The 144,179-nt window shown below is 34.9% G+C and overlaps 1 protein-coding gene across 2 annotated transcripts; it reads right to left on the bottom strand.

Moving 5' to 3' along the window:
* Window positions 1-62,611: 62,611 nt before the first annotated feature.
* Window positions 62,612-141,569, bottom strand: rnf213a (ring finger protein 213a). Of its 2 annotated transcripts, none has more exons than XM_067424803.1 (70): window positions 141,403-141,569; window positions 139,690-139,805; window positions 135,886-136,034; window positions 134,788-135,380; window positions 134,615-134,675; window positions 133,670-133,830; window positions 133,475-133,541; window positions 133,163-133,308; window positions 129,074-129,244; window positions 128,796-128,998; window positions 128,425-128,708; window positions 126,303-126,562; window positions 121,505-121,720; window positions 121,147-121,339; window positions 120,939-120,994; window positions 120,386-120,545; window positions 120,134-120,286; window positions 119,945-120,043; window positions 119,492-119,614; window positions 118,983-119,175; window positions 118,719-118,892; window positions 118,490-118,642; window positions 117,817-118,406; window positions 117,549-117,708; window positions 117,238-117,455; window positions 117,024-117,161; window positions 115,465-115,629; window positions 114,099-115,374; window positions 113,758-113,936; window positions 113,505-113,651; window positions 109,795-113,397; window positions 109,182-109,306; window positions 108,991-109,086; window positions 108,792-108,913; window positions 108,584-108,715; window positions 108,410-108,492; window positions 108,166-108,319; window positions 106,946-107,081; window positions 106,631-106,822; window positions 103,591-103,712; window positions 103,257-103,414; window positions 102,905-103,114; window positions 102,606-102,793; window positions 100,525-100,645; window positions 100,343-100,443; window positions 99,523-99,705; window positions 99,197-99,363; window positions 99,007-99,112; window positions 97,204-97,318; window positions 96,495-96,702; window positions 94,562-94,758; window positions 94,363-94,485; window positions 86,598-86,708; window positions 85,929-86,171; window positions 85,763-85,838; window positions 84,184-84,218; window positions 83,944-84,044; window positions 82,653-82,809; window positions 81,995-82,169; window positions 81,813-81,907; window positions 79,115-79,366; window positions 78,543-78,675; window positions 78,232-78,315; window positions 76,937-77,117; window positions 72,251-72,452; window positions 72,033-72,110; window positions 70,977-71,174; window positions 64,985-65,074; window positions 64,727-64,905; window positions 62,612-63,333 (listed from the first exon to the last, which is right to left on the bottom strand). In XM_067424803.1, the coding sequence occupies exons 2-70, from the start codon at window positions 139,790-139,792 to the stop codon at window positions 63,180-63,182; spliced, it is 15,777 nt and encodes a 5,258-aa protein (XP_067280904.1). In that variant the 5' UTR covers window positions 139,793-139,805; window positions 141,403-141,569; the 3' UTR covers window positions 62,612-63,179. The 2 variants fall into 2 exon arrangements, with proteins under 2 accessions (XP_067280904.1, XP_067280905.1); XM_067424804.1 differs by having other exon boundaries at window positions 133,670-133,827.
* Window positions 141,570-144,179: the final 2,610 nt, after the last annotated feature.

The following is a 144,179-nucleotide window of genomic DNA, read 5'->3' as shown; positions in this document are numbered from 1 at the left end:
ATGCAAAGGAAAAGCGCTAATATCTTTAATGCACGAGATCTATGCAATGAAAAGGCACTGTCTCTTCGATGCAAAGCGAGTTTTTTATGCAATGCAATGCAAAAGCAATAATCTCCTCATTGCACAAGTTTTTTTGCATGCAATGCAAAGTAGAATAACTAATCTATTTGCACAAGTTTTTTCGTATTCAATACAATGCAAAAGCACTTACTCTCAGTGCAAAACGACTTAAATGCAATGCATTAGAAACCACTAATTTCTTGAATGCACAAAAGGTTTTTGAATGCAATGCATGCAAAAGTCTTCTATGCACGAGTTTTTTCTTATGCAATGCAAGCAATGCAAAAGCACGTATCTCTTTATTGCACCGCGAATTCTTATATGCAAAAGAAAAGCGCTAAGATCTTTAATGCACGAGATCTATGCAATGAAAAGGCACTGTCTCTTCGATGCAAAGCGAGTTTTTATGCAATGCAATGCAAAAGCAATAATCTCCTCATTGCACGTTTTTTGCATGCAATGCAATACAGAATAACTAATCTTATTGCACAAGTTTTTTTGTATTCAATGCAATGTAAAAACACTTACTCTCAGTGCACAACGACTTAAATGCAATGCATTAGAAACCACTAATTTCTTGAATGCACAAAAGGTTTTTGTATGCAATGCCTGCAAAAGTCTTCTATGCACGAGTTTTTTCTTATGCAATGCAATGTAATGCAAAAGCACTTATCTCTTTATTGCACCGCGAATTCTTATATGCAAAAGAAAAGCGCTAATATCTTTAATGCACGAGATCTATGCAATGAAAAGGCACTGTCTCTTCGATGCAAAGCGAGTTTTTTATGCAATGCAATGCAAAAGCAATAATCTCCTCATTGCACAAGTTTTTTTGCATGCAATGCAAAGTAGAATAACTAATCTATTTGCACAAGTTTTTTCGTATTCAATACATTGCAAAAACATACTCTCAGTGCAAAACGACTTAAATGCAATGCATTAGAAACCACTAATTTCTTGAATGCACAAAAGGTTTTTGAATGCAATGCATGCAAAAGTCTTCTATGCACGAGTTTTTTCTTATGCAATGCAAGCAATGCAAAAGCACGTATCTCTTTATTGCACCGCGAATTCTTATATGCAAAAGAAAAGCGCTAATATCTTTAATGCACGAGATCTATGCAATGAAAAGTCACTGTCTCTTCGATGCAAAGCGAGTTTTTTATGCAATGCAATGCAAAAGCAATAATCTCCTCATTGCACAAGTTTTTTTGCATGCAATGCAAAGTAGAATAACTAATCTATTTGCACAAGTTTTTTCGTATTCAATACAATGCAAAAACACTTACTCTCAGTTCAAAACGACTTAAATGCAATGCATTAGAAACCACTAATTTCTTGAATGCACAAAAGGTTTTTGTATGCAATGCATGCAAAAGTCTTCTATGCACGAGTTTTTTCTTATGCAATGCAAGCAATGCAAAAGCACGTATCTCTTTATTGCACCGCGAATTCTTATATGCAAAGGAAAAGCGCTAATATCTTTAATGCACGAGATCTATGCAATGAAAAGGCACTCTCTCTTCGATGCAAAGCGAGTTTTTTATGCAATGCAATGCAAAAGCAATAATCTCCTCATTGCACAAGTTTTTTTGCATGCAATGCAAAGTAGAATAACTAATCTATTTGCACAAGTTTTTTCGTATTCAATACAATGCAAAAGCACTTACTCTCAGTGCAAAACGACTTAAATGCAATGCATTAGAAACCACTAATTTCTTGAATGCACAAAAGGTTTTTGAATGCAATGCATGCAAAAGTCTTCTATGCACGAGTTTTTTCTTATGCAATGCAAGCAATGCAAAAGCACGTATCTCTTTATTGCACCGCGAATTCTTATATGCAAAAGAAAAGCGCTAATATCTTTAATGCACGAGATCTATGCAATGAAAAGGCACTGTCTCTTCGATGCAAAGCGAGTTTTTATGCAATGCAATGCAAAAGCAATAATCTCCTCATTGCACGTTTTTTGCATGCAATGCAATACAGAATAACTAATCTTATTGCACAAGTTTTTTTGTATTCAATGCAATGTAAAAACACTTACTCTCAGTGCACAACGACTTAAATGCAATGCATTAGAAACCACTAATTTCTTGAATGCACAAAAGGTTTTTGTATGCAATGCCTGCAAAAGTCTTCTATGCACGAGTTTTTTCTTATGCAATGCAAGCAATGCAAAAGCACGTATCTCTTTATTGCACCGCGAATTCTTATATGCAAAAGAAAAGCGCTAATATCTTTAATGCACGAGATCTATGCAATGAAAAGTCACTGTCTCTTCGATGCAAAGCGAGTTTTTTATGCAATGCAATGCAAAAGCAATAATCTCCTCATTGCACAAGTTTTTTTGCATGCAATGCAAAGTAGAATAACTAATCTATTTGCACAAGTTTTTTCGTATTCAATACAATGCAAAAACACTTACTCTCAGTTCAAAACGACTTAAATGCAATGCATTAGAAACCACTAATTTCTTGAATGCACAAAAGGTTTTTGTATGCAATGCATGCAAAAGTCTTCTATGCACGAGTTTTTTCTTATGCAATGCAAGCAATGCAAAAGCACGTATCTCTTTATTGCACCGCGAATTCTTATATGCAAAGGAAAAGCGCTAATATCTTTAATGCACGAGATCTATGCAATGAAAAGGCACTGTCTCTTCGATGCAAAGCGAGTTTTTTATGCAATGCAATGCAAAAGCAATAATCTCCTCATTGCACAAGTTTTTTTGCATGCAATGCAAAGTAGAATAACTAATCTATTTGCACAAGTTTTTTCGTATTCAATACAATGCAAAAACACTTACTCTCAGTTCAAAACGACTTATATGCAATGCATTAGAAACCACTAATTTCTTGAATGCACAAAAGGTTTTTGTATGCAATGCATGCAAAAGTCTTCTATGCACGAGTTTTTTCTTATGCAATGCAAGCAATGCAAAAGCACGTATCTCTTTATTGCACCGCGAATTCTTATATGCAAAGGAAAAGCGCTAATATCTTTAATGCACGAGATCTATGCAATGAAAAGGCACTGTCTCTTCGATGCAAAGCGAGTTTTTTATGCAATGCAATGCAAAAGCAATAATCTCCTCATTGCACAAGTTTTTTTGCATGCAATGCAAAGTAGAATAACTAATCTATTTGCACAAGTTTTTTCGTATTCAATACAATGCAAAAGCACTTACTCTCAGTGCAAAACGACTTAAATGCAATGCATTAGAAACCACTAATTTCTTGAATGCACAAAAGGTTTTTGAATGCAATGCATGCAAAAGTCTTCTATGCACGAGTTTTTTCTTATGCAATGCAAGCAATGCAAAAGCACGTATCTCTTTATTGCACCGCGAATTCTTATATGCAAAAGAAAAGCGCTAAGATCTTTAATGCACGAGATCTATGCAATGAAAAGGCACTGTCTCTTCGATGCAAAGCGAGTTTTTATGCAATGCAATGCAAAAGCAATAATCTCCTCATTGCACGTTTTTTGCATGCAATGCAATACAGAATAACTAATCTTATTGCACAAGTTTTTTTGTATTCAATGCAATGTAAAAACACTTACTCTCAGTGCACAACGACTTAAATGCAATGCATTAGAAACCACTAATTTCTTGAATGCACAAAAGGTTTTTGTATGCAATGCCTGCAAAAGTCTTCTATGCACGAGTTTTTTCTTATGCAATGCAATGTAATGCAAAAGCACTTATCTCTTTATTGCACCGCGAATTCTTATATGCAAAAGAAAAGCGCTAATATCTTTAATGCACGAGATCTATGCAATGAAAAGGCACTGTCTCTTCGATGCAAAGCGAGTTTTTTATGCAATGCAATGCAAAAGCAATAATCTCCTCATTGCACAAGTTTTTTTGCATGCAATGCAAAGTAGAATAACTAATCTATTTGCACAAGTTTTTTCGTATTCAATACATTGCAAAAACATACTCTCAGTGCAAAACGACTTAAATGCAATGCATTAGAAACCACTAATTTCTTGAATGCACAAAAGGTTTTTGAATGCAATGCATGCAAAAGTCTTCTATGCACGAGTTTTTTCTTATGCAATGCAAGCAATGCAAAAGCACGTATCTCTTTATTGCACCGCGAATTCTTATATGCAAAAGAAAAGCGCTAATATCTTTAATGCACGAGATCTATGCAATGAAAAGTCACTGTCTCTTCGATGCAAAGCGAGTTTTTTATGCAATGCAATGCAAAAGCAATAATCTCCTCATTGCACAAGTTTTTTTGCATGCAATGCAAAGTAGAATAACTAATCTATTTGCACAAGTTTTTTCGTATTCAATACAATGCAAAAACACTTACTCTCAGTTCAAAACGACTTAAATGCAATGCATTAGAAACCACTAATTTCTTGAATGCACAAAAGGTTTTTGTATGCAATGCATGCAAAAGTCTTCTATGCACGAGTTTTTTCTTATGCAATGCAAGCAATGCAAAAGCACGTATCTCTTTATTGCACCGCGAATTCTTATATGCAAAGGAAAAGCGCTAATATCTTTAATGCACGAGATCTATGCAATGAAAAGGCACTCTCTCTTCGATGCAAAGCGAGTTTTTTATGCAATGCAATGCAAAAGCAATAATCTCCTCATTGCACAAGTTTTTTTGCATGCAATGCAAAGTAGAATAACTAATCTATTTGCACAAGTTTTTCCGTATTCAATACAATGCAAAAACACTTACTCTCAGTGCAAAACGACTTAAATGCAATGCATTAGAAACCACTAATTTCTTGAATGCACAAGGTTTTTGTATGCAATGCATGCAAAAGTCTTCTATGCACGAGTTTTTTCTTATGCAATGCAAGCAATGCAAAAGCACGTATCTCTTTATTGCACCGCGAATTCTTATATGCAAAAGAAAAGCGCTAATATCTTTAATGCACGAGATCTATGCAATGAAAAGGCACTGTCTCTTCGATGCAAAGCGAGTTTTTTATGCAATGCAATGCAAAAGCAATAATCTCCTCATTGCACAAGTTTTTTTGCATGCAATGCAAAGAAGAATAACTAATCTATTTGCACAAGTTTTTTCGTATTCAATACAATGCAAAAGCACTTACTCTCAGTGCAAAACGACTTAAATGCAATGCATTAGAAACCACTAATTTCTTGAATGCACAAAAGGTTTTTGTATGCAATGCATGCAAAAGTCTTCTATGCACGAGTTTTTTCTTATGCAATGCAAGCAATGCAAAAGCACGTATCTCTTTATTGCACCGCGAATTCTTATATGCAAAAGAAAAGCGCTAATATCTTTAATGCACGAGATCTATGCAATGAAAAGGCACTGTCTCTTCGATGCAAAGCGAGTTTTTTATGCAATGCAATGCAAAAGCAATAATCTCCTCATTGCACAAGTTTTTTTGCATGCAATGCAAAGTAGAATAACTAATCTATTTGCACAAGTTTTTTCGTATTCAATACAATGCAAAAGCACTTACTCTCAGTGCAAAACGACTTAAATGCAATGCATTAGAAACCACTAATTTCTTGAATGCACAAAAGGTTTTTGAATGCAATGCATGCAAAAGTCTTCTATGCACGAGTTTTTTCTTATGCAATGCAAGCAATGCAAAAGCACGTATCTCTTTATTGCACCGCGAATTCTTATATGCAAAAGAAAAGCGCTAAGATCTTTAATGCACGAGATCTATGCAATGAAAAGGCACTGTCTCTTCGATGCAAAGCGAGTTTTTATGCAATGCAATGCAAAAGCAATAATCTCCTCATTGCACGTTTTTTGCATGCAATGCAATACAGAATAACTAATCTTATTGCACAAGTTTTTTTGTATTCAATGCAATGTAAAAACACTTACTCTCAGTGCACAACGACTTAAATGCAATGCATTAGAAACCACTAATTTCTTGAATGCACAAAAGGTTTTTGTATGCAATGCCTGCAAAAGTCTTCTATGCACGAGTTTTTTCTTATGCAATGCAATGTAATGCAAAAGCACTTATCTCTTTATTGCACCGCGAATTCTTATATGCAAAAGAAAAGCGCTAATATCTTTAATGCACGAGATCTATGCAATGAAAAGGCACTGTCTCTTCGATGCAAAGCGAGTTTTTTATGCAATGCAATGCAAAAGCAATAATCTCCTCATTGCACAAGTTTTTTTGCATGCAATGCAAAGTAGAATAACTAATCTATTTGCACAAGTTTTTTCGTATTCAATACATTGCAAAAACATACTCTCAGTGCAAAACGACTTAAATGCAATGCATTAGAAACCACTAATTTCTTGAATGCACAAAAGGTTTTTGAATGCAATGCATGCAAAAGTCTTCTATGCACGAGTTTTTTCTTATGCAATGCAAGCAATGCAAAAGCACGTATCTCTTTATTGCACCGCGAATTCTTATATGCAAAAGAAAAGCGCTAATATCTTTAATGCACGAGATCTATGCAATGAAAAGTCACTGTCTCTTCGATGCAAAGCGAGTTTTTTATGCAATGCAATGCAAAAGCAATAATCTCCTCATTGCACAAGTTTTTTTGCATGCAATGCAAAGTAGAATAACTAATCTATTTGCACAAGTTTTTTCGTATTCAATACAATGCAAAAACACTTACTCTCAGTTCAAAACGACTTAAATGCAATGCATTAGAAACCACTAATTTCTTGAATGCACAAAAGGTTTTTGTATGCAATGCATGCAAAAGTCTTCTATGCACGAGTTTTTTCTTATGCAATGCAAGCAATGCAAAAGCACGTATCTCTTTATTGCACCGCGAATTCTTATATGCAAAGGAAAAGCGCTAATATCTTTAATGCACGAGATCTATGCAATGAAAAGGCACTCTCTCTTCGATGCAAAGCGAGTTTTTTATGCAATGCAATGCAAAAGCAATAATCTCCTCATTGCACAAGTTTTTTTGCATGCAATGCAAAGTAGAATAACTAATCTATTTGCACAAGTTTTTCCGTATTCAATACAATGCAAAAACACTTACTCTCAGTGCAAAACGACTTAAATGCAATGCATTAGAAACCACTAATTTCTTGAATGCACAAGGTTTTTGTATGCAATGCATGCAAAAGTCTTCTATGCACGAGTTTTTTCTTATGCAATGCAAGCAATGCAAAAGCACGTATCTCTTTATTGCACCGCGAATTCTTATATGCAAAAGAAAAGCGCTAATATCTTTAATGCACGAGATCTATGCAATGAAAAGGCACTGTCTCTTCGATGCAAAGCGAGTTTTTTATGCAATGCAATGCAAAAGCAATAATCTCCTCATTGCACAAGTTTTTTTGCATGCAATGCAAAGAAGAATAACTAATCTATTTGCACAAGTTTTTTCGTATTCAATACAATGCAAAAGCACTTACTCTCAGTGCAAAACGACTTAAATGCAATGCATTAGAAACCACTAATTTCTTGAATGCACAAAAGGTTTTTGTATGCAATGCATGCAAAAGTCTTCTATGCACGAGTTTTTTCTTATGCAATGCAAGCAATGCAAAAGCACGTATCTCTTTATTGCACCGCGAATTCTTATTTGCAAAAGAAAAGCGCTAATATCTTTAATGCACGAGATCTATGCAATGAAAAGGCACTGTCTCTTCGATGCAAAGCGAGTTTTTTATGCAATGCAATGCAAAAGCAATAATCTCCTCATTGCACAAGTTTTTTTGCATGCAATGCAAAGTAGAATAACTAATCTATTTGCACAAGTTTTTTCGTATTCAATACAATGCAAAAGCACTTACTCTCAGTGCAAAACGACTTAAATGCAATGCATTAGAAACCACTAATTTCTTGAATGCACAAAAGGTTTTTGTATGCAATGCATGCAAAAGTCTTCTATGCACGAGTTTTTTCTTATGCAATGCAAGCAATGCAAAAGCACGTATCTCTTTATTGCACCGCGAATTCTTATATGCAAAAGAAAAGCGCTAATATCTTTATATGCAAAGAGATCTTATATGCAAAAGAAAAGCGCTAATATCTTCAATGCACGAGATCTATGCAATGAAAAGGCACTGTCTCTTTGGTGCCAAGCGAGTTTTTTATGCAATCCAAAAGCAATAATCCCCTCATTGCACAAGTTTTTTGCATGCAATGCAATACAGAATAACTAATCTTATTGCACAAGTTTTTTCGTATTCAATACAATGCAAAAACACTTTCTTTCAGTGCAAAACGACTTAAATGCAATGCATTAGAAACCACAAATTTTTTGAATGCACAAAAGGTTTTTGTATGCAATGCATGCAAAAGTCTTCTATGCACGAGTTTTTTCTTATTCAATGCAAGCAATGCAAAAGCACGTATCTCTTTATTGCACCGCGAATTCTTATATGCAAAAGAAAAGCGCTAATATCTTTAATGCACGAGATCTATGCAATGAAAAGGCACTGTCTCTTCGATGCAAAGCGAGTTTTTTATGCAATGCAATGCAAAAGCAATAATCTCCTCATTGCACACGTTTTTTTGCATGCAATGCAAAGTAGAATAACTAATCTATTTGCACAAGTTTTTCCGTATTCAATACAATGCAAAAACACTTACTCTCAGTGCAAAACGACTTAAATGCAATGCATTAGAAACCATTAATTTCTTGAATGCACAAAAGGTTTTTGTATGCAATGCATGCAAAAGTCACGCACGACTTTTTTCTTATGCAATGCAATAAAATGCAAAAGCACTTAATCTCTTTATTGCACCGTGCATTCTTATATGCAAAAGAAAAGCGCTAATATCTTCAATGCACGAGATCTATGCAATGAAAAGGAACTGTCTCTTTGGTGCCAAGCGAGTTTTTTATGCAATGCAAAAGCAATAATCTCCTCATTGCACAAGTTTTTTGCATGCAATGCAATACAGAATAACAATCTTATTGCACAAGTTTTTCTGTATTCAATGCAATGCAAAAACACTTACTCTCAGTGCACAACGACTTAAATGCAATGCATTAGAAACCACTAATTTCTTGAATGCACAAAAGTTTTTTGTGTGCGATGCATGCAAAAGTTTTCTATGCACGAGTTTTTTCTTATGCAATGCAAAAGCACGTATCTCTTTATTACACCGCGAATTCTTATATGCAAAAGAAAAGCGCTAATATCTTCAATGCACGAGATCTATGCAATGAAAAGGAACTGACAATTTATGACAAAATACGAATCCACAGAAGGTTTTTTTTTTTTTTTTTTTTTTTACAATATATTGTCTAGAATCCTTCTAAAATTATTAAACGGCCAGAAATATGTGCAGTAGTTAAATATGGAACCTTTTTGTGGTTAATGTAATATCTGAATGTATGAATATTTAGAATGTTAAAGCTGAGACTCACAGATTTCTTCAATGTTTCATCGCAGTTCAAGAAAAATATTTTGAACATTACTAGCCAAAGAGTTAGATATATAAGAGTTAGATATACTTTAAATATTTATACAGAATTTATATACATGTACATACTTTGGATTATGTAGATTGTGACTTTCTGATGTTTCATCAAATGTCCAAATGTGACTTTCTGAAGAAAATTTCTAACCATGGATTCTATAAAGTTGAACTTTCTTTTCATACTAATAGATTCCTTCTTATTGTTTCATAAGTACATCAAGGATAAACTTTTGAACTTGTTTTTTACCAGAGTCTTTGAACTTGAGCTTTATAACTTTCTAATAGATTCTGTAGCTCAAGGATGATCTTTTCAACTTATTTTTTTGCCAAATAGTCTATGAACTTGAACTTTCTATGCATAGTAATAGATTCCATCAGTAGTTCAAGTGTGATATTTTGAATTCATTTTTGGCCAAGCAGTCTTCAAACTTTAAATGAATAAACATAATTATGAGTTTTATGGTGTTTCTTCAGAAGATCAAACATGACTTTTGGAAGAAAAAAATCTGAGCCTGGATTCTGTGAACTTGACCTTTCTATGCATACCAATATGCATACTTCTGTTGTTTCATACGTAGTTCAAGAATGAAGTTTTGAATTTATTTTTACCAGAGTGTTTGAACTTGAACTTTCTATATATACTAAAAGATTCCCTCGTTCAAGGATGACCTTTTGAACTTATTTTTGCCTAAGACTATTTGAACTTGAACTTTCTATATACGAATAGAATCCTTCTGTTGTTTCATCAGTAGTTGAAGGATGACTTTTTTTTGAAAAATAAAAATTCTGACCCTGGATCCTGTGAACTTGAACTTTCTATACATATTAATAGATTCATCATTAGTTCCAGTGTGAAATTTTGGATACATTTTTTGGCCAAGGAGTGTTTGAACTTTAAATGTACAAACATACTTATGATTTCATGGTGTTTCTTCAGAAGATCAAACATGACTTTTTTAACTATTTTTTCTGACCCTGGAATCTATGAACTTGAACTTTCTATGCATGCCAATAGACTTCTAATGTTTCATCAGTCGTTCAAGGATGACTATTTGTGAAAAATAATCAAAAAATGAACTTGAACTTTCTTTATACGAATAGAATCCTTCTGTAGTTTCATCAGTAGTTGAAGGATGAGTTTCTTTTAAATATTCTGACCCTGGATCTTATGAACTTGAACTTTTATATACAAATAGAATCCTTCTGTAGTTTCATCAGTAATCAGTAATTGAAGGATGACTTTAAAAAAAAAAAAAAAAATTCTGACCCTGGATCCTGTGAACTTGAACTTTCTATACATATTAATAGATTCATTAGTAGCTCCAGTGTGAAATTTGTATTGCATTTTTTGGCCAAGGAGTGTTTGAACTTTAAATGTATAAACAGACTTATGTCTTTTATGGTGTTTCTTCAGAAGATCAAACATGACTTTTGTAGAAAAAAAAATCTGAGCCTGGATTCTGTGAGCTTGACCTTTCTATACATAGAAATAGATTCATCATTATTTCAAGGGTGAAATTTTGAACTTATTTTTTTACCAGAGTCTTTAACCTTGAACTTTCTATATATATAAGAGATTCCATAGTTCAAGGAAGAACTTTTAAACTTATTTTTGCCTAAGACTATTTGAACTTGAACTTTCTATATACGAATAGAATCCTTCTGTAGTTTCATAAGTAGTTGAAGGATGGCTTTTTTTGAAAAATTTAAATTCTGACCCTGGATCCTATGAACTTGAACTTTCTATGCATACCAATAGACTCCTTCTTTGGTAGTTCAAAAATTAAGTTTTGATTTTATTTTTACCAGAGTCTTTGATCTTGAACTTTCTATACATAGTAATAGATTCATCAGTAGTTCAAGTGTGAAATTTTGAATACATTTTTTGGCCAAGGAGTGTTTGAACTTTAAATGTATAAACTCACTTATGACTTTATGGTATTTCTTCAGAAGATCAAACATTTCTTTTTGAAAAAAAAAAAAGAAATCTTAGCCTGGATTCTGTGAACTTGACCTTTCTATGCATACCAATAGACTCTTTCTGTTGTTTCATACGTAGTTCAAGAATGAAGTTTTGAATTTATTTTTACCAGAGTGTTTGAACTTGAACTTTCATTATATACTAATAGATTCCCTTGTTCAAGGATGAACTTTTGAACTTATTTTTGCCTAAGAGATTTGAACTTGAACTTTCTTTATACGAATAGAATCCTTCTGTAGTTTCATCAGTAGTTGAAGGATGAGTTTCTTTTAAAATTTCTGACCCTGGATTCTGTTAACTTGACCTTTCTATACATAGTAATAGATTCATCAGTATTTCAAGCGTGAAATTTTGTACTTATTTTTTACCAGAGTCTTTGAACTTGAACTTTCTATATATACTAAGAGATCCCATAGTTCAAGGATGAACTTTTAAACTTATTTTTGCCTAAGACTATTTGAACTTGAACTTTCTATATACGAATAGAATCCTTCTGTAGTTTCATCAGTAGTTGAAGGATGACTTTTTTTTGAAAAATTTAAATTCTGACCCTGGTTCCTGTGAACTTGAACTTTCTATACATAGTAATAGATTCATCAGTAGTTCAAGTGTGAAATTTTGAATACATTTTTTGGCCAAGGAGTGTTTGATCTTTAAATGTATAAACTCACTTATGACTTTATGGTATTTCTTCAGAAGATCAATCATTTCATTTTGAAAAAAAAAAAAGAAATCTGAGCCTGGATTCTGTGAACTTGACCTTTCTATGCATTCCAATAGACTCTTTCTGTTGTTTCATACGTAGTTCAAGAATGAAGTTTTGAAAATATTTTGACCAGAGTGTTTGAACTTGAACTTTCATTATATACTAATAGATTCCCTCGTTCAAGGATGAATTTTTGAACTTATTTTTGCCTAAGAGATTTGAACTTGAACTTTCTTTATACGAATAGAATCCTTCTGTAGTTTCATCAGTAGTTGAAGGATATGTTTCTTTTAAAAATTCTGACCCTGGATCCTATGAACTTGAACTTTCTATACATAGTAATAGACTCATCATTATTTCTAGGGTGAAATTTTAAACTTATATTTTACCAGAGTCTTTGAACTTGAACTTTCTATATATACTAATAGATTTCATAGTTCAAGGATGAACTTTTGAACTTATTTTTGCCTAAGACTTTTTGAACTTGAACTTTCTTTATACGAATAGAATCCTTCTGTAGTTTCACCAGTAGTTGAAGGATGAGTTTTTAAAAAAAATTCTGACCCTGGATCCTATGATCTTGAACTTTCTATGTACAAATAGAATCCTTCTGTAGTTTCATCAGTAGTTGAAGGATGCCTTTTTTTTGGGGGAAAAAAAATTCTGACCCTAGTTCCTGTGAACTTGAACTTTCTATACATATTAATAGATTCATCAGTAGCTCCAGTGTGAAATTTTGAATGCATCTTTTGGCCAAGGAGTGTTTGAACTTTACATGTATGACTTATGACTTTTGACTTTTATGGTGTTTCTTCAGAAGTTCAAACATGACTTTTGGAAGAAAAAAAATCTGAGCCTGGATTCTGTGAACTTGACTTTTCTATACATAGTAATAGATTCATCATTATTTCAAGGGTGAAATTTTGAACTTATTTTTTACCAGAGTCTTTGACTTTCTATATATACTAATAGATTCCATAGTTCAAGGATGAACTTTTAAACTTATTTTTGCCTAAGACTATTTGAACTTGTACTTTCTATATACGAATAGAATCCTTCTGTAGTTTCATCAGTAGTTGAAGGATGACTTTTTTTGAAAAATGAAAATTCTGACCCTGGATCCTATGATCTTGAACTTTCTATGTACAAATAGAATCCTTCTGTAGTTTCATCAGTAGTTGAAGGATGCCTTTTTTTTTGGGGAAAAAAAATTCTGACCCTAGTTCCTGTGAACTTGAACTTTCTATACATATTAATAGATTCATCAGTAGCTCCAGTGTGAAATTTTGAATGCATCTTTTGGCCAAGGAGTGTTTGAACTTTACATGTATAAACAGACTTATGACTTTTATGGTGTTTCTTCAGAAGTTCAAACATGACTTTTGGAAGAAAAAAAATCTGAGCCTGGATTCTGTGAACTTGACTTTTCTATACATAGTAATAGATTCATCATTATTTCAAGGGTGAAATTTTGAACTTATTTTTTACCAGAGTCTTTGAACTTGAACTTTCTATATATACTAATAGATTCCATAGTTCAAGGATGAACTTTTAAACTTATTTTTGCCTAAGACTATTTGAACTTGTACTTTCTATATACGAATAGAATCCTTCTGTAGTTTCATCAGTAGTTGAAGGATGACTTTTTTTGAAAAATGAAAATTCTGACCCTGGATCCTATGATCTTGAACTTTCTATGTACAAATAGAATCCTTCTGTAGTTTCATCAGTAGGTGAAGGATGCCTTTTTTTTTGGGAAAAAAAAATTCTGACCCTAGTTCCTGTGAACTTGAACTTTCTATACATATTAATAGATTCATCAGTAGCTCCAGTGTGAAATTTTGAATGCATCTTTTGGCCAAGGAGTGTTTGAACTTTACATGTATAAACAGACTTATGACTTTTATGGTGTTTCTTCAGAAGTTCAAACATGACTTTTGGAAGAAAAAAAATCTGAGCCTGGATTCTGTGAACTTGACTTTTCTATACATAGTAATAGATTCATCATTATTTCAAGGGTGAAATTTTGAACTTATTTTTTACCAGAGTCTTTGAACTTGAACTTTCTATGTATACTAATAGATTCCATAGTTCAAGGATGAACTTTTAAACTTATTTTTGCCTAAGACTATTTGAACTTGAACTTTCTATATACGAATAGAATCCTTCTGTAGTTTCATCAGTAGTTGAAGGATGACTTTTTTTGAAAAATGAAAATTCTGACCCTGGATCCTATGAACTTGAAATTTCTATACATAGTAATAGATTCATGAGTATTTCAAGGGTGAAATTTTGAACTTATTTTTTACCAGAGTCTTTGAACTTGAACTTTCTATATATACTAAGAGATTCCATAGTTCAAGGATGAACTTTTAAACTTATTTTTGCCTAAGACTATTTGAACTTGAACTTTCTATATACGAATAGAATCCTTCTGTAGTTTCAGCAGTAGTTGAACGACAACTTTTTTTTGAAAAATTTAAATTCTGACCCTGGTTCCTGTGAACTTGAACTTTCTATACATAGTAATAGATTCATCAGTAGTTCAAGTGTGAAATTTTGAATACATTTTTTGGCCAAGGAGTGTTTGATCTTTAAATGTATAAACTCACTTATGACTTTATGGTATTTCTTCAGAAGATCAAACATTTCTTTTTGAAAAAAAAAAGAAATCTGAGCCTGGATTCTGTGAACTTGACCTTTCTATGCATTCCAATAGACTCTTTCTGTTGTTTCATACGTAGTTCAAGAATGAAGTTTTGAATTTATTTTTACCAGAGTGTTTGAACTTGAACTTTCATTATATACTAATAGATTCCCTCGTTCAAGGATGAACTTTGGAACTTATTTTTTGCCTAAGAGGATTTGAACTTGAGCTTTCTTTATACGAATAGAATCCTTCTGTAGTTTCATCAGTAGTTGAAGGATGTTTCTTTTAAAATTTCTGACCCTGGATTCTGTTAACTTGACCTTTCTATACATAGTAATAGACTCATCATTATTTCAAGGGTGAAATTTTGAACTTATTTTTTACCAGAGTCTTTGAACTTGAACTTTCTATATATACTAAGAGATTCCATAGTTCAAGGATGAACTTTTAAACTTATTTTTGCCTAAGACTATTTGAACTTGAACTTTCTATATACGAATAGAATCCTTCTGTAGTTTCATCAGTTTCATCAGTTTCATCAGAAGGATGACTTTTTTTTGAAAAATTTAAATTCTGACCCTGGTTCCTGTGAACTTGAACTTTCTATACATAGTAATAGATTCATCAGTAGTTCAAGTGTGAAATTTTGAATACATTTTTTGGCCAAGGAGTGTTTGATCTTTAAATGTATAAACTCACTTATGACTTTATGGTATTTCTTCAGAAGATCAAACATTTCTTTTTGGAAAAAAAAGAAAAGAAATCTGAGCCTGGATTCTGTGAACTTGACCTTTCTATGCATTCCAATAGACTCTTTCTGTTGTTTCATACGTAGTTCAAGAATGAAGTTTTGAAAATATTTTGACCAGAGTGTTTGAACTTGAACTTTCATTATATACTATTAGATTCCCTCGTTCAAGGATGAATTTTTGAACTTATTTTTGCCTAAGAGTATTTGAACTTGAACTTTCTTTATACGAATAGAATCCTTCTGTAGTTTCATCAGTAGTTGAAGGATATGTTTCTTTTAAAAATTCTGACCCTGGATCCTATGAACTTGAACTTTCTATACATAGTAATAGACTCATCATTATTTCAAGGGTAACATTTTGAACTTATTTTTTACCAGAGTCTTTGAACTTGAACTTTCTATATATACTAATAGATTTCATAGTTCAAGGATGAACTTTTGAACTTATTTTTGCCTAAGACTTTTTGAACTTGAACTTTCTTTATACGAATAGAATCCTTCTGTAGTTTCACCAGTAGTTGAAGGATGAGTTTTTTTGAAAAATTCTGACCCTGGATCCTATGATCTTGAACTTTCTATGTACAAATAGAATCCTTCTGTAGTTTCATCAGTAGTTGAAGGATGCTTTTTTTTTTTGGAAAAAAAAAATTCTGACCCTAGTTCCTGTGAACTTGAACTTTCTATACATATTAATAGATTCATCAGTAGCTCCAGTGTGAAATTTTGAATGCATTTTTTGGCCAAGGAGTGTTTGAACTTTACATGTATAAACAGACTTATGACTTTTATGGTGTTTCTTCAGAAGTTCAAACATGACTTTTGGAAGAAAAAAAATCTGAGCCTGGATTCTGTGAACTTGACTCTTCTATACATAGTAATAGATTCATCATTATTTCAAGGGTGAAATTTTGAACTTATTTTTTACCAGAGTCTTTGAACTTGAACTTTCTATATATACTAATAGATTCCATAGTTCAAGGATGAACTTTTAAACTTATTTTTGCCTAAGACTATTTGAACTTGTACTTTCTATATACGAATAGAATCCTTCTGTAGTTTCATCAGTAGTTGAAGGATGACTTTTTTTGCAAAATGAAAATTCTGACCCTGGATCCTATGAACTTGAACTTTCTATACATAGTAATAGATTCATCAGTAGTTCGAGGATGAACTTTTGAACTTATTTTTTGCCAAAGAGTCTATAAACTTTAACTTTCTATCCATAGATTCAACTTTCTTTACATATGACTTTATGGTGTTTCCTCAGAAGTTCAAACATGACTTTGTCAACTATTTTTTCTGACCCTGGAATAAATGAACTTGAACTTTATATTTATGCCAATAGACTCCTAATGTTTCATTAGTAGTTCAAGGATGACTTTTTGTAAAAAAAAAAAAAAAAATTCTGACCCTACATTCTATGAACTTGAACTTTCTATGCATACAATAGACTCCTTATGTTTCCTCAGTAGTTCAAGCATGAGCTTTGAACTTTTTTGTTTCCAAAGAGTCTATGAACTTGAGCTTTCTATGCATAACAATAGACTCGTAATATTTCGCCACAAGTTCAAGGATGATTAAGGATCATTTTGAAAAAAAAAAATCTAAGCCTGGATTCTGTGAACTTGACCTTTCTATACATAGTAATAGATTCATCATTATTTCAAGGGTGAAATTTTGAACTTATTTTTTACCAGAGTCTTTAAACTTGAACTTTCTACATATACTAAGAGATTCCATAGTTCAAGGATGAACTTTTAAACTTATTTTTGCCTAAGACTTTTTGAACTTGAACTTTCTATATACGAATAGAATCCTTCTGTAGTTTCATCAGGAGTTGAAGGATGACTTTTTTTGAAAAATTTAAATTCTGACCCTGGATCCTATGATCTTGAACTTTCTATATACAAATAGAATCCTTCTGTAGTTTCATCAGTAGTTGAAGGATGACTTTTTTTTGAAAAAAAAAAATTCTGACCCTGGTTCCTGTGAACTTGAACTTTCTATACATATTAATAGATTCATCAGTAGCTCCAGTGTGAAATTTGAATGCATTTTTTGGCCAAGGAGTGTTTGAACTTTAAATGTATAAACAGACTTATGACTTTTAAGTTGTTTCTTCAGAAGTTCAAACATGACTTTTGGAGAAAAAAATATCTGAGCCTGGATTCTGTGAACTTGACTTTTCTATACATAGTAATAGATTCATCATTATTTCAAGGGTGAAATTTTGAACTTATTTTTTACCAGAGTCTTTGAACTTGAACTTTCTATATATATTAATAGATTCCCTCGTTCAAGGATGAACTTTTGAACTTATTTTTGCCTAAGACTAATTGAACTTGAACTTTCTATATACGAATAGAAACCTTCTGTAGTTTCATCAGTAGTTGAAGGATGACTTTTTTTTGAAAAATGAAAATTCTGACCCTGGATCCTATGAACTTGAACTTTCTATACATAGTAATAGATTCATGAGAATTTCAAGGGTGAAATTTTGAACTTATTTTTTACCAGAGTCTTTGAACTTGAACTTTCATTATATACTAATAGATTCCCTCGTTCAAGGATGAATTTTTGAACTTATTTTTGCCTAAGAGATTTGAACTTGAACTTTCTTTATACGAATAGAATCCTTCTGTAGTTTCATCAGTAGTTGAAGGATATGTTTCTTTTAAAAATTCTGACCCTGGATCCTATGAACTTGAACTTTCTATACATAGTAATAGACTCATCATTATTTCAAGGGTGAAATTTTGAACTTATTTTTTACCAGAGTCTTTGAACTTGAACTTTCTATATATACTAAGAGATTCCATAGTTCAAGGATGAACTTTTAAACTTATTTTTGACTAAGACTATTTGAACTTGAACTTTCTATATACGAATAGAATCCTTCTGTAGTTTCATCAGTAGTTGAAGGATGACTTTTTTTTGAAAAATTTAAATTCTGACCCTGGTTCCTGTGAACTTGAACTTTCTATACATAGTAATAGATTCATCAGTAGTTCAAGTGTGAAATTTTGAATACATTTTTTGGCCAAGGAGTGTTTGATCTCTAAATGTATAAACTCACTTATGACTTTATGGTATTTCTTCAGAAGATCAAACATTTCTTTTTGGAAAAAAAAAAAGAAATCTGAGCCTGGATTCTGTGAACTTGACCTTTCTATGCATTCCAATAGACTCTTTTTGTTGTTTCATACGTAGTTCAAGAATGAAGTTTTGAAAATATTTTGACCAGAGTGTTTGAACTTGAACTTTCATTATATACTATTAGATTCCCTCGTTCAAGGATGAATTTTTGAACTTATTTTTGCCTAAGAGTATTTGAACTTGAACTTTCTTTATACAAATAGAATCCTTCTGTAGTTTCATCAGTAGTTGAAGGATATGTTTCTTTTAAAAATTCTGACCCTGGATCCTATGAACTTGAACTTTCTATACATAGTAATAGACTCATCATTATTTCAAGGGTGAAATTTTGAACGTATTTTTTACCAGAGTCTTTGAACTTGAACTTTCTATATATACTAATAGATTTCATAGTTCAAGGATGAACTTTTGAACTTATTTTTGCCTAAGACTTTTTGAACTTGAACTTTCTTTATACGAATAGAATCCTTCTGTAGTTTCATCAGTAGTTGAAGGATGAGTTTTTAAAAAAAATTCTGACCCTGGATCCTATGATCTTGAACTTTCTATGTACAAATAGAATCCTTCTGTAGTTTCATCAGTAGTTGAAGGATGCCCTTTTTTTTGGAAAAAAAAAATTCTGACCCTAGTTCCTGTGAACTTGAACTTTCTATACATATTAATAGATTCATCAGTAGCTCCAGTGTGAAATTTTGAATGCATCTTTTGGCCAAGGAGTGTTTGAACTTTACATGTATAAACAGACTTATGACTTTTATGGTGTTTCTTCAGAAGTTCAAACATGACTTTTGGAAGAAAAAAAATCTGAGCCTGGATTCTGTGAACTTGACTTTTCTATACATAGTAATAGATTCATCATTATTTCAAGGGTGAAATTTTGAACTTATTTTTTACCAGAGTCTTTGAACTTGAACTTTCTATATATACTAATAGATTCCATAGTTCAAGGATGAACTTTTAAACTTATTTTTGCCTAAGACTATTTGAACTTGTACTTTCTATATACGAATAGAATCCTTCTGTAGTTTCATCAGTAGTTGAAGGATGACTTTTTTTGAAAAATGAAAATTCTGACCCTGGATCCTATGAACTTGAACTTTCTATACATAGTAATAGATTCATGAGTATTTCAAGGGTGAAATTTTGAACTTATTTTATACCAGAGTCTTTGAACTTGAACTTTCTATATATACTAAGAGATTCCATAGTTCAAGGATGAACTTTTAAACTTATTTTTGCCTAAGACTATTTGAACTTGAACTTTCTATATACGAATAGAATCCTTCTGTAGTTTCAGCAGTAGTTGAACGACAACTTTTTTTTGAAAAATTTAAATTCTGACCCTGGTTCCTGTGAACTTGAACTTTCTATACATAGTAATAGATTCATCAGTAGTTCAAGTGTGAAATTTTGAATACATTTTTTGGCCAAGGAGTGTTTGATCTTTAAATGTATAAACTCACTTATGACTTTATGGTATTTCTTCAGAAGATCAAACATTTCTTTTTGAAAAAAAAAAAAGAAATCTGAGCCTGGATTCTGTGAACTTGACCTTTCTATGCATTCCAATAGACTCTTTCTGTTGTTTCATACGTAGTTCAAGAATGAAGTTTTGAATTTATTTTTACCAGAGTGTTTGAACTTGAACTTTCATTATATACTAATAGATTCCCTCGTTCAAGGATGAACTTTGGAACTTATTTTTGCCTAAGAGGATTTGAACTTGAACTTTCTTTATACGAATAGAATCCTTCTGTAGTTTCATCAGTAGTTGAAGGATGAGTTTCTTTTAAAATTTCTGACCCTGGATTCTGTTAACTTGACCTTTCTATACATAGTAATAGATTCATCAGTATTTCAAGGGTGAAATTTTGAACTTATTTTTTACCAGAGTCTTTGAACTTGAACTTTCTATATATACTAAGAGATTCCATAGTTCAAGGATGAACTTTTAAACTTATTTTTGCCTAAGACTATTTGAACTTGAACTTTCTATATACGAATAGAATCCTTCTGTAGTTTCATCAGTAGTTGAAGGATGACTTTTTTTTGAAAAATTTAAATTCTGACCCTGGTTCCTGTGAACTTGAACTTTCTATACATAGTAATAGATTCATCAGTAGTTCAAGTGTGAAATTTTGAATACATATTTTGGCCAAGGAGTGTTTGATCTTTAAATGTATAAACTCACTTATGACTTTATGGTATTTCTTCAGAAGATCAAACATTTCTTTTTGGAAAAAAGAAAAGAAATCTGAGCCTGGATTCTGTGAACTTGACCTTTCTATGCATTCCAATAGACTCTTTCTGTTGTTTCATACGTAGTTCAAGAATGAAGTTTTGAAAATATTTTGACCAGAGTGTTTGAACTTGAACTTTCATTATATACTATTAGATTCCCTCGTTCAAGGATGAATTTTTGAACTTATTTTTGCCTAAGAGTATTTGAACTTGAACTTTCTTTATACGAATAGAATCCTTCTGTAGTTTCATCAGTAGTTGAAGGATATGTTTCTTTTAAAAATTCTGACCCTGGATCCTATGAACTTGAACTTTCTATACATAGTAATAGACTCATCATTATTTCAAGGGTGAAATTTTGAACTTATTTTTTACCAGAGTCTTTGAACTTGAACTTTCTATATATACTAATAGATTTCATAGTTCAAGGATGAACTTTTGAACTTATTTTTGCCTAAGACTTTTTGAACTTGAACTTTCTTTATACGAATAGAATCCTTCTGTAGTTTCACCAGTAGTTGAAGGATGAGTTTTTAAAAAAAATTCTGACCCTGGATCCTATGATCTTGAACTTTCTATGTACAAATAGAATCTTTCTGTAGTTTCATCCGTAGTTGAAGGATGCCTTTTTTTTTGAAAAAAAAAATTCTGACCCTAGTTCCTGTGAACTTGAACTTTCTATACATATTAATAGATTCATCAGTAGCTTCAGTGTGAAATTTTGAATGCATTTTTTGGCCAAGGAGTGTTTGAACTTTACATGTATAAACAGACTTATGACTTTTATGGTGTTTCTTCAGAAGTTCAAACATGACTTTTGGAAGAAAAAAAATCTGAGCCTGGATTCTGTGAACTTGACTTTTCTATACATAGTAATAGATTCATCATTATTTCAAGGGTGAAATTTTGAACTTATTTTTTACCAGAGTCTTTGAACTTGAACTTTCTATATATACTAATAGATTCCATAGTTCAAGGATGAACTTTTAAACTTATTTTTGCCTAAGACTATTTGAACTTGTACTTTCTATATATGAATAGAATCCTTCTGTAGTTTCATCAGTAGTTGAAGGATGACTTTTTTTGAAAAATGAAAATTCTGACCCTGGATCCTATGAACTTGAACTTTCTATACATAGTAATAGATTCATCAGTAGTTCGAGGATGAACTTTTGAACTTATTTTTTGCCAAAGAGTCTATAAACTTTAACTTTCTATACATAGATTCAACTTTGTTTACATATGACTTTATGGTGTTTCCTCAGAAGTTCAAACATGACTTTGTCAACTATTTTTTCTGACCCTGGAATAAATGAACTTGAACTTTCTATGCATGCCAATAGACTCCTAATGTTTCATTAGTAGTTCAAGGATGACATTTTGTAAAAAAAAAAAAAAAAATTCTGACCCTACATTCTATGAACTTGAACTTTCTATGCATACAATAGACTCCTTATGTTTCCTCAGTAGTTCAAGCATGAGCTTTGAACTTATTTGTTTCCAAAGAGTCTATGAACTTGAGCTTTCTATGCATAACAATAGACTCGTAATATTTCGCCACAAGTTCAAGGATGATTAAGGATCATTTTGAAAAAAAAAATCTGATCCTGGATTCTGTGAACTTGACCTTTCTATACATAGTAATAGATTCATCATTATTTCAAGGGTGAAATTTTGAACTTATTTTTTACCAGAGTCTTTAAACTTGAACTTTCTACATATACTAAGAGATTCCATAGTTCAAGGATGAACTTTTAAACTTATTTTTGCCTAAGACTTTTTGAACTTGAACTTTCTATATACGAATAGAATCCTTCTGTAGTTTCATCAGGAGTTGAAGGATGACTTTTTTTGAAAAATTTAAATTCTGACCCTGGATCCTATGATCTTGAACTTTCTATATACAAATAGAATCCTTCTGTAGTTTCATCAGTAGTTGAAGGATGACTTTTTTTTTGAAAAAAAAATTCTGACCCTGGTTCCTGTGAACTTGAACTTTCTATACATATTAATAGATTCATCAGTAGCTCCAGTGTGAAATTTTGAATGCATTTTTTGGCCAAGGAGTGTTTGAACTTTAAATGTATAAACAGACTTATGACTTTTAAGTTGTTTCTTCAGAAGTTCAAACATGACTTTTGGAGAAAAAAAATCTGAGCCTGGATTCTGTGAACTTGACTTTTCTATCCATAGTAATAGATTCATCATTATTTCAAGGGTGAAATTTTGAACTTATTTTTTACCAGAGTCTTTGAACTTGAACTTTCTATATATATTAATAGATTCCCTCGTTCAAGGATGAACTTTTGAACTTATTTTTGCCTAAGACTATTTGAACTTGAACTTTCTATATACGAAGAGAAACCTTCTGTAGTTTCATCAGTAGTTGAAGGATGACTTTTTTTGAAAAATGAAAATTCTGACCCTGGATCCTATGAACTTGAACTTTCTATACATAGTAATAGATTCATGAGTATTTCAAGGGTGAAATTTTGAACTTATTTTTTACCAGAGTCTTTGAACTTGAACTTTCTATATATACTAAGAGATTCCATAGTTCAAGGATGAACTTTTAAACTTATTTTTGCCTAAGACTATTTGAACTTGAACTTTCTATATACGAATAGAATCCTTCTGTAGTTTCATCAGTAGTTGAAGGATGACTTTTGTTTGAAAAATTTAAATTCTGACCCTGATTCCTGTGAACTTGAACTTTCTATACATAGTAATAGATTCATCAGTAGTTCAAGTGTGAAATTTTGAATACATTTTTTGGCCAAGGAGTGTTTGATCTTTAAATGCATAAACTCACTTATGACTTTATGGTATTTCTTCAGAAGATCAAACATTTCTTTTTGAAAAAAAAGAAAAGAAATCTGAGCCTGGATTCTGTGAACTTGACCCTTCTATGCATTCCAATAGACTCTGTTGTTTCATACGTAGTTCAAGAATTAAGTTTTGAATTTATTTTTACCAGAGTGTTTGAACTTGAACTTTCATTATATACTAATAGATTCCCTCATTCAAGGATGAACTTTTGAACTTATTTTTGCCTAAGAGGATTTGAACTTGAACTTTCTTTATACGAATAGAATCCTTCTGTAGTTTCATCAGTAGTTGAAGGATGAGTTTCTTTTAAAATTTCTGACCCTGGATTCTGTTAACTTGACCTTTCTATACATAGTAATAGATTCATCAGTATTTCAAGGGTGAAATTTTGAACTTATTTTTTACCAGAGTCTTTGAACTTGAACTTTCTATATATACTAAGAGATTCCATAGTTCAAGGATGAACTTTTAAACTTATTTTTGCCTAAGACTATTTGAACTTGAACTTTCTATATACGAATAGAATCCTTCTGTAGTTTCATCAGTAGTTGAAGGATGACTTTTTTTTGAAAAATTTAAATTCTGACCCTGGTTCCTGTGAACTTGAACTTTCTATACATAGTAATAGATTCATCAGTAGTTCAAGTGTGAAATTTTGAATACATTTTTTGGCCAAGGAGTGTTTGATCTTTAAATGTATAAACTCACTTATGACTTTATGGTATTTCTTCAGAAGATCAAACATTTCTTTTTGAAAAAAAAAAAAGAAATCTGAGCCTGGATTCTGTGAACTTGACCTTTCTATGCATTCCAATAGACTCTTTCTGTTGTTTCATACGTAGTTCAAGAATGAAGTTTTGAATTTATTTTTACCAGAGTGTTTGAACTTGAACTTTCATTATATACTAATAGATTCCCTCGTTCAAGGATGAACTTTGGAACTTATTTTTGCCTAAGAGGATTTGAACTTGAACTTTCTTTATACGAATAGAATCCTTCTGTAGTTTCATCAGTAGTTGAAGGATGAGTTTCTTTTAAAATTTCTGACCCTGGATTCTGTTAACTTGACCTTTCTATACATAGTAATAGATTCATCAGTATTTCAAGGGTGAAATTTTGAACTTATTTTTTACCAGAGTCTTTGAACTTGAACTTTCTATATATACTAAGAGATTCCATAGTTCAAGGATGAACTTTTAAACTTATTTTTGCCTAAGACTATTTGAACTTGAACTTTCTATATACGAATAGAATCCTTCTGTAGTTTCATCAGTAGTTGAAGGATGACTTTTTTTTGAAAAATTTAAATTCTGACCCTGGTTCCTGTGAACTTGAACTTTCTATACATAGTAATAGATTCATCAGTAGTTCAAGTGTGATATTTTGAATACATTTTTTGGCCAAGGAGTGTTTGATCTTTAAATGTATAAACTCACTTATGACTTTATGGTATTTCTTCAGAAGATCAAACATTTCTTTTTGGAAAAAAAAAAAGAAATCTGAGCCTGGATTCTGTGAACTTGACCTTTCTATGCATTCCAATAGACTCTTTCTGTTGTTTCATACGTAGTTCAAGAATGAAGTTTTGAAAATATTTTGACCAGAGTGTTTGAACTTGAACTTTCATTATATACTATTAGATTCCCTCGTTCAAGGATGAATTTTTGAACTTATTTTTGCCTAAGAGGATTTGAACTTGAACTTTCTTTATACAAATAGAATCCTTCTGTAGTTTCATCAGTAGTTGAAAGATATGTTTCTTTTAAAAATTCTGACCCTGGATCCTATGAACTTGAACTTTCTATACATAGTAATAGACTCATCATTATTTCAAGGGTGAAATTTTGAACTTATTTTTTACCAGAGTCTTTGAACTTGAACTTTCTATATATACTAATAGATTTCATAGTTCAAGGATGAACTTTTGAACTTATTTTTGCCTAAGACTTTTTGAACTTGAACTTTCTTTATACGAATAGAATCCTTCTGTAGTTTCACCAGTAGTTGAAGGATGAGTTTTTTTTTTTTTTAATTCTGACCCTGGATCCTATGAACTTGAACTTTCTATACATAGTAATAGATTCATCAGTAGTTCAAGTGTGATATTTTGAATACATTTTTTGGCCAAGGAGTGTTTGATCTTTAAATGTATAAACTCACTTATGACTTTATGGTATTTCTTCAGAAGATCAAACATTTCTTTTTGGAAAAAAAAAAGAAATCTGAGCCTGGATTCTGTGAACTTGACCTTTCTATGCATTCCAATAGACTCTTTCTGTTGTTTCATACGTAGTTCAAGAATGAAGTTTTGAAAATATTTTGACCAGAGTGTTTGAACTTGAACTTTCATTATATACTATTAGATTCCCTCGTTCAAGGATGAATTTTTGAACTTATTTTTGCCTAAGAGTATTTGAACTTGAACTTTCTTTATACAAATAGAATCCTTCTGTAGTTTCATCAGTAGTTGAAGGATATGTTTCTTTTAAAAATTCTGACCCTGGATCCTATGAACTTGAACTTTCTATACATAGTAATAGACTCATCATTATTTCAAGGGTGAAATTTTGAACTTATTTTTTACCAGAGTCTTTGAACTTGAACTTTCTATATATACTAATAGATTTCATAGTTCAAGGATGAACTTTTGAACTTATTTTTGCCTAAGACTTTTTGAACTTGAACTTTCTTTATACGAATAGAATCCTTCTGTAGTTTCACCAGTAGTTGAAGGATGAGTTTTTTTTTATTTTAATTCTGACCCTGGATCCTATGAACTTGAACTTTCTATGTACAAATAGAATCCTTCTGTAGTTTCATCAGTAGTTGAAGGATGCCTTTTTTTTGGAAAAAAAAAATTCTGACCCTAGTTCCTGTGAACTTGAACTTTCTATACATATTAATAGATTCATCAGTAGCTCCAGTGTGAAATTTTGAATGCATTTTTTGGCCAAGGAGTGTTTGAACTTTACATGTATAAACAGACTTATGACTTTTATGGTGTTTCTTCAGAAGTTCAAACATGACTTTTGGAAGAAAAAAAATCTGAGCCTGGATTCTGTGAACTTGACTTTTCTATACATAGTAATAGATTCATCATTATTTCAAGGGTGAAATTTTGAACTTATTTTTTACCAGAGTCTTTGAACTTGAACTTTCTATATATACAAATAGATTCCATAGTTCAAGGATGAACTTTTAAACTTATTTTTGCCTAAGACTATTTGAACTTGTACTTTCTATATACGAATAGAATCCTTCTGTAGTTTCATCAGTAGTTGAAGGATGACTTTATTTGAAAAATGAAAATTCTGACCCTGGATCCTATGAACTTGAACTTTCTATACATAGTAATAGATTCATCAGTAGTTCGAGGATGAACTTTTGAACTTATTTTTTGCCAAAGAGTCTATAAACTTTAACTTTCTATACATAGATTCAACTTTGTTTACATATGACTTTATGGTGTTTCCTCAGAAGTTCAAACATGACTTTGTCAACTATTTTTTCTGACCCTGGAATAAATGAACTTGAACTTTCTATGCATGCCAATAGACTCCTAATGTTTCATTAGTAGTTCAAGGATGACTTTTTGTAAAAAAAAAAAAAAAAAATTCTGACCCTACATTCTATGAACTTGAACTTTCTATGCATACAATAGACTCCTTATGTTTCCTCAGTAGTTCAAGCATGAGCTTTGAACTTATTTGTTTCCAAAGAGTCTATGAACTTGAGCTTTCTATGCATAACAATAGACTCGTAATATTTCGCCACAAGTTCAAGGATGATTAAGGATCATTTTGAAAAAAAAAATCTGAGCCTGGATTCTATGAACTTGAACTTTCTATACATAGTAATAGACTCATCATTATTTCAAGGGTGAAATTTTGAACTTATTTTTTACCAGAGTCTTTGAACTTGAACTTTCTATATATACTAAGAGATTCCATAGTTCAAGGATGAACTTTTAAACTTATTTTTGCCTAAGACTTTTTGAACTTGAACTTTCTATATACGAATAGAATCCTTCTGTAGCTTCATCAGGAGTTGAAGGATGACTTTTTTTGAAAAATTTAAATTCTGACCCTGGATCCTATGATCTTGAACTTTCTATATACAAATAGAATCCTTCTGTAGTTTCATCAGTAGTTGAAGGATGACTTTTTTTTTGCAAAAAAAAATTCTGACCCTGGTTCCTGTGAACTTGAACTTTCTATACATATTAATAGATTCATCAGTAGCTCCAGTGTGAAATTTTGAATGCATTTTTTGGCCAAGGAGTGTTTGAACTTTAAATGTATAAACAGACTTATGACTTTTATGGTGTTTCTTCAGAAGTTCAAACATGACTTTTGGAGAAAAAAAAATCTGAGCCTGGATTCTGTGAACTTGACTTTTCTATACATAGTAATAGATTCATCATTATATCAAGGGTGAAATTTTGAACTTATTTTTTACCAGAGTCTTTGAACTTGAACTTTCTATATATATTAATAGATTCCCTCGTTCAAGGATGAACTTTTGAACGTATTTTTGCCTAAGACTATTTGAACTATTTGACTATTTGACTATTTGAGTTTCTTTTAAAAATTCTGACCCTGGAATCTGTGAACTTGAACTTTCTATACATATTAATAGATTCATCAGTAGCTCCAGTGTAAAATTTTGAATGCATATTTGGGCCAAGGAGTGTTTGAACTTTACATGTATAAACAGACTTATGACTTTTATGATGTTTCTTCAGAAGTTCAAACATGACTTTTGGAAACAAAAAAATCTGAGCCTGGATTCTGTTAACTTGACCTTTCTATACAAAGTAATAGATTCATCATTATTTCAAGGGTGAAATTTTGAACTTATTTTTTACCAGAGTCTTTGAACTTGAACGTTCATTATATACTAATAGATTCCCTCGTTCAAGGATGAACTTTTAAACTTATTTTTGCCTAAGACATTTTGAACTTGAACTTTCTATATACGAATAGAATCCTTCTGTAGTTTCATCAGTAGTTGAAGGATGACATTTTTTGAAAAATTTAAAATCTGACCCTGGATCCTATGATCTTGAACTTTCTATATACAAATAGAATCCTTCTGTAGTTTCATCAGTAGTTGAAGGATGACTTTTTTTTGAAAAAAAAAAATTCTGACCCTGGTTCCTGTGAACTTGAACTTTCTATACATATTAATAGATTCATCAGTAGCTCCAGTGTGAAATTTTGAATGCATTTTTTGGCCAAGGAGTGTTTGAACTTTAAATGTATAAACAGACTTATGACTTTTATGGTGTTTCTTCAGAAGTTCAAACATGACTTTTGGAGAAAAAAAAATCTGAGCCTGGATTCTGTGAACTTGACTTTTCTATACATAGTAATAGATTCATCATTATATCAAGGGTGAAATTTTGAACTTATTTTTTACCAGAGTCTTTGAACTTGAACTTTCTATATATATTAATAGATTCCGTCGTTCAAGGATGAACTTTTGAACTTATTTTTGCCTAAGACTATTTGAACTTGAACTTTCTATATACGAATAGAAACCTTCTGTAGTTTCATCAGTAGTTGAAGGATGACTTTTTTTGAAAAATGAAAATTCTGACCCTGGATCCTATGAACTTGAACTTTCTATACATAGTAATAGATTCATGAGTATTTCAAGGGTGAAATTTTGAACTTATTTTTTACCAAAATCTTTGAACTTGAACTTTCTATATATACTAAGAGATTCCATAGTTCAAGGATGAACTTTTAAACGTATTTTTGCCTAAGACTATTTGAACTTGAACTTTCTATATACGAATAGAATCCTTCTGTAGTTTCATCAGTAGTTGAAGGATGACTTTTTTTTGAAAAATTTAAATTCTGACCCTGGTTCCTGTGAACTTGAACTTTCTATACATAGTAATAGATTCATCAGTAGTTCAAGTGTGAAATTTTGAATACATTTTTTGGCCAAGGAGTGTTTGATCTTTAAATGCATAAACTCACTTATGACTTTATGGTATTTCTTCAGAAGATCAAACATTTCTTTTTGAAAAAAAAAGAAAAGAAATCTGAGCCTGGATTCTGTGAACTTGACCTTTCTATGCATTCCAATAGACTCTGTTGTTTCATACGTAGTTCAAGAATGAAGTTTTGAATTTATTTTGACCAGAGTGTTTGAACTTGAACTTTCATTATATACTAATAGATTCCCTCGTTCAAGGATGAACTTTTGAACTTATTTTTGCCTAAGAGTATTTGAACTTGAACTTTCTTTATACGAATAGAATCCTTCTGTAGTTTCATCATTAGTTGAAGGATATGTTTCTTTTCAAAATTCTGACCCTGGATCCTATGAACTTGAACTTTCTATACATTGTAATAGACTCATCATTATTTCAAGGGTGAAATTTTGAACTTATTTTTTACCAGAGTCTTTAAACTTGAACTTTCTATATATACTAAAAAATCTATATATATACTATATATACTTAAAAAATTCTGACCCTGGATCCTATGATCTTGAACTTTCTATGTACAAATAGAATCCTTCTGTAGTTTCATCAGTAGTTGAAGGATGCCTTTTTTTTGGAAAAAAAAAATTCTGACCCTAGTTCCTGTGAACTTGAACTTTCTATATATATTAATAGATTCATCAGTAGCTCCAGTGTGAAATTTTGAATGCATTTTTTGGCCAAGGAGTGTTTGAACTTTACATGTATGAACAGACTTATGACTTTTATGGTGTATTTTCAGAAGTTCAAACATGACTTTTGGAAGAAAAAAAATCTGAGCCTGGATTCTGTGAACTTGACTTTTCTATACATAGTAATAGATTCATCATTATTTCAAGGGTGAAATTTTGAACTAATTTTTTACCAGAGTCTTTGAACTTGAACTTTCTATATATACTAATAGATTCCATAGTTCAAGGATGAACTTTTAAACTTATTTTTGCCTAAGACTATTTGAACTTGTACTTTCTATATACGAATAGAATCCTTCTGTAGTTTCATCAGTAGTTGAAGGATGACTTTTTTTGAAAAATGAAAATTCTGACCCTGGATCGACCCTGACCCTATGAACTTGAACTTTCTATACATAGTAATAGATTCATCAGTAGTTCGAGGATGAACTTTTGAACTTATTTTTTGCCAAAGAGTCTATAAACTTTAACTTTCTTTACATATGACTTTATGGTGTTTCCTCAGAAGTTCAAACATGACTTTGTCAACTATTTTTTCTGACCCTGGAATAAATGAACTTGAACTTTCTATGCATGCCAATAGACTCCTAATGTTTCATTAGTAGTTCAAGGATGACTTTTTGTAAAAAAAAAAAAAAAAAAATTCTGACCCTACATTCTATGAACTTGAACTTTCTATGCATACAATAGACTCCTTATGTTTCCTCAGTAGTTCAAGCATGAGCTTTGAACGTATTTGTTTCCAAAGAGTCTATGAACTTGAGCTTTCTATGCATAACAATAGACTCGTAATATTTCGCCACAAGTTCAAGGATGATTAAGGATCATTTTGAAAAAAAAAAATCTGAGCCTGGATTCTGTGAACTTGACCTTTCTATACATAGTAATAGATTCATCATTATTTCAAGGGTGAAATTTTGAACTTATTTTTTACCAGAGTCTTTGAACTTGAACTTTCTATATATACTAATAGATTTCATAGTTCAAGGATGAACTTTTGTACTTATTTTTGCCTAAGACTATTTGAACTTGAACTTTCTATATACGAATAGAAACCTTCTGTAGTTTCATCAGTAGTTGAAGGATGACTTTTTTTGAAAAATGAAAATTCTGACCCTGGATCCTATGAACTTGAACTTTCTATACATAGTAATAGATTCATGAGTATTTCAAGGGTGAAATTTTGAACATATTTTTTACCAGAGTCTTTGAACTTGAACTTTCTATATATACTAAGAGATTCCATAGTTCAAGGATGAACTTTTAAACTTATTTTTGCCTAAGACTATTTGAACTTGAACTTTCTATATACGAATAGAATCCTTCTGTAGTTTCATCAGTAGTTGAAGGATGAGTTTCTTTTAAAATTTCTGACCCTGGATTCTGTTAACTTGAACTTTCTATACATATTAATAGATTCATCAGTATTTCAAGGGTGACATTTTGAACTTATTTTTTACCAGAGTCTTTGAACTTGAACTTTCTATATATACTAAGAGATTCCATAGTTCAAGAATGAACTTTTAAACGTATTTTTGCCTAAGACTATTTGAACTTGAACTTTCTATATACAAATAGAATCCTTCTGTAGTTTCATCAGTAGTTGAAGGATGACTTTTTTTTTTTTAAATTTAAATTCTGACCATGGTTCCTGTGAACTTGAATTTTCTATACATAGTAATAGATTCATCAGTAGTTCAAGTGTGAAATTTTGAATACATTTTTTGGCCAAGGAGTGTTTGATCTTTAAATGTATAAACTCACTTATGACTTTATGGTATTTCTTCAGATGATCAAACATTTCTTTTTGAAAAAAAGAAAAGAAATCTGAGCCTGGATTCTGTGAACTTGACCTTTCTATGCATTCCAATATAATCTTTCTGTTGTTTCATACGTAGTTCAAGAATGAAGTTTTGAAAATATTTTGACCAGAGTGTTTGAACTTGAACTTTCATTATATACTAATAGATTCCCTCGTTCAAGGATGAATTTTTGAACTTTTTTTTGCCTAAGAGTATTTGAACTTGAACTTTCTTTATACGAATAGAATCCTTCTGTAGTTTCATCAGTAGTTGAAGGATATGTTTCTTTTAAAAATTCTGACTCTGGATCCTATGAACTTGAACTTTCTATACATAGTAATAGATTCATCATTATTTCAAGGGTGAAAAGTTGAACTTATTTTTTACCAGAGTCTTTGAACTTGAACTTTCTTATATACTAATAGATTTCATAGTTCAAGGAACCTTGGTGCCAAGCGAGTTTTTTATGCAATGCAAAAGCAATAATCTCCTCATTGCACAAGTTTTTTGCATGCAAAGCAATACAGAATAACTAATCTTATTGCACAAGTTTTTCTGTATTCAATGCAATGCAAAAACACTTACTTCTCAGTGCACAACGACTTATATGCAATGCATTAGAAACCACTAATTTCTTGAATGCACAAAAGGTTTTTGTATGCAATGCCTGCAAAAGTCTTCTATGCACGAGTTTTTTCTTATGCAATGCAATGCAATGCAAAAGCACTTATCTCTTTATTGCACCGCGAATTTTATATGCAAAAGAAAAGCGCTAATATCTTTAATGCACGAGATCTATGCAATGAAAAGGCACTGTCTCTTCGATGCAAAGCGAGTTTTTTATGCAATGCAATGCAAAAGCAATAATCTCCTCATTGCACAAGTTTTTTTGCATGCAATGCAAAGTAGAATAACTAATCTATTTGCACAAGATTTTTCGTATTCAATACAATGCAAAAACACTTACTCTCAGTGCAAAACGACTTAAATGCAATGCATTAGAAACCACTAATTTCTTGAATGCACAAAAGGTTTTTGTATGCAATGCATGCAAAAGTCTTCTATGCACGAGTTTTTTCTTATGCAATGCAAGCAATGCAAAAGCACTTATCTCTTTATTGCACCGCGAATTCTTATATGCAAGAGAAAAGCGCTAATATCTTTAATGCACGAGATCTATGCAATGAAAAGGCACTGTCTCTTCGATGCTAAGCGAGTTTTTTATGCAATGCAATGCAAAAGCAATAATCTCCTCATTGCACAAGTTTTTTTGCATGCAATGCAAAGTAGAATAACTAATCTATTTGCACAAGTTTTTTCGTATTCAATACAATGCAAAAACACTTACTCTCAGTGCAAAACGACTAAATGCAATGCATTAGAAACCACTAATTTCTTGAATGCACAAAAGGTTTTTGTATGCAATGCATGCACAAGTCTTCTATGCACGAGTTTTTTCTTATGCAATGCAATGCAAAAGCACTTATCTCTTTATTGCACCGCGAATTCTTATATGCAAAAGAAAAGCGCTAATATCTTTAATGCACGAGATCTATGCAATGAAAAGGCACTGTCTCTTCGATGCAAAGCGAGTTTTTTATGCAATGCAATGCAAAAGCAATAATCTCCTCATTGCACAAGTTTTTTTGCATGCAATGCAAAGTAGAATAACTAATCTATTTGCACAAGTTTTTTCGTATTCAATACAATGCAAGAAAACTTACTCTCAGTGCAAAACGACTTAAATGCAATGCATTAGAAACCACTAATTTCTTGAATGCACAAAAGGTTTTTGTATGCAATGCCTGCAAAAGTCTTCTATGCACGAGTTTTTTCTTATGCAATGCAATGCAAAAGCACTTATCTCTTTATTGCACCGCGAATTCTTATATGCAAAAGAAAAGCGCTAATATCTTTAATGCACGAGATCTATGCAATGAAAAGGCACTGTCTCTTTGATGCCAAGCAAGTTTTTTATGCAATGCAAAAGCAACAATCTCCTCATTGCACAAGTTTTTTGCATGCAATGCAATACAGAATAACTAATCTTATTGCACAAGTTTTTCTGTATTCAATGCAATGCAAAAACACTTACTCTCAGTGCACAACGACTTAAATGCAATCCATTAGAAACCACTAATTTCTTGAATGCACAAAAGGTTTTTGTATGCAATGCATGCAAAAGTCTTCTATACACGAGTTTTTTCTTATGCAATGCAAGCAATGCAAAAGCACGTATCTCTTTATTGCACCGCGAATTCTTATATGCAAAAGAAAAGCTCTAATATCTTTAATGCACGAGATCCATGCAATGAAAAGGCACTGTCTCTTCGATGCAAAGCGAGTTTTTTATGCAATGCAATGCAAAAGCAATAATCTCCTCATTGCACAAGTTTTTTTTGCATGCAATGCAAAGTAGAATAATTAATCTATTTGCACAAGTTTTTTCGTATTCAATACAATGCAAAAACACTTACTCTCAGTGCAAAACGACTTAAATGCAATGCATTAGAAACCATTAATTTCTTGAATGCACAAAAGGTTTTTGTATGCAATGCATGCAAAAGTCTTCTATGCACGACTTTTTTCTTATGCAATGCAATAAAATGCAAAAGCACTTATCTCTTTATTGCATCGTGAATACTTATATGCAAAAGAAAAGCGCTAATATCTTCAATGCACGAGATCTATGCAATGAAAAGGCACTGTCTCTTTGGTGCCAAGCGAGTTTTTTATGCAATGCAAAAGCAATAATCTCCTCATTGCACAAGTTTTTTGCATGCAATGCAATACAGAATAACTAATCTTATTGCACAAGTTTTTCTGTATTCAATGCAATGCAAAAACACTTACGATGCAAAGCGAGTTTTTTATGCAATGCAATGCAAAAGCAATAATCTCCTCATTGCACAAGTTTTTTTGCATGCAATGCAAAGTAGAATAACTAATCTATTTGCACAAGTTTTTTCGTATTCAATACAATGCAAAAACACTTACTCTCAGTGCAAAACGACTTAAATGCAATGCATTAGAAACCACTAATTTCTTGAATGCACAAAAGGTTTTTGTATGCAATGCATGCAAAAGTCTTCTATACACGAGTTTTTTCTTATGCAATGCAAGCAATGCAAAAGCACGTATCTCTTTATTGCACCGCGAATTCTTATATGCAAAAGAAAAGCGCTAATATCTTTAATGCACGAGATCTATGCAATGAAAAGGCACTGTCTCTTCGATGCAAAGCGAGTTTTTTATGCAATGCAATGCAAAAGCAATAATCTCCCATTGCACAAGTTTTTTTGCATGCAATGCAAAGTAGAATAACTAATCTATTTGCACAAGTTTTTTCGTATTCAATACAATGCAAAACACTTACTCTCAGTGCAAAACGACTTAAATGCAATGCATTAGAAACCATTAATTTCTTGAATGCACAAAAGGTTTTTGTATGCAATGCATGCAAAAGTCTTCTATGCACGACTTTTTTCTTATGCAATGCAATAAAATGCAAAAGCACTTATCTCTTTATTGCATCGTGAATTCTTATATGCAAAAGAAAAGCGCTAATATCTTCAATGCACGAGATCTATGCAATGAAAAGGCACTGTCTCTTTGGTGCCAAGCGAGTTTTTTATGCAATGCAAAAGCAATAATCTCCTCATTGCACAAGTTTTTTGCATGCAATGCAATACAGAATAACTAATCTTATTGCACAAGTTTTTTCGTATTCAATACAATGCAAAAACACTCTCAGTGCAAAACGACTTAAATGCAATGCATTAGAAACCACTAATTTCTTGAATGCACAAAAGGTTTTTGAATGCAATGCATGCAAAAGTCTTCTATGCACGAGTTTTTTCTTATGCAATGCAAGCAATGCAAAAGCACGTATATCTTTATTGCACCGCGAATTCTTATATGCAAAAGAAAAGCGCTAATATCTTCAATGCACGAGATCTATGCAATGAAAAGGCACTGTCTCTTTGGTGCCAAGCGAGTTTTTTATGCAATGCAAAAGCAATAATCTCCTCATTGCACAAGTTTTTTGCATGCAATGCAATACAGAATAACTAATCTTATTGCACAAGTTTTTCTGTATTCAATGCAATGCAAAAACACTTACTCTCAGTGCACAACGACTTAAATGCAATCCATTAGAAACCACTAATTTCTTGAATGCACAAAAGGTTTTTGTGTGCGATGCATGCAAAAGTTTTCTATGCACGAGTTTTTTCTTATGCAATGCAAAAGCACGTATCTCTTTATTGCACCGCGAATTCTTATATGCAAAAGAAAAGCGCGAATATCTTCAATGCACGAGATCTATGCAATGAAAAGGCACTGACAATTTCTGACAAAATACGAATCCACAGAAGGTTTTTTTTTTTTTTTTTTTTTACAATATATTGTCTAGAATCCTTCTAAAATTATTAAACGGCCAGAAATATGTGCAGTAGTTAAATATGGAACCTTTTTGTGGTTAATGTAATATCTGAATGTATGAATGTTTAGAATGTTAAAGCTGAGACTCACAGATTTCTTCAATGTTTCATCGCAGTTCAAGAAAGATATTTTGAACATTACTAGCCAAAGAGTCTTTAAATATTTATACAGAATTTATATACATGTACATACTTTGGATTATTGTAGATTGTGACTTTCTGATGTTTCATCAAATGTCCAAATGTGACTTTCTGAAGAAAATTTCTAACCATGGATTCTATGAAGTTGAACTTTCTTTTCATACTAATAGATTCCTTCTTATTGTTTCATAAGTACATCAAGGATAAACTTTTGAACTTGTTTTTTACCAGAGTCTTTGAATTTGAGCTTTATAACTTTCTAATAGATTCTGTAGCTCAAGGATGATCTTTTCAACTTATTTTTTTGCCAAATAGTCTATGAACTTGAACTTTCTATGCATAGTAATAGATTCCATCAGTAGTTCAAGTGTGAAATTTTGAATTCATTTTTGGGCCAAGCTGTCTTCAAACTTTAAATGAATAAACATAATTATGACTTTTATTGTGTTTCTTCAGAAGATCAAACATGACTTTTGGAAGAAAAAAATCTGAGCCTGGATTCTGTGAACTTGACCTTTCTATGCATACCAATAGACTCCTTCTGTTGTTTCATACGTAGTTCAAGAATGAAGTTTTGAATTTATTTTTACCAGAGTGTTTGAACTTGAACTTTCTATATATACTAAAAGATTCCCTCGTTCAAGGATGACCTTTTGAACTTATTTTTGCCTAAGACTATTTGAACTTGAACTTTCTATATACGAATAGAATCCTTCTGTTGTTTCATCAGTAGTTGAAGGATGACTTTTTTTTGAAAAATAAAAATTCTGACCCTGGATCCTGTGAACTTGAACTTTCTATACATATTAATAGATTCATCATTAGTTCCAGTGTGAAATTTTGAATACATTTTTTGGCCAAGGAGTGTTTGAACTTTAAATGTACAAACATACTTATGACTTCATGGTGTTTCTTCAGAAGATCAAACATGACTTTTTGAACTATTTTTTCTGACCCTGGAATCTATGAACTTGAACTTTCTATGCATGCCAATAGACTCCTAATGTTTCATCAGTCGTTCAAGGATGACTTTTTGTGAAAAATAATCAAAAAATGAACTTGAACTTTCTTCATACGAATAGAATCCTTCTGTAGTTTCATCAGTAGTTGAAGGATGAGTTTCTTTTAAATATTCTGACCCTGGATCTTATGAACTTGAACTTTTATATACAAATAGAATCCTTCTGTAGTTTCATCAGTAGTTGAAGGATGACTTTAAAAAAAAAAAAAAAATTCTGACCCTGGATCCTGTGAACTTGAACTTTCTATACATATTAATAGATTCATTAGTAGCTCCAGTGTGAAATTTGTAATGCATTTTTTGGCCAAGGAGTGTTTGAACTTTAAATGTATAAACAGACTTATGACTTTTATGGTGTTTCTTCAGAAGATCAAACATGACTTTTGTAGAAAAAAAAATCTGAGCCTGGATTCTGTGAGCTTGACCTTTCTATACATAGTAATAGATTCATCATTATTTCAAGGGTGAAATTTTGAACTTATTTTTTTACCAGAGTCTTTAACCTTGAACTTTCTATATATACTAAGAGATTCCATAGTTCAAGGAAGAACTTTTAAACTTATTTTTGCCTAAGACTATTTGAACTTGAACTTTCTATATACGAATAGAATCCTTCTGTAGTTTCATAAGTAGTTGAAGGATCACTTTTTTTGAAAAATTTAAATTCTGACCCTGGATCCTATGAACTTGAACTTTCTATGCATACCAATAGACTCCTTCTGTTGTTTCATACGTAGTTCAAGAATTAAGTTTTGAATTTATTTTTACCAGAGTGTTTGAACTTGAACTTTCATTATATACTAATAGATTCCCTCGTTCAAGGATGAACTTTTGAACTTATTTTTGCCTAAGAGGATTTGAACTTGAACTTTCTTTATACGAATAGAATCCTTCTGTAGTTTCATCAGTAGTTGAAGGATGAGTTTCTTTTAAAATTTCTGACCCTGGATTCTGTTAACTTGACCTTTCTATACATAGTAATAGATTCATCAGTATTTCAAGGGTGAAATTTTGAACTTATTTTTACCAGAGTCTTTGAACTTGAACTTTCTATATATACTAAGAGATTCCATAGTTCAAGGATGAACTTTTAAACTCATTTTTGCCTATGACTATTTGAACTTGAACTTTCTATATACGAATAGAATCCTTCTGTAGTTTCATCAGTAGTTGAAGGATGACTTTTTTTTTGAAAAATTTAAATTCTGACCCTGGTTCCTGTGAACCTGAACTTTCTATACATAGTAATAGATTCATCAGTAGTTCAAGTGTGAAATTTTGAATACATTTTTTGGCCAAGGAGTGTTTGAACTTTACATGTATAAACAGACTTATGACTTTTAAGTTGTTTCTTCAGAAGTTCAAACATGACTTTTGGAGAAAAAAAAATCTGAGCCTGGATTCTGTGAACTTGACTTTTCTATACATAGTAATAGATTCATCAGTATTTCAAGGGTGAAATTTTGAACTTATTTTTTACCAGAGTCTTTGAACTTGAACTTTCTATATATATTAATAGATTCCCTCGTTCAAGGATGAACTTTTGAACTTATTTTTGCCTAAGACTATTTGAACTTGAACTTTCTATATACGAATAGAAACCTTCTGTAGTTTCATCAGGAGTTGAAGGATGACTTTTTTTGAAAAATGAAAATTCTGATCCTGGATCCTATGAACTTGAATTTTCTATACATAATAATAGATTCATGAGTATTTCAAGGGTGAAATTTTTAACTTATTTTTTACCAGAGTCTTTGAACTTGAACTTTCTATATATACTAAGAGATTCCATAGTTCAAGGATGAACTTTTAAACTTATTTTTGCCTAATACTTTTTGAACTTGAACTTTCTATATACGAATAGAATCCTTCTGTAGTTTCATCAGTAGTTGAAGGATGACTTTTTTTTGAAAAATTTAAATTCTGACCCTGGTTCCTGTGAACTTGAACTTTCTATACATAGTAATAGATTCATCAGTAGTTCAAGTGTGAAATTTTGAATACATTTTTTGGCCAAGGAGTGTTTGATCTTTAAATGTATAAACTCACTTATGACTTTATGGTATTTCTTCAGAAGATCAAACATTTCTTTTTGAAAAAAAAAGACATCTGAGCCTGGATTCTGTGAACTTGACCTTTCTATGCATTCCAATAGACTCTTTCTGTTGTTTCATACGTAGTTCAAGAATGAAGTTTTGAAAATATTTTGACCAGAGTGTTTGAACTTGAACTTTCATTATATACTAAGAGATTCCCTCGTTCAAGGATGAATTTTTGAACTTATTTTTGCCTAAGAGTATTTGAACTTGAACTTTCTTTATACGAATAGAATCCTTCTGTAGTTTCACCAGTAGTTGAAGGATGACTTTTTTTTTGGAAAAAAAAATTCTGACCCTAGTTCCTGTGAACTTGAACTTTCTATACATATTAATAGATTCATCAGTAGCTCCAGTGTGAAATTTTGAATGCATTTTTTTGCCAAGGAGTGTTTGAACTTTACATGTATAAACAGACTTATGACTTTTATGGTGTTTCTTCAGAAGTTCAAACATGACTTTTGTAAGAAAAAAAATCTGAGCCTGGATTCTGTGAACTTGACTTTTCTATACATAATAATAGTTTCATCATTATTTCAAGGGTGAAATTTTGAACTTATTTTTTACCAGAGTCTTTGAACTTGAACTTTCTATATATACTAATAGATTCCATAGTTCAAGGATGAACTTTTAAACTTATTTTTGCCTAAGACTATTTGAACTTGAACTTTCTATATACGAATAGAATCCTTCTGTAGTTTCATCAGTAATTGAAGGACTACTTTTTTTGAAAAATGAAAATTTTGACCCTGGATTATTTGAACTTGAACTTTCTATACATAGTAATAGATTCATCAGTAGTTCAAGGACGAACTTTTAAACTTATTTTTGCCTAAGACTATTTGAACTTGAACTTTCTTTATACGAATAGAATCCTTCTGTAGTTTCATCAGGAGTTGAAGGATGACTTTTTAAAAAAAAAAAAAAATTCTGACCCTGGATCCTATGAACTTGAACTTTCTATGCATACCAATAGACTCCTTCTGTTGTTTCAGACGTAGTTCAAAAATTAAGTTTTGAATTTATTTTTACCAGAGTCTTTGAACTTGAACTTTCTATATATACTAATAGATTCCATATCTCAAGGATGAACTTTTGAACTTATTTTTGCCTAAGACTTTTTGAACTTGAACTTTCTATAGAACTACAGAATCCTTCTGTAGTTTCATCAGGAGTTGAAGGATGACTTTTTTTGAAAAATTTATATTCTGACCCTGGATCCTATGAACTTGACCTTTCTATACATAGTAATAGATTCATCATTAGTTCAAGTGTGACATTTTGAATACATTTTTTGGCCACGGAGTGTTTGAACTTTAAATGTATAAACTCACTTATGACTTTATGGTATTTCTTCAGAAGATCAAACATTTCTTTTTGAAAAAAAAAAAAAAAAAGAAATCTGAGCCTAGATTCTTTGAGCTTGACCATTCTATGCATACCAATATACTCTTTCTGTTGTTTCATACGTAGTTCAAGAATGAAGTTTTGAATTTATTTTTACCAGAGTGTTTGAACTTGAATTTTCATTATATACTAATAGATTCCCTCGTTCAAGGATGAATTTTTGAACTTATTTTTGCCTAAGAGTATTTGAACTTGAACTTTCTTTATACGAATAGAATCCTTCTGTAGTTTCATCAGTAGTTAAAGGATATGTTTCTTTTAAAAATTCTGACCCTGGATCCTATGAACTTGACCTTTCTATACATAGTAATAGATTCATGAGTATTTCAAGGGTGAAATTTTGAACTTATTTTTTACCAGAGTCTTTGAACTTGAACTTTCTATATATACTAATAGATTTCATAGTTCAAAGATGAACTTTTGAACTTATTTTTGCCTAAGACTATTTGAACTTGAACTTTCTATATACGAATAGAATCCTACTGTAGTTTCATCAGTAGTTGAAGGATGACTTTTTTTGAAAAATAAAACTTCTGACCCTGGATCCTATGAACTTGAACTTTCTATACATAGTAATAGATTCATCAGTAGTTCAAGTGTGAAATTTTGAATACATTTTTTGGCCAAGGAGTGTTTGATCTTTAAATGTATAAACTCACTTATGACTTTATGGTATTTCTTCAGAAGATCAAACATTTCTTTTTGAAAAAAAAAAAGAAATCTGAGCCTGGATTCTGTGAACTTGACCTTTCTATGCATTCCAATAGACTCTTTCTGTTGTTTCATAAGTAGTTCAAGAATGAAGTTTTGAACTTATTTTTACCAGAGTGTTTGAACTTGAACTTTCATTATATACTAATAGATTCCCTCATTCAAGGATGAACTTTTGAACTTATTTTTGCCTAAGAGGATTTGAACTTGAACTTTCTTTATATGAATAGAATCCTTCTGTAGTTTCATCAGTAGTTGAAGGATGAGTTTCTTTTAAAATTTCTGACCCTGGATTCTGTTAACTTGACCTTTCTATACACAGTAATAGATTCATCAGTATTTCAAGGGTGAAATTTTGAACTTATTTTTTGGCCAAGGAGTGTTTGATCTTTAAATGTATAAACTCACTTATGACTTTATGGTATTTCTTCAGAAGATCAAACATTTCTTTTTGAAAAAAAAAAGAAATCTGAGCCTGGATTCTGTGAACTTGACCTTTCTATGCATTCCAATAGACTCTTTCTGTTGTTTCATACGTAGTTCAAGAATGAAGTTTTGAAAATATTTTGACCAGAGTGTTTGAACTTGAACTTTCATTATATACTAATAGATTCCCTCGTTCAAGGATGAATTTTTGAACTTATTTTTGCCTAAGAGTATTTGAACTTGAACTTTCTTTATACGAATAGAATCCTTCTGTAGTTTCATCAGTAGTTGAAGGATATATTTCTTTTAAAAATTCTGACCCTGGATCCTATGAACTTGAACTTTCTATACATAGTAATAGATTCATCATTATTTCAAGGGTGAAATTTTGAACTTATTTTTTACCAGAGTCTTTGAACTTGAACTTTCTATATATACTAATAGATTTCATAGTTCAAGGATGAACTTTTGAACTTATTTTTGCCTAAGACTTTTTGAACTTGAACTTTCTTTATACGAATAGAATCCTTCTGTAGTTTCACCAGTAGTTGAAGGATGAGTTTTTTTTTTTTTAAATTCTGACCCTGGATCCTATGAACTTGAACTTTCTATGTACAAATAGAATCCTTCTGTAGTTTCATCAGTAGTTGAAGGATGACTTTTTTTTGGAAAAAAAAAATTCTGACCCTAGTTCCTGTGAACTTGAACTTTCTATACATATTAATAGATTCATCAGTAGCTCCAGTGTGAAATTTTGAATGCATTTTTTGGCCAAGGAGTGTTTGAACTTTACATGTATAAACAGACTTATGACTTTTATGGTGTTTCTTCAGAAGTTCAAACATGACTTTTGGAAGAAAAAAAATCTGAGCCTGGATTCTGTGAACTTGACTTTTCTATACATAGTAATAGATTCATCATTATTTCAAGGGTGAAATTTTGAACTTATTTTTTACCAGAGTCTTTGAACTTGAACTTTCTATATATACTAATAGATTCCATAGTTCAAGGATGAACTTTTAAACTTATTTTTGCCTAAGACTATTTGAACTTGTACTTTCTATATACGAATAGAATCCTTCTGTAGTTTCATCAGTAGTTGAAGGATGACTTTTTTTGAAAAATGAAAATTCTGACCCTGGATCCTATGAACTTGAACTTTCTATACATAGTAATAGATTCATGTTCGAGGATGAACTTTTGAACTTATTTTTTGCCAAAGAGTCTATAAACTTTAACTTTCTATACATAGATTCAACTTTCTTTACATATGACTTTATGGTGTTTCCTCAGAAGTTCAAACATGACTTTGTCAACTATTTTTTCTGACCCTGGAATAAATGAACTTGAACTTTCTATGCATGCCAATAGACTCCTAATGTTTCATTAGTAGTTCAAGGATGACTTTTTGTAAAAAAAAAAAAAAAAAAAAAAAAAATTCTGACCCTACATTCTATGAACTTGAACTTTCTATGCATACAATAGTCTCCTTATGTTTCCTCAGTAGTTCAAGCATGAGCTTTGAACTTATTTGTTTCCAAAGAGTCTATGAACTTGAGCTTTCTATGCATAACAATAGACTCGTAATATTTCGCCACAAGTTCAAGGATGATTAAGGATCATTTTGAAAAAAAAAATCTGAGCCTGGATTCTGTGAACTTGACCTTTCTATACATAGTAATAGATTCATCATTATTTCAAGGGTGAAATTTTGAACTTATTTTTTACCAGAGTCTTTAAACTTGAACTTTCTACATATACTAAGAGATTCCATAGTTCAAGGATGAACTTTTAAACTTATTTTTGCCTAAGACTTTTTGAACTTGAACTTTCTATATACGAATAGAATCCTTCTGTAGTTTCATCAGGAGTTGAAGGATGACTTTTTTTGAAAAATTTAAATTCTGACCCTGGATCCTATGATCTTGAACTTTCTATATACCAATAGAATCCTTCTGTAGTTTCATCAGTAGTTGAAGGATGACTTTTTTTTTAAAAAAAAAAATTCTGACCCTGGTTCCTGTGAACTTGAACTTTCTATACATATTAATAGATTCATCAGTAGCTCCAGTGTGAAATTTTGAATGCATTTTTTGGCCAAGGAGTTTTTGAACTTTAAATGTATAAACAGACTTATGACTTTTATGGTGTTTCTTCAGAAGTTCAAACATGACTTTTGGAGAGAAATAAATCTGAGCCTGGATTCTGTGAACTTGACTTTTCTATACATAGTAATAGATTCATCATTATATCAAGGGTGAAATTTTGAACTTATTTTTTACCAGAGTCTTTGAACTTGAACTTTCTATATATATTAATAGATTCCCTCGTTCAAGGATGAACTTTTGAACTTATTTTTGCCTAAGACTATTTGAACTTGAACTTTCTATATACGAATAGAAACCTTCTGTAGTTTCATCAGTAGTTGAAGGATGACTTTTTTTGAAAAATGAAAATTCTGACCCTGGATCCTATGAACTTGAACTTTCTATACATAGTAATAGATTCATGAGTATTTCAAGGGTGAAATTTTGAACTTATTTTTTACCAGAGTCTTTGAACTTGAACTTTCTATATATACTAAGAGATTCCATAGTTCAAGGATGAACTTTTAAACTTATTTTTGCCTAAGACTATTTGAACTTGAACTTTCTATATACGAATAGAATCCTTCTGTAGTTTCATCAGTAGTTGAAGGATGACTTTTTTTTGAAAAATTTAAATTCTGACCCTGGTTCCTGTGAACTTGAACTTTCTATACATAGTAATAGATTCATCAGTAGTTCAAGTGTGAAATTTTGAATACATTTTTTGGCCAAGGAGTGTTTGATCTTTAAATGTATAAACTCACTTATGACTTTATGGTATTTCTTCAGAAGATCAAACATTTCTTTTTGAAAAAAAAAAAAGAAATCTGAGCCTGGATTCTGTGAACTTGACCTTTCTATGCATTCCAATAGACTCTTTTTGTTGTTTCATACGTAGTTCAAGGATGAAGTTTTGAATTTATTTTTACCAGAGTGTTTGAACATGAACTTTCATTATATACTAATAGATTCCCTCGTTCAAGGATGAATTTTTGAACTTATTTTTGCCTAAGACTATTTGAACTTGAACTTTCTATATACGAATAGAATCCTTCTGTAGTTTCATCAGTAATTGAAGGATGACTTTTTTTGAAAAATGAAAATTCTGACCCTGGATCCTATGAACTTGAACTTTCTATACATAGTAATAGATTCATCAGTCGTTCAAGGATGAACTTTTAAACTTATTTTTGCCTAAGACTTTTTGAACTTGAACTTTCTATATACGAATAGAATCCTTCTGTAGTTTCATCAGGAGTTGAAGGATGACTTTTTTGAAAAATTTAAATTCTGACCCTGGATCCTATGAACTTGAACTTTCTATGCATACCAATAGACTCCTTCTGTTGTTTCAAACGTAGTTCAAAAATTAAGTTTTGAATTTATTTTTACCAGAGTCTTTGAACTTGAACTTTCTATATATACTAATAGATTCCATAGTTCAAGGATGAACATTTGAACTTATTTTTGCCTAAGACTTTTTGAACTTGAACTTTCTTTATACGAATAGTATCCTTCTGTAGTTTCATCAGTAGTTGAAGGATGAGTTTCTTTTAAAAATTCTGACCCTGGATCCTATGAACTTGAACTTTCTATACATAGTAATAGATTCATGAGTATTTCAAAGGTGAAATTTTGAACTTATTTTTTACCAGAGTCTTTGAACTTGAACTTTCTATATATACTAAGAGATTCCATAGTTCAAGGATGAACTTTTAAACTTATTTTTGCCTAAGACTATTTGAACTTGAACTTTCTATATACGAATAGAATCCTTCTGTAGTTTCATCAGTAGTTGAAGGATGACTTTTTTGTGAAAAATTTAAATTCTGACCCTGGTTCCTGTGAAATTGAACTTTCTATACATAGTAATAGATTCATCAGTAGTTCAAGTGCGAAATTTTGAATACATTTTTTGGCCAAGGAGCAGGGTGCGAACTACAGGGGAGCTAGGGGGAGCTCGGCTCCCCTAAATAAGACATGGGCTCCCCTGAAAACGTGATTTGTGAAATTTTGGGGGGTCTCAAAAATATTGACTCTGTGTTATTTTGAGGTGCAATTTCATTTTTATGTAATGTAATCATTGTGGATTATTATTTGTAAAATTGCTAAAAATATATACTTAATTCATGCATGACGGCAGTTTAAATCTAACTTCAATAAAGATAACTATACATGCTGTTCTTGTCATGACCATCAAGGTGTGGTGGCACTGCGGTGCAAATTCCACTCATGTTTAGTGGCCTACATGTCAACGCAAAGATTCGCAGAAAAAACAAAAACGAATATCCACTTCTTGATCTTGGATTTCTGGAAGAACAGAAAAAGAGGCTGACCTCAAGCCTCTGTGGTCGCTTCTGTGTTAAGGCATGTTATTCCCAATTATGTGTTGTGGCTGGGTTGATATAGGTCTGCGCGACTATCGATTGAATTATGGTATTCTTCTGTAGCCTGACGAGTAACTTCAACCGTTGTTCATGTGAACTCAAAGACAGCCGGATGCTTTGTTTATAGATTTGTGGACTTTTTGACCTATCAATTCTTGTTTTTTTCTTCCTTCATTAAAATCAAAGATGTTCTTCAATGATTGTAAATTGTATATTAAGAGTCTCCGCAATGCATTAAGCAATAGATTGACGCGTTCGTCTGTGTGTGAAGGAATATACACGTCCTCTTTTGTGTATAGGGATGCACGCCCCCTCCCCCACCCCGAAAAGTGGGCTCCCCCAAAGGCCACAGTATAGTTCGAACACTGCCAAGGAGTGTTTGATCTTTAAATGTATGAACTCACTTATGACTTTATGGTATTTCTTCAGAAGATCAAACATTTCTTTTTGAAAAAAAAAAAAGAAATCTGAGCCTGGATTCTGTGAACTTGACCTTTCTATGCATTCCAATAGACTCTTTCTGTTGTTTCATACGTAGTTCAAGAATGAAGTTTTGAAAATATTTTTACCAGAGTGTTTGAACTTGAACTTTCTTTATACGAATAGAATCCTTCTGTAGTTTCATCAGTAGTTGAAGGATATGTTTCTTTTAAAAATTCTGACCCTGGATCCTATGAACTTGAACTTTCTATACATAGTAATAGATTTCATAGTTCAAGGATGAACTTTTAAACTTATTTTTGCCTAAGACTTTTTGAACTTGAATTTTCTTTATACGAATAGAATCCTTCTGTAGTTTCACCAGTAGTTGAAGGATGAGTTTTTTTTTAAAATTCTGACCCTGGATCCTATGAACTTGAACTTTCTATGTACAAATAGAATCCTTCTGTAGTTTCATCAGTAGTTGAAGGATGACTTTTTTTTGGAAAAAAAAAATTCTGACCCTAGTTCTTGTGAACTTGAACTTTCTATACATATTAATAGATTCATCAGTAGCTCCAGTGTGAAATTTTGAATGCATTTTTTTTGCCAAGGAGTGTTTGAACTTTACATGTATAAACAGACTTATGACTTTTATGGTGTTTCTTCAGAAGTTCAAACATGACTTTTGGAAGAAAAACAATCTGAGCCTGGATTCTGTGAACTTGACTTTTCTATACATAGTAATAGATTCATCATTATTTCAAGGGTGAAATTTTGAATTTATTTTTTACCAGAGTCTTTGAACTTGAACTTTCTCTATATATATGTAGATTCCATAGTTCAAGGATGAACTTTTAAACTTATTTTTGCCTAAGACTATTTGAACTTGAACTTTCTATATACGAATAGAATCCTTCTGTAGTTTCATCAGTAATTGAAGGATGACTTTTTTTGAAAAATGAAAATTCTGACCCTGGATCCTATGAAATTGAACTTTCTATACATAGTAATAGATTCAGCAGTAGTTCAAGGATGAACTTTTAAACTTATTTTTGCCTAAGACTTTTTGAACTTGAACTTTCTATATACGAATAGAATCCTTCTGTAGTTTCATCAGTAGTTGAAGGATGACTTTTTTTGAAAAATTAAAATTCTGACCCTGGATCCTATGAACTTGAACTTTCTATACATAGTAATAGATTCATGAGTATTTCAAGGGTGAAATTTTGAACTTATTTTTTACCAGAGTCTTTAACTTTCTACATATACTAAGAGATTCCATAGTTCAAGGATGAACTTTTAAACTTATTTTTGCCTAAGACTTTTTGAACTTGAACTTTCTATATACGAATAGTATCCTTCTGTAGTTTCATCAGGAGTTGAAGGATGACTTTTTTTGAAAAATTTAAATTCTGACCCTGGATCCTATGAACTTGAACTTTCTATATACAAATACAATCCTTCTGTAGTTTCATCAGTAGTTGAAGGATGACTTTTAAAAAAAAAAAAAAATTCTGACCCAGGTTCCTGTGAACTTGAACTTTCTATACATATTAATAGATTCATCAGTAGCTCCAGTGTAAAAATTTTGAATGCATTTTTTGGCCAAGGAGTGTTTGAACTTTACATGTATAAACAGACTTATGACTTTTATGGTGTTTCTTCAGAAGTTCAAACATGACTTTTGGAGAAAAAAAAATCTGAGCCTGGATTCTGTGAACTTGACTTTTCTATACATAGTAATAGATTCATGAGTATTTCAAGGGTGAAATTTTGAACTTATTTTTTACCAGAGTCTTTGAACTTGAACTTTCTATATATATTAATAGATTCCCTCGTTCAAGGATGAACTTTTGAACTTATTTTTGCCTAAGACTATTTGAAATTGAACTTTCTATATACGAATAGAAACCTTCTGTAGTTTCATCAGTAGTTGAAGGATGTCTTTTTTTGAAAAATGAATATTCTGACCCTGGATCCTATGAACTTGAACTTTCTATATATACTAATAGATTTCATAGTTCAAGGATGAACTTTTGAACTTATTTTTGCCTAAGACTTTTTGAACTTGAATTTTCTTTATACGAATAGAATCCTTCTTTAGTTTCACCAGTAGTTGAAGGATGAGTTTTTAAAAAAAATTCTGACCCTGGATCCTATGAACTTGAACTTTCTATACATAGTAATAGATTCATCATTATTTCAAGGGTGAAATTTTGAACTTATTTTTTACCAGAGTCTTTAAACTTGAACTTTCTACATATACTAAGAGATTCCATAGTTCAAGGATGAACTTTTAAACTTATTTTTGCCTAAGACTATTTGAGCTTGAACTTTCTATATACGAATAGAATCCTTCTGTAGTTTCATCAGGAGTTGAAGGATGACTTTTTTTGAAAAATGAAAATTCTGACCCTGGATCCTATGAACTTGAACTTTCTATACATAGTAATAGATTCATCATTATTTCAAGGGTGAAATTTTGAACTTATTTTTTACCAGAGTCTTTGAACTTGAACTTTCTATATATACTAATAGATTTCATTGTTCAAGGATGAACTTTTGAACTTATTTTTGCCTAAGACTTTTTGAACTTGAATTTTCTTTATACGAATAGAATCCTTCTGTAGTTTCACCAGTAGTTGAAGGATGGGTTTTTTTTTAAAATTCTGACCCTGGATCCTATGAACTTGAACTTTCTATGTACAAATAGAATCCTTCTGTAGTTTCATCATTAGTTCAAGGATGACTTTTTTTTGGAAAAAAAAAAATTCTGACCCTAGTTCCTGTGAACTTGAACTTTCTATACATATTAATAGATTCATCAGTAGCTCCAGTGTGAAATTTTGAATGCATTTTTTTGCCAAGGAGTGTTTGAACTTTACATGTATAAACAGACTTATGACTTTTATGGTGTTTCTTCAGAAGTTCAAACATGACTTTTGGAAGAAAAAAAATCTGAGCCTGGATTCTGTGAACTTGACTTTTCTATACATAGTAATATATTCATCATTATTTCAAGGGTGAAATTTTGAACTTATTTTTTACCAGAGTCTTTGAACTTGAACTTTCTATATATACTAGTAGATTCCATAGTTCAAGGATGAACTTTTAAACTTATTTTTGCCTAAGACTATTTGAACTTGAACTTTCTATATACGAATAGAATCCTTCTGTAGTTTCATCAGGAGTTGAAGGATGACTTTTTTTGAAAAATGAAAATTCTGACCCTGGATCCTATGAAATTGAACTTTCTATACATAGTAATAGATTCATCAGTAGTTCAAGGATGAACTTTTAAACTTATTTTTGCCTAAGACTTTTTGAACTTGAACTTTCTATATACGAATAGAATCCTTCTGTAGTTTCATCAGTAGTTAAAGGATGACTTTTTTTGAAAATTGAAACTTCTGACCCTGGATCCTATGAACTTGAACTTTCTATACATAGTAAAAGATTCATCAGTAGTTCAAGGGTGAAATTTTGAAATTATTTTTTACCAGAGCAAAGCGAGTTTTTATGCAATGCAATGGAAAAGGAATAATCTCCTCATTGCACACGTTTTTTTTTTGCATGCAATGCAATGCAGAATAACTAATCTTATTGCACAAGTTTTTCCGTATTCAATGCAATGCAAAAACACTAATGCGCTAATATCTTCAATGCACGAGATCTATGCAATGAAAAGGCAATGTTTCTTAGGTGCCAAGCGAGTTTTTTATGCAATGCAAAAGCAATAATCTCCTCATCGCACAAGTTTTTTGCATGCAATGCAATACAGAATAACTAATCTTATTGCACAATTTTTTCCGTATTCAATACAATGCAAAACCACTTTCAGTGCACGACTTAAATGCAATGCATTAGAAACCACTAATTTGTTGACTGCACAAAAGGTTTTTGTATAATGCATGCAAAAGTCTTCTATGCACGAGTTTTTTCTTATGCAATGCAATGTAATGCAATGCAAAAGCACTTATCTCTTTATTGCACCGCGAATTCTTATATGCAAAAGAAAAGCGCTAATATATTTAATGCAAGAGATCGATGCAATGAAAAGGCACTGTCTCTTTGGTGCCAAGCGAGTTTTTTATGCAATGCAAAAGCAATAATCTCCTCATTGCACAAGTTTTTTGCATGCAATGCAATACAGAATAACTAATCTTATTGCACAAGTTTTTCTGTATTCAATGCAATGCAGAAACACTTACTCTCAGTGCACAACGACTTAAATGCAATACATTAGAAACCACTAATTTCTTGAATGCACAAAAGGTTTTTGTATGCAATGCCTGCAAAAGTCTTCTTTGCATGAGTTTTTTCTTATGCAATGCAATAAAATGCAAAAGCAGTTATCTCTTTATTGCACCGCGAATTCTTATATGCAAAAGAAAAGCGCTAATATCTTTAATGCACGAGATCTATGCAATGAAAAGGCACTGTCTCTTCGATGCAAAGCGAGTTTTTTTATGCAATGCAATGCAAAAGCAATAATCTCCTCATTGCACAAGTTTTTTTTGCATGCAATGCAAAGTAGAATAACTAATCTATTTGCACAAGTTTTTTCGTATTCAAAAACACTTACTCTCATTGCAAAACGACTTAAATGCAATGCATTAGAAACCACTAATTTCTTGAATGCACAAAAGGTTTTTGTATGCAATGCATGCAAAAGTCTTCTATGCACGAGTTTTTTCTTATGCAATGCAATGCAATGCAAAAGCACTTATCTCTTTATTGCACCGTGAATTCTTATATGCAAAGCAAAAGCACTAATATCTTCAATGCACGAGATCTATGCAATGTAAAGGCACTGTCTTTTCGGTGCCATGCGAGTTTTTTATGCAATGCAATGCAAAAGCAATAATCTCCTTATTGCACAAGTTTTTTTTTTTGCATGTAATGCAATGCAGAATAACTAATCTTATTGCACAAGTTTTTCCGTATTCAATGCAATGCAAAAACACTTACTCTCAGTGCACAAAGACTTAAATGCAATGCATTAGAAACCACTAATTTCTTGAATGCACAAAAGGGTTTTGTGTGCAATGCATGCAAAAGTCTCCTATGCACGACTTTTTTCTTATGCAATGCACTTATCTCTTTATTGCACCGTGAATTCTTATATGCAAAAGAAAAGCGCTAATATCTTCAATGCACGAGATCTATGCAATGAAAAGGCACTGTCTCTTTGGTGCCAAGCGAGTTTTTTATGCAATGCAAAAGCAATAATCTCCTCATTGCACAAGTTTTTTGCATGCAATGCAATAACAGAATAACTAATCTTATTGCACAAGTTTTTCTGTATTCAATGCAATGCAAAAACACTTACTCTCAGTGCACAACGACTTAAATGCAATGCATTAGAAACCACTAATTTCTTGAATGCACAAAAGGTTTTTGTATGCAATGCCTGCAAAAGTCTTCTTTGCACGAGTTTTTTCTTATGCAATGCAATAAAATGCAAAAGCAGTTATCTCTTTATTGCACCGCGAATTCTTATATGCAAAAGAAAAGCGCTAATATCTTTAATGCACGAGATCTATGCAATGAAAAGGCACTGTCTCTTCGATGCAAAGCGAGTTTTTTTATGCAATGCAATGCAAAAGCAATAATCTCCTCATTGCACAAGTTTTTTTTGCATGAAATGCAAAGTAGAAAACTAATCTATTTGCACAAGTTTTTTCGTATTCAATACAATGCAAAAACACTTACTCTCAGTGCAAAACGACTTAAATGCAATGCATTAGAAACCACTAATTTCTTGAATGCACAAAAGGTTTTTGTATGCAATGCATACAAAAGTCTTCTATGCACGAGTTTTTTCTTATGCAATGCAATGCAATGCAAAAGCACTTATCTCTTTATTGCACCTCGAATTCTTTTATGCAAAAGAAAAGCGCTAATATCTTCAATGCATGAGATCTATGCAATGAAAAGGCACTATCTTTTCGGTGCAAAGCGAGTTTTTTTAATGCAATGCAATGGCAAAGCAATAATCTCCTCATTCACAAGTTTTTTTGCATGCAATGCATTGAAGAAATACTGATCTAATTGCACAACTTTTTCTGTATTCAATGCAAAAACACTTTAAGTGCACAACGACTTAAATGTAATGCATTATAAACCACTAATTTCTTGAATGCACAAAAGGTTTTTGTATGCAATGCATGCAAAAGTCTTCTATGCACGAGTTTTTTCTTATGCAATGCAATGCAATGCAATGCAAAAGCACTTATCTCTTTATTGCACCGTGAATTCTTATATGCAAAGCAAAAGCACTAATATCTTCAATGCACGAGATCTATGCAATGTAAAGGCACTGTCTTTTCGGTGCCAAGCGAGTTTTTAATGCAATGTAATGCAAAAGCAATAATCTCCTTATTGCACAAGTTTTTTTGCATGTAATGCAATGCAGAATAACTAATCTTATTGCACAAGCTTTTCCGTATTCAATGCAATGCAAAAACACTTACTCTCAGTGCACAAAGACTTAAATGCAATGCATTATAAACCACTAATTTCTTGAATGCACAAAAGGGTTTTGTGTGCAATGCATGCAAAAGTCTCCTATGCACGAGTTTTTTCTTGTGCAATGCAATGCAATGCAAAAGCACTGCAATGCAAAAGCACTTATCTCTTTATTGCACCGCGAATTCTTATATGCAAAAGAAAAGCGCTAATATCTTCAATGCACGAGATCTATGGAAAGGCACTGTCTCGTTGATGCAAAGTGAGTTTTTTATGCAACGCAATGCAAAAGCAATAATCTCCACATTGCACAAGTTTTTTTGCATGCAATGCAAAAAATTGTGTAAAATTATAAAATTCTGTATAAAATTCTATATTAGAATAACTAATCTATTTGCACAAGTTTTTCCGTATTCAATGCAATGCAAAAACACTTACTCTCAGTGCAAAACGACTTAAATGGAATGCATTAGAAACCACTAATTTTTTGAATGCACAAAAGGTTTTTGTGTGCAATGCATGCAAAAGTCTTCTATGCACGAGTTTTTTCTTATGCAATGCAATGCAATGCAAAAGCACTTATCTCTTTATTGCACCGCGAATTCTTATATGCAAAAGAAAAGCGCTAATATCTTCAATGGACGAGATCTATGCAATGAAAAGGCACTGTCTCTTCGGTGCCACGCGAGTTTTTTATGCAATGCAAAAGCAATAATCTACTCATTGCACAAGTTTTTTTGCATGCAATGCAATACAGAATAACTAATCTTATTGCACAAGTTTTTCTGTATTCAATGCAATGCAAAAACACTGTGCCTTTCCTTCTAGGTGCACAAAGACTTAAATGCAATGCATTAGATATCACTAATTTCTTGTATGCACAAAAGGTTTTTGTATGCAATGCATACAAAAGTCTTCTATGCACGAGTTTTTTCTTATGCAATGCAATGCAATGCAAAAGCACTAATCTCTTTATTGCACCGCGAATTCTCATATGCAAAAGAAAAGCGCTATGAAATGAAAAGGCACTGTCTCATCGATGCACTACTTCAATCCACGAGATCTATGCAATGAAAATGCACTGTCTTTTCGGTGCAAAGCGAGTTTTTTATGCGATGCAATGCAAAAGCAATCATCTCCTCATTGCACAAGTTTTTTTTGCATGCAATGCAATGCAGAATAACTAATCTATTGCACAAGTTTTTCCGTATTCAATGCAATGCAAAAACACTTACTCTCAGTGCACAAAGACTTAAATTCAATGCATTAGAAACCACTAATTTCTTGAATGCACAAAAGGTTTTTGTATGCAATGCATGCAAAAGTCTACTATGCACGAGTTTTTTGTTATGCAATGCAATGCAATGCAAAAGCACTTATCTCTTTATTGCACCATAAATTCTTATATGCAAAGCAAAAGAGCTAATATCTTCAATGCACGTGATCTATGCAATGTAAAGGCACTGTCTTTTCGGTGCAAAGCGAGTTTTTTATGCAATGCAATGCAAAAGCAATAATCTCCTCATTGCACAAGTTTTTTTTTTGCCAGTAATGCAATGCAGAATAACTAATCTTATTGCACAAGTTTTTCCGTATTCAATACAATGCAAAAACACTTACTCTCAGTGCACAAAGACTTAAATGCAATGCATTAGAAACCACTAATTTCTTGAATGCACAAAAGGTTTTTGTATGCAATGCATGCAATAGTCTACTATGCACGAGTTTTTTCTTATGCAATGCAATACAATGCAAAAGCACTAATCTCTTTATTGCAACTCGAATTCTTAAAGCAACAGAAAAGCGCTAATATCTTCAATGCACGAGATCTATGCAATGAAAAGGCACTGTCTTTTCGGTGCAAAGCGAGTTTTTTATGCAATGCAATGGAAAAGCAATAATCTCCTCATTGCACAAGTTTTTCTGCATGCAATGCAATGCAGAATAACTAATCTTATTGCACAAGTTTTACCGTATTCAATGCAATGCAAAAACACACTCTCAGTGCACAACGACTTAAATGCAATGCATCAGAAACCACTAATTTCTTGAATGCACAAAAGGTGTTTGTATGCAATGCATGCAAAAGTCTTCTGTGCACGAGTTTTTCTTATGCAAGCAATGCAATTCAAAAGCACTTATCTCTTTATTGCACCTCGAATTCTTTTATGCAAAAGAAAAGCGCTAATATCTTTAATGCACGAGATCTATGAAATGAAAAGGCACTGTCTCATCGATGCACAGCGAGTTTTTAATGCAATGCGATGCAAAAGCACTAATCTCCTCATTGCACAAGTTTGTTTGCATGCAATGCAGAATAACTAATCTTATTGCACAAGTTTTTCCGTATTCAATACAATGCAAAAACACTTACTCTCAGTGCACAACGACTTAAATGCAATGCATTAGAAACCACTAATTTCTTGAATGCACAAAAGGTTTTTGTATGCAATGCATGCAAAAGTCTTCTATGCACGAGTTTTTTCTTATGCAATGCAATGCAAAAGCACGTATCTCTTTATTGCACTGCGAATTCTTAATGCAAAAGAAAAGCGCTAATATGCACGAGATCTATGCAATGAAAATGCACTGTCTTTTCGGTGCAAAGCGAGTTTTTTATGCACTGCAATGGAAAAGCAATAATCTCCTCATTGCACAAGTTTGTCTGCATGCAATGCAATGCAGAATAACTAATCTTATTGCACAAGTTTTACCGTATTCAATGCAATGCAAAAACACACTCTCAGTGCACGACGACTTAAATGCAATGCATCAGAAACCACTAATTTCTTGAATGCACAAAAGGTTTTTGTATGCAATGCATGCAAAAGCCTTCTATGCACGAGTTTTTCTTATGCAAGCAATGCAATGCAAAAGCACTTATCTCTTTATTGCACCGCGAATTCTTATATACAAAAGAAAAGCGCTAATATCTTTAATGCACGAGATCTATGAAATGAAAAGGCACTGTCTCATCGATGCACAGCGAGTTTTTAATGCAATGCGATGCAAAAGCACTAATCTCTTCAATTTCTGACAAAATACGAATCCAAAGAAGGTTTTTTTTTTGTTTTTAGAATATATTGTCTAGAATCCTTCTGATATTAAATGGCCAGAAATATGTTCAGTAGTTAAATATGGAGCGTGTCATATATACAGTGCGTATCGAGAAAAACAGCCTATCAATATACATTCGACATTGCACACTCGTACTATTTATATGCATTTATGTGTGATCAGTTGCGTAAACACAGAAACTGGCCAACGGCTTTGACCGCGACTCTGGAAGACTTGGAGTTAAGCTTTTCTCTGAGAAAAGAACAAAGAATTACTCTGAATTCCTTAACACTTTTGGCATTCCAATCCCCCCCGAAGAGAATTTGCAATTGTTATGGATGCTATCCCATCTGGTATTTTAACTCTCTTAAAAGGGACTGGAAAACCAGATTGTCTACCAGATCTGGACCCTAAATTGACTGCAGTTGGTAAATGTTTTGCAACCACAATGAGGAATAATAATCGTAATATTCGCTCTTTATTCCAGAGAGAATACTAGCTTACCTATTGTTGTTCCCTATTGGTCTAACTTTGTTGACAACCTGAATTGGAGGAATATATGGAACCTTCCTTACAAATACCTCCTTACTAAAAAAGTAAGAAAAGTCTCGGTCAAAATCATACATAGGTATTATCCTGCAAAGCATTATCTCATTAGGTTTAATATTAGCATATGTGTTAACTGCTCTTTTTTGGAATATGTCCAGAAACAATGGTGCATTTGTTCTGGCAATGTCCCTATGCCATCACTTTCTGGAAAATCTGTCCCGATATATTACGGTTAAACTTATTGCTGATTTTTCCTTGTTTTGGAAAAATGTATTGTTCGGTTTCCATGATAACAAGAGTAAAAACACAAAGAAATATACCTAATTAATCTATTGATCATTTTAGGGAAATATCATATTCACAAATCCAAATTTTGTAATTCTAAACCTTCGTTTATAGCTTTTGGTAAGGAGGAGGAACAGTATCAATTCCATTCATGATTCAAAAAATAAGAAGGCTGCTAAAACTGTTCAATTAGGCTATGCTCTATCTTTAATGTATTTCTTTGAAACTCCCCCTGGCTCTGCTCATGTCTATTATTTGATGTTTATGTATTAATGACTCTATATTTATGTTCATTCTGTTTGTATCGTAAAGATTTAATAAAAAAAAAAATGCATGCACAAATTCTGACCAATTTTTTGATCGAATTTTTATATTCACAGTTATGCCTCTATTTGTACAAAATGCTGCACATTCATGTATATCTGGATTTTGCACACACAAGTGGTAAAGTATTAGTTTAAATGTAGAAATGGACATTTGGTATTTGTGCATACATTAATAATCAGCACCAGCCAGGCGTGGACCAGTGAGGTAGCTGTTTGTGTGTGGGTGGGTTTGTGTGAAATGCTTGAAAACGCGAAATGAAAGTCTCAAAATCCAAATGAATCAAATGAGATCGAAGCAGAAAAGACGCCAATGAATGCATGCGTGTCACATGATCCACAAATGCACATCTATCGCAAGCCATTTTAACATTTAAACCTTTGTCTGACTATCTATAAATATATTTAAAGATAGTAACAATTGTATTTTGACTAGTGATAATTATAATTCGACTAGTCAAAATGACAATTAGAGATATCTGCAATTATAATTGCACAAGTAAGAAATCTGATTCGAGATATCTCTAAATACATTTCGACTAGTCAAAACTCTATTAAAGATATCTGTAATGAGGTTAGAGATATCTTCAATAGACGCGTCACACATACGCAAAGGTAATTAGAGATATCTCTAATTCAATTTCGACTGCTCCTAGTCAAATCTGCGCTGTTGTGTAGGGTTGTGACGTGAGGAAATTTTCCACCAATAATCGACGAGTGACAACATTTGGATGCATATGATTAAATGTCTCCAGCAGACCCAGTCAAAAACATTTAAGAATGATTTAAAAAAAGATTACAGGTTAATAAATGTTTAAATAACATTTACATGATGTAGTTACTGATTACATTGATTAGTATATTGCGTTGTGTTTACTCGTGTCATAAAGGTAATAATCCACAAGGTGGGAGTGGTGTGTTGTATTATAGCAAAAGATCTGCGATGTGATATTCTGCTGTGATGAGTGATGAGCGCCAGTGCGTTGAAAAGTTATTTTAAAATTATAACATATATAATGTTGCACCAGAAATAAGGCCAAATGCTTAGCTTTAAATGTGTTCGTTTGGGAATGAAAACTAACACAATTTAATCCACAGCATGCACATCTCAACCTTGTTTATTACTTTAATATATAGCCTAGAATTAGACAACAACCTTCTTGATCTTCTCAGCATATTATATGTCACTTTTACACATGTCCCAGGTACATTTTTTATTTTCATACTTCTATATAAATAAGCTTAAAATGACCAAAGACGCAGGACTTTTATTTTACAATTCTTAAACAAAATGGCAGATGACAACGGTTTCCACGGTAGGATTGGTTAATAAAATGTTTAAGGTGTGGCTTAGCTAAGGCATATTTGCATGCATGTTTAAGATATCTATAAAGGAGTTTTGACTAGTCAAAATGTTAATTCCAGATATCTACATTTATATTCTTCCTAGTCAAAGCTAATTGCAGATATCTCCAAAGAAAGATCGTTCTAGTCAAAAATCAGACAGAGATATCTATAATTAAATTGCAGATATCTTTAAATGAGTTTCGACTAGGAAGAATTCCAATTCAAGATATCTCGTATTAAGTTTTGCCTAGACAAAAATCCAATTCAAGATATCTCTAATTATAATTTGACTAGTAATAAATTATTTGCAGATATCTACAAATGTATTTTAGATATCTTTAAATTTGATGAATTAAAGATATCTTAAATGTGATTATGACTAGTCAAAACCCAGTTAGAGATATCTCTAATTATAATTTTTACTAGTAATAATTCAGTTAGAGATATCTCTAATTTAATTATGACTAGTGCAATTGTAATTTGAGATATCTCTAATTAGAATTATGCCTAGTATTAAATCAATTATAGATATCTTTAATTACAATTTCTACTAGTCAAAACTCATTTGAAGATAGTCAATGGAAGAATGTGACTAGTCAAAATAGCATTATAGATATCTTGAATGTATATTATGACTAGTCAAATTAACATTGTAGATATCTTCAATCCATATTATGACTAGTCACAATCACATTGTAGATATCTTAATTGCAATATCGACTAGTCAAAATTGCAAAGGAGATATCTGGAACTGGAATTATGACTAGTCAAAACTGATTTATGACTAGTATGCGAAGGTGTATTTAATGCTAAAACGGCTTGCCATACACATCTTCTTAGTTGCACGCGCAAATGATTACACACTAATGCTAAATAAAACATTTGCTTTCACAAAAATGTCTCTATTTAAACAAACTACAGTACATTCATGCAAGTCTGTGTTTTGCACATACAAGTTGAAAGGCATTTGTTTGTGGATAATAAAACGTTCATGGATAATTGTGTGAATGTATTCATCATTTTGAGTCTAAATTCATCCCATAGTTCAGACTTATTTTTTACCAAAGAGTCTTTGAACTTGAAATTTCTACTACAGTTTTTCTCAATCGATTTGAAAAATTTCTCCAAACTCAGTCTCAAGACTTTTAATCACGGTGATCTGTACACTTTGTAATTGTCCTAACCGATAGTAAATTCTCCTTCATTTCATACAAATTACAAATCAAAAGCATAATTTTCACTGTGCACACAATTCCATAATGTTATCACAGCAGTTCATACAGTCAACCAACATTTGCAGCTTTTTCATTGGTCTTCACAAAGATCACAAGCATTTTTGTACAATTTTCAAAACACAACAAACAAAACTGTGAATTGAAAAACAGTCAGTTGCACACTCAGGTGTTTCTCAGTTGATCCCAAAATGATATCTGGTGAGTTAGTAATACACCCAACACAGGAAATGCAAATATCTCAATTGATAACAACTATTTCAATTACAAAACTATTTAATATATATTTTTTAAATATATACTGAGAAGAGAAATAGAGTGAGGGGTTTCAGAGGGAATAGAAGAAGGGTAATATTGAGAAGGAGAAGAACAGTGGAAGAAATAAAACAAGATTAGGGGATAGTAATAGTTAGGAAGAGGAGATGGAACAAGAAGAGCTGAGGATGTAGGAAGAGGAGTGTAGAGAGAATTTAGAGTGGAAGGCAATGACATTAGTGGAGAGCAAGAGAACAAAATATAAGAAGACATGGGGCAAGGGTTGAGTAAAATGTAACAGGAGGGAGGAGAGGTAGAATGATTGGGTACAGACAGGTTTCAAATGAAATCAGAGCCATGCACCCTAACTTACCATGTCATAAACCAATAGTAAATTCTCCATTATTTCATACAAAATACAAATCAAAAGCATAATTTTCTTTAAACACTGTGCACACAATTCCCTAATGTTATCACAGCAGTTCGTTCAGATGGTCTTTACTTGAGCGAAGCTGGACAGAGAGTTCAGCCGAATATAAACATTGGGCTATACAGTCAATGTCCATGGACAACAAGTGCTGCAGTCCACTGGTGCTGTGGCACACAACCCTCTCTTGGGGTGGCACAACACAGAAAGGCTCTTACATTTGTTTAACTCCTTTAATGAAATCCACTTTGCGCAGGGTGATCAGGAGCAAATTGAGCAAAATTGTGTAGTGTTATGGGACAATATCCAATTTCACCTTTCAGCACTGGTGCAAGTGGTTCGAGCATCACCCAGATTTCAGGATGATGTTCCTTCCAGCATATTCTCGTCTTAGAGATGAAATAATAGCAACCCTTACAACAAAGTAAGTCTTTTTCAAGCAATGGAAGAGGCCTGTGGATTCAGCATTCCCACAATGCATGACTCATGAAAATATAATATGCTCTGATGCTGAAGAAATTCATTGACCAGATGTAATTGAAAGGTATGATCTATAAAGTTTATTGAGTCAATGATTTCAGTAGATTAATTATGTATTTATCTGTCTATATGTCTTCTTATTAAAAAATTAATTCATTTATACTGTCATTTATTGGGAGAAAACTCAATGATATACAACTAAACTCGTCATTAAAGAACTTTAAAGAACACAATAAAGAACATGAAAAAATGTGTATTTTCATTAATGTATTTGTGTATATCAGTTTTTTATTACATCAACAGAGAACACTTGTAGTTTTAATGTTAATATTTATTTTTGATAAATGCATTAATAGAATAAACTGCAGTGCTTCATTATGCAGTGAATACTGAACTGTTTTGCCATCATAAGTGTATTTAGTTAGCTGTGTTAATAGTTTTGAGAGCAACTACATTCATTTGGAGAAATGTGTCAAATCGATAACTGTAGAAAAACTGTAACTGTTTTTGCCAATTGTGTGTTGGTGCAATAAAAGCTAAGGAAATGTGTTTAAAATGTATTGAAATATTGGCACAGAGATTGTACAAAAACTGTACACTTCAATTCCATTTTTTAAAAGAAATAACATTTTTTTGATTGTAAAGTTTCATTTTGCAGGAGATTTTTTTTGATATGTGTGTAGAGTTCTGGGAGTATGAGGCATGCTTTCAGGAAATGTGTGTAAACAATCGAGAAAAAACAGTAATAATAAACTGGCAGGACGAGACAGTAGTACACATAATGCCTTAAATATTATATAACAACTTTATTCAAATCCATAGACATTTCAAGACAGTCAAAAACATTTCTGCACACAGCATTGTTCCAGCATATGTGTTGGCACACAAAACATGTTTTTAGCATAGAAACAAATAAAGTGCAAGAAAACATGAGGTTGGTATGGACATAAGTGCGTCCAGTTCTGGGCTCATGGTGTGGAGTTTATATTTTAAACAAGTTTACAAGTAAACGAGTCTATACGTAAACAAATAAAGAAGGAATGGCTAAAGAATTGTAAGCAACTTCACAAAAATGGAAGAAAAACAGTTAAAGCAAAAGTTTAGCAATAGATTCATGATTGTTTTGAACTTTGTAATACATTTTACTTAAGTTAGTACAATATTATATAGAGATTACATTGACAGACTGTACCATAATATGACAGAGAGCTGTATATGAATGATTGATGCAGCAGAACCAACTCAGGTGCATAAAAGGCACTGGTTTCAAATGAGCAATTGTTTTAAAAGCATGGCATTTGTAAATCAAACACAAAGCTTTCCCTGATACGAGTGATTGGCTAAGACAATAGAAGCAATTCATCTTAGGTTTCTTTCTTGTCTGACGAGGACAGAGAGCTTCCACGTGTCGATGAACTGCGAGAGCAGGATGTCTTCAGGGAAGAACTCGTCCACCTCAGGAGGAGTGTCCAGATCTTTGCGCTCCATGTAAGACACGACGGTGTCTTTCAGACTGGAGGACAGACAGAAATGAGAGTTATTACAAATTTACATACGTTCAGCAAGAGCTTTAGAGGGCACATGACCACAATCTGAAGATGGCTCCCACAGATATCGGAACTTATTTGTTATTCACAAATTTCTACCAACTGTTGAATAGTCCTTTTTTGTAAACAACATTTTTTGCTTTTTTCATTGACCGCACAATTTATATTCAGATATTCTTACAGATTTTTGTCGATCACACACACACACACACACACACACACACACACACACACACACACACACACACACACACACACACACACACACACACACACACACACACACACACACACACACACACACACACACACACACACACACACACACACACACACACAAATAAAGCTGTTTATACTAGTGTGTGCAGGACACTATACTTCATTTATGTAAGCGAGGAGAGCTAAATAAAGTAAACTCTGACATATTATACCCAAGAATTCTTCATACAGTGACTGCCAGTAAAAATGTATACACAAAATGGACCCAAAATGATTCACTCTGAGCTGAGCAAGTTTTGCTGAGGTGTTTTCTCTTTAATGTGATCTGCCTAATGTGACCTTTGAAACCACAGACTGGACAAAATGAAACATTGCTTCATTGTTTTGGATATACATTTTAATACATAAATTTGGATATACGCCAAGAAGTTACTTCTGACAAAATTTCTATTAGTTGAGCTAAATTGGTATTATCTAATTGTGTTCTTAAATTTAACAGCTAATTGATAGAAAGGTGTGTAATGGATTAATCTGACATTATCAAGATTAATTTGTTCTGACAGTTATTTTATTACCAACTACAGCGATAACTATAAAAACTGTGGTCATGTGAGAAAATTTTGAAGGTGAATACATTTTGGTTTGACACACACACACACACACACACACACACACACACACACACACACACACACACACACACACACACACACACACACACACACACACACACACACACACACACACACACACACACACACACACACACACGTTGGTCTAAACCTACCCATCACACGCCCTGCCCCTAAACCTAGCCATCACAGGAAACATTCTGCATTTTTACTTTCTCAAAAAATCATAATTTAGTATGTTTTTAAGGCCATTTGAATTATGAGGACATTTGATATGTCCTCATAAACCACATTTATAGAGTAATACCAGTGTAATACCCATGTAGTTATACAAATTTGTGTCCTCATAAACCACATAAACAGGCTCACACACACACACACACACACACACACACACACACACACACACACACACACACACACACACACACACACACACACACACACACACACACACACACACACACACACACACACACACACACACACACACAAAATCAGGCCTCACCCCCAGTCAGGCTTGAAAGTGTCCGTGGCTTTTGGGTTCTTCAGGACCAAAAGAAGAAACTCATGCATCTCCAACAGGAAGGCATCAGCGCTCGACTTAGTGAAGAAGCTAGTGAGCAGTCTCTTGTGTTCCTTTTGCAAAGGATGTTTGTACTCTTTGCTGATTCCCACAAAAGGGTCCTGAAGTGCAGATGAAGAAAGTCATTTTCACACAAAGACTCACAAAGCAGAATCCTGTTTACGGAGTTGAGTGTCTCACCCTCTTCAGACGTAGCATTGTCTCAGATTTAAGAGAGCTGAGTAGCTGCCATAGTCCCACACAGTGTTTCAGACTGCACCTACTCAGTGCCTGCACACACAATTATCACACAATTAGGGTAACCAATGGTCTCTCTAATTTATTTTCTCACCAAGCAAAACTTAGTGAGAAAATTATTGGGGGGACATTTTGGTCACCTGAGCAAAAACATTCTAGAAAAAAAAAAAACAGACCTGTACAGTGTACCTAAACACACACAAAAACATGGTTTCATCATGCAGTTATAACTTTTAATGTGCCATATCTATTTTATTTAACTCTTTAAGTAAACATAAGGTAAAACATAATGAAACCCTAATAAAAACATAACGGTTCAATATGTAAGGTTCCACTGCAAATGTTATGTTATAGTTATATTGCATTGCTGTCAATGATCAATAGATGTAAAAACATTTAAACTGCACATTTTATATCACCTTTTTAAAAACGTAATTGTTTCTACTCCAGTGTGTTGGTGAAATAAGTCTAATAAATAGTTTTTTATGACATATTTATTTAAACATACATTAATAAATGAAGACATCACCTAACAGGTTATGCCTGCTACAGACGGTGTGATTTCAGCAATCATAAGATCATTAGAAATCACACTGTTAGATATGGATCTATTAAACTTGGGTAAGTTTGGCATGTAGACTGTATTATGACAACTAGGCAAGGACGCAAGATTTAGAAGAATAAATGTCTTATTGATTGATGATTTTACACATTATTGATTAATCCGCTAGTGGTGAACAAATAGCGCAAGATGAATCACACTTTGGCAATTGTGGTTTTTATGTGCGCTGAAAAAGAGGAGGAAGTGAAAAAGGAGATGCATTCATGCTGCATTTTTATTGGCTAGATGTAGGTCGCAGCAAACACAGTGAGCCTCTCTCACTGTAACGGACCGCCAACCAATTTAGGAGCATCCTTAGAATGGTCATCTTTCATCTGGGACAGCCAGAAATCATGACGTGTACTGGGCATTAAGTAAAAATCAAATGAATATACAATACATTATTTTGAGGATCAATCAAGTTGTCAGTTAAAAAAAAGCAAAGCAAAGACCGTTTAAAATGACTTTAAAATAAATTAATAACAATGATGAAATAATATTTGGTTCAAATAAAGTATCAAAAGAAAGAAATCATGAACAATACTATTTATATTATGTTTTATATCATGTACATTAGTATAACAAAAGCCTGCAGAGGGCGCCAACGGCCTGGTGTTATTAAACTTTAAAGCAGATCAGATCTGTTTAAATTGGCCAAATGGCATTTAATTAAAATGTTTACTTTTAATACTTTAATATTATATGAATACTTTTGTACTTTAATATTTTGCCACTTCTTAAAGATAGAAATGATACAGCCAAATAAGTTCGCCTTTTTAAGCACTATTTTAAACTTTTCTTAAGTTAAATTATATTTGCTCGCATTCATTAATATTCACTTATGTGTGCTTATACACAGAGGCAGACAAGTAGTGGAGTATCTTTACTTTCTACTCAAGTACATTTTTAAGTATATACTTTAGTGTTTTTCTTTAGAAAACTTTTACTTCACTGCATTCCAAAGCATAATGTATAATGTTATACTTTTTACTGCACTACATTTCTTAAATAAAAGTTTTTGTTTTCTTACATTTAATACTTAATTACATTAAATGTGTATTATTTTCTTACTTGTACTCTGAATACTTTTACTTCAGTATACAGTACTAGATTTTTAATGATATTTAATGACATTTATTGCTGTAAAAAGTACAATATTATGTTTTGGATTGTTGTGAAGTAAACGTTTTCCAAAGAAGAACACTGATAAAGTACATATACTTGAAAAACAAAATAGTAGTCATTTAGAAATGACTCCCCCACGTCTGAGTTTTGCGTGGCGCATTCGCACGGGATAAGCAAAGCCTGTGATTTTACTCGAATTTACTGATTTCTCCTGGATATGATGTCAAGACTTCGTTATATAGCTGTATGAAATTATAAATAGGTATTGATATCGTCTAGATTATTTTACAGTAGCCTAATAAATAAACATAATTTCGTTCAGTTAGCGAACAGATGCCATGAACTGAGCTCAGACCAGCGGCAGGAGTCAGATTTCATTTATCACGAGTGAGAAGTTGACAATATACGGCGGAAGATTCAGTTTCAAAACTAAATGTAAAAGCCCCTATATAAACGATTTACACAAGCTTGTCATTTTACTGTACTGTTCTGTTCTGTTTTTCATTAAGAATAGTATTGGTGTTAATATTAAATACACCATTCAATCAGATTAATCCCAAATTGATACTCATTCTAAAGTGAAAGTATAAACCGTGGGGGCGCGGCTGCACAGGAATTCATAACGGTGCGCATTATGAATGCAGACTTTATTCTTCGTGAAAGATAAAGTTAGAAAGGAAGAAAAAAAAAGCTTGCAAAAATTATATATACGATCCGCCTAATCCTGGCCAAATCACAGAGATGTCGATGCGCACAGGACTACTATTATCACAGGACCTCGGTGTTCGGCGAAATATGGTAGGTAATTTGCAGGGGAATTTTTACTTTACAAACTACAGACACGGCCGATTCGCAAGGGATTAAGATCACAGACATTCTCTGCAATTATTACAAATCACCAGAGGTCCCCAGATAATACTAGTCCCGTGCGAATGGGGCTTTACTTGGAAAATAAAAAATACTTCAATACTGTCAGCCTCTCCTTATACAAGTATCATTAAAAATATTGTACAAATAAAAATTGTAAAAATATTATTGATTTAAGTTATTAATGTTTACAATTTTTACATTTAAAGAAATCTAGTGTTGGATCATGTATAAATATTTCTTCAAATGCAAAGCCTAAAAATAAGTAAGCAGTTATGATCTGCAATACTATTTTGAGCAACTAGACATGTAGGGCCATACTGGCACCTTGTGATTAAAATTATTCTTTTTCCAGCCAAAAAACAACAAATTACTCTAATTTGCCCCTTTGCATTGGAATAGTTTAGTTTAATTACTACACTACTATACTACTAACTATAGAGAATACTTACTATACTATATAAAGTCCTCATGAAATGAAAATCGATTTCTTATTTACTTTGCTAGCACTTATTACAGGTCTTAGGGTGAACAATTAATCCATGCCAGTTAAAGGGACAACTCGAAACAGTTCGTTACGTGTATACAGGCAGGAGCCATCTTGGAAAAAAATCACGAACGCTTTGCTAAGTGATTAACTGTGACTTGGAATCTCATATAGTCCGTTGTTTCCGGAAGAAAGCACTGAACGCAACAGAGAAAATAAATAAATTAGGGCTGGGCAAGTTAACGCGTTATTATCGCGTTAACGCATTAATTAATTAACGTCGATAATTATTTTATCGCGCATTAACGTAGTTATTTGTACTCTTTGTGAGAGACATTCGTGGAGAAATCTAAACAATTGAGCAGCAATATAAACTCATAAAAGAAATATACTGGGGTAAAACTTTTTTTTGTAGTTGTTGATATTTATGATTTATGATATTGTTAATAACACAAGTCGACTTTGCAATCGTGAATTGTGTAGCATGAATGGTGTAGTGTTCAATAAACAAGTACCCTAATTAATATTAAGTTACTTAAATTTTAGATCCAAACAACCTTTTTTGTTCCATTTCACCCATGATTTCACCGACGAAAATAGTTCCAAAAGAAAACAACACTCAACGTTTTGTTACAAAATGATTCAGCGTTTTGAATGAATCATTTGAATAAACGACTCAATGACTCACTTATGAAGACGATCACTTGCTGCCCCCTATTGGCGTTTGTTTAAAAGTATGATTGCATATTTTATTTAGAACATCAGTCTTATAACATTATTTATTGCTGCTGTATTTTTTTGCAGTTTAAATCATTTAATTTGATTGGTAACAGCCAATTGTGTTTTTACTATTATAACTGAATTATTAATCAAATGTAAGAATTTAATATGAAAGATAATGCATACATTAAATAAGATTAAAAAAAAATGGCCTTTATAAAATTAAATAACGCCCTGGGGTGAATATCACAAATATGCAGATTTAAGTTGGCCTATGTAAAGGCTGACAGAACACTGATGAGAATATTACTACAGTAATCAATATATGTATACCACCAATTTTATTTAATTTGATTAAATTAATGTTTAAGTTGATATTTACAAGAAATATTGTAACTGTTACTAACTTTTAACTGCTGTAAAAAGCACCTTATTTGTTTAAAGTGTTTGCAAACCATATGTTATTGCACTTTTGTTCATTAAGCAGCACTTTTGTATTCATTATTGAATTTTGCGCATACTGTGATTAATCACGATTAAGCACAGAAAATCATGCGGTTAATCACGATTAAACATTGTAATCGTTGCCCAGCACTAAAATAAATAAAAATAAAAATTCACAAACTTAATTCCTATCGACCAACTCACTTAGCACAGCGTTCAAGGCTCGACTCGTCAAGACTGTTTTCCAAGATGGCTGCTGTCATATACGTGTAATGTACTGTCTTTATAAAGTATCTTCTTATTAAACTGTTTGTAAACTTACAAAGTTCTCAATGCTTTGGTTTGCGTTTAGGGACCCCCATTAAGCTACTAAAAAAAACCTCTGCCCTCTGTTCAATATTCTGTTTCACTTGGAAATACGTCACAGCACTGAAGAAAACTCACTCGCTACTTCCGGTTCAGTGGGACTTTAATAATAAAAAAGTCCCAATATAAACAAAAGTATTAAATAATAAAAAAATATTAGATTACATTTTTTTAAGTGGTCATTAAATTGACCATTATTATTGCACAAATAGTATTTAGTACCAAAAGACCTCCTGAAAATATTCGAAAAATATGATTGAACTAAAACAGAACATTTATTTAATTGAAAAATAGTTAAGATTTTGACCTCCTATGAGTATGAGTGTGACCAATTGTGACAAAACAAGAGTTTCAGTGACTGTTGAATATAATGTAATAATGATGCATTAAGGTTAACAAGGTTGCATCTCCATCACTCTCCATAATAAAATGATACCATAAATGTGAATCAATGCACACTATGCTGTAGTGTTTACCAAAAACTGCTGCCAATACCTGTGTAGTGAAGCTGTCTCTCCTTCTTAAGCTATTTTGACAGCGCTGGTTTGTTTAGAACTATTGAGAGCTTCCACGTGACGTTTTTCAATGGCTCTGGCTTAAACTGCTATGCCACATGAAGTGTGCCAAAACAGTATTTATTGTTTGAATTTCGTATTAAAACATATTTTTTTTAAAAGTTTAGACTTTGTTTGGCAATTTGGCGTGAGATTTAATTGGGCAGAGTGAGACCAAGAGAAAAAGCCTGAAAGCGTGTCTCATACCAAATGCGTGAGAGTTGGCCTGGTAATGATTCACATTACAAATCTGATGAAATGATACCCATCTGATGAAATGATAGCCAAATACCCATTGCATATGCAATGACAACAGTTTGTAAAATGTATACAATTTAAAGCGCATATACAGTGTATATATAGAACCTGCATATATTTATTAAACTGAATCAGTCTTTGCGAATTCACAAAAGCACTATGCTACAGTATGATTTTAAATGGTTTTAATACATATTGCAGCGTTAGAAAACGGTTTAATAATGCGGTTCATGGATTCTCGCACTTCCAGCATTTTGCCCCGCATCAACAGGGACCAAAATATTTTAGATATAAGAAACCATATTAAAATTGAGAAATTAATATTATCAATCCAGACCTAGTGTCCATAGAGTTTAACTGTTGTAGCTTACCCACGTTGTGAGCTTCACTGATGACACGTTTTGACTATGTTCAATGTCTAATAAAGTGTCTGTTTTGAGTCCATCCCATGTCCTAATAACACCACTGCTCTGCATAGTCAAATAATAAAGAAAGCGTGTGTTCATGACCAACCTTGTAGATGTGTGGGCCCATGTGGTCCGTCATCTGTAGCACCTCTTTTAAATAGGTGCTCAGCTGCATGTGTGGCTCTGCCCCGGTCATGGCGAGGAAACCCAGGGCCAGCTGGACTGTGGACAGTGCCTCACACACGTCACTGTAGGACTGCAGCTCCTTCACCAGGTCGTGCTGGGTCAGAGGCTGCAGAGGCTCCTTGGGAAACACAATCACAATACAGCAATGTGAAATGGTGTATAATGTTCAATTATGGTGACAATTTTGTTAAAGTTGAGTTTACTGTAAAATAATAGAGTGCAATAAAAGAGTCCTGTAAAAATAATAGCATTCCGAAAGTAAAAACTCCATTCATTTTCTCCATAGGAAAATAAATCTAAATTGGTTAAAGACAGCCCTACAGTGAGTAACGAAGTTAGTCCATTATTTATTTCAAACTATTTTTAAAAAAATTGTTTAACAGCAGAATTCGTGTTGGAAAAACTACAAGATGCTGTGCAGAGAGTTTCACCAATCAGAAACAAGGAACCAGTCGAAACAAGAAAAATGCACCAAAATATCTCATTCGCTCTGCCCACTCCCATGCATCACTGCGAATGAAGCGATCTCTCTACACTCTCAAAATACTTAAATATTTGTGTGTATATATCAATGGATATTATGCAATATGTGCATATTTTGCAATAAACTTAACTTGATTGTTCACAATGCTTCATGGGATTGCCTCTCAGTAAAACCATTAAGTTCACAGAACCTTTATATTTTTGTCTGACTTTCAAATCAAAGTTTGTAATGTTTGATTGGATGCAGTGATTCTCCTTATAGCTGATTTATCATCGCACCAAGCCAATGATTTATAGCTTGGTTTGGGTCATGGCTTAAAACGCTTCAACGGAAGACTTTTTAAAAATCCATATGGAAGAAATTAGTGGAGAAAATACTTCTGGACCCAAACTAGCACAGCTGAAAATGGGGACAGGCACTATTCGGGTGAGGCATTTAATATATAGCCCTGTATAAGGTACAGATTAGAGATGATACATAATTGTGACTTACTTGTTGAACTTTGCCCTTCACATCTTTTAATATGATCTCATAATTTCTGTCCTGTCTGTTCACCAGTGTCGGAATCCCCTGAAAAACAAAACGAACATAAATCAATACATATAAATGTTCTCCTAACACTATTCATACTCTGCAGTTTTGTCAAGCTTGAAGAACTCCTAAAAAAAATACATCTGAACAGGAATTTGTCAACTGGTGCAGTGCCGTACATTAATGGTGATATGTGGTTTGCCCTGAAGAAAGCGGGTAAGGATCTGTTGCTGAATCTTGGGTAGATCGTACTCCAGCACTGTTTCCTGTCCGCGCTCCATGCTGTACTGGCAGTTGGACAGCACCAGCGGCTGCAGATCACGCTCATACTCGTAACGGATCACGTGCAGCTCCGTCAGGTCAGCTGGGCTTACCGTGTAACTGGAGGAAACAGGACAGGGAATGATATGGAGAATTCACAGTAGCTTTAACCACAGGCAAAGATTCAGTCATACCCCTTTTCCACCAAGGCAGTGCTGCTGCTGGTTTGGAGCCAGAGCCTAGTTTCAAATCGGTTCTTTGTGTTTCCACACCCAAAGCACCAGCTCCCAGCCAGGAAAAGTGGTTCTTAAGTAGCACCAAAACATTACCGGGCTAGAAGTAAGAACCGATTACGCCAGGCGCTGGGGGCAGGGGTCAACAAGATGAACACAATCTTGAGATCCGCCATTATTTAAATAGCAGCTAATGGAGCTAAAAGCTGCTGCTCATTTGTAATCACCGTCTATACAAATTACTGCGAACTGCATGAATGCGCTGGATTAGCTGGATTTTCGCTGTTTTGATGCTGAAGATTTACGATGTCGGAAAGCCATGTAGTAACGCAACGTTCACCATTGTTGGTTTGTGATGCATCTGCGCTGTGCAGACCAATTGCCGTATGACATCAGAGCAACAACGAGGGCAAGTGACTCCTTATGCTTGATTCGCTCATGCTGTATTTTTATATCATACGGTCGGTCCGCAAAGCGTCAATGCATAATCTAGAACGTCTGATGTGTTGGTGTTTCCCGCTTCCCTGCTAGCGGATACAGTGAAGTAAGACCTGGCTCTGTGCTGGCTCTCACCATGTGGAAAAGCAAACAGTTCTTAGAAGGCTCATCAGTTAAACCAACTACGAACTGGCACTAGCACTGGCTCTGAACTAGTACCCGGTTCATTCTGGTGGAAAAGGGGTAACAAGGACCTGCTGGCTTTTTTAGTGTGTTGCTATGTGGTCGCTAGGATGTTCTGGGTGGTTGCCTACTGGCCCAAGCCAAATGAGCCCATAACGATTATTGTCTAGACTCTAAGATAAGTAATCGCAAGTGTGATAATTCAGAAAAGTAATAGTTATTATCCACAAGCCACAAACAGTATAGGGTCATTCTATGTCAAATCAACCAAATTTTGAAAACTTTGGAAGCGATTTTTTGTTATTTTTCTGAAGAAAGACAATCATAAATAGAAAAATATTAAATGTCATGAATATATATTTACTGGTAATCCACTATTTTGTAGAGAGAGGTCAAAATTACAATTTTCACATGAGATTTGGAGTCAATTTGACTTAATTTGTTTTTACACAGAGATTGGTAGGTCTATTAGTTAAATATGTTGACTGTTTAGCCATCTTTGTTGCATTTATTCCAATGGAGACAGCTCAAAAAATCACTTGTTGTAGTTTTTTGCCTTGTAGTATTTAAGTATATACAAGTATTCTTGTAGTATTTAAGATATCTTAATATCCTTATAGATTTTAGCTTTTAATAAACAAGTTGCAAGATATCGTGTATATTGAAACCCAAGATATATTTATAGTTTCAGTGTTATTTGTTCTTCAGACATTCCTCTTTAAACACAATATCAACTGTTTGAAAAATGAAAACAATTTTTTTTTTACATTTACACCACATTTACAGGCACATTAATGTCCATATCTCTGGGATTGAACCATATTACAATCAAGTGTAGGATTGAAAATAATCACAGATATTTAAAATTGAACAAAGACTTGCTATACTGTTTTCAACCCACCTCTTTCTTATCAGAAGGGCCATTTGGAGTTCCTAAAGACAATACGATTCTGAAGGCCTGTAGGCCAAATGTGGGGGAAGTTTGGTCTGATTGGTCACAATAGGGTTATGGTTACATAGTCAAGGAAGAGATAAAAATAACTTTGTAAATCTCTCTTATCTTGGGGGCCTTCTTTTTGCCTCTTCTCTTCTTCTCTTTTTTTCTCTCCCTCTCACTCAGTTAGTTACTAGTCAGAATAGTTACAATCTATTCATGCTTGTTACGATTAATGGTATACGTTTTTTATCATCTCATTCATCTATTTAAGTGTAACCATAAACAGATTTTGTCACTAAATTCTTTCAATTACAAATGATTTGCTAACTAGTTTTGATTTGGTATTGATTTTGAAGATAATAGTTAAAGCAGAGCTCTCCCACATATTTTGTGATTGTAACTGCGCTTATTTCCGTCGTTGGTATAAGTAGCAGTGGGTGGTAATAGACGAGAAATGTACAGTTTTCTAAAATCTTGTTGATAACGTTCCTTCAGTCGTTCAACAACTCTGCAGTATGAACCACTGTAGGCGACATACCCTTAATATCCTTTTAGAGTTTAGAATAAAGGATATTAAGCTATATATTTAATACTTCTTGAGTTACAGGCATGCAAATATGGGAGACAAAAACGTACTTTTTTTTCTCCCATTTTTGATTTTTGAACTGAACTTTTGAACATTTACATATACAATAATAGTGGGCACACAGTGGGGATCGAAAGTTTGGGCACCCCAGGTAAAATGTTTTATAAATGTGCATAAAGACGCCAAGAAAAGATGGAACAATCTCCAAAAGGCATCAAATGACAGATTAGACATCCTTATAATAGGTCAAAGTTTTTATTTCCATCATTTATACTTTCAAAATAACAGAAAATAAAAAAATGCCGTCTGCAAAAGTTTGGGCACCCTGCAGAATTAATACTTTGTACTGCCCCCTTTGGCAAGTATCACAGCTTGTAAACGCTTTTTGTAGCTAGCCAAGAGTCTTTCAACTTTTCTTCAAGAGTCTTTTTCTATTCTGTTTGAGGTATATTTGTCACACACTGCTCTTTTAAGGTCTATCCATAGATTTTCAATTATGTTGAGGTCAGGAGATTGTAAACGCCATGGCAAAACCTTTAGTTTATGCCTCTTGATGTAATCCAGCGTATATTTTGAGGTGTGTTTAGGATCAAATCCACATTTTTAGAAGCCATCCACTCTTTAACTTCAGCTTTTTCACAGATGGCATCAAGTTAGCATTCAAAATTTGCTGAAATTTAATTGAATCCATTTTTCCTTCTACTCGTGAAATGTTGCCTGTGCCACTGGCTGCAATACAACCCTAAAGGTTGGATCAATCCACCCCCATGCTTAACAGTTGGACAGAGGTTCTTTTCAATAAATTCTCTGCCCTTTCTTCTCCAAACATACCTTTGCTCATTCCGGCCAAAAAGTTCTATTTTAACCTCATCGGTCCACAGAACTTGTTTCCAAAATGCATCAGGCTTGTGCATTTGCAAACTTCAAATGCTGATTTTTGTGTTGAGAACGTAGAAGAGGTTTTCTTCTGATGACTCTTCCATGAAGACCATATTTTTACAAGTATCTCTTTATAGTGGAATTGTGTACCACAAGTCCAGTGTCTGCCAGATCTTTCTGGAGGGATTGTGCAGACAAACGTGGGTTTTGACTTGCTTTTCTCACAATCCTGCGAGCCGTTCTGTCTGATATTTTTCTTGGTCTTCCAGATATTGCTTTAACTTCCACTGTTCCTGATGACTGCCATTTCTTAACTACATTCTGAAATGTATTGGCCAATATTGGCATCTGAAAACGCTTTGCTATCTTTTTATAGCCTTCTCCTGCTTTGTGAGCGTCAACTATTTTCAGTTTCAGTTTTCTAGACAACTGCTTAGAAGAACCCATGGAGCTGATTGTTGGGGCAATGTCTGGGCATTTAAAACCTTTAAGATTGACATCACCTGGTCTATCCAGAACGATGATTGAGAACAATCCATGACACTGTCAGGTTTTAGCTTGCCAAAGGGGGCAGTACAAGGTATTAACTCTGCAGGGTGCCCAAACTATTGTAGACACAATTTTTTCGTTTTCTGTTATTTTGAAAGTGTAAATGATAGAAATAAAATCTAACTTTTTTATATATTATAAGAATGTCTAATCTGTCATTTGATGCCTTTTGGAGATTTTTCCATCTTTATGCACATTAATACAAATTTTTACTTGAGGTGCCCAAACTTTCGATCCCCATTGTATATATATATATATATATATATATATATATATATATATATATATATATATATATATATATATATATACAATGGGGATCGAAAGTTTGGGCACCTCAAGTAAAAATTTGTATGTGTGTGTGTGTGTGTGTCATATAAACAACAAAGTCATATATGCAACAAAGACTGCTAAAGTAAACAGATGTAACTAATAGACCTACCAATCTCTGTGTAAAAATAAAATAATGATCTTTCTAATGTCATTTTTGGCTCCAAATCTAAATGCAGAATAAAGTTATATTTACTGAGTAATTCACTAATTTGTATAGGGTACAAAATACTAAATCCTTTACAAAAAAGTGGATTACTCAGTAAATATAACTTTATTCTGCATTTAGTTATTTCTTAACCAGAATTATTTTTTTATCAAAATATTTTTTTTAGCCAGGGTCCTCTGGTTGATTTGACATGACCCTAAGGTTGCAGCATTTAAGATAAATATGCATTATATGTGTATTAATAACCCTACGTGGACTTCTTTAGCAAACAGCACAAATGGCATGGGACATGAATCTTACCCAGACTCCTCTCCGGTGTGTTTTTCCACAGCGTACACAAGGTCATTGTGAAGGGTGATGAGGTAGCTGACGAGGGCAGTGGAGCACAGGCCCAGACCATGTCTCTGCGGCAGCAGCACCTGCAGGTCGGACTCCAGATCCAGATCGTCCTGAGTGTATTCAGCAGGCAGCTTTATCTCTCCTGCATCCATTATCAATAGAAAAAAATAAGACATCTGTCCATGAAATTACAATGAGCTGTCTATTTACCAGTATCTATTTTGTTCTTGTCATATACAGTCAAACCAAAAATATAGATATAACAGCAGATATAATGTTTCACTAGTGGGTGCAGGACACTACGTAGTTCAGGATACCAAAATAAAGTAAACAGTGACATTTTATACCTGAAAATACTTCATACAGTGAACATCCAGTAAAACTGATTAACATTTAGGAGCAAAATGATTCAGACAGTTTGACCTGAGCATATTTTGCTGAAGTGTTTTCTCTTTAATTGCTAATGTGACTTTTGACATCACAGACTACACAAAATTAAGCATTGCTTGGTTGAGCTAAATTGGTATTATCTAATCGTGTCCTTAAATTTAACAGCTGATTGGTTGATTGTAATCCATTACACACCTTTCTATCAAAGTTGTCTGACATTATCAAGATGAGTCTGTTTTGACACAGTTAACCCTGAGCGCTTGTCATATTTTATTACCAACTGTAGCAAATAAACTGTGATCATGTAAGAAAATGTTGAAGGTGTCTGAATACATTTTGTATATATGGATTGGTTTTGTATTTATGGATTTCTGAACGAGGTCTTAATTTAAGTCACAAATACAATCTGACTAAACTAATAATGCACAAACAACTGTACTTTTCACATTTTTACTGAATCACTCACAGTGTACTGTTGAGAAAGTAGGAATCAGACAAGGTATCTTACCGTGGATTCATGGACAACCAGGTCATAATTTATTTGTAGCCTTGTCCAGCTCTGTGCATCTATTAAATGCATCTTTAAGGATTTTGCACCTTTAGTTTAAAGGGCAGAGCACCAACATTCTCATGTATCTCATCCTTTTAATTGACTCCATTTAACTTTTGCAGAAGTCATAACACAGAAGTTCACTGACTTTATCCAGCCAATGATCACTGATAAATTTTGAAAAGGGACAATGTTTTAGTTTGTCTATAAATGTGACTTGGATGAAGATCTGACCACATTTTAGGAGTGACCCAATGCAGAAACCCAGTTATGTTCACAAATGTATTCTTGCCACTGTAAGTCGCAGTTGGCTTACCTGTGTTAGCCAGAGATACCCTGATTTGGTTCCATGTTGACAAAAAGATTTTTATGCGCTTTTCATACCAGGCAGAGAGTGAGGCTGTTGAATGAAAACATGGCACTATTACAGTCTTTGCAATGAATTTATTTATAGAGAAATGGCATATGCTTGCATGATTTTGTGCTGTAATGGGTAAGTCAACCATGAGCAAGTTTACTGAAATAATTAACAATTTGTTTATATATCTCAATCATGAAACCACACTGACCCAAAGACAACTCTTAGCCAAGGCAAATCATCTCTTAAATTTCTGATATGGCCAGTACCTGCTTTCTGGCTGTGCAGGAACTCTCCTATGGTGCTGTAGGTTAGGTCTGTCACATTCTGGAACTTCTTTACTAAATCCCTCTGGAGAACCAAGATGTCTGGAAGGAACCGTACCAGCCGAAGCTCTGCTTCCTAAAAATAACAGTTGGTTAACATGAGAATAGTCTCAGTATTGGTACACCTACAGAAGTATCACATCTAAATTTACTTTAGGCAACTTCAGAAAGCATTTTTATCAGCGTAGTCATGCTTATTCAATTGTATGTTTAGTTTAACTGGTGTGATAACACTTTAATTCTCGCAACTAGTTAGTTGCTTATTAGCATACATATGGATATTGGCTGTTTATTTGAATTTATGAAGCACATATTATTGCCTTGTTTTGCATGACCTTATTCTACATCCTTAATCCTACCCCATAGCTAAACTTAACTACCTTACTAACTATATTAATAAGCAGTAAATTAGGAGATTTTGGAGGCAAAAGTCATAGTTAATATTGAATGAGTTACCCATACTAAAGTGTTACCACAGGTGTAATCTGTACTTTCTTTAGGAACATTATAAATACCCTCTGAAGAAATCGCCAGAGCACAGGCAAAGTGTCCCGGCCACTGTTCTGCTCCACAATGTGGGACAGACTCAACATCGAGACCCTCTTCCTGCAGCTCCAGATGGATGAATTATGGATGAGGGAGTTCTTTGGCAGAGAGTGCAGGAAAAGCCCTGGTTCCCCAAACGTCAACTTCATCACCGGATTAGAAGACACTCGCTCATCTTCCCTGATGAAGGCGTTCACTTCCTTTAGCTGATGCTCCAAAACCTGAGCGAAAAATAAAAAATAAAATAATGGAAAGCCAAGCTTCAAATAATAATAATTTGGAATAATCAGCGGTTATTAGAAATACTCAACTATTGAGGTCATTAATGCAACAACTAATCAACAGCTCTTAACTGACCACTCAGCTTTTGCTTTATGTTAGGTCACATGTGATCAAACTACTCAACAAACAAAAAAGCTTTATTTTATAGTCGATACATGTGTTGAATAGTTTTAGAAGTAATTAAAAATTAGGGAAATAAATAGAAAAATCAAGCATGATATACCGTATTTTCCGCACTATAAGGCACACCGGATTATAAGGCGCATCTTTAATGAATGGCCTATTTTAGAACTGTTTTCATATAAAGGGCGCACCGGATTATATGGCGCATAGAATAGAAGATCCTGCAGTCAAATTTTTGACTGGGTTTGCGTTATGCATCCACTAGATGGACCTGTGCTAAAGGGAATGTGAACAAAACAGTCAGATAAAGTCAAACTTTATTAAAGGGGGGTTGAAACACTCAGTTTCAGTCAATCTCATGTCAATCTTGAGTACCTATAGAGTAGTATTGCATCCTTCATATCTCAGAAAAGTCTTTAGTTTTATTATATTATAAAAGAAATATAGGCCGTACTGAGTCTTTCCGAAAAATACAGAGCGGCTGGAGGCGTACCGTGTGGGCGGAGCTAAAGAATGACGAGCGCACAAAGCGGTGACGTCCTCAAGCGTGGAGAAGAAAACGCTACCCTAAATAAACCATGGCCATCAATCAGATTCAGCTAATATGTGATTCAGAATCAGATCCGGAGGCTGAAATAAACTGAACAGGAGAAGCAACAACAGCAGGACGTCCGTCTCTGTGGTATGTATTATATTTAGTGGCCTGTCAACATTTGTGTGGGTTTACTCACAGTTTATGAGGACATGATTCGGTTTATGGACTATTGTATGCGACTAAACCTTAGCAGCAGCAAGCAAAACAGCTTTGCACGTCAGACTAGAGTAACGTTATACATAGAACAACAATGGAGTAACCGTTAGCGCATTTGAATGACGAAGCACGCTTTGTGAGAACGCTAGGTTTATGTTTGGGTGGTTTTACAATAAACAAACTGACACCAATAGTGGTCAGCTAAACAAATGTATTTAAACACACACCATAGATCGCATGCTCCATTGATAAATTAACTAACGTTATACACGATCGTGTTGTTTACTGATGTTTACTTACGCAACGATAGCCAAAAACACAGACATTTGAAGCAGTTTTACTCACCGCCTGTTTCCAAAGCACAACCGTGAACCTTTATCGTTGGGACCGCTCCAACAAAAACACACTTCTTTGGGGAGTGTATAGGGAGGGACCCATAGGGTGGAGCGCGGCGCAACAGAAGTGTTCACGGACGAGTGGATCTGCAGCTGAGAGAGTGTTTATGGGCGTGCATTTCCTCTCTCGTTCTAGTCACGCGTGCGCGCACCCTTCCGGGAGAAGAGCCCGTACGGGCATGATCTCCCTCCAAGGACCTTCCGCTCTGTCGACGTCAAGCGGACCCATACTCGAAAAAAACTCTCCGAAACTTGTGAGAAACCGGAAGGAGTATTTTTGACACAGAAATACTCCATCAAACGTCCAACTTAGTTTTTGAAACTTTGTCTATGTTTAGGATGGGAATCCAAGTCTTTAACAGTGTAAAAAGCTCAATATGCATGAAACAGCATTTCACCCCCCCTTTAAGCGTTCTGACAACTCCGTTCACTCCCATGGTAACAGTTGGTTAACATGAGAATAGTCTCAGTATTGGTACACCCACAGAAGTATCACATCTAAAGTTACTTTACGCAGCTTCAGAAAGCAATTTTTGTTTAAACGTTGATGTGCATATTAACAATATCTCCCAGCCTTGGTAATCTTTTGGCAGTTGCTGAAAGAAGGTAGTTTGTGTGCATCTTTACAGCGTATCTGTCTTTTATGAATCTGATAAAACTAAAGACTCTTGGGAGATATGAAGGATGCAATACTACTCTATAGGTACTCATTTATTTATTTTTCCTTTGTTTTACCAGGGTAGTCACATTAAGACAGTAGTCTCTTTTTCAAGTGAGCCCTGGAAATGAAAGTTGACTCAAGATTGACATGAGACTGACAAAAACTGCTTGTTAAGCCCCCTTTAAAATGATTCAGTCAAGTGCAGTGAGTAAGTAGTGAGTGTATGTCAACTTGTGTCCCGCCGGGCAGATCAGCACGTTATAATTAAATTGTGCACATCTCATGCAGGACATTAGTTCTGACTGTATCTCTTTCCAAATTGTTCCTCCCTAATATTTTCCTCTCGTTTTTATTTGTTGACTAAAATATCAGTAGATTTTAATCAGTTTTTGTCATTCAAAACTTGTTTTTATTGCGTTATCGTCTCATTTTCGTCAGAAGAAAAAATGGCATACCTTCAGCTGATGTGTGATGACGTCAGTATTCATGGCATTTTCCCATGCATTTCTTGCATCTTTAGTGGAAAGGTTTTGATCATAAAGAACAGGCCCTGTTTAGAATAACAAAATGTTACATTTCCTGAATTTCTGAAGCATCAATATGGCAGGTTGCAAATGTAAGTCGAGTTGTGGCTTACACTGGCTGGTTTGATGGGGCTCCAGCAGACTGTGGATGGTCAAATGGATGGTACTGACTGTATCATCCACCCCTTTGCCCAGAGCTTTGCTCAGCTGCTCCATGTCCTTCAAAAGATGGGCCATCAGGAAATGACAAGGATCCAGCACAGCAGGCTTGATGATCTGCATGACACTCTAGACAGAAACATGCACAAATATGGGATGAGCTTCAAACGTAAAACTACATCAAAATAGCATAGCATTTTCATTTTATAAAAATTAGTGTACATGCATCGCACACCTGTAGACAATAGATAGGTGCGTAGGACGAAGATCCAAAAATCTCAACAAACAAACAAAAGGAAATCCAGGACACTATCAATACTTGCAAAAATTGTTTTTTTTTAAATTAGCAACACTTCGGTCTCATGACCTTTATCATATAATACTCAAAATCCATGACATATAAAACGATAACATGACCAATCATTGCAAGAGAACCATTAATTAGTAAATCACACTCAATGACTTAATGTCTCATTAGCAAAATCACTGAAACATTGGTAATAAAGAGTTTTTGATTTTTTGCTAGTATTTATAGTGTGCAGGATTTCCTTTTGTTTGTTTGTTGAGAAGTTTATAAAAATGAACCCATGGCAGGCAGAAGGAATGTAATACCTGAGGGTTGTTTTGAGCTCCCAGCAGCATGGACATGTGTGTGAGCAGTCTGAGAAGAGCGAAGGGGGCTGGTGACATATTCTTAGTGTCCTGCATGTCAGGATGATCACGACGTTGTGCGTCGCCCAAAATGTGTCCCGACTTAGTACGGTCCCCTCTGCAAAGAGGAACAACTTCCTCAATCTGATTGAACAATTACCTCAAAAACAGATCTACAGCAACAAATAATTAGAAATATGAAGAGCAGACAAACACCACAAATCATTAGAAGTACTTTAGCCAAAACTGGTACAAAAGGCTGGTATATATTGTATAAATGACTGTTGACAGATTTTCACTGTTTTCAGTATTGCTCTTCCTAAACAAGATGTTTACACAAGGGAAAACGTGCAGTATTATGCAAAATGTACTATGCAAAATGTACTTTTTAATGAAAATATAAGGGTTATTTTAAACGCTAATATTTTCATTAAAAAGTTAATTTTGTATAGTACAGTAACACTTAATAATAATTATAATAATTACATTTATATAGCGCTTTTCTAGGCACTCAAAGCGCTAGGCACTTCTATAAATTTAAGTTTTATGTTAACATTACTTAATGCTACAGTACATAAAATAACAATACTTGCCACAGCCTTTAATCTTGGTCAATTTGGTTGTCTTCATATACACTAATGCATTTTTAGCAATTTTTATAAATGCAAGTTATATAATTCTGCATTAGTAAATGTATTATGAACAGACATGAGTTAACAAAGAACAACAGTATATTAATGAATTTACCAACAATATTAAAAGGCGGTCTAATGCGATATCATGCATTTTAACTTTAATTTACACGTTTAAAGAGCTGATATTGAATTGATTGATATTGAGTTGAATATTGACTATTTTTAAACGGTTATTTGAAACTGAAGAGAATAAATAATGGCAGGACTTTGCTAGATGGTTAATAAACTTTTATAGAGGTTTCTTTTTTCTTTTGGTTAGTTTTTTTTTTCTTCGTATTTAGAGGTTTCTTTTTTGTTAGAAAATACTAGAAAAACTGATGTCCATTGATACCTAAAATATATTAACAAATGGAACCTTATTGTAACAATTGACCAGATATTCATAATTTGGCACACTTATGTGTCTACAAAAGTAATTATTATCATTGGATCAAAGGTTTTTATGATCATGATAAATCAGAATCAAGTATTTCAGAGAGACAGTTAATACATCATATTTACCAAAACTAGACAGAATAAAAGATGAACAACAAGCATTCGCTGTAAGAGTAACTTACTGCATCTGCATGGTTTTGAAGCCCTGAACAGGGTTATGGTTGTGGCCACCAATTTCTGCATTACAGTCTGGACAGCGACCAACTTCCATGGGTTGACCACACTGGACAGATACAAGTTTAAGAATAATAAAATAAAATAAAATAATGATTCATGACTAAATATAATTCTGTGTTCTGATAATATAGTTAATCCACTGATAAATAGGAATAAATCATAGGAATTAATTCACATGACCCTACCTCACCAACAGTGCATGGATGACCATTAGGGCAGACTGTCAAGATCAAAAGAACAATAGGGATTAGGAAATGATAAAACAATACGTGATATATCTAATCCTCCAAAAGCAGAAATGCCTTGTCAATGTCAAAGACCTGTCAAAATTCACACAACAGTCAAAATGTGTCAATTAAAAACCCTTTTACTTTATAAATACGTTATAAATATATAAATACATAACATGTTTATAGTCTTGTGAATTAATCTCTTTGTAAAAATTTTTTTTTTTTAAATCCTGGCATACATTTCCCCCTGTTTTTTGAATACCTATTTTACTCCAAACAATGTCACATTACAGCAGTGGTATGGCTTGGAAAAACTGTTTTATGCTCTGCCACAAGTAATCATACATAATCATGGCAAACTTTTGTGGAATTTCATTCTGTAATGCTGCCTTCATGTGCTGTCGGAAAAGGTTGGGCCATGTCCCACTTTTTGTCAGAAAGAACAGGAGTCATGGAGGACACCAGGTTTATTCTTAAGTTATGGTGTGGGGTAGTTTATCAGGGGTTGGGATTGGCCAACCCCTAAAAACTGCGAGCCAGGCCTTCTCATCCAACATCAGTGCCTGGCCTCACAAATGCGCTTCTAGAAGAATGATCAAAAATATCCCATAAACACACCCCTAAACCTTGTGGAAAGCCTTCCCAGAAGAGATGAAGCTGTTATAGCTGCAAAGGGTGGACCAACTCCATATTAAACCCTACAGATTAAGAATGGGATGTCATCAAAGTTCAGGTGCATGTTAAGGCAAGCGTCCCAAAGCTTTTGGAAAAATAGTGTACATTTATTAGGGCCTGGGCACAGATGGTGTGAGGACCATATTGTAATTGCTTGGTCTATTATTCCTCTCTTAAATTAAATCGCATTTTTGAGGGCCTAAACATGCTCTGAAACTCATGAAATTTTGCACACGCATCAGAAAATGTACGTCTGACATGTGTTTCAGAATTAGGTGTGGCAAAATGGCTCAACAGCACCAACAACAAAATTTCAATTAAGCATCATTCAAACTGTTTTGCGTAAAAGTATGCAATTCGGTAGACACATCATATTTGGTCAGACAAATCTGAAGGCCTTGACGAAGTTAAATTGTGAAGATCTTCAGTTTTCGCTGAAGGGCGCGTTCGTGGCAGCCTGACAAAGTTTGATGTTTCAAAGTTGTTGTAACTCGGGCATACAATGTCAGATCTGCCTCAAACTTCACGTTTGATAAGTGCCTAGTCTGACATGCCAACATTTTGTTATATATAAATATTTTTTTTTTGTATAAAATATAACATTTTTCTTATGTGTTTATAAGATAAATTATATATACAGTATATAAAAATATACATGCATGCATGTGTATTTATATTTACATAATAATTACACACAGTACAAACATATCTCTATTATGTAAACAAAAACTCTTATTTTGTATGCGATTAATACATTCATTTTTCCCTAGCAATAGAATATTCTAATAATAATGAAGTTCTGTTTAATAATGACTTTCGAAGGTTTTGATTCAGTGTGGAGAGAATATTTGCTACTCACAATACCAGTGAAGTCGTCCCATGGCCAGCTGGGCAACAACCAACATGTCATCAGGCATAGTTGGGATGAATGAAGCCTGTGAGGAGAACATGACAGAAATATCACAACTCAGACACATTCCTGTCACCATGTGACTCCATTATGTGATAGCGTGAAGGGTTCGTACCATCATGTTGTTTGGGGAGAGTGCCAGCCGCTGCAGTGGCTGCAGTAAAGGCAAATTTCCACACAGAACGACTGCAGCCATATGAACGGTGACCTCCACCAGCACAAACTCTCTGCCTGATGTCTGTGGTTGAACGCGCAGAGCAAGCAGTTGATTTTTCACCAGCGCTTCAGCAAATGCTCTCATTTCATTAGTGACGAAGACGTCTGAATTTCTGATAAAATCTTCAAGGCCAGCACATTGCTACAGAAAACAAACACAACACGAATATCAGGCATAGTTTTATCAAACTATACATTTTTCAAAAAGTGTCTCGCTGACCAAGTTTTCATCATGCTTAAACATAGAGGGTGGTCATGTGTCAATGTATTGATTGCTGTAAAACTGTAAATGCTTTTTGCATTGGTTTTGAGTTCTAAAACGTACAGTATGCATTGCAGTACTTTCATATGACATCAAGCTCTTTAATCTCAAAATATGAAAGAAAATATGAATTATTATATTCCTCATATGACATAATCCTTTTAATAATGACTTTTTATAATGAATTATTTCTCTAATGTACTTTTGAACATCTACAAACTACTCTTCAGAAATGATGAAGCAGAACCTTTACAGATTTGTAAAACAGTAAATGCCTTGTTGTGGAGCATATGTTGGTGTTTTTACCTCAGGTTTAGGGTGCAAGTTTTTGTTTCCACTTCTGTACAGGGACGTGACTTCTCTGAACAAAGCCATAAGCAGATAAACTGCTTTTTTCATGGGTGTGCTGTTGCAATCCTTCACACAAAGATTTTGAAAAAGACATGTCAACTGATCAGCAGTTTAGCAAAGTGAGGAATGCCAAGAATTTGACGGTTTAATAAGCATTTAATTACAGTGTTCATCTAGTGGACACAATTGCTCCATTCCAATTCCTAGTAAAATGCCTTGCTATGGTCTATGAGACTTCATGAGTTGCTGAACTGAAATTTTGTTAATGGGCCAGGGTCAGAAATTAACTTTTCTATTAAGGGCCAAACTGATATCCAGGATACATTTTTATAATTACTACATTAAATATATCTGTGTAGCCTGACAAGCCAGAGCCACATCAAGATGTTTGGTCTGGAAACTCACCATTGACTGGGCTCAGTCCGAGGGGTGGGATAAACGGTTGTCTTTCAAACTCCCTCTGCACGCGATAGGATAGCGCTACAACCAACCAGAGCAACGAAGGTGAAACGGAGCTCTTTGATAGATTAAACATTCACCGTATCCGTATGGTCGGCAAAGCTCCGAACACATCTTCCCTTCTTAAGAATGACTTCAGTGCCGTTCTTTGTTCTTTTCTCAGAGAAAAGCTTAACTCCAAGTCTTCCAGAGTCGCGGTCAAAGCTGATTCGAATGACGGCCGTTCGCCAGCTTCTGTGTTGATTAGAAGCACGCAAACACAACTCTGGTGTCATTATGTTAAGCCCCGCCCACCGACTCTATACAAGATGTGATTGGCCCGTCAAGAGCTTGGCGTTTACAGCTCAGACGGGTATGGAGAGTTGCTAGACGACACACTCGCAGGCAGATTTGCTGCCGCTAGGGTGTGTCTAGATTTCTAGGCTAGTATCTGTGCTCTTTTTACTTGAATTTAACCAATTACTTTTAATCAATCACTATATACTGCTACCAATAAAATTTTACCAACATCGACAAAAGCCATAATTAGTTGTAACAAAAACTGCAACTGACATGACATTTACAGTACCTGTCAAAAGTATGGAAACATTAAAATGTTTTAATTTTTGTTGAAAGAAGTATCATACTGACCCAGGTTACATTTATTTAATCACAAATGCAGTAAACACAGTAATATTGTGAACTATTATTAAAATTACTAAAATTAGTAAAATTAGTAATTTAATAATTAATTACTAAAATTAATTATTAAATTAGTAATTTAATAATTCATTACTAAAACTACTTATTACAATTAAAATGAACTATTATTATAAAAACTATAATTTATTTTCCTGTATTTCCTATAATTTATTCTTAAGTGTCACATGATCCTTCAGAAATCATTCTAATAAATGATTTGCTGCTCAATAAACATTTATGATTATAAGTGTTGAAAACAGTGGCGTACCATTTTTTTAAGGATTCTTTGATGAATAGAAAATTAAATGAACATAATTTATTTGCATTTATTTAAATTATTTATTACATTTATTGAAGCATTTTTTGAAATAGTAGAGGCGTTTATAATATTACAAACTATTTATGTTGAACAATTTAATCCATGAATATTATTCATTGAATAGAATAATTTCTCTCTTTTGTAAATCTTACCACAATAATGTTTTCACCATTGATAATAATAATTATAAATGTTCTTGAGCAGCAAATCATCATATCAAAATGATTTCTCAAGGATCATGCGACATTGAAGACTGGAGTAATGATGCTGAAAATTCAGCTTTGATAACAGGAATAAATTACAATTTTACAATATTTTAAAATAATAATAATAATAATGCATTTTATTTAATGGCGCCTTTCATGACACCCAAGGTCACCTCACAATGAAAATACAGAATACTGCACAAAACACACAACGAACACTCCGCATATACAAAAGATAGAATGTAAAAAAAAAAGTGCAGTCAAGACTCAGTAAAACACATTATAAAAAACCCTGTATAAAAAGATATGTCTTAAGACACGTTTTAAAAGTCAATAAACAATCACTGTTACGAACATCAAGAGGAAGGGAATTCCATAAGCGGGGGACAGCATAACTAAATGATCTGGCACCCATGGTAGTTAGTCGAATCCGAGGTACCACAAGAGAAATTGAAGATGAAGATCTGAGAGCATGTGATGGAGCGTAAACATGGAGAAGTTGAGTAAGGTATTGGGGTGCAAGATTATGAAGTGCCTTGTAAGCAAGTAGCAAGATCTTAAATTCAACTTGATATTTTCCCGGAAGCCAGTGCAATTGCTGAAGAACTGGAGACGTGCTCAAAAGAAGGCGATCTAGAAAGAACACGTGCTGCAGAATTTTGAATCAACTGAAGCTTATGTAGCAATTTCAAAGGAACACCTGTGAGAAGAGCATTGCAATAGTCTATACGTGACGTGACTAATGCATGAATAAGAACTGCTGTATTATCAGTTGACAGAAAAGGACGGAGACGATTAATATTACGCAAATGGAAGTATGCAGTCCGTGTAATATGATTAATATGAGTGTCAAAGGATAGTGTGCTATCCATGATAACACCCAAACTTTTAACCTGTGAGAAAGGACAGATTGAGTTATTATCAATGTACAAAGAAAAACCATTAGAATTTGATAAAACGGATCTAGTGCCAACAAGTAAAGCCTCGGTTTTGTTACTATTTAGCTTCAAAAAGTTGGCGAAAGCCAATCTTTAATTTCAGCTAAACAGCTGGTCAAAGATGGTGGGGGAAAATCAGTTGGTTTGGCAGACAGGTAAAGTTGGGTGTCATCCGCATAAAAATGAAAATTAATTCCATTTTTTCTTAAAATGGAACCAAGAGGAAGCAGATAAATAATAAAAAGAAGTGGGCCCAAAACAGAACACTGGGGAACACCAGAAGTGACTGTAGATGTTCTTGATTTAAAACTTTTTAATTGAATATGCTGAGTGCGTCCAGATAGATATGACCCAAACCAAGACAGAGCCGTGCCAGCAATCCCAATAGACGCTAACCTATCGAGAAGAATCTTATATGAAACAATATCAAAGGCAGCGCTTAAGTCAAGAAGAACAAGTATGGTTAACAGCCCAGAGTCAGCTGCCAGCAATAAAATATTCTGACAAGAGCAGTCTCAGTGCTGTGATGAGGACGGAAGCCAGATTGAAATTGTTCATACAAATTATTATTTAAGAGATATTCATGAATTTGAATTGAAACACACTTTTCCACTACCTTAGAGATAAATGGTAAATTTGAAATTGGGCGGAAATTATCAAAATTAATTGGATCAGACCCTGGTTTCTTAATTATGGGAGTAATAATGGCAGATTTAAGAGATGGAGGTACTGAACCATAACTAAGTGAAGAATGAACAATTTGAGTAATCAGTGGACACAGGGCTGGTAAACATGCTTTCACTAAAACAGTTGGTAGAGGGTCTAACTGACATGTCGACGATTTAGATTTATTTATCAGATTCACTATCTCTAAAGTAGTTGTTAGAGTAAAGGTAGAGAAAACAGAGTGGGGAGGTGCATGAGAAATAAATTGACAGGAGTCATGATAGAAAGTACCAGTAGGTAATTGCTGATGTACATCATTAACCTTAGACTCAAAAAAACTCATAAAGCGATCACATAATTCTGTGGAATACACATCAGATGGCAAAGAATCAGGAGGTCGCAGAATATTGTTTACCACAGAGAAAAGAGACCTGGGATTTCCATTACTTACTCCAATTATGTTGGAGTAGTGATCAGATTTCGCTTTGGACAGTGCGTTTTTGTACATTTGAATATGTTCAGCATACATTTCTTTATAAACAGTAAGGCCAGCTCTAACGTACAACCTCTCTAACCTACGGCCTTTAGATTTAAGTTCACGTAGTTCAGGTGTAAACCAAGGAGCTGAATGTACAATTGAAATAGTTCGAGTTTTCACAGGTGCAGTCATCTAAAATCATGTTCAGTCCATTATTGTAATATGTAACTAGTTCATCAACATTAGAGAAATCAGATTTACAGGAGAAGATGGCAAGTTCATCAGCAAGAGTAGGCACATCAATGCACTTAATATTCCTAAATGTGATTGGACGGCATGGGTTTACCTTAAAAACTGCCAGTTGGGCATAAAAAGACACCAACAGGTGATCAGATATGGACAGGTCAGAAACAGTGCAATTATAAGGTGTTGTACCTGAACAACAAACAAGATCAAGAGTATGCCCCTTAGTGTGAGTGGGCAGAGTGTTAAATTGTTGCATACCAAAGCAATCCAAACATGATAGAAATTCACTTGTAAGTGCATTATTGACATTATCTACATGAATGTTAAAATCACCCAACATAATAACATTTGGAGACATGGAATATAGATTAATAGAATATAGAATAAAGAGTTCTGAGAGTTCAGTTCAAAAGGCATTATTGCTTTTTGGAGGACGGTATGGTTGTGAAGATGGTAGGAATTGCCCCATTAATTTTTAAGGCAATTAATTCAAAAGAAGAATATGAAGGCAAAGTTAACTGAGATACTTTAAATTTCTCTTTATAAAGTATTGCCACTCCCCCTCCCCGTCCCGTATCACGTGATTTACTTACGTAACCATATCCTGGGGGAGCAGACTGGTTTAAATGAAAAAAGTCACCTGGTTTCTGCCATGTCTCAGTTAAGAGAGAGGAAGTCAAACTTACGGTCAAACAGCAGATCATACACCAGAGGTCCTTTAGTGGAGAGTGATCGTGTATTAAGTAATCCAAAGGAGATATTGTTTTTACCAGAGTCGATGCCAACCGATCTGGCCAGGTTGGTTAATACACTGTGATCAACAGTCCGTGAGAGCCTCTTCTGCGAGCGTGGTTTAGATGACCAAAATGACCGTATTTGACAGGAGTCATCAATGTTATAACTCCGCCGAGACCCGCAATGTATATATTTCCGACGTGGTATGTACACAATATCCAAGGGGAGATGTAGAGCTGGTAGATTAAAAGGATGCAGACGGAGCTGAATAAGTTCCGCTGCCGAATACTGAAGCATCGTCCATACCACAGAATGGTATACAGCAGAAAGGACAACCCAGATGTAGTTCATCCGCACCAGTAGCTCAGTGATCCTCATAGATGATCCCCGTGCCAGAGGTAAAGTTACCACGAAGAACAATCAGTAACCGGCAGGCAGACCGGCAACCACAAATCAACCAGCGTACAACCCCGCAGAATCAACACAGATACACAGGTCATTTTAAATTTTGAGTAGCGGCAGCTAATAGCGCCATCGTTCACCCGGAAGAAGAAAATAGAGAAGTTATTCTAAATGATAATAATATTACTCAACATTACAGTTTTTACTATAATTTTGATTAAATAAATGTAGCCTTGATGAGCAGAAAGGACTTCTTTCAAAACCATTGATGGATACTGTATATATTTATGTTATGTTATTGTGACAAAAGTCATGATTGCCGATTATTGCTCTAGATATTGTAATAATAATTATTAATAGTGTTTTCAGCAGTGACTCCTCCGATTGGCTATTTCATTCATAAGCTCAACAGACACTTAATGCAACAGAAATCTGATGCAATGGGAGCCGAATGTAATGCCGCAATTCACACTTTTCAATAATTTCGCATTTTCGCGAAAGTTTAATTGTGCAGGGACCCATTTCAGGGTATATACAGTAAGGTTATTATAGTTTTGCATTTTTAAATGAGTTTTTATTTTAATATTGTTTTCTTTTTTTATGATTAACTGTTTAATGGTTTTTCAAAACATGTAAACACACACACACAACCAACAAAACACAAAAGAAAAAACAACAACACTACACCTAGAACAAAATAGAATAAATGAAGAAGGAAAAAAAAAGCACCGGTGGAGAAAAAAGGTGGAGATCCACTTTGCGACGCGACTGAAGCGATGTTGTGAAGCTTCCCGTCATTTCTGCGTTCAAATCGGTTCAAATGCAGCGCTGCCTTGCCCGAATGCTGCGCTGAAGCATTGAAGTCGCTCAACATCACCCATAGGAATAAAGTGGAGCGCGGTGCGACCATAGGGCGTGTCAGAAGTGTTCACGGATGACTCGATCTGCACCTTGAAAGAGTGTTTATGGGCGTGCATTTCCTCTCTCGCTCTAGTCACGCGCGCACGCGCACCCTACCGGGAGAAGAGCCCGTACGGCCCATACAAGGACCTTCCGGTCTATTCACGTCAAGTCGACCCATACTCGAAAAAAACTCTCCGAAACTTGTGAGAAACCGGAAGGAGTATTTTTGACACAGAAATACTCCATCAAACGTCCAACTTTAGTTTTTGAAACTTTGTCTATGTTTAGAATGGGAATCCAAGTCTTTAACAGTGTAAAAAGCTCAGTATGCATGAAACAAAATTTCACCCCCCCTTTAAATAATGAAGTTAATAATGTTATATCAAGTGTGTGTGTGTCCTGGTATTCCCATGTTGGCAATGTCTCTACATTGATAATATTATGCAAACATTTTCATGTTTTCATTTCTGTTTAGTTTTAGATTGTTTTGCTAGTTTTAGTTTCGTTTTTAAATAAACAATTAAACTTTCGTGAAAATACTAAATTGAAAAGTGTGTATTGCGGCATTACATCTGGCTCCCATTGCATCAGATTTCTGTTGCATCAGGTTCTGTTGAGCAATGGCCAATGCAATGGCCAACCGGAGGTGTTTATATGAGTCACTGCTGAAAACACAATTAATAATTATTTATTATTACAATATCTACAGCCATAATCAGCAATCATGACTTTTGACATATTAACATAACATAAATATATCTCCAACATACAGTAGTAGTAGCTACTTGCTACTGTTGCACCAGCATCTCTCGTGTGCATGAAACATCATTCTAAAAGCAGCGTGCTCAAGTTATAGTTAAAAGTGGTTCAACTTGCGTCTCCATTGTGTCATTTTCCATTTCTTTGCCCAGAGTGCATTCTTTGTGAACAGCTGCGTAGGACTAGCAATGTGCTCCACGTTTCGGTCCTTCACTGAGAGCCGTTGATCGCCTCAGCTCACTTCACCCGCATGAAGCGAGTAAAAACTGAAGCGCTTATTAATTATAAAAACAATTATTTATTTTTGCTAATTATTATTTTATTTAAGTTTGTTTTTCTTAAATAACTGTTGTTAATTTAGTTTAGTTTTAGTTTTGCATCTATTATGATTTTAACATTTTAGTTTAGTTTACGAGAATGCTTTTTGACTTAGTCTTAGGAAAATAACCTTGATATACAGGAATCATGGAGTTAAATTTGATGCAAAATGCGACCATTTAGACGCAGTCTGGAGCCCTTGCTATCACGCAGTAGTGCCTTGCCTTGCCTATGCAATGATTAAATTCAGGCAAACTTTAGCATAAAACCTCTTTTGACAAATATACACAATTAAAAGATGCTACAAAATGGAAAACCTAAACAATTTTTAAGACTTTTAAATACTTTTTAAGGGCCTTCATTTTGTCTAAATTGATTTATAAACTTTTAATACTTTTTAAGACCCCGTGGACAACCTTATCTTGAATTGTAGTTTTTTCATTTAGGTGGCATTTTTGCCCCAAAAAAATTTGCCCTCATTTCTGACCCTAGTCACTGCCACATAGGTGCATGGCCTATAGGAAGCTCCCTAGGTTTTGGAACACAGTGTGTGTATGTGTGTGTGTGTGTGTGTGTGTGTGTGTGTGTGTGTGTAGGAGTAAAAAAATACCTCAATGGCTTTCTGTATTCCATTCATGTTGCAATCTAGCATGGCTTTGGCTACAGCATCTCTAATAGTTTTGTAGTCCATTCCACATGCTAGATACTGGTCAATCTGGCTTTCATCTTGATTCTGAGAGAAATACATTTAGGAGTCAAAGCACAAATACTCATATCAGCATTTTGACATTAATTCAACAAAAACTCACCGATTCAAGAATCTCCTGAGGAAAGAGCCACCTGAACCCTTCCTGTGGCAGAAGTTTCTGGACATATTCAACGCCATGAAGACTGCAGATCTTTCTGATGAGGTAAACCCTGTACCAATCATTCTTGCTCCGGCAGCACAGATCAACCACACTGTTGAAGAACGCTGGGCCAGAAGGCAAAGGATCATCCCGTACACCTAAAATGTAACACAAATATTTTACAAATCTTAAAGTCTAATGCATACTGCCTTTTTTACACTGTTAAAGAATTGACCCTCATGGACATTTCAGAAAATTAGTTGGACGTATGACAGAGTACTTCTGTGCCAAATACACTCCTTCTGTATTCAAACAAGTTGGGAACTTCTCCCGGATGAGTCCAACAAATGCCTTCCATCAAACGAGGTTCGTTCAGGTTACAGGAGCTGTCGGCGGCGCTGTCATTTTGATTTTAGACCACGAAATCAACAATGCCACTACACAATGTGTTTCTGTTTATGAGGGAAAGATAACCTTGTTCAGCTTCCTATATAAACCAGCGTTAAGGGAACAGTGGATGCAGTTTATGTTTCTGGAGCTCTGCAAGTGTGTGTGTGTGTGTGTGTGTGTTCCTGTTCAAGAGTGGAAACCACAGGTGTTGAGTGAAACTGCATCAAATGTGTGTTTTGTTGGCAATCGGCGCGTATGGAATGGCCAACAATACCAACGTATAGTGAATCAAGAGTTATCCAGGGATAATGCCCTGATGTATTGAGTGTGTGTGATTCTTTAGCTTCGCCCACTGCGAGTCACTGTGACTATTTTTGGAAAGAATCGGTACAGCGTATCTGTCTTTTATAAATATGATGAAACTAAAGACTCTTGGGAGATATGAAGGACGCAATACTACTCTGTAGATACTCAAGACTGACATGAGACTGGCAGAAACAGTGTGTGTTAAAGGGTTAGTTCACCCAAAAATGAAATTGATGTCATTAACTCCTCACCCTAATGTTGTTCCACACCCGTAAGACCTCCGTTCATCTTCAGACACAGTTTAAGATGTTTTATATTTAGTCTGAGAGCGTATGCAAGTGTATGCACACTATACTGTCCATGTCCAGAAAGGGAATAAAAACATCATCGCAGTAGTCCATATGAGACATCAGTGGGTTAATTAGAGTCTCTTGAAGCATCGAAAATACATTTTGGTCCAAAAATAACAAAAACTACGACTTTATTCAGCATTGACTTCTCTTCCGGGTTTGTTTTCAATCCTCAAATAAAGATGCAAATAAAGTCGTAGTTTTTGTTATTTTTGGACCAAAATGTAATTTCGATGCTTCAAGAGATTCTAATTAACCCACTGATGTCCCATATGGACTACTGCGATGATGTTTTTATTCCCTTTCTGAACATGGACAGTATAGTGTGCATACACTTGCATACACTTTTGGACTAAATATAAAATATCTTAAACTGTGTCTGAAGATGAACGGGTGTGGAACGACATAAAGGGTTAGTTCACCCAAAAATAAAATTGTTGACTCACCTTAAAGTTTCCAGTAACTCTTTATTTTAAGGTTCAGTTATTAACTATTAACTAGTTGCTTACTAGCATGCATATATAGGATACTGGCTGTTTATTAGTAATTATAAAGCACATATTAATGCCTTATTCTGCATGACCTTATTCTACATCCCTTAATCCTACCCAATACCTAAACTTAAATGCTACAAACACTACCTTACTAACTATTAATAAGCAGTAAATTAGGAGTTTATTGAGGCAAAAGTCGTAGTTAATAGTGAATATGTGTTCCCCACACTAAAGTTTTACCAAGTTTCCTTTAAAGTTGGTAAAAGATAGCTCATTTTCTTAAGATATGTCCTTGACAGGGTTTGTGAGATCATGTCAGACACTAAAGCACAAGAATTAAAGACTTTCATTCACCATCAGTAGTAACTCTGTTAACAAGCAGGTCAGCAGCCCCATCCAGGCACAGTCGAACTCTGGCCACCTGCTGAAGGTGCTCTATAGATGCAGTGTGTGCGGACACACAATCAGAGCGGAGAAACTCCCGCAGAAAGCGAGTTTCCTCCTGCAAACAGGCCTGTTGCTCCGCCACAGAGTGCCACTTGGTCTGATCATACATTGAGTCCTGCAGACACAGAATTAAATTTTTATAGTTTTAACCAAACTTTAAACACACAACACATATGGATGTTTTAATACTAATTCTTAAGAAATAAATCAAAACGATTTAATTAATTTTAATTACATGCACTAACAAAAAAATATCTTAATTAGTACAAATCTGCCTTAAAACATACATTTCCTTTAGAACTTTACATCTTTAATCATACACGTCACAAATTTGGTTAAGGTTATGCTTAAATTAAAAATTCAATTACACTTCCAGTCATAGGTTGACACACTAGACTGAATTTATTGTTTACATGGACTAAAAAATTGTGATCATCTGTGACATTTATGTAGCTTGAATTTTAAATAAAATGAGTGGATAGTGAAGGAAAACATTAAAGCTGTCACTAAACATATAAACTATTCCAATACCTGAGAATATGCAGAGAGAGAATCTAGAAAACTACAACTAAGCTGTAAAACCAAAGTGAGATGGTGAGGGTAGTGATATACACACCTCCAAACAGTTTATGTACAAGGAATAAAGCTCAGTTTTATCAGTCTCCTCAATGATGTTGCTTTGCTCAACTTCTGTCAGATGGCGCTGGAGATAGTGCTTCACATCATCAAAGCTGAAATAGGAAAAGACTAAAATGATTATATCCATAAATGGGGTACTGTAATGGTCTGGTCTTCAGCACACACGGCAAGATTAAATAGTAGCTCAGACAGTATCTTCATAATACACAGGTACACACACAGAAACGTATAGGAGGAATTACAAACCAAAAAACACATATGCGAACCGACAACGGACTGAAAATAATGAGTTTAAATACAAGACGAACATAATGACTGACAGGTGATAATTATACGTAACAATAGAAACAGAGGAGATCATCAACAACCAAAACGAAGCAGAGAAACAATCCTAAGAGAAACAAAAAAGTCCTTAACCATGACAGGTACCCTTACACAAGAAAATATATTTCCATATATTTATTATCAATATATGAAATAGTTTAATGTATTGAAAAATATACGTAATAAAATATTGCTGAAAATAAATTCAAATATATAGAAAAAAAACATTTCATATATTAAAAAATGTGTGTTGCACTAATGTGTATTCATGGAAGTTACTTTCACTCAATTGCGTTATACAAAGTATCTGATTTGTGTTAAGAGGAAAGTTGTGTTGGTATTACATAAACATGAGTGCATGTTGAAAACACGCAAAGTCTAATTGGTCAAACAAATCAGCTGAGTTCAAAATACTCAAACTTCTGATGCAAATAGTTGCCTCAATTCGTTTTTTTTGTATAAAAAAAAAAAAAAAGGCAATATCTGCTAACATGTTATTTTAATGGTCCTACATGCACCTACATGACAACCATCTCTATACCTGTAGGAAACGAGTAAAGTGCCCTTGAGCAAGCAAGGCACACAATCCACAATTGCTGCCCTGGTACCAACGCAAAAATGGCTGCCCACTGCTCGCTGTATGTGTGTGTCCATGGTTTGCAGTGTGTGTGTGTTTTTACTACTCGCTACTCCTAATGTGTGTGCACTAACTTGGATGGGTTAAATGCAGAGGACAAATTCCAAGTAAGGGTTACCATACTTGGCCTTCACATGTCAATTTCACTTTCATATTGCAACATATTTTTTTCAATATATGAAAAGTTTAATTCAATATATTGTAATATATTAACAAAATATATTATTCTGTATCATTCTCAGTATATATATATATATACAGAGGTGGACAGAGTACACAGTTTCATTACTTGAGTAAAAGTACTGATGACCCTTGCAAAATTTTACTCAAGTACAAGTAAAAAGTACTACAGTCAGATGACTACTTAAGTAAAAGTACTTGAGTATCAAGAGTACATTTTCTAAATATTGCATTACTACTGCCACAGTGCTTACATGTATGTACAGAAATGTCCCACATAGAGTTCATCTATTTCAAGTCATCTATTTACCATGTTTCTTTATTTAACATTTCTCACTTGCCCACAAGGCAATAGCACAATGGCAATGCTCTGACAAACCTCTGCTAGAGTTTTAAAGGATGTTTTGCACCCTCTTTTGAACCTGACTGTGTTAAACACAACACACAAACACATTTGCCTCTCAAATGTACTTGAGTAAAGTCATGAGTGCTCCCCAAAAATGATACTCGAGTAAAGCACAAAATTGTACTAAAGAACTTTTCTCAAGTACTCCAATTCTGTCCGGCTCTTTATATATATATTGACCATAAATATATGAAAATATATTTTCTTTGTGTAAAGGTATGCCCTGCACTCACCTGTATTTTAGTAGGAGTTTTAGCACTACTGAACGCACCACTGGATTTTTATCCACAGCGTCATCGAAGGGAGAAAGAGCCTTAGTCAAGAACCTGCGGTCTTGCCCTGAGAGCATGAGGAACAGCGTTCAGATCATACATTCATCTTAGGCAGAATCTAATCCTCCACACATACACATTACAGACGTACCTCTGATCTGAGGGAGCGAGCCGGCCTCTACCATCAGAAGAGACAACAGGTGGAGTATGATGTCTTGGCTGGGAGGAGTGTTGTCCTTGAAGCACACGGTGGACACCAGATCAATGAAGAAAGCATTACATCGCATTCTGAACGATGCATTTTGCTTGATGAGACCCCTATTGTCCAAAATAAACATAATATTTAAGACTAATATGGAGAGAGAGAGAGAGAGAGAGAGAGAGAGAGAGAGAGATAGAGAGATAGAGAGAGAGAGAGAGAGAGGCAATCAGAAAGACACAGCACAACTATTCAGCACAGACAATTATTTTGATTACCGTATTGTGTCAGAGGCCTTGAGCTCAAAGTCATCAGCCACTTCCTGTACACACAGAGGGCAATGCATCTGACCCGGCACCAACCATTGTTTGATGCATGATAGGCAGTAGATGTGGTCACAGGGCAGACTCAAAGGGTCCCGAGGGTCTCCCATGCACACTGGACAAAGCTGAATGCCAAACCTGGGTAAACAAACAGCAGCTGCATTTACATAGACCCTAATAATCTGTTTGAAGTCGCATGTAACCAAGTCAAAGGGAATGACTTGGCCAAATCCAAATGAAATTTAATCTGGATTGTTAAGGGATGGTTTAAACTGTTCTCTAAGACTGTTCACACTTGTAGTTCGGTTTGTTTGGTTGATATGGTTCGTTTACATGTCTTTGGTAAGGACCAGCGTTGGTTTGTAAGCAGACCGAGACCCATCTTTTTAGCGGTCTCGGTCCGCTTGTTTGGTGCACACCAGGTTTCAGATGGCAGCGTTCACAATGTTCAAATGAACCGCACTAACCAAGCAATCGCACTAGGGTTTGTTTTAATCGAACCAAACATGACAAGTGTGAATGCACAGTGTCTCTTCAGACAATCTCTTCAGTGAGCGCATGTCAAAGGATCAAATCCCATTTGAAGTTTGTGACATAAACCTAAACACTTTATTTAGCGTTCATGTAAACACTTTGCTTGGATTCATCAATGGAAATTATTTAATTCTGATTAAAAACAAAGGGTGTCCATGTAGAGACAAATGGCCACAATCCTATAATAGTAGCCTTTTGTTTAACTTTGTTAAAAAAAAGTATAATTATTATAAAATCAAACCTAAAAATGCTCTGTGATGCTTCATCTTTGCAGGCTTTGAGTACGGTGATCACTGCCTCAAATGGTTGCTTCTTTTTGAGGTCTGAATTCTTCTCTAGGACCTTTAGGAAACATACGAGTATTAATAAGCTGAAAAGAAACTGCTGAAGGAACTATTTGAGGAAAAACTTAAGTCGACTCACTTGTGCTAGGCGTCGAGTATGTTCCAGAACCAGTGGCCTGAGTTTCAACTGCACGTCTCCAACGCCCAGCAGCATGTGCTCCACAAACAAGGCCAGAGAGTAAATGCGCTGCCAGCCGTGTCTGAAAATTAATAATGCAATGATGCAAATGATCATACATGATAATATTGATAAGCACAGTAAACAAGTTTTATTTGCAGGAAAGCCAGCCATGGGTTGTGTGTCATTCAGAACTTAACTGAGAACAAATTAAAATGAATTAATGGCCCTGACCCACTTTTACATATTCTTATGTAGATTATTTGCTTCTTCATTAACTGACAGGTGAAGTGAATAACAATGATAATCTCTTCATCACGGCACCTGTTAGTGGGTGGGATATATTAGGCAGCAAGTGGACATTTTGTCCTCAAAGTTAATAAAGCAGGAAAACGACGACAGGGTCATGGGTGGCCAAGGCTCATTGATGCACGTGGGGAGTGAAGGCTGGCCCATATAGTCCGATCAAACAGACGAGCTACTGGAACTCAAATTGATCAAGAAGTCAATGCTGGTTCTGATAGAAAGGTGTCAGAATACACAGAGCATCTCAGTTTGTTGTGTATGGGGCTGCAGACCAGTCAGGGTGCCCATGCTGACCCCTGACCCCGCTGAAAGCACCAATAGTGGCATGTGAGCTTCAGAACTGGACCATGGAGCAATGAAAGAAGGCAGCCTGGTCTGAGGAATCACGTTTTCTTAAACATCTCGTGGATGGCCGTGTGTGTGTGTGTGTGTCGCTTCCCTGGGGAACACATGGCACCAGGATGCACTATGGGAAAAAAGCAAGCTGCGGAGGCAGTGTGATGCTTTGGGCAATGTTCTGCTGGGAGTCCTGCCATCCATGTTACTTTGACAAGCACACCCTACCTAAGCATTGTTGCAGACCATGTACACCCTTTCATGGAAACGGTATTCTCTGGTGGCTGTGGCTATTTCAGCCGATAATGCTCCTGCCACAAAGCAAAAATTGTTCAGGAATGGTTTGAGGAGCACAATGAGTTTGTGATGTTGACTTGGCCTCCAAATTCTCCAGATCTCAATCCACTCGAGCATCTGTGGGATGTGCTAAACAAACAAGTCCGATCCATGGAGGCTCCACCTCACAACTTACAGGACTTAAAGGATCTGCTGCTAACATCTTGGTCCCAGATACCACAGCATACCTTCAGGGGTCTAGTGGAGTCCATGCCTTGACGGGTGTGGGGCTGTTTTGGCAGCAAAACGAGGACCAACACAATATTAGGAAGGTGTTTATAATATTATGCCTTATCTGTGTAAGTTATATATTATATCAATGCAACCATATTTAACACATTATAAAGTAAAATATATAGCTTCCAGCAGACTGCCTTCCATATTTAACTTAAGAAAAAAGTGTAACTGACGTGACGATGATGCCGGGTCTTAACGCCAACTGTAAGACACGTTCCACTTTCTGTGTAAGTTGAATACGGAAGGCGGTCCACTGAAAGCTGGATATTTTGCTTTATAAAATTTTAAATATGGATATTTTTCTTACACAAATTCACTTCAGAAGGCCTTTATTAACCCCCGGAGCCATATGGAGCACTTTGGGCTTCACATTTTGGGCTGTCATTCACTGCCATTATAAAGCTTGGAAGAGCCAGGACATTTATTATTACAAATCTGATTGTATTCTTTTAAAAGAAGAAAGTCACACACACCTAGGACGACTTGTGGGTGAGTAAATCATAGGCTTTTTTCATTTTTGGGTAAACTATCCTGACAACTGTATTCTGTTGTGTGAATATTGATATATTAAAATTTTCATTATAGTCCCAGAGGAAACATAACAATGAAGATTGTAAAAAAAAGCCTATTTTTTGTGGAAAAAAGAAGGCCTTGAAGTCAAAAAGGCAGAGAATGAATGATATAAAATAAGAAGAGTTACAAAGCCACATAAACAGACAAAGAACAGAACAGCTGTATGTGCTATCATGCAATAAATATAACAACAATATACAGGTAACAGATAAAGACTGATGATAAGACAACATATTTTAGAGCTCATGACTCACTGGATGTGAGTGACCAACTGTTTGCTTTTCTCTCCATAGTGGCGTACACTCTCCTCACAGCAGACCAGCTCAATTGGCACCTGTAGCTTTTTTATACGTCTAAGCCAGGCCAAACTCTGAACATCTCCATCTAGAGACTGGGGCTCCAAGTATTCAATACAGGCCATAGCAGCGTACACATCCAACACCTGAGAAAAAGAAAGACGGTCAGAAGGAAGTAACCAAAGTAGAACATCCACATCCAATCCCTGTATTTTCGCGGCAAACCTTTGAAGCAGAAGAAAATTACAATCACTTACAAGTTCGTTGCCCTCTCTAGCAGATCTGTTATCTAGGAGCATCTGAGCTATCTGAGGCTGCATACTGATCATCCTGTAGAGGTTTTGGATTCGGTTCTTGAAATGATGGTAGGCAGCATGTACCCACGGCAGAGAAATGACTTCACTCTCATGTGCTTCCTGCCCATCTCTAAGCTCATTTACACTGCAAGTAAGGGCTCCACACAAGAGCTAAAATGCAAAAACAGATACACAATTATATCAAAACATGAACAAGTTTTGTTCAAAATAAAATAAAAGTGAAACTAGGGGAAGCTTGAGGAGTTTGATAAGGATGTGCTTGTATGTATTTTTAAAAGGGTCCGACCCTCACCTCAAGGTCTACCTCCGATATTACGTTCATGGTCATGGAGACGAAATCCTGGAGATACCTGTGGAAAAACTCCATCTGCATCTTTTGGGATGCTTCAGAGATGTACCTGCCCAAGGGGGTCTTCCAAAAAAACTCTTCAAATTGCTTTAGAGTGTGTCCTGATGACAATAACAATGCAACGAAAATATTATTGTTTACTTTCTCCTTTGAACTGTAAATAAATTAGTTAAAGGAATGGAAAAACTCAAAATACTCAAGAAAAATAACCACTATAATTTATTGCTCAGGAAAAAAAAATCAAAGCATGAAAAGGAAAGAAATTAAGCAAAAATACCTTCTCGCTGCAAAGCATGTACCCAGAGGTCCTCTAGACAATCTTTAATTCTCCAGCTGAAAGGCATGGTGGAACACATGTCCCTGTCAACTGCAATGTAGTGCTGAACTAAGATCGTCGAGCTGTTAAAATATAAGAGTGTTTTCAGTTATAATAATGACATTGCTTTAATGTCAGAAATATGCTGAACAATACATGTGTGCTAATGTAGGCGCCAAGGCTTAAGCAATTTATTGTATGTGATCCTGTTTTACTTATTTAACATGTTCTCGCTTTCCATTTGAGACAGCGATTTACCTTGCATTATTAAAAGGTGCCATTAATGTTAACATTGGGCTATAAACATATGGGGCCCTATTTTAAAGATCTGAGCACATGGTCTGAAGTGCACTATTTTAAAGACAGAAAAACTGTCAGCACGCATGGTACATGGTAAATACATGATGCAATACAATACATGGTCCAAAAGGGTTGTCCCTAGTGTCTTAATGAGTCATGGGTGTGTTTTGGGCGTAACGTGCAATAAAACAATCAGAGTCTCATCTCCCATTCCCTTTAAAAGACAGTTGTGCTCGCACCATGGAGGATTCACTGTTTACATGGAAAGACTGCATAGAGGATCCTTTTATTTGTAATATTTAAATATGTTTGTGTGCTGCTGCAAACGATTACACACATCCCTGTGTACGCGAATTGTGCACCACATTGTGCTCATATTACTAACACACCATTTATAAAACAAAAAAATACTGTGTGTATTCAGTGTATCGATTCACTGATTCATAACAGTTCGAAACTTTGTTTTGAAATCGGCCCATCACTATACAAGTCGTTATTTAGGTTTTTTGAAGCACAAAAACTATTCTCGTCTCTTCATAAAATGATTGTAGAGCCGCTGTAGTGAGATGGGCTTTGTAACGACGTCTTTAGTGCCTTTATGGGTCTTGAGAGAGGAAATGACATTGGTGTCAATGAAGGCCTTTCTGAGCCATTGGATTTCAACACAAATATCTTCATTTGTGTTCTGAAGATGAACGGAGGTCTTACGGGTGTCGAATGACATGAGGGTGAGGAATTAATGACAGAATTTTCATTTTTGGGTGAACTTTCTGATTTTCTCTGAAATACCAATAGCTGAAATCTGACTGCCATAACCTTACGAAACAGAAGTATAAGTCAAGTTAATTTTATGAAGTATACTTGAGTAATGTTCAAATATAGTATATGTGGTGTGGCAAGCAGCGGGGCGAGGGACCGCGAGAGCGGGCCGGTGATTAACGTTCACGAGTGCCAGCTGCGTGGCACACCGGTCTCGTTCCGCTGTCCTTGCTCCTCCTTATATGCTCCCGTCACATGGCCGCGAGACGAGACCGGTGTCCCACGCAGCTGGCACTCGTGAACGTTAATCACCGGCCCGCTCTCGCGGTCCCTCGCCCCGCTGCTTGCCACACCACAGTATATTTTATGTAGTCCGTATATTAATATCAATGTGTAAAGTAGTAAACTTGTAAGTGTTTCAGTGCTGCTACTAAACTGGCCCACTTTTAGTATATAAAAGTATAGGTTTAAGTCTGCAACAAGTGTAACAGCAGTACATTTTAAGTGCAAAACTAGGTTTCTCATATGTACTGCATCTGTACTACAAGTGAACTTATAAGTATACTAGTAGTTTACTATTTTAATACAAGTAGTACTATTTTTTTAGTTTATGAAAGTACACTTTGAAGTGCACTCTCAGTAAACTGCTAGTTTTAGTAGATTATACTGCAAGTATACGTGTTTTCTTTAAGAGAACAACATTAATAGGAACATTTACTATTAATATATTATTTTTGCACTTTCAAATGTAGATATTAAGTTTCTATACTTGAACCATACCTTCAACTGCACTTTAATTTTATAAACAATCATCTTCTCCTATATTTTGATCCAGAGATTCTGTACAAAAAGAGGTCATAACGCAACGTATAACAGTGAAAACATGGATAGCTGGAAAATACAGTCGAAGTTGGGGAAAGTAAATTTTAAGTAAATTCCTATGTACACTACCAGTGCATTAGCTTACACAAAAATTCAGATACACATAATTAGGAACAAATCTGTTTGTTCTGTAAAACTATGAAAAAGTAAAACTATGAAAAAAAGTTTTCAAGCCAAGTATAGTTTGAATACTTAATTATGCTTTTAAGTATATATCTAAGTACAAGATAAAATGCCAAATAGACTTTTCTGTCAGTATAAATCAAGTATACTTAAGTGCAATTTTAAATATATTTTTGAGAAGTACATAAAGCATATTTCTTAGAAGTATATAAGAAGTAGACCGAAAGTGTACTTTCTTATTTATAGTTAAAAGTACTATAAATAAATAAATAATAAATCTATTTAATTTTAATTAAAAAATGTATACATTACCTTGTTATAATAGTGCTTTGGAATAAATATATCATAATAACTGTAACTATATAAAAATTTAGTTATATTATACCATGAATGATGTTTTTTGGAAACAAAAATTGAGGTTATCCGCTAACTCTTAAACATACGTGGGTATGTCACATAACCTGCTTTATGGAATATGCTGTCAAGATGAGATGGTGTAGCTAGGCTATGTCTGTGTCATTATTCTAACATTATCTTCATAAATTGTTTCAAAATAAAAGGTTTAACACCTCAGAAAAATGTACATTCCTCTCGTCAACATTATAGCTTTGGTGTGAGCACGCCACACTTTTCAGTTGTGGAGGCACACACGTTGTACTGTATCATGTCACAGAAGGAAGTACACTTAAAGTAATCAGATCAGGTTGTTTACATTGTGGATTTTTTTCGGTTCATGAAAAGGTTTATCCCACCCATCTCAAACCGATTACAATTTCTTTCGGATTGGACTTTTAAACTGATTTCAGTGCTCTATGTAAACGCACATATTGTGGAACAAACAAAATAAAGCTTCTGTAGCTAAGAGCATTAGTGTACTAGCAGGTTTTTTAGGCCAGAAGGCAGACAAAATGCCTCTTGAAATCGAATGATAACATACTTGTTTTTCACACTTGTGTGAGGAACATTCAGCAACATGACATCTCCAAAAATATCCAACCACAGTTTCTTCAAGGATTCTTCAGAGTTTGTATCCAGCAAGAGGTCTAGATTGCAGTTACGGTCCATAACTGAAACAAGCTGCGCCAAGAAGGGAGTTACTACTGCTTGAATTCGCCTCCACAGAGCATGTCTAAAAAACAAAAATTAACAAATATTGAAAGTAAAATAGTTTTAGGTATTAGATATAGAGTTTCACAAACATCTGAAACACAATCCAAAATACTGCGCAATTTACACTCTCTCTTACACTTACCTAAAAGTTCCACCCTCTTGCAAGGCATCGATATTTAGAGCTTCCTTGGAAACCCAGCTCTTGGCAGAGATTGCGTTTTCATCGTGGGCCATCAACAGAGTATGAATTCGCTTCTTTAACGTTTTCAGAAATTCGCCTGGTAAAAAAGATCTAAATATGAGTAACCACTTAAAAGCATTAAAGGGTTAGTTTACCGAAAAATTATGTCATTAATGACTCGCCCTAATGTCGTTCCACACCCGTAAGACCTCCGTTCATCTTCAGATACAGTTTAAGATATCGAAAATACACTTTGGTCCAAAAATAACAAAAACTACGACTTTATTCAGCATTGTCTTCTCTTCCGGGTTTGTTTTCAATCCTCAAATAAAGATTTAAATGGTTATGAATCAGCGTATTGATTCATGATTGGGATCGTGTGTCAAACTGCTAAAATCACATGACATTGGCGATCCGAATCATGAATCAATACGCTGATTCATAACCATTCGAATCTTTATTTCACGAGTTCACACTTACATCAATTAAATAGAGTAAAGATTATGAATATTTGGCGTGCTGTCCGGGGAGGGCTCTGGGCTCGAAAATTTTTGCCCGAACCCAGAGTATCCCCCTTGATGGAGATAGTCTAGAACTAGACTGCATGTATTATGATTGTTTTGATGTTTATAGGAGTAAGTGAGGAGAAGGGGTGGTGGGGGGATGCTAAGAAACTGTCAATGACAGGAAGGTAAATCGGCTGTCTATATATACCTCCTATCGTTGATTAACTGATTAGTTTAATGTACTCCTCTTGTGTTCAATTAGGTTTAATTATCGGAGCCTTGTGTTTAATTAGCTTTAATTGTCTGACTGTGCTTCTCCTGAAATTAGTTTATAAAACTTCAATTGAAGATTGAAAACAAACCCGGAAGAGAAGACAATTCTGAATAAAGTCGTAGTTTTTGTTATTTTTGGACCAAAATGTATTTTGGATGCTTCAAGAGACTCTAATTAACCCACTGATGTCTCATATGGACTACTGTGATGATGTTTTTATTCCCTTTCTGGACATACAATTGCATTGAAGAAACAGAATACGGACTAAATATAAAATATCTTAAACTGTGTTCAGAAGATGAACGGAGGTCTTACGGGTGTGGAACAACATTAGGGTGAGGAGTTAATAACATAAATTAAATTTTTGGGTGAACTATTCCTTTAAATAATAAAAGTCACACCTTGTAGAGTATCATTGTCAGCCAGGAGCGTGAGCAGAATTTGTACTCTCTTGGTGCTGCGGATTCCCGCCTCTGTCTGATCTCTTAGCATGCCAACTGCACTCTGAACACAGCTACGCACCAGCGCTGTAGTGTCCACAACATTATCCCAGCCCTAAAGAGCACAAGAAAATGACCTACTGTATCAACCTAGAAGCTAAATGAACTCAACAATAGTATCACAAGTATCCTGTACTGAAAATACATTGCTGTTGTTGAGGTTATTGTCTTCTACTTCCATCTTCTCTTCTTCTCCTTCTTCTGCGTACATTTCCTCAACCTCCATATCTGCAAGCGGTCAAAATTATTTGGATTGTTTGAGACTGTTGATCATCCTTAAAAGACAACTCTCAAAATTTTGAAAATAAAATGATTTTACCTTCAGGCTCAGTCACTTTCTCTGCTTTCTCTTCAAACAACTGGCTGATGGCCAGACACTGCAAGGCTTTTATATCAGAGACAATATCTTTCGATTTTCTGAGGTCATCGATGTGGACTGACTTCCATGGGCCTTATTAAAATAAATTTTAATTAGATTTTCTATAAAACAAACAGTTTGGTCAGTGATGCAATCAAACTTGTCTTACCGCCATGAAATCCAATGTAAGAAGTTCCACCGTCCATTCTTGGTAGTTTAGTGATGAAGTACATAAAAATCTTTCCATTGCCCTCTTTCCTGAATTTGTTGATCTCATTGATAGAAGAATACCTAGAAACACATTTTAAGTTCAAATCATGCTTTCATTGCATTTACTGAACAAACTAAATGTGCCACATTCAACTCACTTCGCAGATGCAATGACATTTAAACTTGGGGAGCCTTCATCAAAATCTGTTTGGATGATAAGTATCTTGTCCCCGGTGGTGTTTTCCAGATAATTTCTGAATACAGAAAAAAAGGGGTTTCATTGATTTAATTAAGAATAAGCATGGTTTTTTTATTGTGATGTGATATAATGTAGTGATATTGTGAATACTTGATTTTCTTGAGGAAGGAGTGTTCGGTGTCAAACTGCTGTAGAGAGAGTAGCTCTACGTTTTGAACCACGTTCTGTAGCTGCTCAGTTTCAGCTGCGGTCAGAAGCCTTGAGAAGGTAGTCACCTAAGGATTAGGAAAAAGTTGCAAGTTTAGTGCACAATGTTTTTTTTTTCAAAGACTGAAAATGTATGGATTTTTCTAGAGTAGTGGTTCTTGTCTCCAAAGCCCCATCTGTCCTCCATTTAGACTAAGATATTTTGGTGACATGACAAAGCTTATTTTTCTTTTAATTTTATTCAATTTTTTAGCGGATTCCACCCAACCAAATATCTTACATCTTGACATAGCCAGGATAAAAATAATAATCATTATAGAAATTGTGAAAATTGTATACATTTCCTTTACTTTTTCCAGGTATATAAATCACACTTTTAAAACTCATATATCCAGGTTTTCCAAGACCTTAAAAATGACAAAGGAATAAATTAAAATATGAAATACCCATTTAAATTATAGCTGACTTGGCTTATTTTAATGGTTGTTTTAAACCATATTGTCATCCCTTGAATTAGAACCACTATTCTAGAGTAATAGTCAAAGTATTTCTTTACCTCTGTGAAAAAGCCATTGCCAGGCCCTGCTTGCTGTGTGTGAGAAAGGATGAAATCAGCAAGGGAGCTATGCTTCTGCTCTTCAAAGTAAACCCTTGACAAGTCGTCACTTTCTACACTGGAGAGGGAAGTGCATTCTAGCCGAATCACGGCATCTGGTGTTGCACAGTTCAGAAGGATCAGTTTGGCCTCATCCAAGAGTCTAGGATCCAAGAGCTCCATTTTCCCTTTGAGTTGCTCTGTCACTTGCAGGACAACAGATGCACATGTGTCTGAGTGGTAGCCAACGAAAGCATCAGCTGGATGATATCTGCGTGCTTGGGGAGTAGTTAAGTGCTTGCTTCTAGCAGAAATGAAGCATTGAACCCATTGTTCAAGCTTGTCAACAAGGTCCTTTTGCTCAGTCTTTAGTACAGTATTGATGTCAAGATAATGTTTCTCCAATCTGTTGATCAATGGAATGGGAAACTGCTTGTACACAACGTCCTTCTCCTCAATGACAATGAGCCTGAAATCCTTGTGCACTCTGCATTTGACTCGATGGGTTCCAAGCCCCAAATCCACATATTTCTGACCTCCAAGGCTAACGTAATACTGGTTCAGAGCATCATACAAGCTTTCGTACAAGTTCTGCAAGTTCAGAAGCACGATGGTTTGACCAGTTTCCATACAAATCTTAACACGGTTAATGTTGCGGCATATCTGAGTATACTCCTGGTCTTTTGGAAAGCTTGAACCAAAGATAATCTCTGGTTGGCATTGGTCTGAAAAAAATGTCTGCTGTAGAATTCGAAGGGCTGCATAGTTTTTGGTCAGAACAAGCAGGTATCTGCATTCCTCGTCTTGGCCAATGGATGTGATGTTCTCTCTTACAAGCTCAATGGCACTGATATTCTCAAGCTTCATTTGGATATTTAGTCTGCTGGTGAAAACTGTGACAGCATCCACATTATCCTTGCCACTGAAGTTCCTCAGCACAGCCTTCACAATATGTTCTACGCTAGGCTTCTGATTACAAGCTTTGACAACAGCAAACATCATCTTTATCAAGCTGTAATAGTCTCGCAGACCAAAGAAACCTCTTCCCTGCTTCTTACAGATGTTCAGGTAAGCACGGGCAAATGGCTGAAAGAAATCTCTCACCCTTTCAAGGATCATGGCATCCGAGGAACATATTCCTTTTGCACTCTCAATCAACTCCTTCTCATCAGGATCGCCACGGGAAACAAATATCCCTCTGTTCATCTTGGCTGGGTCCAAAGCCCAGTTCGAGATACCGATGAATCCCACCTTCTTGTGGGGTACTGGCTGATCATCTATGCACCCCTCTTCCAGCAAAGGATGTAAAGTTTTCAATGGCATTTTCTGTGAATCTTCAGCCAAGCCTATCTCATCTAGCACCACCACTGAGACATACTCTGTTAGATTCTTGCCTTCCTGAAAACGAGCGCATTGCTTGAATGTATTGATGATCCCCTCTGGTGTAGAATGAGGACTGCACTGAAAGGAAACAAGGTGGATCTGCTTCAGTTTCCGAAACAAATCCGAATGGGCTGCTTGTCCTTGCATGCCATCTGCAACCAGCGTTTTAGACAAGGACTTGGAGCTTCCGGGTTTTCCAACCAAAAAGAGAGGAATTCGTAGTTCAATGCAAATCACCATCATGAAGACGTTTTCCTTCAATGCATTGTTCCGAGCAATGGTTTCCCCCAATGGAACTCCACTCAGAAAAAGATCCTGAATTACCAAAATCTCCTGCCTCACTTTCTCTGGGCTGTAGGTCTCTGGAAGGTGACTGCAAATTTTCCTTCTGTATTTCTCTTTTTCCTCCAAGCAGGCATGATAACACACACCAACAGCCATAAGTAATGACCAAAGAATTGGGTTTTTCTCATCAGTATTCCTCTGATGTGGATCATTTCTCTCTGCCCGCTGGATACTCTCAAACTGGTCAAGCTCTGAAAGTATCATTGGGTGGTTTTTGTAGAACCAGCTAAAGACTTGCATGCAGCGCTCCACATCCCTCAGACTCACAAAACTACATTCATCCTGTCTTGTTCGCATATACCTCTGTGAGGCTGAAAGAACATTGGTGATGATTGCGATGTAATCTGAACTAATGGAATGGGTTTCAACTACCCTTTCGACTATTTGCTTGATGTACATTTTCTCAGTATGGTCATTGAGCTGTCCAAAGTCCCAAACTAGTGGAATCATGCTAGGTGGTAAAGCCTGCACTCTGTACACTAGCTGGCGAAGTGGAATGGATCCAAGTTTTTCATCTGTTTCCTCAGCACGTACTCTGTATCCCAAACCAGCGGACTCCAATCTCTTGATCATTACATCTGTGTGTTTCCTGTAAGGGTTGCAAGCAGCAATGATTTGCAAGCCAGTGTTACTTGTCAAATGTTGTCCATCAGCAGTGTTGTCACAGAGGATTTCCTTAATGCTGCTAATGGCCTCTGTTGTGTTTGCTTCATCAAAAAACAACACAGAGTCAAACCCATAATCCAGCTTGTTTCTTAACGCCATGGCCTCTGCATCTCTTACTTTGGTGTAAATCATGTCTGAATTTGTCCCTCCATGAACCTTGACTAGTTTCATGTTTTCAGTGGCAACTCCACTTCTGTGCATCTCACAAAGGAATTTGATTAGCCTGGTCTTCCCACATCCTGTCTCACCCATGATTATAACAGGAATCCCACAGCGGAAGCGCATGTGAATTGCCAAGATTTTTAATATGTTGTCTGTGGTGAGCTCGTATGTTTCATCTGGATCAAGAGGCCACTGTATTCCCAACACCCTGGAAAGTCTCTCAATTTTCTCCCATCTTGGAAGCTGGTCAAAATCGATATTGAAAGGAACCCTCTGCAGTTTAAGGCCCTCATAGAGCTCATTGGTCATGATGTTCTGCTTGATCACTCTTTTTGTTGATGGATCAATAGCATCGATCCCATTCTGTGCATTTGGCTGAAGATGAAAGCCAATGAATGTCATGGACTCACGGTCATCATTGAAGAAAATGTATGGGTGTGGTTCTGACTCCCATCGTTTTCTTATCCTAAAGGGAGCCAAATCCTCTTCGTTGGCAGAAGAAAGCTCATTGTACAGTCTCCCTGGACTCTGGTCAGATATACTTAGTGAAGGAGTGGCAAAATCCTTTGCCATGAGAATCATGAAATCAACGACAAAATTTTTGAATCCCATCAGAGTATCCCCTATGAAAGACACATCACAGAAAACCGTTCTCTCACAATCCCGAAGTTGTAAGTTCAGGAACCAGGCAAAATTTCTCAACTCTGCCCAAGAGGGGTCTATGATGCCGCAGTACACAAACAGCATCTGTAGGCATTCCACATGAGTGCCCTCGACTCCATTATACATGAAGGCATCCAAATTTTCACCATTGTAGAAACGTTTCAGGTACTGATAAGGTCGCTGGTAGGCCTCACTTCTGAACTCTTGGTCATCCATAAGGGGATCTTCATCCTTCATTATTGATCCATCTTCCTGGATTCTCATTTCCAATTCAAGTACCTTTTTGGGTGGACGGCAGTAGACACTTGGAAACACATCCAAAAAAGCAGACGGAACTTTTGCACCCTACCAAGAAAAAGGCAAATAAATTCACGAGGCATTTGTCTGATTAGTGACAAAAAAATCCTTAATTCTATGTGATTAAATTAAATTATTTATAACCATTTACTTACAGCATTTCGGGATGTGCTGGCATCCGGTCTCAGGATCTCAATGACATACAAGTACTTATTACTGCTTTTCCACATGTTTCCTTCTGTGTCCATGAGGTATCCAAGGATCAACAGCCTGAACAGAAATTCATGAAGTCCTTTTTTTACCTGCAAATATGTAAAATATATTTAAAAAAGGCAGCAAGATTTATTTTTTATTTGTTCATCAAATTAAATAAATAAATAAATACATAAAGTAAAATCAGGTTGATACCATGGTGGTGACATCAAAATGATAGACCGAAAGCTCCTTTTTCTTGGGGCTGTTGAGCAAGGACCGAAGGATGATGTTTTCATCAATTCTTGAGTCAATTAACCTGATGCACTTCAACTGCGAGGGCTTCCTGGTAATCTTTACTTTCTCATACATTCTTTGAATGTAAAGTGATTTTCCTAAAATGAACCAAATAGATATAATTCTGCATCTTACATGTCTTGCAATTTTGTTTAAATATTTATACATGCACAGAAAACAGTCTCTCTTTTCCTGTAAGCCAACTAACATGAATTCTGCAAAGGAACCAATTTAAATCCATTGCTTAAATCTATACTCACCAACTCCTGATCGTTCTGAGGATACAATTCCCACATATTGTCTGTTTTTGAACACAGCAGCAGCACTGGATATGTCAGCTGGGACTGTAAAATGCCTAGCAAGGTATCGCTGAATACTGATTGTTGTTTCCTGGGGAATCAAGTGCAATCTAAATTGACTAAAAGCTGAAGGAAGGTACGCATGTTCTCTATTAGAGCTGCAGACCAACACCAGCCTGTAATCATTTCTGCTCTGTGCATTTTGATGCTGGAAAAATTGCTCCACTTTGTAGCTCACTTCATAGGAAAGTTGGTCCACATAAAGCATTGTATATATCTTCTTTCCCCTGTAGCCGGCAGAAAGACAGCGCCTGAGGAAAAGTTCTACTTCTTCATATGGAGTGGAAGCACTACAGAGCAGTACTTCGTCATATGTTGGTAGAGGCTCATTCTTGCTGCTCATGTAAATTGAAATGCAGGATATCAGAATTTCTTCAGAAGGACAGATGATCAGATTTGGTCTTCCAATGGCCATTCCGTTAGGAAGTTCTCTCTGAATGTTCCTCCTTCTCTCATCCTGTGAGTACCAATCACCCTCATTTTCAGGGGGGCTGTTGGCCAAAATTTCAAGAAGATATCCAAGACTACTGACATCAAGGGAGTCTTGCAGAAAATTCTTCATGTCTCGCATGTAAGCATTCCAAATCACATCTAGCTTTTCTGACCCATTTGCATGCCCCAACTGACTTTCCAAGTCATCAATTGATGGGCCTATCTCCTCAGTACGATCACTTTCAATCACACAGGGGACTTCAACAAACGTTTGGAAGTCCAAGTCATCATTTTGCTCAGGACCTTTCTTAATGACTTCATACTGAAGCCTGTGCCTAGCCTGTCTTAAATCTGAAGTGGAGCAGTTAGGTTTGATAAAGGAGAGCATCATCAGAACTTGATCTTCCATTTCAGTCACATTTTTCTGGCTAAGCTGACGGCACATGTAGACTACTTGTTCTGCAGTGTAATAGTTTAAGTAGTAATGCTGAGATCTCTGCTTGTCCATAAAAGCTTTCCAGAAGCATAGGCAGCGCTCTATTTTCTTGCAGACTTTAGGCAACTGTTCTGTGACATCCCCTTCCACCATGATGGCACTGACAACACTCCCTAAATTGAAGTCCATTATGATGCATGCATCTTTACTATTACAGTTGATTTTTGCCTCCCAATGTCTGAACAAAGGATTTCCAGCAGCAAACAAATCAATAAATGCAGTGGCCAACCTCTGTACACTGGCAAAGACCTGGAAACAGGGAATAAGTTAATTCACTGATAATTACAATAGCCATGGTGAAAAATAACAGAATAAAACAGCTAAAATCTGAAAGGTCACCTCTGCAAACTGATCGACTTCACACTGGCCTTGATCTCCTTTGCCAGACATAAGCATCAGTTTATTCTGAAGATCCCGAAGGTCTTCAAGAGAATAAATGCGTATCTCACAGCCCTCATCATGCTCTTCCACAATTTGAAGCTTCAGAATATTTTCCAAGCATAACTGAAAAAAGCCAATATTCATGGGTTGATATTTACGCAATATTATCTGCATCAATTAGGCTATTCGATAAGGATAAAGACAGATGATAAAAATAAGAATCATGTTAATATGGCAACTCATTCTTCCTGAAGGAAACGCTTCTAAAAAATTGTATCTTAAGTTCTTTTGTTTCTTGTGTTTTGGACCCTAATAACTGGATTTGTAGCTGCTCCAAGCTAGTAATGCCTCATTTCCACAGAGCAGTACAGTACAATACTTCTGATCCAGGTTGTTAAATTGCCCACTGTAATGAAATGTACTGTTCTGCTCAGTAGAAACAACTATTTGTTAGTAAGTTGCTAGCAACAAATCAGCTGCAATTTTCAAAAATCAGCATGACCACTTTTCATCCCGCCTGATCTTTTTTTGAAGCAAGTACCTTGATGACCAGGTCTCTATTTGCTGATAGTTTAGCTTGTTAATTGGCTAAACTAGCTTGGAATAACAAAATCCTAGCCTGGATGCCAGCCGAACTCAGCCCCGGCCACAAAATCTTTAGGTCGGGCAGTTCGGTCTGGCCTTGCTCCATAGAGGAGTAATTATGCCTGAACAGAAACTGTTCGGACCAATGAAATCATCAGGGTGGGCTAGACAATGACGGACAGATGATCAACAGTAACGTAATCATGCACGTCATCAAAGGGGCTTGGATTATATTTGTTCAAATCTTAAACGGAGAGCTTGTTTGTATATGCATTCACCTTCACAATTTCTCTCAAAAATGATGATCATGTTGGGTAAGTACTCTGCTGGTGTTGTAAAAAAATAAAAGAATTTAATGATACACAAAGATCGTTTATTCCAGCGCGCATGCAGACAGGGTTGACAAGTTTTTACAACAAAACCCGCCAACTACTAGCCCTAAACAATAGCTTCTCTGGAGTTCTCCGGAGAAAAATGGTGTTTGTAATGGTAAAATGTGTGTTATTTTGGCAAGGTTGCCTGCTAAAATTCGCACTCATGGGTCTATATATCACATAAAAGTCTCCGCAACCCGCGGACGTAGAAAACAACCCGCGGAAAAAAAACACGGACTTGGCAACACAGTGCAGTTGAGCTCTGTTGACGTCGCTTCATTGCTCTGATTGGTTGTCGGTCTGTCCAATTGAGGTCTTTCCTGGTTCGGTTGAAACATGCCCCATAATCACAGCCCAATGAAGCAGTTTCAGACTGGGCCCCTGACCAAGATGAACGTCCAGCTTGGACCAACTAGATACCAGTTAGAATGTTCCAAAACACACCACTTTAAACTGATTTTAGTCGAAAATCCTGCACAAAGTTAGCAAATATTCATGAGTTTTTCAACATTTCTGTGTGCATGTATATCTTTTTGAACTCAAACAGTAATGACAAACCTTCTTTTGATTTTGAGCACTGATAATGTAGATGCCGTTTGTGTTAATAGCTGATGCCAGAGATAGAGAGGACAATTCCACTGACCCATGGCTGTCCTTGACGGTCTTCAACCATTCGATGTGTCTTGCAGAGTCACACTGAAACAGAAAAAATATTGGTGAACAAAAATCAGATTTTCTTCCTTTGGTTATCAATGCTAGTAGATACTCTTACCAATTTTTTGGGGAGGTTGGGGTCATTGTCAAGTGCCTTCCACAGTTTTTTCAGAATATCTTTAAAAAGCCTAAAGTCAGCATCTGGCTTCAAATCATAGAGCATTGAGGAGTAGCCAAGTACTGCATCGTGAAAACAGGCCACACGATCCACATCCAAATCATTCTCTCCGGCAGAGATAGAAGCCAAATCCACAAAGACTTTCAACTCATTGATGTCTGTAGTGATAATAAGGATTAACATTTTATCATTTCTAATGCTCTTTTGAAAGCAAATCTCACTCAATTACCAGTGCAAAACCTATAATTTACCTTCAAGAGCCTCTTTAACCCATATAACAAAATTCTTTCTGAGGCCAAGCTCATGAAGGCATAGTCTCCGGGAATCTGTAATGTCCACAAGTACAGTTTTCGCCTGCATCAACTCATTGTCAATGCTGTCAAGACGCTCTTGTTTAAAATCCAACTGTGTCTAAAGGGAAGAAAGCCTCATAGGTTTACCATATCCATTACTTATTTTAAAATCAAAATCCTTTTATTTAACAACAGGAAGCATATTGACAAAAATTAAAAGACTTACAGTAACAAGCAACTTCTCCAAGACTTGAAAGTCCCCTTGTAGGCCGAGCGTCTGTTTGACCATCTTGACCACCTGAGCTGACTCTACAGCCAGATAAAGCTCATGGTATTGCTCAATCTGCTGGATTCTTGTCTGGACCCAGCGCTGGTCATCACTGAGATTCAGCTTGCACATGATTGCAACTTCCGCTTCCAGATCTTCATACTTTCCCTTGTAGGCTTTGAATGTTTCATCAACCTTTTTAAAAGTTATATTACCATCTTTCAGCATCGTGTATATGTTTCTGTAGGCATCATAACATGGTACGAATATTTCACTGTTAAGATCTTCAAGCGTGATATCTGATTCCTCCTCACTGGCACTCTCTGCAAACTCTTCTGCCTCATTCACCCAACACGTTTTGAAAATGAAGCTGTCTTTATAGACATTTAGGACCTCTGCCATAGATCGAACATCATCATCAAGCTCAAAGTAGGCGACTCTTGACACTGGAGAGCGAATTTGATTTAATAAATGAACTTCCATGAACTCATCCAGGTCCATCTCATCTATGTCAATATGGTGTTTTTCTTCCAAGCCTTCAAAATCAACTGTAAATCACACAAATAGTATAATATTAATCTCTGCATTAAAGCAATCTATTGTTATCAGGTGCTCAATAGATAGCTTTTACCATTCACATGCTCCTCTAGACTACGGCACATTGTAATGAGAGCATCCACCAATGCACTCTCATGATTGATAGCCTTCACCTCCTCTCGTCTAGACTGAAGAAGCCTCTTCATGGCATTGGCATCCTTGTATTGTTCATTTTCACAAAAAACCTCTGGAAAAACAGTAGGGTCATGACTCTTCACATTATAGTGTTAAAAGGGTAAAATCTCCTGTCTGAGGTATTTTACCTAAATTAAGCAGCTCAAAGAACGCATTACTCTTCTGCAGAATGAGATTGAGTAGCTTTATCTTTATATTCCCTGTTACAAGTTGATCTACAATGTTTGTGAATAATGATGTTGCCATGGCTAATTTCTCTTTAGCTTCATCAGAAAGCTGATCGATCAGTTTTTCATCAGCACCTGCAGCCAGAACATAAATAATATATCCGTCATCACACGGTTTCTGTCTTTAAACATAAAAAGCCATGTGAAGGGAAGCCATATCATTACCATGAAGCTGAAAGATATTTTTGGCTGCTGTCCAGCCCAGAAGATGTTTGAGAACAAATTCTTCTTCCTCCAGATAAGTTCCTTTGTCATCTCTTGGCCAGGACTTTAGAATGATGGTAGACACAAGCTTTCCAAATTTCCAGTTTATCCGTAATTTATTGAATCTCTCAAAAAGTTTCCCCTCAGATTTAGACTGTTAAAAAAGAGGTCTGTACAGATTTATATGCTTCCCATATGCAATACCACATATATAATATGCAAATGTATAATATATTTATTTTGTAGTGTTTCGGGCATGAGAAACATACATTATAAATAAAATATTAGTATTATCATTAGTATAATATTGTTATTATTAAAATGCATAGAACTTATAATGTGAAATATTTTCTGTATTTACTAAATAAATTCTGTGGGTACGAATAATCATCAGACTGGACAAGCCATTTTATCAAATGTTCTAATCTATGTGTGTTTTAATCAGTGAGAATGAAGTGTAAGACCTTTACCTGGCAAATTGTGGTAACAGCCTGGAGAGCACACTTCTCTATACTGCCCACCAAAAAATGCTGGGATCCATTAAGTTCCTCAATCTTTGAGCAATAAACCTCAATTTGATCGAGATGATCTTCCTAATAACAGTAAAAACAAATAGTATTGCATTTACAAATACAGAAAGACACATTGATCCACTAAGTATTACCGATCTGCCCGCTATTGACACTATATGATAATTGAAATGAGCTGGATAACATCATCGTTTTCTCCAGAGCGACTGTACAGCCGAATCATATTCTGTTGCATTAATTTCCTGTTATCACTATGAAGCTGCTTTGAAACAATCTGCATTGTAAAAAGCCTCCTGGAAAGTCTCCTTGAAAGATATCTAGATATCTACTATTATAAGTTGTAATTATTGTTGCGAGACATAGACACGTATACCACAACTGTGTAATTAATACCTTTTGATATTTCCCCTCAAAGTCTCGTGTGAAGGTCTCTCTCCATTCTTTAGTGAAGTCCTTACTCATGAAATCTATGGCAATTATGTTATTCCACATCTGTAAAGCAGAACAAAAACATCATTATAATAAACTATATAGACACAGAGGGAATCTACCATTTTGTATGATCATATTTATTCTGCTTACCTCAATCTCATTAGTGAAGCTGACAGCTGATAGATATCCACTGCTCAAAAGCATGCCTTTGAAAGTTTGTCTAATCCATGTTCTGACAGTTTGTTTGGCATCGTTAAGTAATGCAAGAGTCTTCTCAGGAAAAGTGTCTGTTTGTTGTGTTTTCTTAAAATTGAACAAATATTCAGGCATACTGAGTTATGTCTTCTGATATGTTTGCAATCAGTAATTAAAATGAAGATATATTATCTTAGAATGGAATACCTGGGCAAATCCTGATACAGAGGCAACAAGGTTCATGCAAGTAACAGGAATGTCAGTGAAGTTCTGTGAATAGCTGTAGTATTGAACTCCTTTGCAGATCTTCTCTAGAAGTTTGCAAATTGCTTGTATGCACTGAATGCCATAAGTCTCATTCAGACAGCTACAACAGTAATGCAAGAAAGTTAATCTAAAGACCACATCAGAAATGTTTCCACATACAAACCAGTTAAATGAATAATGAACTAAAATTTTAACTCTGAACCTGAAAGGAAGTAACATCAACCATGATTTGCTATTTTCCTCAATGCTGGAAAGATGGAAAAATAACCATTTTCACCTCAGAGAGGAAATCATATATATATATATATATATATATATATATATATATATATATATATATATATATATATATATATATATATATATATATATATTTTTTTTTTTTAATTAGCTTGGGACCTAATTATTGCCATTTGTGGAAACATTTCAAAACCAAATCATTATAAAAAAATATTTATATAACTCCTGAGAAATACTTGTGGAAGAACTTTACCTGTATTTTTGTTCGAGCAAGTGACTTTGAATGTGTGCCAGAGTCTCTGAAACAGCCTAAGATTAAAAAAAATATATAATAATTAAATACTAAAATCCCAAATTGCTGCTTTTTTTTTTTTTTTGTGAAATATATATTGTATACTACAACCAAAATCTGTTTTATTTTGTACAATTAATGGTTAGTTCTAGTGATGCTTGATACTCACTGTGGCAGTGCTGTAAGATATATCATCAGAGCATTTCATGGTGAAAAGATGCAGGATGTCCAGAAGCTCTACATGGATGATGGAGCTGCACTCGATCAACCCATCTACAGGCATCAGATACATCCAAGACCTGGCCAGCAATCTGTCTACTTCAACCAAATGTCCATGTACTTTCATGAGATTCAACATCGCCCTAGATCAGATGGATTTAGTCAAAAATCAGAAAAAAAACATTCATGATACAACACTTTTCAGTAAAACCTAAGTGAGTCACAAGTTTAATAGCAATTTGTTCTTAAAGTTCAAACATTTCATGAAACAATTTGGTAAGCTACAATTGAACAGAAAGTTTTATTACTTTCGATCTTGGGATCCACTGGAAAGAACGTCAGCTGATTTGAGTCCCTGCAGTCCAGCCCAGCTCTGCCCATATTGTGGGTTGACCTTGTTAAACACTGGCTCAAATGGTTTTGACGCGCCTTTGAGAAAGTGCAGTAGCGGAATTACAATGATCCATCTAATCATGCTGGCAGTTCTCACTCTGACGATCAGTGACTCCACCATTTCAGACAAGCTGAAAAGGGAAGACATTTTAGATTAGGATGACCAAACGTCCTATCTTGTTTTCCCAGGACAGACATTTTGGTTATAGATCGTATTTTGTAATATAACAATTTTCTATCCATACAGAGGGAGCATACTTTAAATGTATTGAAAGTACCCTGTATTTTCATCTTTGTGTAAAATTCAAGTATTATTTGAGTATCTCATTGCCCCCAGCAAGTGTCCTGGTTTTTGGAAATCAAAATATGGTCACCTTATTTGCATCCTATCATCAAGAAATGTGAAACTAAAAAAAACCTAAAAACATCCAAAGATCAATCAGGGAACTGCATTTACAGTGGTGAACATGGAAATACCAGGAAATACAACATCCTGCAGACTCCGAGGACACCAGATTGTTTATTTTACACCACAAGAACAGTGTATCTGCCTAACTACCACTCTGTACTCCACTCCAAGGATGAACTTACACCGTTTGTACACCGAAAGCGATTATTGTAGCAACACATTGCTTCAGGCAGCAACAGTTAGATGTCAACACTGGACATGACAAACTCCATTTGTCCATCGTATGAGAAGAAGCGCAGCTACTTGGAGTGTTCCAAAGTCTCAGAGTGAAATTTGCACCAAAAAAAGAGGCACCTTTGGAAATTAAAATCACTCAATTTGGAAAAATGCCAGGGATGAAATCAACCACCATATATGATGGCCAAATGTAAGACTGCCATGATATTTTTTTATAGAATTAAAACTTCTTAGTGTCCCTTTCAAAGGCATACAAGCAACTTGGTCCTTAATATTAAAAAGAACCCAATCCTCAAGCAGCCACCACCCAAAAATAAAAAATATAAAAAACAGAAACAAGTCAGGTCAGGTCACCTTTATTTCTACAGCGCTTTATACAATACAGATTTTTTCAAAGCAGCTCTGTTTAAGTGAAGCTGACGACCAAACATAAGCCCCTTTCACACTGCGATTCCGGCAAATACACGGATAATGCAACTCGGCATTTGTTCCCGGGCCGCTAGATTTGGCCCATTCACACTGCCAGCAAAATACCGTAATAGGTGCGCTCACACACAACCCGTAACGGTCCCGGGTCGAGTTGACACGTGACATCCGGATGTGACGTATAATAGCGAACGATCTCAGCTTCAGCGCGGAGAGTAAGGAGCTCCGTGGTCTCGACTTGTGTCCAGTTTGCGCACATTTCTGCTTGTTTAATTTTAGTTTCTTTTGTATACGAACACTCTCTGCGTTTAAAACACCGACTAGCTCTTCTGCCACTGCAGGGTTGTATTATTGAAAAAACAAGCTCTAGGAGTCGCACGATAACTACGGCATTAGTTTCGGCTTTTGTTCACACAGCGCTCGTCCCGGGTCGAATCCCGCAATATTACTAGGTCCCCGACCCGGGTCGAATTCGGTAATCAATCCCGGGACGTGGTTGCTTTCACACAGAAGGCGACCCAGCAATGTTCCGGGAATATTGCGGGTCCGACGTGCAGTGTGAAAGGGGCTATAGTGTGGTTATGATTCAGGATCAGTTTCGATTCAAGCTCTGATTCAAGAAACCAAACACTGCTTCTCTCCCCAGCAATCCAAGTTGACAGTACTAAACTTAATCAGTTAGACTTCCTTAAACATGGAAGCGTTCAGTACCCATACCTCAACAGCCCTCACTCTTCCAAATTCAACACTAACAATGAAATAAACCAATGCCTCAAAACAGGGTGGGAACAGTGTCTAGAGATTATTTTAAGGGTATTCTTAGTTAATTTTCATCTTATTATCACAATTTTTGAGGTGTGATTTTTCTATAGCGCATGGTGCTGATTTTTATCATTTGTCTTTGGGTCGTTATGATTCTTGTTATATCAAGCTCTCATTTTAGTATGTAAAGATTACATTGATATGAAAAGCATTAGTGTAAGAACAATTGCGTGTGAATTAATTCGACCTGGGAGCGTCGCTCTACCAATAGTAAAGCACATGACAGAAAGGTCTGACACTAATTGACCCGAGGTTTGAATCCGTCTTTTGCTAAATTCGCTCTACTCCCTTTTCCCATCATATATCAGATTGGAAAGGAATTTATTTTCAATAAAAATGAAATAAGAAATGTGGAAATAAAGCATCTAACTTGTGTTTAATAATAAAGTGTTTATCCGTTATGGGAAGGTGAACATATAGCTAAGCTGAATTAGAGACGGTAAAAGTGAGTTGGTCCAATATCATTGGTGTTAAGAGAGGGTGGGTCTTGTCCAACCCACATACAATGGTTCAGAAGCCCATGCCTCACCACTGCTAACACCTGTGCAAAGTTTCATGAGTTTGAGAGCATGTTTAGGACCTCAAAAATGTGATTAATTTCAGAGAAGAATATAATAGACCAAGCAATTTCAAAAGGGTCTTCACACCATCGGTGCTCGGGCTCTAAATATGTAAAATAAATAATCATCAGACAAAGCCAGACAATTTTGCTTTGGATAAGGTTAGCCATATTGCATAATTTTACCGTTCCGATGAACTGCCTTTATAAGAGTTTGCTGAAAATCTAGGTAGCCACTTTGTCTTTGTAAGATCTTTGGTCTTTGAAGTAATTAATCAGAAGTGTCTTAACACTAAATAATGGAATTTACACTGATTTGTATAATTAGACATGATGATAAGATAATGATAATAATAATAATAATAATAATAATAATAATTCATTTTATTTAAAGCACCTTTCAGATCACTCAAAGACACCATTCATCAAAGTAGCAACAATACAAAATAAATAAATAAATAAATAACTGTAAATAGCAATGCCAATAAACCATAAAAAAGAAAACAACATGACTATCACAAAAACAAAAGTTCTAGATATGAGTGCACACAGTAATCATGAAGGGAAAGCTATTTTAAATTCATTAAAAATAATTCAAGTCCAGGTTATGATACGAGCAGCAGAATTCTGAATAAGATTGGAGATTGGTGTGATAAACCAGATAAAAAAAAGAATCACAGTAGTCAGTGCAAGAAGTGACAAGTGTATGAACAAGAATAGCAGAACTACGAGGAGTGAGAAATGGACGGAGGCCAGCAATATTACGGAGATGAAAATAACAAGACCTGGTTATGTTTTTAATGTGTGTTTCAAATGAAAGGGTGCTATCGAAGATGACCCCCAAGTTCCTAACCTGATGGGAAGGAAAAACATAGGGAAAGAAAAGAAAACCTGCAGGACCTAGAGAGAATAGAATTAGAGCCAAAGAGGAGTAATTCAGTATGGGGACAGTTGGAGTTGGTTTGGAGACGAAAAGAGGAAAAGACAGGAGGAAGAGCTAGAGCTGAAGATGTTGAGGTTCTCTTTGGGAGTGACGAGGATGGATAGGATCAGGAATGAGAACATCAGAGGGACAGCACATGTGAGATGTTTTTGAGACAAAGTTAGAGAGGCCAGGTTGAGATGGTTTGGACATGTTCAGAGGAGGGAGAGTGAATGTATCGGTAAAAGGATGCTGAGGTTAGAGCTGCCAGGCAGGAGGTCGAGAGGAAGACTAAAGAGGAGGTTTATGGATGTAGTGAAGGAGGACATGAAGGTAGTCGGTCTGAGAAAAGAGGATACAGAGGCAGATGATTTGCTGTGGCGACCGCTGAAGGGAAGAAGAAGAAGAGGAAGAGGAAGAGGAAGAGGAAGAGGAAGAAGAAGAGTACTTCAGTCATTCAGTTTGAGAAAGTTGGTAGAAAATCAGACTTTAATTTAATGAAGGCAACTGGTAAGAGACACAGGTGGAAGACTCAAATCAGGGTTAGCAGATAAATAAAGCTGTCAGCATAACAGTGGAATTTAAGACCAAATGTGGTGAAAATATTACCAAGTAGGAGGAGATAAATTACGAACAATAGGGGACCTAGGACAGAACCTTGGGGGACACCACAACTAACAGAAGAAGGTTGGGATTGAAAATTGTTTAGCTGTATAAACTGTGTACAGTTTGAAAGGTATAAAGTGAACCAGGCAAAAGGAATACCAGTGATACCAATAGCAGATAAACAGTTCAACAGAATATTGTGCGAAATGGTATCAAAGGCTGCAGAAAAACGAATAGATAAGGACCTACCATCAGCAGCCATTCGTTAGTTACTCTCTGTAAGGCGGTTTATGTACTGTGCTTAGAATGAAACCCTGACTGAAAACACTCATATAAATAATTATTACTAAGATGAGCATAGACCTGTGCTGCCACTGCTTTTTCAAAAAAAAAAAAAATAATTGAATAAAAAGGACTATTTGAAATGGGACGGAAATCTAATTTGTTAGGTCTGCACCAGGTTTCTTAAGGATTGGGATTTGACCAGCTTTTTTTAAAATGATGGAACAACTGCCGGAGCTAAGAGAGGAGTGAATAACACAAGTTATAAGAGAATAAAGAGAAGGAGAGCAGTCCTGTACCAAATGAGTTGGTATAAGATCAAGTAAACGTGGAAGATTTAGATTTGTGAATGATATGAGAAATTCCTTGTTCAGATGGCAAGACAAAAGAAGAAAGGAAAGTGAGGGGAAAATCAATTGTGACAGTGTTGATTACTGTACTGCTACTTACTTTTTTATTTCTGTGAAGGATTCTGTTAAATCAGTCCAGAAGGCCAGGAATTCATCCTTGGGTAGTTTTGGCAAGCAGAGGGCAGAGCAGAGACGAACAAGAGTTGCATTGTCTAATTCTAGACGATACTGTTTCCACACATACAGCATGATAAGAGCAGCCTTCAGTGGCTCCTTGATGAAAGCACTCTTTCCCTCGCTGTCCTTGTGTAGCTCTGGAGTCACCCGCTCCAGCATGAACTGCTTCAGAAGCTTGCTCACCTGTCAAGATAAAAATAGACAATATGTTGAATTTCGAATTTACATCTGGATTTGAGCACTAGTTCACCTCATTCAAGTCTGGAGTCTTAAAGTGGGCCATGACGTTTGGAATAAAATCATCTTATTTCTAAATTCTAAGAGTTTTTGACAAATATTCATCTACACTGCAAAAACAACATTTCCTTAAACCAAGTAGCCAAAAAATGTCTTTCCTGCCATTTGTTATGTCCCAATGTGAGAGACATTTGCATCAGCCCACCTCCACCAAAACACTTCAGCGCCTACTATACCTTATCAGTTCAGTAGCCCTGCCCCAAGCAATAGTGAAGGAGAGAGAGCAGCTCAGTCAAGAGCAGAGAAGTACTCAGACATCTAAAGTTTACTGCAACTTTTAAACCAGATTTCACAGAGATAAAGCTGTGGAGCAAGATCGCTAGATATTGTGCTGTCTATAGATTGAAAATTACACCCTTCTACAGTGGACACGAGTGGCATATCAAAAACAACTCTCTACACTTGATGGACCGTAGATACACACTCCATGGTATTTTTGATGTACTCCATGTGTTTGAGCTACTACTGACATGAAAAATGCCTAAGCAAAGATGTGATCTTGAAAAGGGAAAGGAGGGTTTCAAAATCCTATTCAAGTCTGTCATGTGAAATCCCCATAACCATTGAAAGGTATGACAAAGATGTAATTTTCCTCATTTAAACAGATTGTTTTCCCATGAATTGACCTAAACTAACCCAAAGAATAGAAGCTGTATCATATACTTGGAAATATATTGGCAAAATCAAATATACACCTGGTTTATGCAAAAGCTTCCGAAGGACCCCAGCATTATAAGTGAGCATATGGTACATTTTCAATGACATCCCAGATTGCATCAAAGTATAATAGGTTTCTTAGGAGCATTTTTATTGTGAATTGTATTAAAGCAGTGCCAACTCTATTTGATTTGACAGCAGCTACATGACAAAGTGTAGGTAAGTAATTTCATAATGTGTTGTCTTTAAATGTAAATGTTTTATATGGATAATGTTTTCAAAACACTCAGCATTGTGCAATTGCGAGGCAGGGTGGTGATGGGTTACTTTTTTCCATGCAATGACGTTAGCCAATCGTAACAGTGGCCATTTGCTGACAAGCATTAAAGGAGCTGCAGCACTAAAACAGAGTATGTCAGGCAGAGGGTCAAATGCAAATGTTGGTAATTTTTGTGCCAAAATGTTTTACTAAGTGAACCTCCTGGAACATGACATGTCATGTCATCATGACCCTTTAAGGCCAAAAAGTAAAACTTCTATCATCATTTATTCATTATAAAACAGAATTGACCTTCTTTATATAAATGCTAATAATACAGAATTATACAAACATTTAATTTTTTTTTCATAAATGGGACTGTTGATCTTAAAAACATCCAAAGTAGTAAATTTGGCTCACATGCTTTAGTCTTCTAAAGTTATATCATCATAGCCCAAAATGTACATCATTATTTACAGAAAATCTTCCCCTTCACCATACTTCTTATTTAACACACAAGTACTAAGGCTTATACATCCTGGTGTGACATAATAAACTCACACGGATTACTTTTAGGTCACTTTATGCTTTTTTAGTCATTTATACAAAGCCCAAGGGACCAGAATTTGGGAACTACTGCTGTAATATAATAATTGGCGAAACCTTTGCAAAGCATTTGTTATGAGCCAAAATTCACATGATTTCAGTAAACTAGACTTTGTTGCATCATAACCGTTTCAAAATATTTTGGAAATTTCAATGGTTTGCTGCCGGGGGCGGGGGGAAGAATGAATGTGTTCAGTATATGCTGAGATGCAAATGATTAACTTACATCTTTTTCACTGTAATCGAGTGAGTACCATTTCGTCTCTTTCTCTTCAAATACAAAAGGGTTTCCATAGACTTCATAAAACTGTCTGAGTTGACTAAAGAAGTTGGTGAGATTGATTTTGCTCCAGTTTCTCAGGAGGTCAAAGATAGTTTCCAGCATGATTCTACCAGCAATTTCTCTTCCCTCTATTACATTGTTCCTTTGCTCACGCCAAAAGACTTCTTTGATCCGTTTCACTTTAGATGGTTCTGCGCAGATGATATCATCATACTGATGCCATTCCCCTGCAACATACCAAAAGAACCAATTAGGCCTGGTACAAAAAACATTAAATTTAACTTGAATGTAGACCTTTGATGAGCTTCACCTACCTTCATCATTCAGGAGAAGTGGTTTGACAAACAGGCATCTATTGGTGGGTACTTTTGAATCTAGTTTGTAGATGTATTCGTACTCATACTTCTGCTTTTTTGCTTTATAGACAACATACTTGTATGGGATGGACACAGCTTCTGCAGTGCTCTTTTTGCATACAAATTTCCCTTCAACAAGAAATCCATGCACCTCAAAATCCCTGCAATCAAAACTTTTTTAAGCAAATGGATATAGTAAAGAATAATCAATAATTGGTCCAGAAAACTTTACATACCGTGACACAGACAATTCAACCATATCATTTTCCCAGTCACCAATGCGACTACCAGCCCTTATGAAGACACGATCCTCTTCTAAGTTAAACTTGAAGTCTTTTGACAGGACTGCATGAAAGTAAATGGTAAGTCTATCACTGGAACTTATATGCTGAGTTGGAGTTGGATTTCTGTAATTAAAAAATATTGATAAAGTGTTATAAGTGTTATCACAGTACCAAAGTACTGTGTAGTCAGTACCAATATACCAGTAAAACTGTATGATTTTCGAAACCACAGCGAAAAATGGTAGGAAAAAAAACCCTTTTTCATTTTATTTACCTATATAAAATAAAAATAATCCAAGAAAATAAATTAAAGATTAAGGCTAACAATATATTTTTAAACAGATAATAGATTTTAACATTAGCATGTAGCCTTTAATATTTAAATATTTAATACATATTTTAGTTTATGTAAAAATTATTTAAAAAGGCATTTAATTAAAACTATTCAGCCAACACAGATTTGTTTTGTTTAGCTTTGACAGGTCTATCAGTCAGCATTTATATTTTGAGAATTATTGCACAGATGTATTTTGACATTTCAGATGACATTGTGACATTTGTTCTGTCCATGCTGTAGTTTTCATATATAAAATATATAAAATCAATGAAATTTTGCAAGTGACACTTACAATTATAATTTAACGGTTGCCCAACCCAAAACTTTGAATTGTGCATGTGGCCGTTGGTAAAAATGCTATTTGTATTTAAACTGTGTTTGGAAAGTGAGCAAAGAGTGCTCTCATTATAAATCATTGAAGCTGTCAATCAGATTAGTCCAGCGCGACCTCACGGAATCAAACAACCAAAAATATGCGACCCTAGACCACAAAACCAATCATAAGTCGCACAGGTATCGAAGCTGTTACAAATCAAGACTTACAATGCACAGCATAAATGAGTACATCCCCTCTGAACAAAAACAAAATATGTATTTTCTTAATGATCACTAATACAATTCATGAAAAGATGGCAAAATTGACCTGTATTAAACATATACTTAATTAAACCAGATAAATATATATAATTAATCTGTAAAATAAGTAAATCAGACAATTTTGTTTAAACGAAGGATTGCAGAAATGAGTTCACCCTAGATTTCATTCAACAAATGTATAATATTCTAGTACTTAGTATGTCCTCTATAAAATGATTTCATTGTGTTTCTCAGCATGCTTCTGGGCACAGAGTTCAATTTCATGGTAAATTGTCACATATGTCCTATTTAACTTCTGGATGATGACCTCCTTAAATGCCTTGATCATTAATGGGGAGTGTTATTCAACTCGTCTCTACAGAGGCTTAAGAGTGCTAAGACTGGGTTAAATACATTTCCAAAGAAAGATTTTCAACTTGGGAGAATGCATATCATCATTGTCATGTTAAAAAAAAAAACTCAACAACACGGAATAAGGAGAGGGTAGCATTTTTTTGTTTCAAGTTTTTGTATTACATCACACAGTGGTGTGAGAATTTATGACAGCTTTGATAAAGCACAACTCTCTTACACCTTCAGCACACATACATCCCTATTGAAGAGCTTTACTGTCACTGAACTTCACTTCACTTGGGAACCAGGCACTTTTCACTGTACTCCTCCTCTAGCAACACCAGAATATTTTAGATGATGTTAGATCCAAAATAATTGACATGGTCTCATGAGACCAGGGTAAGGATTCCCAGAAGTCTTATGTTTTGTAAATATGGTCCTTGGAAAAGTTTTATTGACTTTATTGTGCTTTGGCTACAGTAGGTAGCTCCAGTGTGGACAACAACCATGTATGTCCCTTCTGCAGGCAGCATCTTACTCTGTGAGATAAGCATTCACTCTTTGCATAGCTTTTGCTGGCTCTGACTAATTACTAAAGTAAAGCTTACAATGAAGGCCTGATTTTTTCAGTGGCCTTGTTACAAGTCCATTGTTTTTGAATGTCTGTTACTTTTACTAGATTTTCACAGCTAAAACAATGATTTGGTAACCCTCTTGCACCACTGTCCTCTTTTGTGCTAAGAAATAAGTCCCCTGACAAGTTCTCTCCCAAGTGGTTAAATTGTTGTCATCATTAAGTCTGAGAATTATTCAGTGAGCTAAATAACACTTGTAATGGTCAAGAAATTACTTCTCTTTAAATGCTTTGGTTCAACCTACTTACTTGTTGATCAAAAATTGCCTTAAACTTACACCAGAACAAAATTATTTGTTTTTTTTAAGTAACTTTCAGGAGGCTATACTCATTTTTGCAAAACAACATTTTATCACTTTGATAAGAAAATCTTATTTTCCTGAATAATTTTAACATGCTTCTTTGGTAATTGGTCAAGCAGACTTCCAGGAACACCAAATCTCTAAAGAACTCTAACATGTCTTCTAAGTTAAGAGCAATTGCTGAATTTGTAATGTTTCAGAGGGGGGGGGGGTACTCATTTATGCTGTGCACTGTATGTTCAAAACCAATGCCTTATTGTTTTTAATCTTGGTGTATAAAAAGCAATAAGAGTTTAAATATTCAATATTAGTTGAGGATTATACTTTTTTTGTTTAAAACATTTCTATCTGTTTGTGGCAAGCAGCGGGGCGGGGGACCGCGAGAGCGGGCCGGTGGCGAGCGTTAATGAGTGGCAGCTGCATGACACACCGGTCTCGTCTCGCGGCCATGTGACGGGAGCATAAAAGGAGGAGCAAAGGCAGCGGAAGACGACACAGGAACAGGCCTGGATTTTATGTTGAGTTTTGTTTACGTTTTATTATGCGTGGGTTAGGGCTGTCATTTTTAAAAAAAATCTAATTCGAACGGATATCAAATATCAAGCAATGTATTCGAATATATTAGAATATAAAGCTTTCAGTTTGTCTAGCGCATCAGATGTCGCCGCGGTCCTCTCCAGCAGCTGGAATTTGTTTACAGATGCCATAGCAACTCTCAACGGCCACCAGGACTTATCTTACTGTCTATGGGACTTATACGGTTTTATAAAAGCTATTTATTTGTTGTAAAGTGTAATAATCATCTCAGAAAAAAATAAATTTCAGGCGCAGTTGAAGGTAGTTGATTGTTTGCTTACATGGGTAGGTTTAGGGACAGTGTCATTATGCCAACATTATCTTCATAACTTCTTACGAAATAAAAAGTTTATCCCTATTAGAAAAATGTATTTTCCTCTCTTGTCAACATTATAGCTTGGTGCATGTGAGCGCTGTGCGCGCTCTTCAGTGGTGAAGGCACGCGCTGTGTACGTCATATAAGGATGCACACTCAAAAGTTATCCGGTCAGGTCGTTTACATGGTGCAATGTTTCGTTTGATCGATTCATGAAAAGGTTTATCCCACCCATCTCAAAACGATTACAATTTCATTCAGTTTGGGCATTTTTATTACGATTGAGGTGTTTATATGGAGCATTTTCATTCAGATTGGACTTTTAAACCGATTACAGTGCTCTATGTTAACGCACCCGACTGTAAAAAAAATTGTGCAACATGGCACTTTAAAAACCGGATAGTTTATTTATAGTTCGATTACGGATATTTCACGTTATGTTCGAATGCATATTCGAATATCGAATAAAAAGTGACAGTCCTAGTGTGGGTGGGCAGTCGTCCGTGAGGGGCTGCCCACGTTTTATTATGTGTATGTGTGGGCAGTCGTCCGTGAGAGGCTGCCCGCGGTTTTACTTTAGTTTTGTTTATTTATTTTGAATTAAAGTTTTTGAAGGTTCGCCGGTTCCCGCCTCCTTCCTTCCAGCTAAGAACTTCATTACACTGTTTGTTACTTGGTTTTGTTGGTTTCAATATTGCATTAAAAGGTGTAAATAAAAAGGTGTAGACTTCCTATAGCTATTATATTTACATTGTGTCTACTCTTTGTTGGACAAAATGAGATTTGGACTTAAACACTGCTGATTGGCCACCCAACAGATACGTCTGTGATTAGCTGCGTTGAAACACTGCAAAAACTCATAGTAAATAAAAACATTTGACAACCTTTTGACAACACTAGATAAGATAATGCTGCAACTAACCTGACTGAGTTTGAATCTGCATACCTTTTTGAAGGCGGGTCACATTGACTTTTGGTATTGCCACTTTCATTTTGATTTTGGTGAGCAGCAGAATCTTTCTTGCCATGAGGAGATTGCTGTTGCTTCTGCTCAGCCTTCACTGGCGAATCTCCACTGGATCCGTCACTCTTCTAATTGCAATATAAACAGAAAAAGTCAACATCTCCTACAATTGTAAACTCCACCAATATATCAATTTGGACTATATGTGATTATCGCCGCCTGATGATTTTGATCTTTCTTGGGCCAGTTCCCAAATTTACAGACACCCTTGTCAAAAGACAGTACACACGTTACCTTGAGTACACTCTCTGGGCCAAACATCATTTTCTGTGATGACTCCTGTGACCCCTCATTCAGATTTCTGTAATTTTCAAAGCATAAAAGTATATTACAAAGCATATTTACTCGAATTACTGTCAAAACTACATGAGAACTCTGAAGAAAAAAAACATAGGCATTTATCAAAATACATCAAAAGATTTTGCATACTTTTTTGAATGAGAAACATTCTCAGTGCCTTTATTGGTTTCTGCTTCCACACTTTCATTTTGTTTCTCAGATTCAGTTTTCTTCTGGTCAGAACGAGCAGACTTCTGCTTCTCACTCTGCTCAACCTTCAATGTTGAATCTCCACTGGAGCTGCTGGTCTTCTAAACGCAAAATAAACATTCATCATTTAACTCCACGTTTGTCATTTCCAGCAACAGACCAATATATCAGTCTGACCAATGAATCAACAAATATTTGGGCTCTCTGAGGTTGTCATTGTTAACTGAACACCATGTATTACTAAAGCTTAGCCCTTTCTTATGCCAGTTCCCAAATTTACTGACACCTTAGTAAAGTACACATTTCCACATAATATGTATATACAGTACACATACTCTGATCTGGCATAACATTATGACCACTGACAGGTCAAGTGAATAACACTGATTATCTCTTCATCAGGGCCCCTGATAGTGGGTGGAATATATTAGGGAACAAGTGAACATTTTGTCCTCAAAGTTGATGTGTTAGAAGCAGGAAAAATGGGCAAGTGTAAGGATTTGAGTGAGTTTGACAAGGGCCAAATTGTGATGGCTAGACGACTGGGTCAGAGCATCTCCAAAACTGCAGCTCTTGTGGGCTGTTCCCGGTCTGCAGTGGTCAGTCTCTATCAAAAGTGCTCCAAGGAAGGAACAGTGGAGAACCGGCCACAGGGTCATGGGCGGCCAAGGCTCAATGATGCACGCGGAGTTAATGCTGGTTCTGATAGAAAGGTGCCGGTATACACAGTGCTTCGCAGTTTGTTGCGTACGGGTTGCAGACCAGTCAGGGTGTCCATGGTGGTCATAGTGCTATGCCTGATCGGTCTATATTATAATATTTGTTTTCATTTATTAATAATTTTTATTCATAATCTTTTATATAAATATTAAATGTTTTGCTTACCTTAGATTTACTATGTGGTCCAATTTCCTGTGGTGGTTTCTGTGGTTGATCCTTCTGATTTCTGTCATTTTTAAAGTCAAAGCATACACTATTATTTGACATTTCAACATTTAAAAATTACATTAAAAAACAAAGTAAAAAGCAGCAGCATTTATCAAAAGGCTTTTGCATACTTTTTTGTCTTAACATGCTGAACCCCTTTATTGGTTTCGGTTTGCCCACTTTCATTGTGCTTCTCAGAGTCTGTATTCTTCGGTTGACTGGAGCTGCGGTTCCTCTGCGGTTCCACATCCTGACGAACTGTCTCCATCTGACTGTCTAAGCTGCTCTTTACGTTTGCATTCTGGTCCATATTAGCATTCTGATCGAGAGTAGTTTGTGCTCCTGTGGACGCGTTCTTCTGGCCCTTTTTCTTACGTTCAGCTTTCGCTTTCTCGGTTTGCTGATCTACTGACACTGGTGGAGAAGCTGTGGCAGTGGTGGTGCTGATCTGCTCTTGAGTTATTGCAGGCTCTACACGGCTCTCTTCAGTCAGACCAGTATCCATTGGTAGAGCAGAGACCTCAGTGGTTGGCGGGTTCAGATGAGAGGATGATTCAGCTGGTTTGGGCAGGTCATCTAAGGTGCAGTTCGAGCCATCGCTGTCAGAAGACTGGTCTTCCTCTATTTTCTGCTCTTTATCAATCAGAGATATATCAGAGAGTTCGGAGGTCAGAGAGGAAGGCTCCTCTGCAACGCCAGTTTTTTTCCTCTTTTTCTTTCTTTTCTGTTGAAACAGGATAAATAAAAATCTCAAAATAAGAATTGTAGACTCTAAAATGAACCTTTTCCCCTATTGTGGTTGAATCATGGAAGCAACACCAGTATCTTGGCAAGAGATATTATTTTTAAAATGTAAGCATAGAAAGACTGTTTACTGGAGAGATGTTACATACCACCTTTCTCTGTTCCTCTGGACAAAGAGGTTGAGTTTTATACACCCATAAGAACATATGGTTTCCATTTAAACAGAATGTATAACAAATCTATAAATCAACATGTCCATTGAAACTTGCACTGCACACACACATTCCCAAGTTCAAATAACTCTCCCAACTCCTCTCCCTGTCTGACATGTGATCTTTACACAGATATAGTCTAGCCTCTCTCAAACAAGTATTCAAGCACAAAATACAATACATTATGAATACTAATACAGAAAAAGACAGAAACGTTTAATAACGTAATACAGGAATATTTAATTGTTAAAAATATTTTTTTATGACTTGCACCTTTTTCTTTGGGCTAGGGTTGGCATCTTCATTTGGACGCTTCGGAGATAAATTGGCATTCTGGCAATCTAGCGATTCATCATCCATTAATTCTGCACCGGTGCCATGTGGATTGTTTGAGGATGTTTGAGACTTGTCTTGTGGCTTGGCTGATAAACACAAAACAAAGGTCACATAGCAGACACACACACATGCACAGACTTAAACTACTGAAAACCTCCTATGAAGACATTTCTCACACTGCCCCTAATTCTAGTATTAAAATCCTTTTATTCATTCATTATGAATTTTTGAATCGGATTTGTTAAAATGGTGTAGTAAATAACTTATATATAAATAACTTATAATAACATATCGTTAGCTAAATAACGCATATAACATCAGCTACCACAATAAAGACTTAAAGTCAACAAGAAACATAATTCTCAACTCATTTCAGTTGAAGTATTTCTGTGGAACTGGATGTTCAACAAGAAAACAAAAAATGTAGGGCAGGACTTGATTTCATTCATCTGGAAATGAACGATGAAACGTTTTAAAGCACATTTCTGGATATTTGACTATATAAAATACAAAATATTTTGTGTTTCCAGTTTCAAGCTCCAAAAAGACTATACTGTATTTTCCAGACTACAAGTTATGCATTTTATAATCTATAAAATAACATGCTTTATATGATTTATATTCTGAAAGCGACTGGCGTCTTGAAGAATGCTAATAAAGTCAAGCACACAAAATAGAGTACAGACACACACACACACAATCTGTGTTTGCTAATTTCCAAACATTATTGGAGCCATAGACACATCACCATAAAAGCACCATCAACCAACACATTTAAAGGGGTGGTTGCATGCGATTTAACTTTTTTAACTTAACTTTTTTCACATTGAAAGCACATCAAGATTTCTCAAGTGTAGCTTCTAAATTAAATTAAACCTAACATTTATGACACATGGTTGGGAAGGGGTAAATTTGTGATATGAGCTGAAAAGAAAATGTGTTTTTTTAAATTTTGATGGAGATTACAAAGACATTTTCCCTTCTGGAATAACCTGGTCCTAATGAATCACACACAAGAAGATAAAAACATGCATATTGATTTCATGTTGAGTTTAAGCACATGACACAAGACTTTGACTTGAACAACAACTGATAACAGATGTGTGGAAAGAGAAGAGAAGGGAAACTCTTATCATGTTCTTCATGACATCATGAGGGGCATCAGACAACAATGTCAATGCCTTCACACATATACAGGTCAGCCATAACATTATGACCACTGACAGGTGAAGTGACTAACACTGATGATCTCTTCAGATCATCTGATGAGTTAGAAACAGGAAAAATGGGCAAGCGTAAGGAATGAAATTTGAATCGTAAATTTGAGCTAGTTTGACAAGGGCCAAATTGTGATGGCTAGACGACTGGGTCAGAGCATCTCCAAAACTGCAGCTCTTGTGGGCTGTTCCCGGTCTGCAGTGGTCAGTCTCTATCAAAAGTGCTCCAAGGAAGGAACAGTGGAGAACCGGCCACAGGGTCATGGGCGGCCAAGGCTCATTGATGCGCGTGGGGAGCGAAGGCTGGCCGGTGTGGTCGGATCAAACAGACGAGCTACTAGAGCTCAAATTGCTCAAAAAGTTAATTCTGGTTCTGACAGAAAGGTGTCAGAATACATAGAGCATCGCTGTTTGTTGCGTATGGGGCTGCAGATCAGTCAGGGTGCCCATAAGTCATAATGCCATGCCCAGTGGCGTAACTTGCTAATGATGGGCCCCAGTGCAGGCTATGCAGTTAGGCCCCCCCTAACCTAGCCTATGTAATACTGTAGGTTTAGGTTTCATTTGTATATCAGGATATTGGTTGTTTATTATTATTTACAAATCAAATATTAATGTCTTATCCTGTGTCACCGTAGGACCTACATCCCTTAATCTTAAAAAATACACTGTTTTATAATCACTAAGATTCTAAACGTGAGTTATTTAGGGGGGTTCGGGGGCATGCTCCCCCAAGAAAATTTAGATTTCTAGGATCTACATATGTACATTTTAAGATGTTCTGAAGGCCAAAATAGTAGATACCAATATTAATAGAGACTCATCAAGATGGACATGTTGACATGGGCTACTTTTTGTGTGAATTTGTCCGTTCAAATGCAAGACTTGAAAGAGAACTCAATATTTGCGCGCTGTGAGACTGCGCGCATTCGGATGAGTGCACAGAGACAGATGTTCTCATTCGCGTCTTCTGGCACTACACGCGGGTGATGATGGTGAAAATGACTGTCCATATTCCAACCTAAGGCAGCACTCGCATGCATTGAACAAAGTTTATAAAGAGAGACCTTTTTGTCCACGTTTTTCTTTTATAATCGCTGGTGTTAGTGCATCACTGAGGAGCCAGTGCGTGAATTCATCAAGAGAAACATAAACAAAGTATTATTTTTAAGTTACAACCCTATGGTTACAACCCATAGATGTGTCATCAGATGTGAGATGAACCACATCTTTAGACCAGCCCGCAGGTCGCGGTTTCTGTTTGCGTCATCACATTTCAGACGTATAGTTTCAGTGATGAAATTCTTTCAGCCAAGAATGCACCAAGAATGCACATGGTCCATTTTCGGCCGAATATTTGATGCATCCCTAATTAAAATAATGAATAATAATAATAATAAATTATATTATGGGCTATTATTTAAACATAAATATGAAACTAAATAGGCTACGGTTTCTTTAACCCTCTGGCTGAAGAACGCACCGGCTGTTTTTTTCCCCTCACGAGTCATGACGGGGGATAACTCGCAATACTCCGTACTTTTTGGCCATACAGATAAATGTGAGCCATAATTATAAACTATTAATTGTCTACTTTTATTTGTGTACACTCACATAACAACAAAACTTTGTGCTTTAGTAAAATAAATAAAAAAGGTGCGCTTTCTATCTGCGAGAATCTGAAACTCGGTGAATACATGACAAACATGAAACATACGTCTAAAGAAAGCTTGAAATCGCTAGATTTAAATCTAATAATTCACATTTTATAGTGAATTGTGGAGCTCGCTGGCATAGAGCGGATCTAGCGGAGCATCACGCAACTGTGCTCCGCTCACATGCTGAAAAAGGTGGTCAGTATCCTAAGCGTGACGGTAGAGCGCGACAGCCGTGTGAAATCTGAAACCAGTGCTTTTCATTTGAAATGTGAGTGTCACAATATTCTGCGGAGTCACTTTGTCGCCATGGGCCCGTTTGCAATGTGGGCATGGGCCCGTGTGTGCTGCGGGCCCCCCTGCCGCACGGGCCCCAGTGCGGCTGCACTGCCTGCACTGTCTGTAGTTACGCCCCTGGCCATGCCTGATCAGCCGTGTCAGAAACAGTTAATTCATTCACTATATTGTGTCAATATGCCAATGTGGCAAAATCGAGATTTTATTTCAATAAAGCACCTAACACCTGTTTGTGCAGGTGATTTTTTCAGGTGCAGTTTGTGATTGATCAAGTAATGTTTGATCATCAACTATAAATGTGTAATAACTAAATGTGTTAATTTTCCAATCAGGCTGTTTTGAACTTTAAAAAGAAGGTTATGTGTAATTATACTTTGGGGTGGGGGCACTTAATGATAAAAAGGTGGCCGACGCCTGATAAAAGAAATAAAAATGAAAGTAAATGTATGAATAAAAATATGCATAATCATTCGAAATAAGAAAATAAATAATGGTGCGAAACAAATAAAAAAACAAACAGAACGTAAAAACGTAGCAAGAGAAAAGTTACGTATGACAATTTGGGTGCTTACCTGGAGCTGTGTCACATGACTCGGATGACAGCTTAAAGCCACATTCACTGCAGAATTTGGGTGCCTTGTCCAAAGATACATAATTGCATTTAAGACACTTCATTCTGAGGTGAAGTCTGCAAAGAGCACAAGTATGAGTGTAAGGGGATTTGCCCACTGTCCAGTAACATAATGATAACATGATATCTATAAACTCCATATTGCTTTCAATTTCCAGTTGCTTCATTTAGAACAGGGTTCCTCAAACTCGGTCCTGCAGGGCAAGGGTCTTCAGGATCATTAGAAAATCACAGGTCAGGGTTAGAGGAGCTAAACTCTGCAGAACAGGACCGAGTTAGAGGAACCCTAATCTAGAAAATCAAGCACCTGGAAGTGCCGTGGTGGAAAAATGGAGTAACATCTCACAGCAAGAACTGACAAATCTGCCTCCATGAGGAGAAGAAGCTCTGCTGGCCAAACCACAGCCTGACTATGGCAAGCTGTTCGGACTTTCATTCATTCCCAGGATGTGATTAAAATGCCAATTCATTTTCAGATATGGCTATTTAACATTTTAAATATTAAATGTTTTGGGGGGGGTTTTACATCAGGAATTTACATTTGTGCTAGTAACCAAATAATAATTTCATATAAAAAATTATGACTTTAACCAGTAAGAATAAGAATAAGAATTGTATTTCTGATTTGTGAAATTGGAATTTCTACTAGTAAGATATACATTTTTTATATGAACAATTGAATTTGAAAGGCAGCCTATGGTGACATTTCACTAGAGACAATATCATTATAGATATCAAGAATTATAGTTTTTACTAGTTGAAGTTTTATTCTTTATGTTCAGAATATTTGTATTTATGTGAGTGATGACAACATAATTGATATCATGAATTAATATCTTGGGAATGAATAAAAGTCAAGAACAGCTGCCATATTGGCTACTGTTTGCAACTTTTGATTTGATATATTATACATTCACTCTTTCACAACAGAAAAACTAATCAAACGAACCAATAAAAAAACAACGATTTAAACGATTAAATAATAATAACTTGAACAGAAATTAATGCAGAAATGACAAACTAGTGAATTAAAAAAAACTTGTTGACTTCAATATATTGGTCCATAGAGGTCGCGGTCGTTCAATTCACTGTGAATTGTATTGCAAGCATGAAGAAACAGACCATAAAATGAAACTATAATAATTCGAAGACATTAAGTTTAATCATCGAGCGTAGATGGATGTATATTTAAAATATCATGTTTACACATACAATTCATTGTATTATTCAACGTCAGGCAATAGTAGGCTACATGACGTGTCTGAATGGCGAACCTGCATTTCACAACCCTCTTCTAATCCAAGCTACTAAACAACACAAATATGACATGCCTCATATCTTTTGACAGCTAACATCACGATCTGTGCATAAAAAGCTGATCTAACATAAGTAAAATTACACAACACACAGCCCGACATAAACACGGTGACGCAATTCAGGCAAGCTAACCAGAATTCAGCTCAGCTAAAGTTTGCTCATAAATAGTAAATAAATAAAGAGTCAGTACGAAGGTTAGTTGAGCTGTTAGAGACGGATATGATATATTAATGGCCGATCCAGACGAACTCGCAGTCTCTTCCTCGCGTGACATGCTAACGCTAAACACACATACAGAGATAATAAGAGCAAGTGGACCCTCAGGTCAGTGTCTTACCTGTGTGCAGGTGTGTTTAGTTGTCACAGAGGAGCACAGATGTGTCAAGACATGTCATCGAGTATTTGACACTCAAAACTCCCAGATCTGTTCTCGTCCAGATGCTCCAGTCACGCGCAATGAAGCTAGAGAGGAAGAGCTGGGCACTTAAACATCTCTGAACTTTCGTTTCGTGAAAAATGGGCGTGAGTTTCATGTGTATCCAAAACTACAATCCAGTAAAACCTAACACCCATGGAAGTTAGGCTACTTTAGAAATCATGTGATGAAGCTGATATTTTAATAAATTGACTGCTAAAACGAATGTCCTGCTCATAAATATTTTATAATATTTTATAAATGTTTTGAAACCCCACTCGAGTTATTTTTATTCAGGTCAAATTAAAGCATAGGCTAGTTTATTGAAATAAAAAAATGAGTTGATACAATAAAGGAAATTGGTTTAATAAATAGAAACTCAAAATATTATAGTAGGGGAGACCGGGTATAGTTGTAACACGGGGACAGTTGTAACACTACCATTTCCATGAATCATGGATAAGATGGAGTCATCTGACAGTTTCAGTTTTTTCAGACTTCCTTTATGATCTCACATGGAGGTTTTGCTGTCTGTGTTGCCATCTCTCCTGAAGCTACAGCTAAAAAGCAAATTCTGAGGTACAAAAAAACAAACAAACAAGATAATATTTTTTTTAGTACTTCTACTGTTGTAGATAATGTTGTATGAGTTATATCAGGTCAATCTTTAGTTTCTCTAGTAAAGAATGGTGTATCAACCTTCTGCTAATTTCAAAGCACCATGCTAATACAGCTAGCTAAACAGTGGGTGACAGTGGTGGTGGGGACCCAAAGAAGTGTGGGTCAAGTGTGTTTTATGTAGCTTTTGGGCCCACCAGACATGCACTCCAGGCCTGACCAATTTCATTTGTCACCATTGTAACTCTAATTAAGAATGCGCTTAATTGTTTTGTTCTTGTCACCATTGTAATTAAGAATACATTTTTTTGTTTGTTTTTGTCACTATTGTGACTGATAAAGAATGCATTTCATTTGTTTGTTCTGTGGAATGGGAGTAAATATGTTAATTATAAGCTATTGATTTAAAATTAAACTTTTTAGTTTTTGTGGCATAACACTTGGGGTACCCTTTTTTGTGTTTTTGTGCATTTGTCTACCTGTTACAACTTACCCTAGTATGTGTTACAACCTACCCCAGTAGTGGGGTAGGTTGTAACAAAGGACCACCTTGTATTTGTCATCATCTCAAAAAGTCTGTAATATAGTTGGAGAAATTTAAATTGTTGCCAATTGTAGTAGACAAGTGTGGGTAATTTGCCTAAAAGTTTCAGACGTGTAGCTAAAAAAAAAAAAAGATAGTTTTAGATGCTGAAGAAAAAAGTGTTACAACCATACCCGGTCTCCCCTATCTGAACCACATACAAATGTGATAAATCATGAAAATAGCACAATTTGGCATGTTTCACTCCATCATAACAAATAAAACACACACAATTACCCAATATGCTTACAAAATCTTTTATTAATATTTGAATAAAGGTTGTCGATTCGCAATTTTTTAAAATTGTATTTACGGTAAAAAAGAGTAATATATATATATATATATATATATATATATATATATATATATATATATATATATATATATATATATATATATATATATATATTATTATTATTATTATTATTTATTTTATTTTTTTACAGTGTATTAAAGGGATAATTCACCCAAAATCAAAATTATATAAAAAATGTTTCTGTCTCTTCCAAGTTTTATAATGGCAGTGAATGGCGGTTTCTGTTTTGATGCCCATAAAAATGCATCTATCCTTCATAAAAGTGCTTCACACAGCTCCAGAGGTTAATAAAAGCCTTCTGAAGCAAAGCCACATGTTGAAACGCCAGTCCTTAGTGAACGCGTGTAGGACAGTTAGCGGAAGTTAGAGATTACAGTTTTAAATATGGATATTTTTCTTACACAAAGGCTTTGCTTCAGAAGGCTTTTATTAACCCCCCGGAGCAGTGTGGAGCACTTTTATGAAGGATAGATTCACTTTTATGGACTCAGAACAGAAACAGCCATTCAATGCAATTGTAAAGCTTGGAAGAGCCAGGACATTTATTAATATTAATGTAACTCCCACTATATTCGTCTGAAAGAAGAATGTCATTTAAACCATGGCTTGAGGGTGAGTAAATAATGGGCTAGTTTTCATTTCAGGGTGAACTATCCCTTTAAATGCAGGCCTTTTATAAATTTTTTCAAATATTTGACAATTATAAAATAGGCAAAATAAACTTTTAGACAGCTGAAACTTGAAAGTGAAAACCTTTTGACTGAAAATATATTCTTTGCATTATTGAGAGACACGGCTATTTACACTGTACACATGCACTGCTTATAGGCCCTCGGCTTCTGAAAAACAAATTGAAACAATGCAATGTAAAGAAGGCACTTAAAGATCACCATGAAATAAAATTTAGTGGAGTATTGTGATTGATATATATATATATAACAAGATTATTAATTGCAAATTAAACACATTTATACACAAAGTAACACATTTCCAGCTTCTGCTAAACAAACCATAAGACATTCCGATCCTAACAAAGCTTTTTCCAAACTAAGGTTACAATATCAAGCAATATGTATAATCTGCATTACAGCACAATTACCATGTCTCATGAATGTTTTTCTCTCTGTAGCCTATTTGTGTGAAGGATGTCTTCCCAAAACTGCAGAGTTGTGAGTTTAACCA

The sequence above is a fragment of the Pseudorasbora parva genome, chromosome 2 (assembly GCF_024679245.1).
Source record: "Pseudorasbora parva isolate DD20220531a chromosome 2, ASM2467924v1, whole genome shotgun sequence".
Taxonomy (NCBI): Eukaryota; Metazoa; Chordata; class Actinopteri; order Cypriniformes; family Gobionidae; genus Pseudorasbora; species Pseudorasbora parva.
This window is presented reverse-complemented; position numbering and strand designations above follow the sequence as displayed.

Bases quoted from the DNA above. Each gene is read 5' to 3' on its own strand.
- rnf213a (XM_067424803.1), bottom strand. From the start codon at position 139,792: ATGAAGTGTCTTAAATGCAATTATGTATCTTTGGACAAGGCACCCAAA. The intron at 113,398-113,504 runs GTAAGTAAATGG...TTTTCTTGGTAG, and splicing joins CCAGCACATCCCGAAATGCT to GGTGCAAAAGTTCCGTCTGC. The intron at 94,486-94,561 runs GTGAGTTTTTGT...TATTTCTCTCAG, and splicing joins CTCAGGAGATTCTTGAATCG to AATCAAGATGAAAGCCAGAT.